The sequence below is a fragment of the Excalfactoria chinensis genome, chromosome 31, assembly GCF_039878825.1.
Source record: "Excalfactoria chinensis isolate bCotChi1 chromosome 31, bCotChi1.hap2, whole genome shotgun sequence".
In the NCBI taxonomy this organism is placed as follows: Eukaryota; Metazoa; Chordata; class Aves; order Galliformes; family Phasianidae; genus Excalfactoria; species Excalfactoria chinensis.
The window spans coordinates 889,812-1,018,128 of NC_092855.1; the positions used below are offsets into that span (position 1 = coordinate 889,812).

General features: G+C 64.6%; 18 protein-coding genes across 25 annotated transcripts in view; 12 read left to right on the forward strand and 6 right to left on the reverse strand.

The window, feature by feature from the left end:
• LOC140263454 (rho guanine nucleotide exchange factor 2-like) overlaps nt 1-14,011 on the reverse strand; it is a 15,214-nt gene extending 1,203 nt beyond the window's left edge. Inside the window, 19 exon segments of the mRNA XM_072358341.1 lie at nt 46-96; nt 202-243; nt 344-411; nt 484-582; nt 1,601-1,807; nt 1,939-2,006; nt 3,042-3,211; nt 4,007-4,083; nt 5,119-5,406; nt 6,663-6,783; nt 7,666-7,791; nt 8,507-8,657; nt 8,659-8,755; nt 9,549-9,695; nt 10,486-10,595; nt 11,476-11,605; nt 12,230-12,293; nt 12,395-12,462; nt 13,685-14,011. Of these exon segments, the coding sequence (XP_072214442.1) occupies nt 46-96; nt 202-243; nt 344-411; nt 484-582; nt 1,601-1,807; nt 1,939-2,006; nt 3,042-3,211; nt 4,007-4,083; nt 5,119-5,406; nt 6,663-6,783; nt 7,666-7,791; nt 8,507-8,657; nt 8,659-8,755; nt 9,549-9,695; nt 10,486-10,595; nt 11,476-11,605; nt 12,230-12,293; nt 12,395-12,462; nt 13,685-14,000 (2,400 nt within the window). The 5' untranslated portion in view covers nt 14,001-14,011.
• Nucleotides 14,012-21,708: 7,697 nt separating this feature from the next.
• NAXE (NAD(P)HX epimerase) lies at nt 21,709-24,065 on the forward strand. The gene is given in 7 exon segments (XM_072358528.1): nt 21,709-21,918; nt 22,384-22,492; nt 22,589-22,594; nt 22,596-22,700; nt 22,812-22,925; nt 23,466-23,613; nt 23,741-24,065. Coding segments are annotated over 7 exon segments (864 nt in total). The 5' UTR covers nt 21,709-21,739; the 3' UTR covers nt 23,944-24,065.
• A 28-nt stretch (nt 24,066-24,093) lies between these two features.
• GPATCH4 (G-patch domain containing 4) lies at nt 24,094-27,105 on the reverse strand. Its single transcript, XM_072358525.1, has 7 exons — nt 26,922-27,105; nt 26,731-26,804; nt 26,088-26,180; nt 25,672-25,779; nt 25,082-25,185; nt 24,911-24,961; nt 24,094-24,823 (listed from the first exon to the last, which is right to left on the reverse strand). Exons 1-7 carry the CDS (start codon nt 27,043-27,045, stop codon nt 24,385-24,387), a joined length of 993 nt encoding a protein of 330 aa, XP_072214626.1. The 5' UTR covers nt 27,046-27,105; the 3' UTR covers nt 24,094-24,384.
• A 68-nt stretch (nt 27,106-27,173) lies between these two features.
• LOC140263573 (lens fiber membrane intrinsic protein-like) lies at nt 27,174-30,839 on the forward strand. 2 transcript variants are annotated; one of them, XM_072358532.1, is made up of 6 exons: nt 27,174-27,288; nt 27,953-28,076; nt 28,997-29,160; nt 29,703-29,840; nt 30,151-30,267; nt 30,576-30,839. In XM_072358532.1, the coding sequence occupies exons 3-6, from the start codon at nt 29,004-29,006 to the stop codon at nt 30,641-30,643; spliced, it is 480 nt and encodes a 159-aa protein (XP_072214633.1). In that variant the 5' UTR covers nt 27,174-27,288; nt 27,953-28,076; nt 28,997-29,003; the 3' UTR covers nt 30,644-30,839. The 2 variants fall into 2 exon arrangements, with proteins under 2 accessions (XP_072214633.1, XP_072214631.1); XM_072358530.1 differs by having other exon boundaries at nt 27,182-28,076.
• A 640-nt stretch (nt 30,840-31,479) lies between these two features.
• On the forward strand, nt 31,480-39,718 carry NECTIN4 (nectin cell adhesion molecule 4). The gene is made up of 9 exons (XM_072358513.1): nt 31,480-31,540; nt 33,829-34,182; nt 35,001-35,291; nt 35,983-36,097; nt 36,853-37,016; nt 37,713-37,860; nt 38,571-38,649; nt 39,138-39,272; nt 39,419-39,718. Exons 1-9 carry the CDS (start codon nt 31,480-31,482, stop codon nt 39,668-39,670), a joined length of 1,599 nt encoding a protein of 532 aa, XP_072214614.1. The 3' UTR covers nt 39,671-39,718.
• Nucleotides 39,719-41,486: 1,768 nt separating this feature from the next.
• On the forward strand, nt 41,487-47,994 carry ARHGAP30 (Rho GTPase activating protein 30). The gene is made up of 12 exons (XM_072358342.1): nt 41,487-41,627; nt 42,304-42,406; nt 42,918-43,062; nt 43,525-43,607; nt 44,030-44,137; nt 44,221-44,348; nt 44,446-44,584; nt 45,447-45,541; nt 45,622-45,696; nt 46,148-46,585; nt 46,665-46,843; nt 47,194-47,994. The coding sequence occupies exons 1-12, from the start codon at nt 41,516-41,518 to the stop codon at nt 47,992-47,994; spliced, it is 2,406 nt and encodes an 801-aa protein (XP_072214443.1). The 5' UTR covers nt 41,487-41,515.
• Nucleotides 47,995-48,832: 838 nt separating this feature from the next.
• Nucleotides 48,833-53,521, forward strand: USF1 (upstream transcription factor 1). Of its 2 annotated transcripts, none has more exons than XM_072358526.1 (11): nt 48,833-48,926; nt 50,233-50,313; nt 50,451-50,500; nt 50,710-50,828; nt 51,021-51,122; nt 51,194-51,380; nt 51,959-52,046; nt 52,151-52,209; nt 52,343-52,437; nt 52,819-52,947; nt 53,024-53,521. In XM_072358526.1, the coding sequence occupies exons 2-11, from the start codon at nt 50,306-50,308 to the stop codon at nt 53,111-53,113; spliced, it is 927 nt and encodes a 308-aa protein (XP_072214627.1). In that variant the 5' UTR covers nt 48,833-48,926; nt 50,233-50,305; the 3' UTR covers nt 53,114-53,521. The 2 variants fall into 2 exon arrangements, with proteins under 2 accessions (XP_072214627.1, XP_072214628.1); XM_072358527.1 differs by having other exon boundaries at nt 50,716-50,828; nt 53,024-53,183.
• Nucleotides 53,522-53,905: 384 nt separating this feature from the next.
• On the forward strand, nt 53,906-61,235 carry F11R (F11 receptor). The gene is made up of 10 exons (XM_072358533.1): nt 53,906-54,366; nt 56,904-56,960; nt 57,583-57,696; nt 57,783-57,926; nt 58,759-58,961; nt 59,045-59,147; nt 59,743-59,847; nt 60,200-60,209; nt 60,354-60,402; nt 60,838-61,235. Exons 1-10 carry the CDS (start codon nt 53,913-53,915, stop codon nt 60,871-60,873), a joined length of 1,275 nt encoding a protein of 424 aa, XP_072214634.1. The 5' UTR covers nt 53,906-53,912; the 3' UTR covers nt 60,874-61,235.
• A 45-nt stretch (nt 61,236-61,280) lies between these two features.
• On the reverse strand, nt 61,281-68,774 carry KCNJ10 (potassium inwardly rectifying channel subfamily J member 10). Of its 4 annotated transcripts, none has more exons than XM_072358519.1 (2): nt 68,658-68,774; nt 61,281-63,758 (listed from the first exon to the last, which is right to left on the reverse strand). In XM_072358519.1, the coding sequence occupies exon 2, from the start codon at nt 63,756-63,758 to the stop codon at nt 62,622-62,624; it is 1,137 nt and encodes a 378-aa protein (XP_072214620.1). In that variant the 5' UTR covers nt 68,658-68,774; the 3' UTR covers nt 61,281-62,621. The 4 variants fall into 4 exon arrangements, with proteins under 4 accessions (XP_072214620.1, XP_072214619.1, XP_072214621.1 ...); XM_072358518.1 differs by lacking the exon at nt 68,658-68,774 and adding an exon at nt 67,083-67,215; XM_072358520.1 differs by lacking the exon at nt 68,658-68,774 and adding an exon at nt 64,868-64,968.
• A 3,140-nt stretch (nt 68,775-71,914) lies between these two features.
• LOC140263556 (sodium/potassium-transporting ATPase subunit alpha-2-like) lies at nt 71,915-83,304 on the forward strand. The gene is given in 27 exon segments (XM_072358499.1): nt 71,915-72,010; nt 74,243-74,373; nt 74,485-74,589; nt 74,692-74,751; nt 74,897-75,100; nt 75,496-75,609; nt 75,997-76,131; nt 76,306-76,423; nt 76,516-76,784; nt 77,042-77,240; nt 77,401-77,510; nt 77,858-77,992; nt 78,254-78,443; nt 78,885-79,060; nt 79,134-79,270; nt 79,784-79,934; nt 80,241-80,277; nt 80,280-80,408; nt 80,523-80,630; nt 80,633-80,676; nt 80,899-81,022; nt 81,307-81,402; nt 81,405-81,451; nt 81,895-82,025; nt 82,475-82,576; nt 82,662-82,753; nt 83,128-83,304. Coding segments are annotated over 26 exon segments (3,096 nt in total). The 5' UTR covers nt 71,915-72,010; nt 74,243-74,319; the 3' UTR covers nt 83,157-83,304.
• A 1,059-nt stretch (nt 83,305-84,363) lies between these two features.
• Nucleotides 84,364-88,453, forward strand: CASQ1 (calsequestrin 1). Its single transcript, XM_072358522.1, has 11 exons — nt 84,364-85,158; nt 85,711-85,795; nt 86,125-86,225; nt 86,313-86,424; nt 86,773-86,846; nt 86,938-87,068; nt 87,657-87,702; nt 87,791-87,845; nt 87,940-88,040; nt 88,109-88,183; nt 88,269-88,453. Exons 1-11 carry the CDS (start codon nt 84,928-84,930, stop codon nt 88,401-88,403), a joined length of 1,146 nt encoding a protein of 381 aa, XP_072214623.1. The 5' UTR covers nt 84,364-84,927; the 3' UTR covers nt 88,404-88,453.
• Nucleotides 88,454-88,861: 408 nt separating this feature from the next.
• Nucleotides 88,862-95,512, forward strand: PEA15 (proliferation and apoptosis adaptor protein 15). Its single transcript, XM_072358529.1, has 4 exons — nt 88,862-89,021; nt 92,830-93,003; nt 93,466-93,621; nt 94,029-95,512. The coding sequence occupies exons 2-4, from the start codon at nt 92,832-92,834 to the stop codon at nt 94,091-94,093; spliced, it is 393 nt and encodes a 130-aa protein (XP_072214630.1). The 5' UTR covers nt 88,862-89,021; nt 92,830-92,831; the 3' UTR covers nt 94,094-95,512.
• Nucleotides 95,513-96,237: 725 nt separating this feature from the next.
• On the reverse strand, nt 96,238-107,952 carry DCAF8 (DDB1 and CUL4 associated factor 8). 3 transcript variants are annotated; one of them, XM_072358511.1, is made up of 14 exons: nt 107,808-107,952; nt 106,295-106,397; nt 103,997-104,069; nt 103,017-103,690; nt 102,487-102,627; nt 102,215-102,309; nt 100,993-101,103; nt 99,560-99,632; nt 99,254-99,311; nt 99,063-99,170; nt 98,493-98,623; nt 97,205-97,324; nt 96,999-97,115; nt 96,238-96,920 (listed from the first exon to the last, which is right to left on the reverse strand). In XM_072358511.1, exons 3-14 carry the CDS (start codon nt 104,043-104,045, stop codon nt 96,804-96,806), a joined length of 1,794 nt encoding a protein of 597 aa, XP_072214612.1. In that variant the 5' UTR covers nt 104,046-104,069; nt 106,295-106,397; nt 107,808-107,952; the 3' UTR covers nt 96,238-96,803. The 3 variants fall into 3 exon arrangements, with proteins under 3 accessions (XP_072214612.1, XP_072214611.1, XP_072214613.1); XM_072358510.1 differs by having other exon boundaries at nt 103,997-104,131; XM_072358512.1 differs by having other exon boundaries at nt 96,239-96,917; nt 103,997-104,131.
• Nucleotides 107,953-108,694: 742 nt separating this feature from the next.
• Nucleotides 108,695-111,729, reverse strand: PEX19 (peroxisomal biogenesis factor 19). Its single transcript, XM_072358524.1, has 8 exons — nt 111,601-111,729; nt 111,143-111,255; nt 110,854-111,019; nt 110,400-110,485; nt 110,115-110,270; nt 109,642-109,818; nt 109,527-109,571; nt 108,695-109,113 (listed from the first exon to the last, which is right to left on the reverse strand). Exons 1-8 carry the CDS (start codon nt 111,653-111,655, stop codon nt 109,039-109,041), a joined length of 873 nt encoding a protein of 290 aa, XP_072214625.1. The 5' UTR covers nt 111,656-111,729; the 3' UTR covers nt 108,695-109,038.
• A 566-nt stretch (nt 111,730-112,295) lies between these two features.
• Nucleotides 112,296-117,182, forward strand: CCT3 (chaperonin containing TCP1 subunit 3). The gene is made up of 14 exons (XM_072358509.1): nt 112,296-112,450; nt 112,816-112,877; nt 113,134-113,184; nt 113,297-113,359; nt 113,887-113,983; nt 114,294-114,411; nt 114,531-114,717; nt 115,006-115,155; nt 115,315-115,447; nt 115,544-115,625; nt 115,706-115,886; nt 116,069-116,314; nt 116,492-116,623; nt 116,799-117,182. Exons 1-14 carry the CDS (start codon nt 112,420-112,422, stop codon nt 116,901-116,903), a joined length of 1,638 nt encoding a protein of 545 aa, XP_072214610.1. The 5' UTR covers nt 112,296-112,419; the 3' UTR covers nt 116,904-117,182.
• A 163-nt stretch (nt 117,183-117,345) lies between these two features.
• GLMP (glycosylated lysosomal membrane protein) lies at nt 117,346-119,668 on the forward strand. The gene is made up of 6 exons (XM_072358517.1): nt 117,346-117,442; nt 117,559-117,816; nt 118,019-118,201; nt 118,321-118,539; nt 118,622-118,899; nt 119,049-119,668. The coding sequence occupies exons 1-6, from the start codon at nt 117,356-117,358 to the stop codon at nt 119,215-119,217; spliced, it is 1,194 nt and encodes a 397-aa protein (XP_072214618.1). The 5' UTR covers nt 117,346-117,355; the 3' UTR covers nt 119,218-119,668.
• A 290-nt stretch (nt 119,669-119,958) lies between these two features.
• TMEM79 (transmembrane protein 79) lies at nt 119,959-122,362 on the reverse strand. Its single transcript, XM_072358515.1, has 4 exons — nt 122,031-122,362; nt 120,873-121,712; nt 120,521-120,734; nt 119,959-120,340 (listed from the first exon to the last, which is right to left on the reverse strand). Exons 1-4 carry the CDS (start codon nt 122,224-122,226, stop codon nt 120,136-120,138), a joined length of 1,455 nt encoding a protein of 484 aa, XP_072214616.1. The 5' UTR covers nt 122,227-122,362; the 3' UTR covers nt 119,959-120,135.
• Nucleotides 122,363-122,560: 198 nt separating this feature from the next.
• Nucleotides 122,561-128,317, forward strand: part of SMG5 (SMG5 nonsense mediated mRNA decay factor) — an 11,097-nt gene continuing 5,340 nt past the window's right edge. The window contains exons 1-12 of the mRNA XM_072358498.1: nt 122,561-122,757; nt 123,545-123,643; nt 123,720-123,843; nt 124,306-124,462; nt 124,632-124,721; nt 124,965-125,054; nt 125,600-125,678; nt 125,894-126,019; nt 126,145-126,213; nt 126,531-126,739; nt 126,858-126,995; nt 127,487-128,188. Of these exons, the coding sequence (XP_072214599.1) occupies nt 122,681-122,757; nt 123,545-123,643; nt 123,720-123,843; nt 124,306-124,462; nt 124,632-124,721; nt 124,965-125,054; nt 125,600-125,678; nt 125,894-126,019; nt 126,145-126,213; nt 126,531-126,739; nt 126,858-126,995; nt 127,487-128,188 (1,960 nt within the window). The 5' untranslated portion in view covers nt 122,561-122,680. The remainder of the gene's footprint in view (nt 122,758-123,544; nt 123,644-123,719; nt 123,844-124,305; nt 124,463-124,631; nt 124,722-124,964; nt 125,055-125,599; nt 125,679-125,893; nt 126,020-126,144; nt 126,214-126,530; nt 126,740-126,857; nt 126,996-127,486; nt 128,189-128,317) is intronic.

Genomic DNA, 128,317 nt, shown 5'->3' on the forward strand with positions numbered 1-128,317 from the left:
TGACCCACAGCGACCCATAGTTCCACCCCATAGCGCCCCACAGACCTGCAGCTCGAGCAGGAGACTGTAGAGGTTGTTCAGCCGCTGATTCACCTCCTGTGGGGAGAGCAGGGAACGTCAGGCTCTGCCCCATTGCGGGGTCTGACTGCGCCCCATAGCGCCCCATTGTGGGGCCTCACTGCGCCCCATAGCGCCTCTCACCTCCTGGGACACGCGGGGGGGAACCTGATTGCCATTCCCGTCCTGTGGGGAGAGCACAGCTTCAGCCCACACATCACCCCACACATCACCCCATATACCCACCCACCCCACACATCCCCCCCCCCCTGTGCCCCCCACCCACCCTCTGTCCGCCGTCCAAATCCGCCCCACTCATCTCCACGGCCCCATTGAAGCTGTTGGTGTCACCATCTGTGGGGTCACAAAGGGGGGGGGGTTGTTATGGGGTGAGCTGCTGTTCACCCCACACCGCCCCCCCCCCACATCCCCCCCCCACTGACTGGTCGCTGTGGGTCCGGTGCAGCCGTTGCTGTCGTTGCTGCTCTCCCCGGTCCCGAATGAACGCCTCCTTCAGGGACTCCACTGCCACAACGAGACCGTCAGCCCCACAGCCAGCCCCACATGGACCCCATCAGCCCCACAACTGGCCCCACATGGACCCCACACTGACCCCATCAGCCCCACATCAACCCCACATCCACCCCACACTGACCCAATCAGCCCCACAACCAGCCCCACATCGACCCCACATCGACCCCATCAGCCCCACAACTGGCCCCACATGGACCCCACATCGACCCCATCAGCCCCACATCCACCCCACACTGACCCGGTCAGCCCCACAACCAGCCCCACAGCGACCCCACACTGACCCCATCAATCCCACACCCATCCCTGCCCACACAGACCCCACCCAGCCCCCACACCGTGACCCACAGACGTCTCTGCCCCACACCCAGACCCACTCACAGCCCCAAAGCCGCCCCACATCTCAGCTCCCCACATCTGACCCCCATCCCCCATTTCTGACCCCCCCATCTCCCCCCCCACATCCCCATCACCCCCCATCCCACCCCCCAACTCTGATCCCCCCCCACAGCCCAGATCCCACCCCCAACCCCCCCAACCCCCCCCAGCCCCCATCACAGCCCCATATCTGGCACCCCCCCACCACCTCCCCCCATATGAACCCCCAGCCCCATATGTGTGACCCCCAGCCCCATATCTGTCACCCCCAGCCCCATATCTGTCACCCCCCCAGCCCCATATCTGTCACCCCCAGCCCCATATCTGAGACCCCCAGCCCCGTATCTGTCACCCCCAGCCCCATATGTGTGACCCCCAGCCCCATATCTGTCACCCCCAGCCCCATATGTGTCACCCCCAGCCCCATATCTGTCACCCCCAGCCCCATATGTCACCCCCAGCCCCATATCTGTCACCCCCAGCCCCATATCTGTCACCCCCAGCCCCATATGTCACCCCCCAGCCCCATATCTGTCACCCCCAGCCCCATATCTGTCACCCCCCAGCCCCATATCTGTCACCCCCAGCCCCATGTGTGACCCCCAGCCCCATATCTGTCACCCCCCCCCCTCACCCTCCCTGATGGCGCATTGCAGCAGCTTCCCGCCGTCCATGTGCCGTCCATGTGTTGTCGCTGTGGGTCTGGGGCTGTTGTTGGTTGTGGGGCTGTGTGTCCCCGCCGGCTCGTCGCCCCCCCCCCTCAGAGCCGCCATGTCTGCAAACAGCGCCAGCTTCTCCTCCAGCAGCGCCGCGATGCGCCGGTCCTGCTGCTGCAGCCGCTCTGAGGGGGCAAAGGTCGGGGGTCAGAGGGGTCAGAGGTCACAGGGTTGGGGCTCGTGGGGTCACGAGGTCACACGAGGTCATGGGGTCACAAGGTCACAAGGTCACGGGGTCAGGGTTCCCGGCTCCCACCCCTCAGTTTGCGCAGCGCCGCGTCCAGCTCCGTCTCAACCAGCGGGAAATCATGGCGGCTCGGGCACCTGCGGGCACAGCAGCCCCATAGCGACACATAGAGATCCATAGAGACACATAGCGACACATAGAGACCCATAGGGGACCCATAGCGACACATAGGGACCCATAGAGACACATAGGGACCCATAGCGACCCATAGCGACACATAGCGACACATAGAGACCCATAGCGACACATAGGGACCCATAGAGACACATAGCGACACATAGAGACCCATAGCGACACATAGGGACCCATAGAGACACATAGGGACCCATAGAGACACATAGGGACCCATAGCGACACATAGGGACCCATAGCGACCCATAGAGACCCATAGAGACCCATAGAGACCCATAGTGACACATAGGGACCCATAGGGACCCATAGAGACCCATAGCGACCCATAGAGACCCATAGGGACCCATAGCGACCCACAGAGACCCATAGCGACCCACAGAGACCCATAGCGACCCATAGAGACGCATAGAGACCCATAGCGACCCATAGAGACCCATAGATACCCCATAGATACCCCATGGATACCCCATAGCAACCCATAGTGCCCCATACATACCCCATAGTGACCCATAGTGCCCCATAGATACCCCATAGTGACCTATAGTGCCCCATAGATACCCATAGATACCCCATAGAGAACCCATAGATACCCCATAGCGACCCATAGAGCCCCATAGATACCCCATAGATACACCATAGATACCCCATAGAAACCCATAGATACCCCATAGTGCCCCATAGCGCCCCTTAGATATCCCACAGTGCCCCATAGATACCCTATAGGTCCCCATAGATAACCCCATAGTGCCCCACAGGTACCCCATAGTGCCCCACAGTGCCCCATAGGTACCCCATAGTGCCCCATAGTGCCCCAGAGGTACCCCATAGACACCCCATAGTGCCCCATAGTGCCCCATAGTGCCCCACAGGTACCCCATAGTGCCCCATAGTGCCCCATAGGTACCCCATAGGTGCCCCATAAGTACCACCATAGTGCCCCATAGTGCCCCATAGTGCCCCATAACCCCCCCCCCGCTCACTGGCTGACCGCCGCCTGGATCAGCCGCATCCATTGCGTCCTCTCGTCACGTGACGCCGCGTGCAGCTCGTACATCTCGGGGGGGGCAGCGCTGAGCAGGAACAGCCCCTTCTCCTGATTGGCCACATCCCGGACCAGCAGCTGCTGCAGTGAGATCACCGGGGGCTTGTCCTGGGGGGGCAGGAGGGGTCAGCGGGGGGGGGGGGTGGTACAAGGGGGGCTGGGGGGTTATAAGGGGATGTGGGGTTATAAGGGGATGTGGGGCTGGGGGTGTGTGGGGCTACAAGGGGGATGTGGGGGGGCTGAGCTGTGGGGGGGTGGAGTTTGGGGGCTGTAGGAATGATGGGGTGTGTGGGGCGGGGATGAGAGGGTGGTTGTGGGGCGCTATGGGGAGCTATGGGGCACTATGGGGGAGCTATGGGGTGCTATGGGGCGCTATGAGGCGCTATGAGGTGGTGTGGGGTGCTATGGGGCCCTATGGTGCTCTATGCGGAGCTACAGGGTGCTATGGGATGCTATGGGGTGCTATGGGGCTCTATGGGGCACTATGATGCACTATGGGGCGCTATGGGGCGCTATGGGGCTCTATGGAGCTATGGGGCACTATGGGGCGCTATGGGGCTCTATGGGGCTCTATGGGGCTCTATGGGGCGCTATGGGGCACTATGGGACACTATGGGGCGCTATGGGACACTATGGGGCGCTATGGGGTTCTATGGGGAGCTATGGGGAGCTATGGGGCGCAGTGGGGCGCTATGGGGCACTATGGGGAGCTATGGGACACTATGGGGCGCTATGGGGCGCTATGGGGCGCTATGGGGCTCTATGGGGCGCTATGGGGCGCTATGGGGCTCTATGGGGCGCTATGGGGCTCTATGGGGCGCTATGGGGCGCTATGGGGCGCTATGGGGCTCTATGGGGCTCTATGGGGCGCTATGGGGTGCTATGGGGCGCTATGGGTCTGACCGTGGTGGGGAAGGAAAGCTTCTGGTCCTTCTCCTGCAGGATGACGATGACGTCCGTCATCAGCAGCAGCAACACATCTGGGGGGGGGGAATGTCAGCACCCTGCGGCCTGCCCCATAGAGACCCCACCCCATAGAGACCCCCGCCCCATAGAGACCCCACCCCATAGAGACCCCGCCCCATAGAGACCCCGCCCCATAGAGACCCCACCCCATAGAGACCCCGCCCCATAGAGACCCCACCCCCATAGAGACCCCACCCCATAGAGACCCCGCCCCATAGAGACCCCGCCCCATAGAGACCCCACCCCATAGATCCCCCCACCCTATAGACCCCCCACCCCATAGAACCCCCCACTGATCCCCCATAAACCCCCCTGCCCCATAGAACCCTATAGACCCCCCCCGCCCCATAGACCCCCATAGATCACCCCGCTCCGTAGATCCCCCTACCCTATAGACCCCCCCATAGATCCCCTGCCCTATAGACCCCCTGCCCCATAGAACCCTATAGATCCCCCATAGATCCCCTCTCCCACAGACCCCCCCATAGATCCCCGGCCCAATAGATCCCCCCACCCCATAGACCCCTATAGACCCCCCATAGACCCCCATACATCCCCCCACCCTATAGACCCCCCACCCCATAGACCCCCATAGACCCCTATAGACCCCCATAGAACCCTATAGACCCCCATAGACCCCCACAGCCACCCATAGACCCCCCACAGACCCCTATAGACCCCCATAGACCCCCCCACCCCATAGACCCCTATAGACCCCCACAGACCCCCCACAGACCCCCATAGAACCCCATAGATCCCCATAGACCCCCATAGACCCCTATAGACCCCCATAGAACCCTATAGATCCCCACAGACCCCCATAGACCCCCACAGACCCCCATAGAACCCTATAGACCCCTATAGACCCCCCACCCTATAGACCCCCATAGACCCCTATAGACCCCCATAGAACCCTATAGACCCCCCACAGACCCCCATAGACCCCCATAGAACCCTATAGACCCCCATAGACCCCTATAGACCCCCATAGAACCCTATAGACCCCCATAGCCCCCATAGCCCCCCTCCCCTCCCCCGCCCCCTCCCACCCTTGAATCTCCCCGCTCCGGTTTTCCACAGCGCGCAGCCGCTGTGCAGCAACTTCCGGCGCAGCAGCTCATCCCGGCCGAAGGTGGCGCAGTCGCTTCCGGTTCCGTTTCCGCTTCCGGTTTTCCCGTCCCCACGCAGCTGCAGTTTGGCGCGTCCGTCCACGCGGCGATACACGTCGTACAGGCGCATGCGCAGTTCGTACTCGCGCACTTCCGCGTTGATGGCGGAAATGAGCTCCTTCACCAGCGACAGCGCGCGGCTCAGCTCTTCCGCTTCCGGTTCGTCCTCTGCCGGAAACACGTGGGGGAGCGTCGGTACCGACCGGAGCGGACTAACACTGCCCCATAAGTGCCGACCCGGAACTAACGAGAACTGCTGCCCCATAAGTGCTGCCCCATAAGCAATAATAACCGCTGCTGCCCCATAAGTGCTGCCCCATAACTGAACACTGCCCCATAAGTGCTGCCCCACAGCCCGACACTGCCCCATAACCAATAACAACCAATGCCCCATAGCCCGACACTGACCCATTAGTGCCGCCCCATAACCAACCTGCCCCATAACCAATAATAACTGCTGCCCCATAACCAAACACTGCCCCATAAGCACCGCCCCATAAGCACCGCCATATTGGCTGCCCCATAGGCACAGCCACCCCATAATACTCAGTGCCACCCCATAGCACACAGCCACCCCATAATGCCCAGTGCTGCCCCATAGGCACAGCTGCCCCATAATACTCAGTGCCACCCCATAGTTCAGAGGTGCCCCATAACGCCCAGCATCACCCCATAATGCACAACGCTGCCCCATAGCACACAGTGCCGCCCCATAGCGCAGCAGCTGCCCTATAAGGCCCATCACTGCCCCATAGCTCACAGCCCCCCCATAATGCCCAGCATCACCCCATAAGGCCCATTGCTGCCCCATAGCGCAGCAGCTCCCCCTATAACACTCAGTGCTGCCCCATAGTGCAGCAGCTCCCCCTATAACACCCACTGCCGCCCCATAGCGCAGCAGCGCCCCCATAATGCCCAGCATCACCCCATAACGCAGTGCCGCCCCATAATGCCCGTTGCCGCCCCAATAGCGCAGCAGCGCCCCTATAACACTCAGTGCCGCCCCATAGAGTAGCAGCTGCCCTATAATGCCCATCACTGCCCCATAGCGCAGCAGCTCCCCCTATAACACTCAGTGCCGCCCCATAGCGCAGCAGCGCCCCTATAACACTCAGTGCCACCCCATAGCGCAGCAGCTGCCCTATAAGTCCCATTGCCGCCCCATAGCGCAGCAGCTCCCCTATAACACCCATTGCTGCCCCATAGCGCAGCATCACCCCATAGGGCCCATTGCCGGCCCATAGCGCAGCAGCGCCCCCATAAGGCCCAGCATCACCCCATAACGCAGTGCCGCCCCATAAGGCCCATTGCCGCCCCATAGCGCAGCAGCGCCCCTATAACACCCATTGCCGCCCCATAGTGCAGCATCACCCCATAGGGCCCATTGCCGCCCATAGCGCAGCAGCGCCCCCCTGCCGTCTGACCTCGGGAGTGGCGCAGGATGCGCTCGATGAGCACCGGGTACTTGGTGATGCGCTGCGTGACCAGCAGGATGCACTCGGGGACTCCATGGCGCCGCAACAGCGGGGGAGCGAGAGCAGTGCGCTATGGGACGGCAATGGGAGCGGGTGGGAGGGGGCTGGGGGGGGGGGATGGGATGGGGATGGGATGGGGGGGCTGCGATGGGATGGGGGGCTGCAATGGGGGATGTGGGGCTGGGATGTGGGGCCGGGCTGGGGGGCTGCAATGGGGGCTGGGATGGGGGCTGGGATGGAGATGTGGGGCTGATGGGGGCTGTGGGGCTGGGCTGTGGGGCTGGGATGGGGGGCTGGGATGAGGGGCTGCAATGGGGGCTGCAATGGGGGCTGCAATGGGGGGCTTTGGGGCTGGAATGTGGGGCTGGGATGGGGGGGCTGCAATGAGGCCTGGGATGGGGATATGGGGCTGGGATGGGGGCTGGGATGGGGATGTGGGGCTGGGATGGGGGCTGGCAGGGAGGGGAACATGGTGTGTGTGTGGGGGGGATGGGATGGGGTGTGAGTCTATGGGGGGCTGGGATGGAGGATGGGGCTGGGGGGGTATAGGGGGCTGAGGGATGGGGTGTGGGGACTATGGGGCTGTGGGGAATGGAGCTATGGGGCATGGAGCTATGGGGGAAAGGGCTATGGGGCACAGAGCAGTGTGGGAATGGGGCTATGGGGGGAAAGGAAGAAGGGCTGAGCTATGGGGGATGGAGCTATGGGGAATGGGGCTATGGGGGGATGGAGCTATGGGGGATGAAGCTATGGGGGATGGAGCTATGGGGGATGGAGCTATGGGGGGATGGAGCTATGGGGGATTGGGGCTATGGGGGATGGAGCTATGGGGGATGGAGCTATGGGGGGATGGAGCTATGGGGGATGGAGCTATGGGGGAGCAGGGGCAGCGCTGTGTGGCACAGTGGGCTGGCAGCAGCTCTGCCCCCCAACCCCCCCCATCCCCCCTTACCCTGACGAAGGCCTGCAGCCTCTTGTCCCTGGCCAGCAGCTCCTTGTACTCGCGCAGCGCTGCGCTGTGTTTGCTGCAGAACTCGGCGTAGCATTTCCGCAGCTGCTCCGCGCTCTGACCTGAGAACTGCAACGGGGGGATGGGGGGGATGGGGGGGTCACCCACTGCCAGCACTGCCACCCATGGGGGCACCCGCTGCACCACGGGGCGCCCAATGACACCCCTGTCCCCCACTGGGACGGCTGTAATGGCACCCCGGGACCCCCACATGGTGCCCATGTTGCCACCCAGTGCCACCCAGTATCGCCCAGTGCCCCCACTGTCCCCACTGGGATGGCCACAATGTCTCCCAGTGCCCCCCCCCCCAACCCAGCCATCCTAAAAGCCCCCGGGTGCCCCCTCCATGCTGCCCACCACCTGGTGCCCACGATGCCACCCAATGGCCCCCAGTGACCCCCAGTGCTCCCCCCCCATCCCCATTGGGACAGCCACAATGTCACCTGGTGCCACCCTGTGCCCACCTCCCAATGCAGCCCCTGCCCCCCACCTGGCTGCCCAGGACAGCCCCCAGTGCCCCCCCCCAATGCAGCCCCAATGAAGCCCCCCTCCCCCTAATGCAGCCCTGCCCCCCACCTGACTGCAGACAGCCCCCAGTGCCATCCAGTGCCCCCCCCCCCAATAATGCAGCCCCCAATGAACCCCCCCTCCCCCCAATGCAGCCCCCCTCCAATGCAGCCCTGCCCCCCACCTGGCTGCCCAGGACAGCCCCCAATGCCATCCAGCGCCCCCCCACCACCAATGCAGCCCCCCCAATGCAGCCCCCAATGCAGCCCCCCCCCACCTGGCTGACGAGGACGTCTCCAATGCGCTGGATGACGAAGTTCTTGCTGCTGCCCCCCACCATGGAGCTGCGGCGGCGCTGCAGGAGCTGCGCCAGGAAGTGCTGGTGCAACGCGCTCAGCTCGTCCACGCAGGGAAGACGGCGTTGACGGCGCCGGCTGCAGCTGCAGCTCCTCCAGCATGGCGCGCCGCAGCACGCTGCCCATGATCTTCAGCGTGCGCACGTGGTGCAGCTCCGTCTGCATCAGCTCTGGGGGGGGTCACAGCGATGCAGCCACCAAACGTGGCCCCAACTGCCACCCCAACCCCAACAGCCCCATCCCAAACCCACCCCATCCCCAACACCACCCATCTCCAACACCCCCCATCCAAACCCACCTCAAAACCAATCACCCCACCATCCAAACCCACCCAACCCCAACAGCCCCCATCCCCAATCCCCCCCCATCCCAAACCCACCTCAAAACCAATCACCCCCCATCCCAAACCCACCCCAGACCCCCCATCCCATCTCTCCCCATCCCCATCCCCCCCCCCCAACAACCCTCCCACCCCATCCCAGCTCTGCACCCCCCAACCTCCCCCCTGTCCCCCCTTGTCCCTCCTGTCCCCCCCGCACATCTCCCTCCTGTCCCCACCCCCCAGCTCTGCACCCCCCCCCATCCCCATCTGTATCCCCCCCAGCCCACCCCATATCCCTCCCGTGTGTCCCCCCACCCCAACCTGTCCCCCCATCCCCCCCATCCCAACCTCCTCCATCTCCGTCCCCCCATATCCCCCCATGTCCCCCCATATCCCCCCATAGCTGCCCCATATCCCCCCACATCCCCCCATATCCCCCCTATATCCCCCCCGTATCCCCCATATCCCTCTATAGCCACCCCATATCCCCCATAGGCCCCCATATACCCCCATAGCTGCCCCATATACCCCTATATACCCCCTATATACCCCCATACCCTCCCCATAGCTGCCCCATATCCCCCCACATCCCCCCATATCCCCCCATCTCCCCCCATCCCCCCCCACCCCCCCATCCCCACCATAGATGACGTCCTGTCTCTTCCTGACGTCCCCACGCTGCAGCTGCACAAACGCTGCATCCACTGCGATGCTCCACGAGTCGGCAGCGAAGTCGCGTTCATCCGCCTCCAGCTCAGACAGCAGCTGCTGCAGCACCGCGTCCGGGCCTGCAGGAACCGCATCACCTGCCTCGTGTCCCCTCGTCCCCATGTCCCCATGTCCCCATGTTACCCTGCCATCTTGTCCCCATGTCCCCATGTCACACTGTCCCCATGTCACACCGTCCCCATGTCACCCTGCCATCTTGTCCCCATGTCCCCATGTCAATCTGTCCCTGTGTCCCCATGCCCTCATGCCCCCATGTCACTCTGTCCCCATGTCACCCTGTCTCCTTGTCCCCATGTCCCTGTGTCCCCCTGTCCCCATGCCACTCTGTCCCCATGTCACCCTGTCCCCATGTCCCTGTGTCCCTACGTCACCCTGTCCCCATGTCCCTGTGTCCCCCTGTCTCCATGTCACACTGTCCCCATGTCACACCGTCCCTTTGTCCCCATGCTACCCTGCCTTCTTGTCCCCATGTCAATCTGCCCGTGTCCCCATGCCCTCATGCCCCCATGTCACTCTGTCCCCATGTCACCCTGTCCCCATGTCCCTGTGTCCCTATGTCACCCTGTCCCCATGCCCCCATGTCACCCTGTCCCTGTGTCCCCATGCCCCCGTGTCCCCATGCTCCCCTGTCCCCATGCCCCTGTGTGCCCCTGTGTCACCCTGTGTCCCTATGTCACCCCCGTCCCCATGTCACCATCCCCATACCCTCATTGCTCCCCTGTCCCCATGTCACCCTGTGTCCCCATATCACCCTGTCCCCATGTTACCTTGTCCCTGTGTCCCCATGTCCCCCTGTGTCCCCCCATCTGTGTGTCCCCTGTGTCCCCCGTGTCCCCTGTGTCCCCCCACCTTCATCAATGAGTGACTCCATGGACAAGGTTCTGTTCCGGACGTTGAGGGAATCGGTGGATTGGGACAAAATGCGGCGAATGCCCAGAGCGGATTCATCATTGAGTGTGCTGGGGGACGGCAATGAGTAATGGGGACAGCAATGAATAATGGGGACAGCAATGAAATAGTGGGGACGGCAATGAAATAGTGGGGACAGCAATGAATAATGGGGACAGCAATGAATAATGGGGACGGCAATGAAATAGTGGGGACAGCAATGAAATAGTGGGGCAGCAATGACATGAGGGGGACAGCAGGGAGGAGTGACACCTCAGGGACACCTTTAGGTCACCATTGGGTCACCTTTAGGCCACCCTTAGGTCACCTTTGGGCCACCCTTGGACCACCTTTAGGTCACCTTTGGGTCACCCTTGGGTCACCTTTGGGTCATATTTGGGCCACCCTTGGGTCACTTTTGGGTCACATTTAGGCCACCTTTGGGTCACCTTTAGGTCTCCTTTGGGACACCCTTGGGTCACTTTTAGGTCACCTTCCGGTCACCTTTAGGCCACCTTTGGGTCACTTTTGGGCCACCTTTAGGTCACCTTTAGGTCACCTTTAGGTCACATTTAGGCCACCTTTGGGTCACCTTTAGGTCACCCTTGGGTCACCTTTGGGTCATATTTGGGCCACCCTTGGGTCACTTTTGGGCCACCTTTAGGCCACCTTTAGGTCACCCTTGGACCACCTTTATGTCACCTTTGGGTCACATTTAGGCCACCTTTGGGTCACTTTTAGGTCACCTTCGGGTCACCTTTGGGCCACCTTTGGGTCACCTTAAGGTCACCTTTAGGCCACCTTTAGGACACTTTGGGTCACCTTTGGGTCACCTTTAGGTCTCCTTTGGGACACCATTGGGATACTTTGGGCCACCCTTGGGTCACCCTTAGGTCACCTTTAGGTCACCTTAGTGCCCCCTTAGTGCCCCCTTCGTGCCCCCGCGCTCACCCCGCGATGTTGGTGGTGGAGACGCTCTTGGACAGGGACAGTGACGTCCGTCCGCGCCGTGAGCCCAGCAGGGACTGACGGAAACTCTCGGACGGATAAACAGCCGAATTGGGGCGTTCCCGGGGGGCACCTGGGGGCAAAGGGGGAGGGAATAAGGGGAGGGAATAAGGGGAGGGGGCATCAGCGCACACAGCAACATGGGGACAACAAGGGCTGGGGCACCACAACGCCACGACCCAACAGGGACCCCAACACAACCCTGAGTGACCCCAATGACCCCCCATGGCCACAACACCCCCCCCCAGGTGACCCCAACCCCCCCCGGGTGACCCCAACCCCCCCCCAGTGTGACCCCAATGACCCCAACCCATCCCAAAGGGTCCCCAATGACCCCCCCCCCACGGCCCCATCCCACCCCAGGGGGTGCCCGAACAACCCCAGGGTGACCCCAACCCCCACCCAGGGTGACCCCAATTGCCCCCCATGACCCCAACCCACCCCAGTGTGACCCCAATGACCCCAACCCATCCCAAAGGGTCCCCAATGACCCCCCCACAGCCCCATCCCACCCCAGGGTGACCCCAACCCCCACCCCAGGGTAACCCCAATGACCCCCCATGACCCCAACCCACCCCAGGGTGACCCCAACCCCCCCCCCACTGTCCCCAAAATGCCCCCATCCCACACCAAGCTGGACCTCCCCCCCCCCCCAACCCACCCCAGGGGTCCCCAAATTGACCCCCCCCCCACTCACTCTTATTGCGCAGCGCCACCGACTGCAGGGCCGAGCTGTTCTTCAGCAGCGCCGCCTTCTGCTGCTGCAATGGGGGGGGGGGGGGCAGGTTGTCACCACGATGTCCCCCCCCCTCGTGTGTGCCCCCCCCCCCCAACCCCACGTCCCCCCCCCCCCCCCACTCACCTTCTGCTTCACCTTGGTGCAGTTGGGCAGCGTGTCCTTGCAGCGGTTGTGGATGGTGACATTGCAGGCTGACATGGGGGGGGGGGGACACAAGATGAGGATGATGAGGATGAAGACCCCCCCCCAGCTCCCCCATACTGCGCCCTATGGCCCTATGGGGCACGGCCCGGCCCCATGGCCCTGTGTGCTCTGTGTCCCCACATAACATGGCCTTATATCCCCACATCCCCATATCCCATGGCCCCACATCCCCATACTGTGTCCCTTCATCCCACACCTCGCGGCCCCACATCCCCACGTCCCACCCCCCACCCTCCCCTATGGGGCACACGGCAGCTGAGCGGCCCCATAGCGCCCCAAAAGGGTCGGGATGGGGCTCGGTGCCGCCCCACAGCAGCTCCCATCCCCCACAGCACCACCGGGGGCTGCAGCTGCCGCCCCACACATGCAGCAGACCCAGCAGCCGCCTCAGCCGCCCACCCCTGCGGCAACGCAGCGCTGCAGCACCGGCCCACGGCGCAACGTGGGGCTCCGAGCTCCTGCCCCACAGCCGCCCCATAGATCACCCCATAGCTCACCCCATAGATTGTCCCATAGCTCACCCCATAGATCATGCTATAGCTCACCCCATAGATCATGCTATAGCTCACCCCATAACTCACCCCATGGATCATCCCATAATTCACCCCATAGCTCACCCCATAACTCACCCCATGGATCATCCCGTAGCTCACCCCACAGCTAACCTGCCCCATGGCCACCCCATATCCAACCCCACAGCCGCCCCATAGCTCACCCCATAACTCACCCCATAGATCATCCCATAGCTCACCCCTTAATTCACCCCATAGATCATCCTATAGCTCACCCCACAGCTAACCTGCCCCATGGCCACCCCATATCCAACCCCAGAGCCGCCCCATAGCTCACCCCACAACCCACTCCCCAGCTGCCCCACAGCCCACCCCACAGCCAACCCCAAAGCCGCCCCACATCCTGCCCCACAGACAACCCCAAAGCTGCCCCACACCACCCCATAACCAGCCCCAAAGCTGCCCCACAGCCAACCATAAAGCTGCCCCACAACCAACCCCAAAGCTGCCCCACACCACCCCATAACCAGCCCCAAAGCTGCCCCACAGACAACCATAAAGCTGCCCCACAGCCCACCCCACAGCTGCCCCACACAACCCCCCAGCCCACCCCACACTTCCCCATATCCAACCCCACACTTCCCCCCAGCCCACCCCAAATCCGCCCCATATCCCCCCCCACCCCCCCCCATCTCACTGGGGCAGCTGAGCGCCTCCTTGGCCGTGATGCTCTTGTTGCAGGCGAAGCACATGTTGGTCCCGGACACGGTGATGGTGGTGAAGAGGTGCCCGTTGGTGTAGCGCGCGTCCTTCTCCTTGCCCTCCTTCATCCTGTCCTTGCTCTGCCCCACAGCGCGGCCACTCACTCTCCCCACGTGGCATCGCCCCCCGGCTCCCCCCGTCGTGCCCCCCCTCCCCATGGCTGCCCCCCGTCCCCCCATATCCCCCATATTGGCCCCTCGGTGCCAATCCGGACCCGCAGCTTCAACAGCCGCTTCCCAGCCCGTCTCCATGGCAACGCCGAAGGATGCGCCGACGTGGGTCCCCCCCCCCCACCCCAAAAAGCACCGCCCCCCCCACGGCCACCCCCACAACCCCCCCAGTGTGGGGACCTGCACAGCGCCATGGGGAACATGTGGGGGCAGCTCAGCGCTATGGGGCAGCTCAGCGCTATGGGGCAGCTCAGCGCTATGAGGCAGCGCCCCACACAGCCCCCATTGGGATGGGACCCCCCCCATAAGGACAGGACCCCCCCCGTAGGGATGGGACCCCCCCCATAGAGACAGGACCCCCCCATAGGGATGGGACCCCCCTATAGTGATGGGACCCCCCCCATAGGGACAGGACCCCCCCATAGGGATGGGACCCCCCCCCATAGGGACGGGTCCTGCACTGACCCCACTGCCAACCCAGCACCCCCACCGCCCCCATTCACAGCACTGACACCCCACTGCTCCCAGCTCCATCCCATTGATCCCAGTTCCACCCCATTGATCCCAGTTCCATCCCATCGATCCCAGTCCCCCCCCATTTCTCCCAGTCCCCATTTCCCAGTTCCCACCCTATTCCTGTTCCCACCCCATTCCCACCTCAATCCCCATCCCAAATCCCCCCCCATTGCCGACCCATAGGGACACAGAGGGCTGTGGACCCCATAAGGACACCCCCAGCCCCCCACAGACCCCATAAGGACACCCTCAGCCCCTCATGTTCCTCTAATGGGACCCCCCCATTGCCCCCCCTTTGTGTCCCCCCCCCACCAACAGCTGCAGGCTCCAAATGGCTGCGATCCGCCCCCCCCCACCTGTCACAGCCCCCCCCCACGGCGTGAGCTGAGACCCCAAAAGGAGACCCTATAAATGGAGACCCTATAAACGGAGACCCCAAAATGGAGACCCCAAAACAGAGACCCCCCAAACGCTGCCCCCCCCCCAGCTGAGGCCGCACAAACTCAGTGCAGTGCTGCTCCCTGCACCACGTGACCAGGGGGGGGGACGACCCCAAATCCCCCCCCACCCGGGTCTCCCTGCGCCTCATTATCCCCCCGGGGCCCCCATCTCCCCCCATTAGACCCCATTACCCCCCCATTCCATCCCATCCCCCCCCCCCTTGGGGTTCCCCATCTCCCCCCCCCCGTTTCTCCCCGTCCCTCTTTACCCCTTTGGGACCCATTTCCCCCCCCACCCCATTACCGCCCCCCCCCCCGGTGGTCTCTGTTCCCCATTTCCCCCCCCCCCCTTTGTGTCTCTCCGGACAATAACGGCCGTTTCCGCCGCAGGAAGAGCCCCCCCCCCGCCCCCCCCGCGGCGCCGGGCAGCGCCGCACACAAAGCGGAACGGGGCCGGGGGGGGGGGGGCTCTATGGGGCGGCTCTATGGGGCGGGACGTTTCTGCCCCCCCCCATCGCTCCGCATTGTTCGCCTCACAATGGGGACACGCGCGACCCGAACCCGCGTGGGACGGAACCCAACAACAACCCGAACCGCCGGACACATAAACACCCACAAAGCCCCATAAAGCCCCATAGAACCCCCATAAAGCCCCATAGAACCCCATAGAACCCCAATAAACCCCCATAGAACCCCAATAAACCCCCATAGAACCCCAATAAACCCCACCGGAACCCAACAAACCCCGGCAGAACCTCGATAAACCCAACAGAACCGCATTCAAACCACCGGAACCCCAACAGACCCCAGTAAACCCCGACAGAACCCCAATAAACCCCATTAAACCCCATCGGGACCCCGATAAACCCCATTAAATCCCGGCAGAACCCCATTAAATCCCGGTCCGGTCCCGACCAACCCCGACCCGGTTCCGTCCGAAGCCCCGAATCGCGACACCAACGAAACCAGCCCATAAAAAGCCCAAAAGTCCGACGGAGCCTCAACAGAGCCCGGAACCCCATAAACCCGTAACACTATAACGCTGTAACCCTATAAACCCGTAACACTATAACGCTGTAACCCCATAACACTGTAACCCCGTAACCCCATAACACTATAACACTGTAACCCCATAACACTGTAACCCCATAACATTGTAACCCCATCACCGCATCACCCTGTAACCCCGTAACCCCATCGCCCCGTAACCCCGTAACCCCACCACCCCGTAACCCCACAACGCTCCCAACAAAGCCCCATAACCTCTAACCCCATAAGAGCCCCTCAATCCCCTCAATCCCCCCCACCCCCCTCACCCCGACAAAGCCCCCCCCGCCCCAAACCCCATCGCAGCCCCGCGACCCCACAACGATCCCGCACCGAAATCCCGTCACCCCAACGAAGCCCCCGACCCCAAAACCCCCCAACTCCCCCCCGGCCCCACAACCCCGGAACTCACAAAGCCCCGCGACCCCCCCACGATCCCTGACAAAGCCGAGCAGCCCCACGACCCCAAACCCCAAACCCACCCCAAAACCCCAAAACGACCCCAATAAACCCCCAAACAGCCCCAAAACGACCCCAATCAACCCCCCAAACGACCCCAATCAAACCCCCGACTCTCCCATTTCCGCCCCCTTCCCCTTAGAGCCCCCCCCGGCCCCACAACTCCCTCCTCTATGGGGTTTTTCTCCCCCCCGGCCCCACATCTCCCCCCCCCTCCCGTTACTTATGGGGTGACCCCCCCCCCGGCCCCACATCCCCCCCCTCCCCTCTATGGGGTTTCCCCCCCCCCGGACCCACCTCGCTGCTCCGATCGCCCCTCACCGCGATCCGGGACATCCCCGCCCCCCCCCCCCCGCCCTATAGGGCTCCTCCCCCCCCGGGGGGCGGCCCCACCGCCTCGTGCAGCCGCGGGCTCTTTGTTTTAGGGCTCGGGGCCGCTCCGGCGCTATGGGGCGGAATTGGGGTCGCCCTATGGGGTCACCTTATAGGGTCACCCCCAACAACCCCCCCCCCCCCCCTCCGGCTAAAGATGGAGCCCCACAGTTGTGGGGGGGCCAAACCCCATCGGTGGGGCCGGGAGAAGCTTTTGGGGTCCCCAGCGGCACCTCGTCCTGCCGGCCCCACAAGTGCCGCCGCCCCATAAGCTCAGCTCAGCCCCATAAGGGCGGCCAACCCCAAAAGCGCGGGGAGTCCTATAAGCGCAGGTGACCCCATAAGCGCAGGCGGCCCCGTTAGCCCGGATGGCCCCATAAGCATCACCGGCCCCATAAGCATCACCGGCCCCATAAGCGCAATTAGTGCCGTGGGGCCGCGGACCCCCGTGGGCGGCGGAGCTAAACGTTATTGTTGGCAGCGCCCCACGGCGAGACGGGGGGGGGTGGACGGAGATGTGGGGCCGCCCCCCACTGCGCCAACAGGGCGCCTTTGTTGGGGCACCGCGGGGGGGCGGCGGGAGCACGGAGCTGCCAAAGCAACATCCCGCTGCACGACCCCAAAGCCCGGCCCTAAATCCTGGCCCTAAACCCCAAATCCCGGCCCTAAACCCCAAATCCCGGCCCTAAACCCCAATCCTACACCACAGTCCTACACCACAATCCTGACCCTACACCCTAATCCTACACCCCAAATCTCGGCCCTACACCCCAATCTCTGCTCCCCAATCCTACACCACAATCCTGACCCTACACCCCAAATCCCGGCCCTACACCCCAATCCTACACCCCACTCCTACACCCCAATCTCTGCTCCCCAATCCCGGCCCTACACCCCAACCGGCCCCCGAAGCCCAACTCCAGACCCCAAACCCCTCACCCCAAACCCGGCTCCCATCCCAGCCCCCAAATCCCGGACCTTAATCCCAAATCCAACCCCTGACTCCTCACCTCAACCTCCGACCCCAAACCCAAACCTAAATGCCAAACCCCGACCCCAAATCCCGGCCCCACAACCCGGATCCCGGCCCTATAGCCCAGATCCCAGCCCTATAGCCCAGATCCCGGCCCTATGGCCCCATTCCTGCTCCTAAAGCCCCAAATCCCGGCCCCAAATCCCAAACGTCGGTCCCAAATCCGAAGCTTCGATCCCAAACCCGGAGCAAGACCCGGCCCCAAACCCCACAGGCCGCCCCATATCCGTGGGGCTGATCCTCCCCCATATGTGGGGCAGCGCCTCCCACCCCCACAGCTGTGAAAACCCCACAAGGACGGAAGGAAACGGGAGCGCCCCGCAGCCCGGGGGGGGCAGGAGGGATGTGGGGCGGCCCCATAGATGTGTGGGGTGGAGGCGGAAAGCCCCGTGAGCGTCACGTGGGGGGGGGAAGGGGAAGATGGGGAATGGCCACGAGGTGTGAGGGGCGACCAACGGGTCTGGGGGGGGCCGGGATGTGCGGGGCAGGTGGGACGAGCCCGTATCCCATATGGGAGACCGCACCGGCCACGTTGGAGCCCCCGGACCCACCGCTGGGGGGGGGGGGACCCCAATAAGAGCCGGGAACCCAACATGGGGGGGGGGGGCAACGCCGGGGGTGACCCCACAGCCCGAAGGTGACCCCAAAGTGCGCCACGACCCCAAGGTCAGGACCCCAGCCACCATCATCCCGTCCACCATCATCCCGTCCACCATCATCCCGTCCACCATCCCATCTCGGGGGTCTCAGTCCCAGCCGCCCCCCCCCCACTCACCGCCGTCGCCCCCCGCCCGTTCATGGCGCCCCGCTCCGCGCTTCCTCAATCGGGACGGACACACCCACGGCCACCCCCCCAACAACGCCGCCCCACGGCCGGAACCGAACTGACCCGAACGGCACCGAACGGAACCGAACCGCCCCGAATGGCACCGAACAGAACCGAACTGACCCGAACGGCTCCGAACGGAACCGAACGGCCCCGAATGGCACCGAACGGATCCGAACGGAACCGAACGCCCCGCCGTGACCCCACAACCCCCCCGACCCCATTGCCCCCCATGACCCCCCACTGACCCCATAATCCCCCCATTGACCCCCCCCCAATAACCCCCGCTGACCCCGCACCCCCCCCCACCCTACAGCGTCCCCTCCATGGGGTATCCCCATGTCTCGCTGCCCCCCCACACCGACGCCCCCCCCCGGTCCTGGACGCCGCAGGGATTTGGGGGGGGGGGGGTCTCATCCACCCCCCCCCGTCCCCATTTGTCCCATTTCCCCCCATTGTGGCGCCTCGGGGCACAAAACCCTAAAAGGGTCTTTTTGGGGCGGGGGACGCAGGAGACCCACAGCGGGGCGGGGGGGGGCGGCTCTCCCAGCTGCGCTGATGCAATCGCAGGGGGGGGGGGGGGCGGTCAGGGGCCGGAAACAGCGGGGGGGGGGGGAGCACTGGTCAGTCCATATTGGCAGACTGGGAGCACTGGTCAGCCCATACTGGGAGCGCTGGGTCGGCTCATACTGGGAGTAGTGGGTCGGTTCGTACTGGGAGCTCTAGGTCAGCTCATACTGGGAGCGCTGGTCCGGCCCCGTCTCCCCCCGCTCTCATTTCCTCCCCATCTCCGTGGGCGCTGCCCCGACCCCACAGCGCCCCACAGCGGCCCCAAAGCGGCCCCACGGCTGCTCCACAGCGGCCCCATAGCGCCCCATAGCGCCCTACGGCGGCCCCAGAGCGGTCTGCGATGCCCCCCCCCACATCAGGCTCCCCCCGTTCCAACGCCACCTTTCGCTCCTCCATCCCACCCCCCATTTTGGGGTCCCGCACCGTCTCCCCCCATTACGAGGTTCCCGTCCCCACAGTTTGAAGCCCCCCCCGCCCCCTCCCCACACTTCAGGCCCCCCATTCTCTCCCCACATATCGGGGTCCTCCCCCATCCCGTCCCTCCACTTTGGGGTCTTCGATTCCCTCCCCACATTGTGGGGTCTCCCGCTTTCTCCTCGCCTATAGGAGGTCCCCATCCCCTCCCCACACATTGGGGTCCCCATCCCCACATATCGAGGTCTCCATCCCCTCCCCATATATCGAGGTCTCCATCCCCTCCCCACACATTGGGGTCTCCATCCCCTCCCCACACCCCATCGCCCCCCCCTCCCGCTCCCACCTTCACGTTCCCGGTCATCCTCCTCCTCCGGACTCAGCGTCTCTCTCGGTCCCGTTCCGGGGGTCTCCCGACCCTCCTCCCCTCCCACCTCCTCCCCCCTCCGGCCCCACCGCCTCGTCCGGCCGCAGCGCAGCACAATCCGCCTCTGTCCCATCGAACGGGGCGCGGGGAGGAGCGAGAGCTGCTGCCCCACAGCCACAGCTGGCCGGCACAGAGCCGCTCTGTTCCGGGAGCTGCCCCACAGCTGCGGGGTGGGGGCGGTGCGGGGCTGCCCCATAGATGGGATTGGGGTTGGTGCGGGGCTGCCCCATAGCTGAGGATTGGGGTCGGTGTGGGGCTGCCCTATAGCTGAGGATGGGGTCAGTGTGGGGCTGCCCTATAGCTGGGGATGGGGTCGGTGTGGGGCTGCCCTATAGCTGAGGGATGGGGTCGGTGTGGGGCTGCCCCATAGCTGAGGATTGGGGTCGGTGTGGGGCTGCCCTATAGCCGAGGGATGGGGTCGGTGTGGGGCTGCCCTATAGCTGAGGGATGGGAGCGGTGTGGGGGCTGCCCTATAGCTGAGGGATGGGAGCGGTGTGGGGCTGCCCTATAGCTGGGGATGGGGTCGGTGTGGGGCTGCCCCATAGCTGAGGATTGGGGTTGGTGTGGGGCTGCCCCATAGCTGAGGATTGGGGTCGGTGTGGGGCTGCCCCATAGCCGTGTCCCCATCAGATCCATGTCCCCATCAGCTCAGTGTCCCCACTACAGCTGTGTCCCCATCCATGTCCCCATCAGCTCCATGTCCCCATCCCTGTCCCCATCACAGTTGTGTCCCCGTTCCGTGTCAGCTGGGTGCAGCAATGCAACGCAGAGCAATGCAACGCAGAGCAATGCAACGCAGAGCAATGCAACGCAGAGCAGTGCAATGCAGAGCAATGCAACGCAGAGCAATGCAACGCAGAGCAATGCAGAGCAGCACAGTGCAACAGAGCGCAACACCACGCAGTGCAACACGGTGGGACACCACACAGTGCAGTGCAAAGCAGTACCGTGCAATGCAATGCAATGCAATGCAATGCAATGCAACTCAACGCAGCACAAAGCAATGCAGTGCAACACAACGCCGTGCGGTGCAACCCAATGCAATGCAGCACAAAGCAATGCAGTGCAACACAAAGCAATGCAGTGCAACACAACTCCGTGCGGTGCAGCCCAATGCAATGCAGCACAAAGCAATGCAGTGCAACACAAAGCAATGCAGTGCAACACAACTCCGTGCGGTGCAACCCAATGCAATGCAGCACAAAGCAATGCAGTGCAGCACAAAGCAATGCAGTGCAACACAACTCCGTGCGGTGCAACCCAATGCAATGCAGCACAAAGCAATGCAGTGCAACACAACTCCGTGCGGTGCAACCCAATGCAATGCAGCACAAAGCAATGCAGTGCAACACAACTCCGTGCGGTGCAACCCAATGCAATGCAGCACAAAGCAATGCAGTGCAATACAACACCGTGCAGTGCAGCCCAATGCAATGCAGCACAAAGCAATGCAGTGCAACACAACACCGTGCGGTGCAACCCAATGCAATGCAATGCAGCACAAAGCAATGCAGTGCAATACAACACCGTTGCAGTGCAGCCCAATGCAATGCAATGCAGCACAAAGCAATGCAGTGCAACACAACTCCGTGCAGTGCAGCCCAATGCAGCCCATCGGAGCCCCGCTCAGCACTGACCGCCAGGGGGCAGCACCGCGCCGCCCCCCGCAGCTCCGCCCCTTCCGCGCATGCGCTGTGCCCGTCGCCGCTCGTCCGTATGCGGGCCCGGCGGGCGCTGCGCTGGGGGCTGGGGTTGGGGTGGGGGCTGGGCTGGGGGCTGCTGCTGGCGGCGGGGGGGCGCTGCGCCAGGAGGGGCTGGGGGACGGAGCGGGGCTGGGGCCGGTGTATGGAGAGAGACGGGCACGGAATGAGCGCGGGGGGACCGCGGTACATCGGGTACGAGCGGGGCTATGGGGGAGTTATAGGGGGGTTATAGGGGTATAGGGGGGCTATGGGGGGGTTATAGGGGGGTATAGGGGGATATTGGGGGTTATAGGGGGGTTATAGGGGGATATTGGGGGGTTATGGGGGGGGCGGGGCGAGACGCTGGTTCTTCCTCAGGGATGGGGCAGCGGGGGGTGTATGGGGTTGGGGGGGTCCGCGGTACGTTGGGTGTGGGGCAAGGGGGGGTGTGGGGGGTATAGGGGGGTATTGGGGGGGTGGGTAGGGGGTGCAGGGGGAGACGGGCTGTGATTGCTCAGGGATGGGGCGGGGGGTGTTGGGGGGCATGAAGGGGAAGCTGGGCTTTATTGGGCATGGGGGGCACAGGGGGCGGACAGAGGGGGTCCCATGGGGGGGGGGGGGGGACACACATGGGGGTGTGTGGGGGGGACACGGGGGTCCCACGCTCCCCCCCCCCAGGCAGGAGGAGGCTCAGGCCATCGACCAGGAGCTGTTCACCGAGTACAAGTTCAGCGTGGAGCAGCTGATGGAGCTGGCGGGGCTGAGCTGCGCCACCGCCATCGCCAAGGTGGGACCTGGACGGGGATGATGGGGAGGGGGCTGCGGGGTGACCCCCCCCCCCCCGCCCGGTCCGACCCCCCCGTATCCCCCCCCCCCCCCCCAGGCGTACCCCCCCCGCCTCCTTCCCGTCCAGCCCCCCCCCCGTGCTGGTGCTCTGCGGGCCGGGCAACAACGGCGGTGACGGGTTGGTGTGTGCCCGGCACCTCAAGATGTTTGTGAGTGGAACAGGGGGATAAAAAGGGGGGGGGGCTGCGTTGGGGGGCTGCGCTCAGGGGGTCTTACAACCCCCCCCCCAACCCAGCACTGAGCGCAGCCCCCCCCCCCAGGGCTTCCAGCCCTCCATCCATTACCCCAAGCGGCCCAACAAGGCGCTGTTTGAGGGGCTGAGCAGCCAGTGCCACAAGATGGACATCCCCTTCCTCAGCGAGTTCCCTGCAGAGGTGAACACAGCAACCGGCCCTGGGGCTGCAGCTGCATCCTCACCACGGCCTGAGCCTCACCCACTGACACCCTGCACCCTGCATGGAACCCTGCACCCTGCATGGCCATCCAGCACCATGCATAACCCCCCAGCACCCTGCATGCCCCCCCAGCACCCTGCAAGGCCATCCAGCATCATGCATGGCCTCCCAGCACCATGCATGCCCCCCCAGCACCCTGCATGAGCCCCAAGCACCCTGCATGGCCATCCAGCATCATGCAAGCCCCCCCAGCACCCTGCATGAACCCCCACCCCACTGCCCATCCTCACCTCATTCTGCTTCTCACCCTATTACTGCTCCTCACCCCCCTGCTGATTCTCACTCCATTGCCAGCCCTGGTTCCATATTGCTCCTCAGTCCCCTACTGGTTCTTATCCCATATTGGTCCTCACCACCCTACTAGCTCTCACCCCATACTGCTCCTCACCCCATACTGCCCACCCCATACCCCTCACCCCGTACTGCTCCTCACCCCACCCCACTCCTCCCCGACCGCAGGCTGCCCTGATAGACGAGCTGTACGTGCTGGTGGTGGACGCCATCTTTGGGTTCAGCTTTAAGGGGCCGGTGCGGGAGCCGTTCGGGAGCATCCTCAGCACGTTGCTGCAGGTCACGGCGCCCATCGTCAGCATCGACATCCCCTCAGGTCAGGGGGGCAGACCCACAAAGGGGGGGTGGGATGGGGGGGGGATACAGCCCTCAATGTGCTCCAACCTGGGCTGCATTGGTGGGGATACAGCCCACCCTGTGCTCCAACCTGGGCTGCGTTGCAGGCTGGGACGTGGAGCGGGGCCGCGCGGACGGGCTGAGACCCGACATGCTCATCTCGCTGACGGCCCCCAAGAAGGCAGCGCTGCATTTCTCGGGCCGCTTCCATTTCCTGGGGGGGCGTTTTGTGCCCCCGGCGCTGCAGGAGAAATACGGCCTCAACCTGCCCCCGTATCCGGGCACCGACTGCGTCCTGCAGCTGCAGTAGGGCTGCGCTGCCCCACGGCTGGGGGCTGCCCCACTGCGGCTCCTCCAGGCCCAGAGGGGGGCGCTGGGGGGGGGGGGGCTGCGTCCCACCCGTCAGGGTCGTTTGATGCAATAAACTTGTATTAGAGAACAAAGGCCCCTCTGCAGCAGCCGGCGCTGGGCAGGCTCACATCACATCGCATCCCATCCCATTGCATCCCATCACATCACATCCCATCGCTGCAGGCTGACAGCACAGCAGCCCCAGTGAAGGACTGGGGGGGGGGCAGGCAGGTCCTATGGGGCACACTGAGCTCAGCAGACCCCGCTGGGCACCCAACAAAACACAGGGGGCTCCAACCCCCCCCCAACACACACACACCAGGTGGCTGCATCCATCCATCCATTGATTCATCCATCCATCCATCCATCCATCCATTCATTCATCCATTCATTCATCCATTCATTCATTCTCCCTCCGCCTTTTCTTCTTCTTCTTCTTCTTCTTCTTCCTCGCCCCCCCAGGGCTGTTTTCTCCCCCCCCCATCCCACCATTGTCCTCTGGAGGCTCCTCCATCCCATCTTCCTCCTCCTCCTTCCTCCTCTTCTTCTTCTTCTTCCTCCTCCTCTCTGTTCTCTCCTCTTCCTCCTCCTCTCCCCTCAGTCCTTCAGCAGCTCCATCCACCGACGGTTCCCTTTCCTCCTCCTCCTCCTCCTCCTCCTCCTCCTCCTTCTTCTTCTTCTTCCTCCTCCTCCTGCTGTTCTCCTGCAGTTCTATGGGGCTGCCCTGGGGGGTCCCAGCCCGCCCCCCCCCGTTGTGCAGCCTGGCGGCCATGAAGGCTCGTTCCTGCTGCTCCAGCCGTGCCAGCTTGGCGCTCATGGTCAGCCCGTGTCGTGCGCCCCTGAAACAGCATCGGGGACACGGTGGGGAATGGAGCCCCCCCAGAGCACACAGACCCCCCCAGGACCCCCCATAACCCCCCACTCACTTGTGTGCCGTGCGGCCGCCACAAACCCGCACCAGCTCCTCATCCGTCAGCCTGCGGGGACAGAGGGGATGTGGGGACAGAGGGGACAGGGGGACAGAGGGGGCACAGTGTCACCCAATGGGGGGGGGCAGTAGGATGGACCCCAGCCCCCCCCCCCCAACCCTGCCGTGCCTCCGGGCTGAAGATGGGTCCAGTTCATCCTCTTCCTCCTGGCTGCTCTCGGAGCCCAAATGCTGCTCAGCTGGTTCCTCCCCATGGGCGGTCAGTGTGGCGGCCTGTGGGAATGGGGGGGTCAGAAATGGGGGTGGGGGGCAAGGAAACGGGGGGAGGAAAAGGTGGGATGGGAAAGGGGGGCTGGAAACGGGCATGGAAATGGGGTGTGGAAATAGAGGGGTGGGGAAGGTGGGGGTGGGAATGGGGGCAATGAAATGGGGGGGGGGGGAAGCATGGAAATAGGGGGGGTGTGGGATCGTGGATATAGGGGTATATGGGATCGTGGATATAGGGGTATATGGGATCGTGGATATAGGGGTATATGGGATCGTGGATATAGGGGTATATGGGGTCGTGGATATAAGGGCATATGGGGTCGTGGATATAGGGGGTATATGGGATCGTGGATATAGGGGTATATGGGGTCGTGGATACAGGGGTATATGGGGTTGTGGATATAGGGGTATATGGGGTTGTGGATATAGGGGTATATGGGGTTGTGGATATAGGGGTATATGGGGTCGTGGATATAGGGGTATATGGTATACCTTGATGAAGCGGCCGTACAACGTGCAGCCCGGGGGGGGCGCCTTGCGGGGCTTCTTGGTGCTGACCCCAAAGCGCCGCTTAGAACGAGCCTCCACGCGGACCCCGTCCTGGGGGGGGGGGGGGAAAGGGAGACATGAGGGTCTATGGGGGGAACCGGGGGGCACCGGGGGAGCAGGGGGGGGTCTGCGGGCAGCACGGGGGGCAGCTGGGGGTTATGGGGGTACCCGGGGGTTATGGGGGTACCCGGGGGTTATGGGGGTACCCGGGGGTTATGGGGGTACCTGGGGGTTATGGGGGTGCCTGGGGGTTATGGGGGTACCCGGGGGTTATGGGGGTGCCTGGGGGTTATGGGGGTACCCGGGGGTTATGGGGGTGCCTGGGGGTTAATGGGGGGCTGCGGAGACCCCCCCCTCACCTGTCCATCCCGCACGGCGATGTTGGCCGCCGCCTGGTTGAAGACGTGATCCCACCAATGGAACGAGAACTGCTCGGCCGCGCTGTGCCCAACCTGCGGGGGGGGGAGGTGAGGAGGGGCGGCGGATGGGGGGGGTCTATGGGGGTTTATGGGGGTCTATGGGGGTCTATGGGGGTTTATGGGGGTTTATGGGGGTCTATGGGGGTCTATGGGGGTTTATGGGGGGTCTATGGGGGTCTATGGGGGTTTATGGGGGTCTATGGGGGTCTATGGAGCTCTATGGGGGGTCTATGGGGGTTTATGGGGGTTTATGGGGGTCTATGGGGGGTCTATGGGGGTCTATGGGGGGTCTATGGGGGTTTATGGGGGTCTATGGGGGTTTATGGGGGGTCTATGGGGGTCTATGGGGGTTTATGGGGGTCTATGGGGGTCTATGGGGGTTTATGGGGGTTTATGGGGGTCTATGGGGGGTCTATGGGGGTCTATGGGGGGTCTATGGGGGTTTATGGGGGTCTATGGGGGTTTATGGGGGGTCTATGGGGGTCTATGGGGGTTTATGGGGGGTCTATGGGGGTCTATGGGGGTTTATGGGGGTCTATGGGGGTTTATGGGGGTCTATGGGGGGTTTGGGGGCCGCGCTCACCCCCGCGGTGCCGCACTTGATGCTGGTGCGGATGGGCCGCGCGATGCCGTCCTCCCGCTTCCCCAACCCGCGGCCTGCGGACACCAACACCGGTCAGCGCGGCAGGACCGGGCAGAGCAGAACCGAACCGAGCGGGACCGGGCAGAGCCGAGCCGAGCAGGTCCGGTCCGGCCGCTCGGTCCGTATCTCACCCCGCGTCCAGCCGTGCCGCCGCAGCTGCCGCTCGGCGAAGCTCATCCCGGCTCCGGTCTCGGTTCCCATCCCGGCTCCGGTCTCGGTTCCCGTCCCGGTTCCGTTCGGTTCCGCGGCGCTCATGGTGGCTCCGATCCGCTCCCGGTACCGGCGATGCAGCCGCCGCTTCTGCGCATGCCCGGCCGGTGCGCACGTGGAGGTGGGGGGGCGGAGCGAGCGGGTCGTTCCTTCGTGTGTGCGCATGCGCGTCATCGAGAGCGGGGCGGGTTTGGGGGCGTCCGGGCGTCGGGATTCGGGACCGGACGGAACCGGAGGGACCGGAAAAGCGGCCCCGGGAGCGGGACTGAAGGGACGGAACCGCGTCCGGTGTGACCAGCAGCCCCACAACTGCCCCACAACTACCCCACAACTACCCCACAACTACCCCACAACTACCCCATAACTGCCCCACAACTACCCCATAACTACCCCACAACTACCCCATAACTGCCCCACAACTACCCCATAACTGCCCCATAACTACCCCATAACTGCCCCATAACTGCCCCATAACTACCCCATAACTGCCCCACAACTACCCCATAACTACCCCACAACTGCCCCATAACTACCCCATAACTGCCCCACAACTACCCCACAACTACCCCACAACTGCCCCACAACTACCCCATAACTGCCCCATAACTGCCCCATAACTACCCCATAACTGCCCCACAACTACCCCATAACTACCCCACAACTGCCCCATAACTACCCCATAACTGCCCCATAACTACCCCACAACTACCCCATAACTGCCCCATAACTACCCCATAACTACCCCACATCCAGCCCCACAACCAGCCCCACATCCCACACTCAGCCCCCCCCCCGTTCGTGCTCCCCCTCCCCCCCCGTGCCGGTCTCAGCCCTATGGGGCGGGGGTCCCTCAGCCCGGCATTATCTCTATGGGGCGGGGGTCCCTCGGCCCAGCATTGTCTCTATGGGGCCGCGTTGTCCCCCCGGCTGGGGGCGGCTTTGATGCTGTCAGCGCCCGGATCCTTCCCGGCTTTGTGCCCCACACAATGAGAGCGTGACGGGACGGAGGGACAGACGTGACAGAGGGACAGGGACAGAGGGACAGGGATAAGGGGCCGGGGACGGGCTGCCCGCAGGTGAGTGTCCCCGCTGCTCCCCCCCATCGTGTCCCTTTGGTGACCCCCCCATCCCCAGCCATGACCCCAAACGTCCCTTCCAACGTCCATCCAATGTCCCCAAACGTCCCCTCCATCGTCCCTTCCATCTCCCATCCCCGCGTGTCCCCGCGCCCCCATCGCTGTCCCCACACTTGCCCTCATCGTCCCCATCGCGGTGCCACCCTTAGATGTCCCCGTGTCCCCACACGCCCCCCTCCCACCCCCCACCCACGGCCGTCCCCATATCCCCATGTCCCCACGTCCCCATGTCCCCACGTCCCCACGTCCCCATGTCCCCATATCCCCATGTCCCCACGTCCCCATGTCCCCATGTCCCCATATCCCCATGTCCCCACGTCCCCATGTCCCCATGTCTCCATGTCCCCATGTCCCCATATCCCCATGTCCTCATGTCTCCATGTCCCCATATCCCCATGTCCCCATGTCCCCATATCCCCATGTCCCCACGTCCCCATGTCCCCATGTCTCCATGTCCCCATATCCCCATGTCCCCATGTCCCCATATCCCCATGTCCTCATGTCTCCATGTCCCCATATCCCCATGTCCCCATGTCCCCATATCCCCATGTCCCCACGTCCCCATGTCCCCATGTCTCCATGTCCCCATATCCCCATATCCCTATGTCCCCATGTCCCCATTGCTGTCCCTGCCATTTGGCCCCATTATCCCTGTGTACCCCCCGACCCTCGCAGGTCTCCCCACGCGCTGCTCCCCCGGTCGCCCCCCCGTCCCCATTGCCGCCCCCCCCCCAGCCCCCCCCCGTCCCCCCCAACACCCGCAGCCCCACATCTCCATCCCCGCGTCCCCCCCCCACATCCCCGCGGTGCCGTCGGTTCTGGGGTCGGTCGGTGGTTCCGGTTCGACCCGGTGCCGGCAGGGGGCGGATGGCCGCGGGGGGGCTGCTGTGCGCGGCCGTGGGGCTGAGCGCGCTGCTCGCCGCCACCGGCACCGAGTTCTGGCTGCGGGGACGCGGAGACAACGTCGGGCTGTGGCGGATCTGCACCGCGGGGGGGCGCTGCGGGACGGACCCCGGACCGCCCGGTACGAACCGAACCGAACCCGGTGCGGGGCCGCCTCGTGCTGCGCTGCGCTGCGCTGAGAGGGGTTGGGGGGGGGTCGCCGCTGTGATGAGTTGTGTGCGGCCTCAGCTGCGATGTGCTGGGGCGGGATGAGCTGCGTGGGGTCACTGCTGTGATGAGCTGTGTTGGGTCATTGCTATGAGCTGTGTTGGGTCGGTGTTGTGATGAGTTGTGTTGGGTCACTGCTGTGTTCTGTCACTGCAGTGATGAGCTGTGTTGGGTCATTGCTATGAGCTGTGTTGGGTCATTGCTGTGATGAGCTGTGTCGGGTCATTGCTATGAGCTGTGATCTGCAACTGCTATGAGCTGTGTTGGGTCGGTGCTGTGATGTGTTCTGTCACTGCTGTGATGAGCTGTGTTGGGTCATTGCTGTGATGAGCTGTGTTGGGTCACTGCTATGAGCTGTGATCTGTCACTGCAGTGATGAGCTGTGCCCGGCCTCATCCCCCCGAGCTGTGCTCATTCCCTGTGCCGTCCCCATGTCCCCCCTCCGTGTCCCCGCAGCCATGTGGGACGCCACGCGGGCTCTGATGCTGCTGGCGGTTCTGGCTGCTGCTCTGGGTTTCGCTGCGGGGCTGTCGGCTGCCGGCGCTGCTCGGAGGGCGCGGGAACGCGTGGCTGGGATCAGCTTGGTGCTGGCCGGTAGGTGGGGGGCTGACATGGGGCACCGTGTCACTGCTGCACTGAGCTGGGGCCGTTCTCTGCTGTAATGAGCTGTGCTGCCTCACTGCCGCCATGAGCCGTGTCTGTTCTCTGCTGCCTCACTGCCGCCATGAGTCGGGTCTGTTCTCTGCTGTGTCACTGCCGCCATGAGCTGGCCGTTCTCTGCAGCCATGAGCTGTGCACTGTCAATGATGTGCTGTGTCTGTTCTCTGCTGTGTCACTGCTGCGCTGAGCCGTGTCAGTTCTCTGCAGCACTGAGCTGCCCTCCCAGCTTGCTGTGTCCCTGCAGGCCTGCTGGCGCTGCTGGGGCTGGCTGTGTGCACGGTGGGGGTGCGGGGCAGCGCCTGGCGCTTCTCCTGGTCCTACATCCTGGGTTGGGTCGGCGTCGTCCTCATTGGCTCTGCAGGTACCTGGGGGGGGGTCACTGCTGTGCTGAGCTGTGCACGGTCTCAGCTGTGCCATGTTGTTTGCTGTGATGAGTTGTGCACGTTCTCTGCTGTGTTGTTTGCTGTGATGAGTTGTGCACGTTCTCAGAGCGGTCTGGGCCGTGCTGGCTCTCAGCGCTGTGATGAGTTCCGTCGGGTCTCAGCCTTGCAGAGCTCTGCTGGGCCATCAGCACGTTGAGCTGCTCCCGCTCTCTCTCTCAACCCCACGGCTGGGGCTGGCGCTGAGGGGAGGGTCCCTGTGCCAATTTAATACCCCCCCCCCCAACAGGGCTCTTCCATCTCTGTGCTGCCGCAAAGGACGCGTCCCCAGAGAGCTCCGAGTCGGGGGGGGGCTGAGGGCAGCTGGGACCCCCATCTCGCTCCTCCTCCCCCCACAGCGCCCCATCGCAGCGTGGCTGTGCGGTCCCTGCCGCATTCAGTTGCCCGTGGTCGCTGCCGCCCTAACCCCGACCCTAACCCTAACCCTAACCCTAACCCTAACCCCGACCCTAACCCTACCCCTAACCCTAACCCTAATCCTGCCCCACGCTTTGCCCCCTCCCCTCTTTTTCCCACCCCCCCCCCAAGTTTTGCCGTGCCAATAAAGTGCCTTTCGCCCCCAGCCCGTCTGCTGCTGTGTGAGATTGGGTGGGAAAAAGGACTTTTGTGGAGTTCCGGCCTGACTCCTGCTGGGGGAGGAGGGGGATCGAGGGGCAGACACGGGACACGAATGACCTATAGGGACGGCCTATGGGGACAACCTGTAGTGCCAGCCTATGGAGGAAACCCACGAGGACGGCCTACGGGATCCCGGAGCTGCGTGGGGTCCGCTCGGTACCGTCGTGCGGGACGTCAGACCTCCCCCCAGCTCCGGGGATGGGGGTAGAGAAACGCCCCGCATCCCCCAGGTGGGCCCCACCCCTCCCTCGGCCGCCATCGCCCCTTTAAGGCCGCGCCCTCACCCCGCCCCGCCCGGACCTGCCGGACCGGTCCGCCCCGCCCGGCCCCACCCCGAGGCCACACCCCCATTAGCCACGCCCCCTCCCTTAGCCACGCCCCCTCCGTCCCGTCCCGGTTCCCCGCGGTTCAGCACCGCCGCTCGGCCCGGAGCCGCCCCCCCCCCCCGCGGCCCGGTTCGGCCCATATGGTGCTGAGCGGGACGCGAGCAGCGCCCTGAGCCCACCCGTGTCCGCATGGCCCCACGCGGGACGCGGCCCGGGGCGGCCGCCTTCAGCCTCCTCCTCCTCCTCACCGGTAAGGAGAAACCGGGACCGATACCGGCACCGGGACAGCGGGGGAAGGGGAGTGAGGGACGCGCGTGGGAGCGGGGGACGCGCGTGGGGTTGTGGCACGCGAGGGCGAGTGAACGTGAGGGGCGATCGTGCACCTGCGGCTCGGCGCACCTGTGCGCGTGGGTCCGGCCGTGCGCGTCCTCGTGGCCCCTGCGTGGGTCCCCACGGCCACGCGCGTCCCCGCACGTGTGTCCAGGTGGGGGGGGGGGCAGAGCGACAGCGGCGTCCGTGTCCGTGGGGCTGCGCGGCCGTTTCCTCGGCTGCCCGCGGCCGCTCGTGTCCGAACGCGTTGCACCGCGGGCTGCGGCTCCAGCCGTGGCCGTGGGGTCGTGTCCGTGGGGACCCGGAGCCGCGGGGCTCCGTGGGAGGGGGCAGTGCGTGGCACGGCGGGGACCCTGCGGGGCGCGGGGGGGCGGGGAGGGACGCGGGTGGATGCGGGGGAGGCGCCCCGAGCTGCCCCCGTTGTCAGCCCCACGCGTGAGCGCGGAGCGGACAGCGGCGATTCCGTGGCTCTTACAGCCCCCGTCCGTCCCGTTCTCTGCCCGCTCCCGCCCCGCGGACACGCGTGGGGTCTCCCATCCCACCCGGCCGGTCCGCGTGACCACCCTGCGGGGACCCCCCGGGGACCCCCCCGGTCCCTCCTCCTCCTCCTCCTCCACTCGCGGCGGCGCTGAGGCGGTGACCCCCCCGAGCCGGTCGAGCCGGTTCCGGCCCCGTTCCCACGCGCTCGGCCCTATTGGGTGGGGACGCCCCGCGGCGTGGGGCCTCTGCCAACCCCGCCCCCACCTCCTCCCCACGGCCCCGAGACCCCACGGCGGAGACCCCCGCCCCGAAAGGCCCAAATGCCGTTGGGGTGAATGACGGGAACCGGGAAACTGAGGCACGGGGGGAGGATTGGGGTGAAAGTGGGGGAAATCGGGGCACGGGGGGATTTGGGGTCAGAATTGGGGCTAGTGGGGCTCAGGAATGGGATCGGGGGGAGGGTGGGGGGAAGTGAGGAGCAAAGGGGGGTTGGGGTCAGGTTTGGAGGAACGGAGGCACAAGGATCTGATTTAGGGTCAGAATTGGGGAAATCGGGGGGAAATGTGGGGAAAATGGGGCTGGGAAATGGGATCCGGGCTGAGAGTGGGGGAAACGGAGACACAGAGGAAGGATTTGGGGTCAGCGTGGGGGAAAGTGAGGCACAGGGGGGGGATTTGGGGTCAGATATGGGGATATTGGGGTACAGGGATGGGATTGGGGTCAGATATGGGGATACTGGGGTACAGGGATGGGATTGGGGTCAGATATGGGGATACTGGGGTACAGGGATGGGATTGGGGTCAGATACGGGGATATTGGGGTTCAGGAATGGAACCGTGCATGGAGCATGCATGAAGCGTGCACCCAGCACTGCCGTGCAAAGCCGTGCAGGAAGGATGCACAGAGCATGCACTGAGCGTGCACGGCCACACGTAATGATGCAAAATTGCACAGCAAGCATGCACAGCCACACTTAAGGATGCAAAGTCATGCACCAAGCATGCACCACTGCGCTTAATGATGCAAAATCATGCAACAAGCATTCACCAAGCATGCACAACCACACTCAAGGATGCAAAATCACACCGTGCATGCACAGCTGCATGTAATTATGCAAAATCACACCCCAAGCAAGCACAGCCACATGCAACAATGCAGAATCACGCACCAAGCATGCACCAAGCATGCACAAACACATGCAAGGATGCAGAATCACGCACACCAACCACATGCAATGATGCAGAATTGTGCACCAGGGATGCACCAAGCATGCACAGCCACGTGCAACGATGCAGAATCACACTATGCATGCACAGCCACATGCAATGATGCAGAACTGTGCACCAGGGATGCACCAAGCATGCACAGCTGCACACCACCTTGCAAAACGGCCCCTGGCGACGCGCTGCCATCCATTCCCGTTTGTTCCATCCATTCCCGTTTGTTCCCCCCGTTCCCATTTGTTCCCCCCATCCCGTTTGCTCCACCCGTTCCCATTTGCTCCTCCCGTTCTCGTTTGCTCCACCCGTTCCCGTTTGTTCCATCCATTCCCATTTGTTCCCCCCATTCCCGTTTGCTCCCCCCGTTCCCATTTGCTCCTCCCGTTCCCGTTTGTTCCATCCATTCCCGTTTGTTCCCCCCGTTCCCGTTTGCTCCCCCCGTTCCCGTTTGCTCCCCCCGTTCCCATTTGTCCCTCCCGTTTGCTCCACCGGTTCCCGTTGCCCGCAGGCTGTAACTGCGGGGTGGTGGAGGTGCAGCGCAGCGTGACGGCGGTGCTGGGGCAGGACGCGGAGCTGCCGTGCCGGTACCGGGCGCAGGAGGGGGAGCAGGTGGTGCAGGTGACCTGGTTGAAGCGCGGCGCTTCGGGGCGCAGCGCGGAGGTGGCGGTGCTGGACCTGCGGCACGGGGAGCACGTGCAGGACGCCTACGTGGGCAGAGTGCGGCGGCGCGGGGCCGGGGCGCTGGAGGACGGAGGGATCGTGCTGAGGAACGCGGTGCAGGGAGACGAGGGAGACTACGAGTGTCACCTCATCACCTTCCCCATGGGGAGCTTCGAGGGGAGGGTCGCGCTGAGGGTGCTGGGTGAGTGGGGGGGGGTGATGGGAATGGGATGGGGGGGGGGTAGTTGGGGGGGTGGGAATGGGGTCGTGAGGGAGGTGGGGTGGTGGGTGATGGGGTCGTGATGGGAATGGGATGGTGGGATGGTGAGCGGGGGGTGATGGGATGGTGGGTAGTTGGGAGGGTGGGAATGGGGTGATGGGGTGGTGGGTGATGGGGTCATGATGGGGGTGGGGTGATGGGGCGGTGGGAAATGGGCTCATGATGAGTGTGTGGAGGGTATGATGGGAAAATGGGCTTGGGAATGTGAGGTGATGGATGGTGGGCAGCAGGGTGATGGGGTGGTGGGCAATGGGGCAATGGGGTGGTAGGCAGTGGGGTGATGGGGTGATGGGGTGATGGGATGGTGGGCAGTTGGGGTGGGAATGGGGTGATGGGGTGCTGGGAGGTGGGGTTTGGGAAGCATGGGGTGATGGGGAGGGGGTGATGATGGGGTTGTGAGGGATGTGGGGTGGTGGGTGATGGGGTCATGATGGGAATGGGGTGGTGGGATGGTGGGTGGGGGGTGATGGGGTGGTGGGAGGTGGGGTGATGGGGAGGTGGGGTGATGGGGTGGTGGGTGATGGGGTCGTGATGAGTGTGTGGAGGGTATGATGGGAAAATGGGCTTGGGGTCGTGGGGTGATGGGCGGTGGGCAGCGGGGTGATGGGATGTTGGGCAATGGGCTGATGGATGGTGGTCAATGGGCTGATGGGCGGTGGGCTGATGGGGCGGTGGTCACGGAGCGAGGCGTGTTGCGGCCACGGGGTGGCGGTGGGCGCTGATGCCGCCTTTGCCCGCAGTGCCGCCGCTGCCCATCCTGAACCCGGGGCCGCCGCTGGAGGAGGGGCAGGGCCGGACGCTGGCGGCGTCGTGCACGGCGGAGGGCAACCCGGTGCCCACGGTGCGATGGGAGACGGAGGTGCGCGGCGCCAACAGCAGCCGGCAGTCCCAGCACGACCACTCGGCGTCCGTCACCTCCGAGTTCTTCGTGGTGCCGGGACGCAGCATGAACGGGAAGAGCCTGACCTGCGTGGTGGCTCATCCCGGGCTGCGCAGCGAGAAGAGGATCACGCACCAGCTCAGCGTCGCCTGTGCGGCACGGGGAGGGGGGGGGGGATGGGGGGGGATCTGGGAGTGTTGGGACCGTGGGGGGAGTGGGGAGGGGCTGGGGGCTGTGAGGGACGATGAGGATGGGGGGACGTGGGGGGACACGGGGACATCGGGGGCACTGAGGGACCATGGAGGAAGCTGAGGACAAGGGGAGCGTAGGGGACCTGGAGGGCGTTGGGGACACAGGGACATGTGGGGCAGCGGGGAACCGTGGGGGATGTTGGGGCCAAAGGGACCGTGGGGAGGGTGGGGGGCGCCGGGGGGAGTGGGGGGTGCAGCGGACATGGAGGTGTGGGGAGCAATGGGGACGTGGGGACATGGAGGATGTGGGAGTTGGTGGGTGTGGAGATGTTGGAGACGAGGAGATGTGGGGGCATGGAGGGCAATGGGGACATTGGGGACATGGGGACATTGGGGCCATGGAGATATGGGGACACTGGGGACATTGGGGACATGGAGATATGGGGACATTGGGCCATGGAGATATGGGGACATTGGGGACATTGGGGACATGGGTGCTGTTGTGGGACGTGTAGGGCAAGGAGGGAATGGGAGACACGGGGGGCACCAGGTGCCTTGTTGGGGTGCTGGGGGTCACACGGGACGGGGGGACACGTTGGGCAGCATCACCTCGTCCCTCCTGTCCCCTGACGTCCCCACGCGGCCCCACAGACCTGTCTGATGCGTCGGTGTTGGGCCACACGGAGGAGTGGGCAGAGGGCATGGAGGGGGCTGCGCTCACCTGCCTGGGGGACGGCAACCCCCCGCCCACCTACAACTGGACACGGTGCGGCCCCACCCCCATCCCATCTCCATCCCCATCCCCATCCCATCTCCATCCCCATCCCCATCCCATCCCCATCTCCATCCCCATCCCCATCCCATCCCCATCCCCATCCCCATCCCATCCCCATCCCCTCCCCATCTCCATCCCCATCCCCTCCCCATCTCCATCTCCATCCCCTCCCCATCCCATTCCCATCTCTCTGTCCCCACAGTCCCTGCCCTCAGCTCGGTGCTGTTTCCATGTCCCTGACCCCATCCCGTCCCCTCTCTGTTCCCACATCCCCTGGTCTGTGTCAGTGTCCCCCCACCCATATCCCTGCTGTGTCCCACTGCCATCCCCTTTCCCCCATCCCTGCCCCCTCCCATCCCTCCCCATCCCACCCAGTGGTGCCATTGCAGTTGTGGTGCCATTTCGGTGCCATTTCGGTGCCATTGTGGTGCAGTTTTGGTGTCATTTTGGTGCCATTTTGGTGCCATTTTGGTGCCATTGTGGTGTCATTTTGGTGCCATTTTGGTGCCATTTTGGTGCCGTAGTGGTGCCGTAGTGGTGCCGGTGCCATCCCCGTCTGGGTGCTGCGCTGCAGGTCGGGCCGTGCCCAGGCAGGTCCTGCACCAACCGGTTGTGGGGCGTCACCGCCGTGGGAACGGCGCCGGGCTTTGATGCCGGCAGCAGCGCGGTGCCGCCCGGGCAGGTCGTGTCTCCCCGTCATGGCTCCCCATCATGGCTGACATCGCGGTGTCCCCCCGTTCCCGCAGGCTGGACGCCCCGCTGCCCGCTGGGGTTCGCATCAAGGGGGACACGCTGCTGTTCCAGCGCCCGCTGGCTGCCGCCGACGCCGGGGATTACGTGTGTCGCGTGGCAAACCGCGTGGCGGCCAAGGAGGCCACGGCCAACGTCAGCATCAAGAGCAGGGCTGCAGGTGGGCGCCTGCCTGGCTCTGTGTGTGTGTGTGTATGTCTATGTGTGTCTGTATGTCTGTCTGTGTCTGTCTGTGCTGCCTTCCTGCCGCCTCCTTTCCAAGGCCGTACCCCACCTGTCTGCCCCTCTCTTCCTTTCCCCACAGGTTTTGTTTTATGTCCAGCCCTCCATCCCCCATCCACCCCCATCACCCTCCCATCCCCATCCATCCATTCCTCCATCCCTCCAGATCTCTATCCCCCCATCCATCCCCCATCCATCCCCATCCACCCCCCATCCACCCCCCACCCACCCCCCATCCACCCCCCATCCATCCCCCCATCCACCCCCCATCCACCCCCCATCCACCCCCCATCCACCCCCCACCCACCCCCCATCCACCCCCCATCCACCCCCCATCCATCCCCCATCCACCCCCCATCCATCCCCATCCATCCCTATCCATCCCCATCCATCTCCCTCCCCCCCTCCAGCCCTTTGTCCCCCCACCCCACACACTCTCATCCTCCATCCACTCCTGCAGCTTCCCATCCATCTTCCTTCTGCTCACCCTTCTCTCTGCCTTTCCATCTTGCCCCCATCCATCCTCCTGCCCCCATCCCATCTGCTCACCCCCCTCCCATTGCCGCCCCCACCCATTTCTCCCCCCATTCCTTCTCCCCCTCCCCCTGCTCACGGCCCCACTCTGTCCCCGCAGAGGACGAGGTGCGGAGGGTGGACCTGGTGTCGGCCTCGGTGGTGGTGGTGGGCGCCATCGCTGCCGTGCTGCTGTGCGTGCTGGTGGTGGTGGTGGTCGTCATGACCCTCTACCACAAGCGCAAGACCAAGCGCATCTCCGAGAAGTAGTAAGAGCCAGAAGGGGGGGGTGGGATGGCGGCGGGGGGGACCCCACGGTGGGACCATATGGACCCCAAGAACCCCATGGTGGGACCCCATAGAGCCCATCTACTCCATGGTGGGAACCCACAGATCCCAAGAATCCCGTGGTGGGACCCCAAGGACCTTGTAGACCCCATGGACCCCACAGACCCCATGGACCCCACAGACCCCATGGTGGAACCCTATGGTGGGAGTCCAAGATGTGACCCCATGGTGGAATCCTGTGGACCCCAAGCACCCCATGGTGGGATCCCAAGGTGGGACCTCGTGGACCCCACGGACTCTGTGGTAGAACCCCATGGAACCCATGGTTAGACCCCGTAGGCCCTACGGACCCCATAGACCCTATGGACCCTATGGTAGGACCCCCACAGACCCCATGGTGGAACCCACAGACCCCACGTACCTCACGGTGGAAGACCATAGACCCCATGGACTTCATGGTGGGGCCCCATGAACACCAAAGACCCCGTGGTGGGATCCCATGAACCCCATAGACCCCATGGTGGGATTCCACGGAGCCCATGAACCCCATAGACCCCATGGTGGGATCCCACGGACCCCATGAACCCCATAGACCCCATGGTGGGATCCCATGGAGCCCATGAACCCCATAGACCCCATGGTGGGATCCCACGGAGCCCGTGGTGAGCCCCACTGAGCTGTGTCCCCATAGCGAGGAGGAGCTGACGCTCACACGGGAGAACTCCATCCGCCGGCTGCACTCCAGTCACAGCACCGACACGCGCACCCAGGTGGGCTGCTGAGGGTCTCCAGGGAGGAGGCAGAGGGGTGGGCAACGTGGGGACCTGGATTTTGGGGAGCCATGAGGGTGGGAATCAGAGTGTCTAAGGGGATGGGGATGGATACCAGGGTCTCTTTGGGGTGGGAATTGGGGTACCAATGAGGTACTGAGCATTGCGGTGCCAAGGGTTGGGTGCCGTGGGGCTGGATATTAGGGTGTGTGGGGGTTGGGGTTGGGGTCCGTGGGGATGGGAATTGGGGTCCGTGGGGATGGGAATTGGGGTGTCCATGGGGATGGGAATTGGGGCACCCATGGGGCTGGATTTGAGCTGCCATGGGGATGGGGATCAAGGCACCACGGGGATGGACATGGGGTGCCCATGGGGCCGAGCACTGCAGCATATGGGGAGCTGGGGGTGGGGATGCCCGATGTGTTGGGCCGTGGGGATCCATGGGGGGGCTGTGGGAGCCCCCCAGTTCTGACAGCGCGGCTCTGCAGCTGGAGGAGACGCTGCAGCTGCGCACGGAGAGCCGGCAGGGCAGCCTGCGTGGGGACAGTCTGCGTGGGGACAGTCTGCGTGGGGACAGTCTGCGTGGGGACAGTCTGCGGGGCACCAGCATCTGCTCTGCCATGGTGAGCTCCACCGCTGGGGTTGGGAACATCCCCACGGGTGGGGGTTGGGGTGTCCATTTGGGTGGGGGTTGGGGCCCCCGTGGGGCAGTGCTTTGGGGTCGGGGTGGTGACGTGGGGTGACTCGGGGTGTCCCCGCGTCCCTGCAGAGCGAAGAGGCCGAGGGCCGCAGCTACTCCACGCTGTCCACGGTGCGGGAGATCGAGACGCAGACGGAGGTGCCGCTGTCCCCACTGCTGTCCCCGCCCCTGGAGGGCAAAGAGGTGAAGGAGGAGGAGGAGGAAGGTGGGGACAACCCGATCAAACAGGCCATGACGCACTTTGTGCAGGAGAACGGCATGCTGCAGGCGCGGCCCAGCACCAACGGCATCTACATCAACGGGCGCGGGCACCTGGTGTGAGCAGGGACACGGGGCCGGGGGGGGGGGGGGGGACACCCACGGACCGCCGCCCCCTCCCTGCCGCCCCGGAGCTGCGCTGCTGCCTCCCGTCCCCCCCGTGCTGTGAGGCTGGGGACGCGCCGCGCCGTGGGGACGGGGCTCCTGCCCCCAATTGCTCCGAGTCCGGGACGCGCGCTGTGCGCTCTGTCCCCACGGGTCACCCACCCCTGGTGCTGGCACGAGGTTGGGGACACGCCAGGATGAGACTCTGTCCCCAAACGCCGCCCTCGGTGCTGGAACCGCCTCTGGGATACGGGCCGGGACTGTCCCCACGTGGCACCTTCGCTGCTGGCACAGCATTGGGGACACGCGCTGTGCCACCAGGACTCTGCCCCCAGACGCCACCTGTGCTTCATGGCGCAGCGTTGGGGACATGCGCCGTGACACCAGGATGGGGTCCTGTCCCCAAACACATCTGGGACGCGCGTTGTGCCACCAGGACTCTGCCCCCAGACGCCACCTCTGCTGCGTGGCACGGGGCTGAGATGAGCCACGGGATGGGGCTCTGTCCCCAGATGCTGCCCGCGCTGCTGGTGTGAGGTTGGGGACGTGCACTTTGCTGGGCTCCCGTCCCCAGCTGCCAACTCTGCTGCTTGGAACAGGGCTGGGGACACACGCTGTGCCATGGGGTCCCGTCCCCTGATGCCACTCTCTGCTCGGCATGAGGTCGGGGAGTTGGGGACACGCTGTGCCACCAGGACTCTGTCCCCAGACACTTCTGCTGTTTGGTGCAGGTTTGGGGACACTCGGTGCCACCGGGACGTTCCCCCATCCCCAAAGCCGAGCTGCTGCCGTGCTGGGCACACGGGGACCCCACGGCTCCCCCCCCACTGCCACTCCCCCCGGTCACAGCGTGGGGTCCCCACTCCCCGTGGGGCGCTGCAGCCCCCCCCACCCCGGGGTCCCGCGCTGTCCATAGAGCTGCTGTATATAGGTGTATAGGATGGGGGTGTTGCCCCCCCCCCCTTTTCCCCATCACGTTTCGGATCTGCGCTGCTCGGCTGTAAATAAACCCCCTGGGAGCGGCGGGCACGGCTCTGGTGGTGCACACGCGTGTGCAAACGCTTCTGGGAGAGCAGTGGGTGAGTGTGCAAAAGGGAGGGATAGCAACGTGTGAGAGGGCGTGCAAATGGTGTGAGTGCACGAGTGTGAGTGTGAGTGTGAGTGTGAGTGTGCACCATTTTGCACAACCACAGAGAAGGGTGCGTGAGTGTGAGCTGCCATAGACAAGGATGTGCAGCCATAGACAAGGATGTGCAGCCATTCACAGCCATGCACAAGGATGCACAACAACGGGCAGCTGTTCACCACCATGGCTGAGGCTTTGCACGAACACAACCAAGGACACAACCAAGCACCACCATAGAAACAAGGATGCACAACTGTGCACAAGGATGCACAACCACAGAGAAGGACACACAACTGTGGGCAGCACAAAGACACACAGCCACGCACCACCATGCACCACCGTGCACAAGGCCGCACGGCTTTGCACACGCACAAAGCAGGACTCGCTGCTACGGACAGCACGGAGGACGTGTGAGCGCACACCCGTTGCACGAGGGCTCCCAGCTGTGCACAAGGACGGCGGTGCAGCACGGAAGCAGCGCCCGGCCCAGCCCTGCGGTTTCTCGACGCCGCGGCAGGAAGCCGCCCCAAGGAAGCGCAGCGGGGCCTCGAAGCTGCGTCAGGCTGCACACGGGGCTCTGGGCTGCACTTCCTCCCCCCCGGAGCGGAGCGGAAGGGGGTGGGGGGGCCATGGGCAGCAGGAGGTGACCCGACCCTCCGGGGGTCCCCGCCGTCCCCATGTCGTTGGCACTGAAAGCGCGGCAGAAGGCGAAGCGCAAAGGCGGCGGCGCCAAGGAGAAGGTGTTCGGCTGCGACCTCCTGGAGCACCTGCAGCAGTCGGGGAAGGACGGTGATTTAGTGGGGAGGGTCCTGGGGGGAAAAGGGGGGGGGGTTATAATGGGGGGTCGTCCCTCGGGTCGGTCCCCGTGGAGGAAGTGGGGAGGGGACGTGGGGCCGGCGCCACGCGGTTGCATCACGGCATTGAGTAACGGCTGGGGAGCGGCCCAGGGAGGAACCCGGAACGTTGGGGGGCTCCTCTGTTGGATGGAGGGGATCCCGGCGCCCCACAAGTGCCCCGCAGCTCCGGGGGGGTCAGAGGGGGGGGGTTGTTCAGTGGCCTCGTCTGCAGGATCTGAACGGCCTCATCCGTGGGTCCTGGTGGCCCCATACTGAGATTTGGCGGCCTCATCCTCGGGGTTTGGTGGCCTCATCCTTAGGATCTTGGTGGCCTCATCCTTAGGATCTTGGTGGCCTCACCCTTAGGATCTCAGTGGCTTCACCCACGGGATCCTGGATGGTGGCCTCACCTCTGGGATTTGGCCTCATCGCCAGGTCCCATCGGTGTCCATCCGGGACCAGCTGCCCCACAGGGATGTGGGCACAGCGAGGACCTGGTCGGTCTTGTCACCCCCTGCTCTCAGTGGGGAGCAGCTCTGGGGCGTGGAGGGGGGAATTTGGGGCTGGAGGGGCAGATTTGGGGCTGGGGGCTCCGTGGGGCTGCGGTGCCAGCGGTGCCCATCCTGCAGTGCCGCAGGTGCTGCGGAGCTGCACAGAGTTCGTGGAGCAGCACGGGGTGGTGGATGGCATCTACCGGCTGTCGGGGGTCTCCTCCAACATCCAGAGGCTGCGGTGAGAGGGGAGGGGGGTGGGGGAGGTGGGGGGCTGGGATGGGGCTGGGACCAGGTGGGGAGGGATGGGGTGGAGATAGAAATGGGAGAGGGATGGAAGTGGGAATGGAGGGGATGGATTTGGAGATGGGGAGATGGGACTGGGACCAGATGGGAAGGAGATACAGATGGGATGAGATGGGATGAGATGGGATGAGATGGGATGAGATGGGATGAGATGGGATGGAAAAGGGATGGAGATGGGATGGAGATGGGATGAGATGGGATGAGATGGGATGGAGATGGGATGAGATGGGATGAGATGGGAGTGGGGGGAAAGAGAAGGGGCCATGCTGTATCCATCTGGCATCCCAGACGTCCTCGTGTCACCTTATCCCTACCGTCCTCACTGTCCTCACCATCCCCACGTCCCTCTTTCCCCCACCCCCCAATTTCCCCCATCCCTGCCCCCACCCCCCGGCTCAGTGCCGGCACCGCCCCCCCCCTCTGACCCCGAATCCCCCTCCATGCAGCCAAGAGTTTGATGGGGAGCGCAGCCCGGACCTGCAGAAGGACGTTTACCTGCAGGACATCCACTGCGTCAGCTCGCTCTGCAAGGCCTACTTCCGTGAGCTGCCCAACCCGCTGCTCACCTACCGCCTCTACGACCGCTTCGCCGTGAGCCCCCCCGGGTCACCTGCTGTTCCCTCGGGGGGTCACTGATGGGGGGGGGGGGATGTGCGGTCATGGGGACACTGCTGGAGAAAGGGGGGGGACATGGAGACATGGGGACATTGGGGATAGTGGGACGTGGGGATGTGAGGATGGGGAGCCGTGAGACAGCGGGGACAGTGAGGATTCCATATGGGGACAATGGGGACAATGGGGACAGGATGCTGGGGACAACTGGGATGCCGGGGATACTGGGGACAATGAGAATGCTGGGGATACAGGGACATGGGGATGAGGGGGTGCTGGGGATGCCGGGTCAGGCCCCAAGAGGGGTCTCTCTTGGGCCAGATGGGAGCCAGAGCCCCCATGTCACGCTGTCCCCTTCTCATACTGTCCCCATGTCACACCATCCCCATGTCACACTGTCCCTTCTCACACCATCCCCATATCACACTGTCCCCCCCCCAGGATGCCGTGGCCACTCAGATGGAGGAGGCTCGCCTGGTGAAGATCAAGGAGGTGCTGAAGGAGCTGCCCCCCCCCCACTATAGGTACTCAGCGGGGTCAGCCTGCCGGCCCCGGGACCCTATAGGAGACCCCAATGTCTGATGGGGATCCTTGACAACCTCGAGGCTCACCAGCAGGTTATGGGGGTCCCTTGCACCCCAGTGGGGTCCTCAGAGTGTCATGGGGGGCCCGGGCACCCTATGGGGTTTCAGGCACCTCAGGGGGGTCCCGGGTCCATTGGAATCCCTGCATTCCCGTGGAGTTTCTGATATCCCATAAGAGTTTCTGTCCCATTATGGGGGTCCCTTGCACCACAATAGGGCCCCCACCATTGAATGCAGTTCGTGTCACCCCGAGGGGTTTCTGGCCCCTCCCCACACGCTGTAGGGTTCCCACCCGCTCTGGGTACGGTGTCACCCCTCGGGGGGGGTCGCTCATCCCGCGTCCCACAAGGCCCCGTTTGCAGGACGCTGGAGTTCCTGATGCGGCACCTGCTGCGCATGGCGTCCCACAGCCGCACCACCAACATGCACGCACGCAACCTGGCCATCGTCTGGGCCCCCAACCTGCTGCGGTGAGCACAGGGGGATGGGGGGGGGGGGGGAGCTGACGGGGTGGGGGGGGGCATCAGGTCATGTCGTCACCCCCCGGCTGCAGCTCCAGGGACATCGAGGCGACGGGCTTCAACGGGACGGCCGCCTTCATGGAGGTGCGGGTGCAGTCCATCGTGGTGGAGTTCATCCTCACCCACGTGGAGCAGCTCTTTGGGGACGCTCCTCTCTGCGGTACGGCCCCATTTCGTGGGGGGGATGCGGCCCCGTGACCCCGCCTGACCCCGGTGTCAGGTCCCCGTGACCCCTCCTGACCCCTGACCCCCCGCAGGCGGTGACGCCTCACGCTGCTCACGGCTGTTCCCCGCGGACGGGTCGGGGTCCTGCAACATCCCGGCTGCGCTCAGCCAGGGCGACGGGCCGCCCCCCATCCGGCCATACCACACCATCATCGAGCTCAGCGAGCACAGGTGGGTGCAGGACGGCACGAGGTGCACATGGAGGCACAGGTGTGTGCATGGAAGCACAGGTGTGTGCATGGATGTACAGGTGTGTGCGTGGATGTACAGGTGTGTGTATGGATGTACAGGTGTGTGCATGGAAGAACAGGTGTGTGCATGGAAGCACAGGTGTGTGCATGGAAGAACAGGTGTGTGCATGGATGTACAGGTGTGTGCATGGATGTACAGGTGTGTGCATGGAAGAACAGGTGTGTGCATGGATGTACAGGTGTGTGCATGGATGTACAGGTGTGTGCATGGAAGCACAGGTGTGTGCATGGATGTACAGGTGTGTGCATGGATGTACAGGTGTGTGCATGGATGTACAGGTGTGTGTATGGATGTACAGGTGTGTGCATGGATGCACAGGGGTGTGCATGGATGTACAGGTGTGTGCATGGATGTACAAGTGTGTATGGATGCACAGGGGTGTGCATGGAAGAACAGGTGTGTGCGTGGATGTACAGGTGTGTGCGTGGATGTACAGGTGTGTGTGTGGATGTACAGGTGTGTGCGTGGATGTACAGGTGTGTGCATGGATGTACAGGTGTGTGCATGGAAGCACAGGTGTGTGCATGGATGTACAGGTGTGTGTATGGAAGCACAGGTGTGTGCATGGATGCACAGGTGTGTGCATGGAAGCACAGGTGTGTGCATGGATGCACAGGTGTGTGCATGGAAGCACAGGTGTGCAGATGGAAGCACAGGTGTGCATGGATGTACAGGTGTGTGCATGGAAGCACAGGTGTGTGCATGGATGTACAGGTGTGTGCATGGAAGCAGAGGTGTGCACACGGATGCACAAGCACATGCTGAGGCGCCGTCCCCGCAGGAGGAAGGGTTCCCTGAAGGCCAAGAAGTGGAAATCCATTTTCCATCTGGGCCGCTCCGACGCCAAGCGCAAACTGGGGAAGGCAGAGGAGAAAGGTGGGAGCTCTGCAGCCCCCCACACCCACACACCCCCCACCCACAGACCCCCACCCATCTCTCGTATCCCCCCCCAACAGAGAAGTGTGGGAAGCTGAGCCTGCGCCCAGCCAAGAGTATGGACTCATTGAGCTCAGTGCCATACAGCAGTGATGGTGAGGGGGGGCACGAGGGCATGGGGACGTGGAGCACAGCAATGGGGAGGGGGGGATGGGAAGAGGATTGGGATGGGGATGGAAATGGGATGGGATGGGGGTGGGAATGAGATTGGGATGGGGACTGGGATGGGGATGGGATGGGATGGAGATGGATGGGATGGGATGGGATGGAGGTGGGATGGGATGGGATGGGATGGGATGGAGGTGGGAATGAGATTGGGTTGGGGACTGGGATGGGATGGGAGGGGACAGGATGGGATGGGATGGGACGGGATGGAATGGGATGGAGATGGGATGGGATGGGGATGGGATGGGATGGGATGGAGATGGATGGGATGGGATGGGATGGGATGGGATGGGATGGGATGGGATGGGATGGGATGGGATGGGATGGGATGGGATGGGATGGGGATGGAGAGCAGGCAGATGAGGATGGGATGCTCCCCAGCAGACGACCCCCCCCGGCTCAGCACCACGCATGTGATGAAGGCAGCTCCTCAGCGCCGCGAGAGCTTCGACACCTGCTCCTCCCTGCCACCAACCGGGCCCTTCCCGGCGCTGGAGGAGAGCCCCGAGGAGAAGCTGACGGCAATGGAGGAGCCGCGGGGACCCGAGTCTGAGAGCGAGAGCAGCACCAAGTCGGAGCCCACCACCCCCCGGCCGGGCCGCGTGGCGGCGTTGGGGGCCCGCAGCCGGGCGGAGAAGTGCGCGGGGCTCCACATCTCGGGGCCCTTCTCCGTCACCGTCCCTTTGCACATCACCTCCAACCTGTCCCGGCTGACGCGGGGTCAGCAGTGCCCGGCCTTGGCTCAGCACGGAGCCGGGGGGTCCCCGCCGCCCACCCGTCACCCCACCAAGGAGCACAACCCCCCCCGAGCCAACGCAGGTGAGAGGAGGGGGCGCCGACCCCACGGTGCGGGGAGGGCGGGGGGGGGGCACGGGCTCACCCTGCTGTGCCCTGACAGAGGAGGACGCCCGGCTGTCCCTGGAGCTGCGGGACTCCTTCGCCTTCCTGGACTGCCAGGACGCGTGGATGGAGCACGGAGATGGCGACACGGCGCGGGCAGCAACGGGACACGGGGACCTTGGGGACAGCGAGGGGGACACGGCCATAGAGGAAGGCATGGAGAGTGGGTTCATGAATGTAAGGAGGAGGGGGGGGTTGGGACCTGGGGAGGGGGTGGGAGCGGTGATGGCAATAATAGGGGTGGAGATGGGGTGATGCAGATGGAGGGATGGGGTGATGCAGATGGAGGGATGGGGTGATGCAGATGGAGGGGATGGGGTGATGCAGATGGAGGGATGGGGTGATGCAGATGGAGGGGATGGGGTGGGGATGAGGGGGGGGTGGAGGGGATGTGGTGATGGTGAAGAGAAGGGGGGGGGATGGAGGGGAGGAGTTGGCGATGGAGGCAGCAGGGTGGCAGCTCCGTGCCCGGTGGAGGTGGGGGCTCCCTATTGAGGCCATCACCCCCGTCCCCTTCCCGTCCCCAGCCAGGGGAGCCCCCCGCGGAGCAGCCCGCCAGCTACCTGTCCATCGAGGAGTGCATGGACGAGGAGATGTTCTACATGGCGCCCAGCGGCTCCGACACCGAGGACCCCCCCGGGGACACCGACTCGGACGACATGTTCCTCAGCGCCCATGACGAGCTCAGCCCGTTGGCAGCCGACCCCGAGACCCCCCCCAGCAGCGTGGATATGGGGGAAGGTGGGGCCGAGCTGCAGGATGGGAGCCCAGCACCACAGCCATGTCCTGCGGAGGAGGCTCCGGGTGACTTGGAGGACCCTTGTGGGGACACAGCAGAGGAGGGGGGATGGATCCTGGAACAAGAGGGGGGGGGTGGAGGTGACGGGGAAGGGGGCGATGGATGGAGCAGGACCCAGCTGGGGATTCAGGGTGAGGACGGAGCAGCAGCAGAAGTGATGGCTGCGGGTGGGGAAGAGGATGGAGGAGCAAAGCAGAGTGGGGAGGGGGACCCCCAGCCCTCAGAGGGGTCAGCACTGCCAGAAGGGCCCCTCCAGGAGCACAATGAGCCCCCCCTCCCTCAGGGGTCTGTCCCTGAGGCTCCCCCAGCCCCAATGGCGGCCCAAGGGGACCCTCCAACCCCAATGGTGGCCCAAGGGGACCCTCCAACCCCAATGACGGTCCAAGGGGACCCTGCAAACCCAATGGTGGCTCAAGGGGATCCTGCAACCCCAATGACGGTCCCTGAGGTCCCTCCAACCCCATTGGCCATCAAAGCAGACACGGATCCCCCACCAGAGGCCGCCCCCCCCCCCATGGGCAGCCCCTGACCCCTCTCCCCCCCCTTCCCCACCTCCCCCCCCCTCGGGGGCTGTTCTCCGCCATGACGGCAGCGTCCCGGTGCGCCTGGCGTCCCGCGCGGTGCGAGTGCAGCAGGCCCGCTCCGTGCCCGTCGTGCCGCCGAAGCCTCAGTTCGCCATCGTGCCCCCCCCCCCCAGTGCAGCCCCTGCCCCCAATGCAGCCCCTCCCCCCCCCCGAGGGCCGCGGCTCCCACTGGCGACACGGCGGCAGCGTCTCCTTCGACGCCGCCATGACAGGCCCCGAGCGGCCGCTGCTGCGCCGGACCCAGACGAGCTGCGGGGCGGAGCTGCCCCCCCCGCCCCCCGGCGCCCCCCCGCAGCCCCGGCCCTTCCACAAGGCCCCGATGAGGCCGCGGCTGCTGCGGCCCCACAGCTGCATGGCCGCCCCACAGCAACAAGATGGCGGGACCGGCCCCAAGTGGAGCTGAGGCACCGCAGGGAGCGGTGGGATGGGGCCGGGGGGGCACGGGGAGCGGGGGGCGTTTGGGGGGTTTGGGGGTCGGATGTTGGCACCGCTGCAATAAAGTGTGGTTACCGGCTGCCGCCTCCTTCACACAACATGGCGGCGCGCAGGGAGGCCTCAGGGAGGAGGGGGAATGGGGACCCTCAGGGGTCGGGGGGCTGCGGGGGGCCCGCTTCCAAGATGGCGCCGAGCGGAAGCCCCGCGCCTCGCCGTGTAAGATGGCGCCCGCCCTGAGATGGCGGCGAGGAACGTTCCACGCGCCCAACTCCAAGATGGCGGCGCTCAGCGGCTCTCTCTCTCTACACCGCCGCCCCAAGATGGCGGCTCGGGGCGGGGCTTCGCGGCCCACTTCCGCCCGGCTCGGCCATGGCGGCGGCGGCGCGGCGCGCTGCGCATGTGCGGGGCTCCATGGCGAGACGAGGGGCCGAGCGCGCACAGGGTAAGGACGGAGCGGCCCCCGCCCCCCGCGCTGCCCCCCACGGCGGCTCCCCCCCCCCCCCGCGGGCCGCCCCCTCCCCTCCCGTCCCCCTTCCCCCCCCCCGCAGCGCGGTGTCCCCTCCCCGCGTGCCGCCCCGCTGCTGTCACCCCCCGCGGCCTCCACCCCTCCCATTGTCGCCCCCCTTTGTGTTCCCCCCCCCCCCTCAAATTGTCACCCCCCCCTTTGTGTCCCTGCCCGCCCCACGCTCTGCCCCCCTCCCCTCCTTGTCACCCCCCCCCCTTTTGTTTCCCCTCCAAGTTCTCCCCCCCCCGGCTGGGAAACGCTCAGCCCAATGCACGGGGGGGGCGGGGGGCTCCTTTGGTTGTGCGATGGAGGCTCCATTTTGGGGTGTGCCCCCCCCCCCACCCCGCCCCTTCCTCGGGGTGACACTGCGGTGGCCTCGGCCTGAAGTGACCCAAAATGGGGGGGAGGGGAGGGCGACATGGAGGGGGAGGGACGCTGAAGCCGCTGTCGCCCCCCCCCCCCCTTCCCTGTATTTCTGGGGACAAACCCCCCCCCCAAACCGCCCCCCTCCCCTGGGGACTCTGCACCTCCGGGACCAACACCCCCCTGTGGGGACATCTGGGGGGGGCCGAGGGACATTGCCCCCCCCGCTGGGGATGCTGCCCCCCCCCCAAGGTCTGCAGTTGTGTCCCCATTTCTCCCGGTCCCCGTGTCCCACATCTCCTGTCCCTGTATCCCCATATCCCACATCTCCTGTCCCTGTATCCCCATGTCCCACATCTCCTGTCCCCGTGTCCCATTATGTCCCCAATCCTGTGTCGCTGTGTTCCCATTTCCTCTGTCCCCACATCCCCGGTGTCCCTGTCCCCCGCATCCTCTTGTCCCCCCACCCCCAAATCCTGGCCTCCCCATATCCCAGACCTTGTGTTCCCATGTCCCTGTCCCCATTTCCTTTGTCCTGTCCCCATCCCCACGTCCCCCGTCCCCACATCCTAAAACTCCTGTCCCCACATCCTCACCTCCATGCCCCAAACCTCGTGTCCCCGTTCCCTACATCCCCATATCCTGAACCCCAAACCGCGTGTCCTGAACCTTGTGACCCCATATCCCAAATCTCACATTGCTGCACCCCAAACCTCACGTCCTCTGTCCCCATATCCTGAACCCCAACCCTCACATCCTCTGTCCCCATACCCTGAACCCCGTACCCCAAACCTGGTGTCCCCACATCCCCATACCCCACACCTGGTCTCCTTTGTCCCTGTATCTGAACCCCACACCCCAAACCTCACACCCCATCCAGGCTGAGTCCCCGCTGGGCTCCAAGTGCTGCAGCGCCGTCTGCCACCGCCTCTGATGCGCGGCCGAGCGGAGCGATGAAGGGGTGAGTGCCCCCCCTGTATGGGGCCATGGGGTCCGGGGTTGGTTATGGGGGCTGTGGGCAGCGGGGCGGCTCGGTGACCCCAGTGTGGGTTATGGGGTGGGGGGCACATCCTCACTGCTCTGCCTCTGTCCCTGCAGACAGCAGAAAGCAGCCGAGACGGAAGAGGGGACGGTGCAAATCCAGGAAGGTGAGGGGGGGGTCGGGGGGTCCCGGCTGTTCGTGAGCCCCATCCTCACCCATTTTGTCCTTGGTGACAGCAGCCCAATAACACCTTGTGATCCAGCGGGGGTGTCCTGTGGGGGTGACAGCGGCCCCCTCCCCACCTTGGGGGGGTCCTGGTGGGGTGACGACCTCCCCTTCCCCACCCCGGCCCCACGCTGCCCTCCTGTCCCCAAGGTGCAGTGGCCACAGGAGAGGATCCCACCAGTGTCGCCATCGCCAGCATCCAGTCTGCAGCCACCTTCCCCGACCCCAACATCAAATATGTCTTCCGCACAGAGAACGGCGGCACGCAGGTGTGGGGCCGGGGGGCACAATGGGGACACAATGGGGGCACAATGGGGGCATAAGGGGACACAATGGGGACACAGTGGGGGCACAACGGGGACACAAATGGGGGCATAATGGGGCACAATGGGGACCCGGCATTGGGGAACCACTGGGAATGGGGCCAGGACGTGGGGGCTGACCCGGATCTGTGCCTGCAGGTGATGTACAGGGTGATCCAAGTGGCGGACGGACAGCTGGACGGGCAGACGGAAGGCACCAGCGCCATCAGCGGGTACCCTGCCACGCAGTCCATGACACAGGTGGGCAGCGGGGGGTGGCACCGCGGTGATATCGGGGCTGGGGTCCCGTCCCAACGCGCCGCCCCCTGCAGGCCGTCATCCAGGGCGCCTTCACCAGCGACGATGCGGTGGAGACGGAGGCGACGGCCACCGAGACCCACTACACCTATTTCCCCACCGCGGCCGTGGCCGACACCAGCACGTCCGCCGGGACCACCGCCACCGCCGTCGTCACCACGCAGAACTCGGAGGCGCTGCTGGGGCAGCCAACCCCCACCGGTACCGAGGGGGGAGGACGGGATGGGGATGGGGGCAGAAATGGGTGAGGGTGGGAAGGAGGCGAGGGCTGGGATGGGGTTGGGGTGGGGATGAGAGTGGAGGTAGAGGACGTGGGTGGATGGGGAGACAGGGATGGAGGTTGGGATGGGGATAAAGGTGGGGATAGAGACTGGGACAAGAAGGGGGTGGGACAGGGATGGAGGTGAACGTGGGGACATGGGGATGTGGATGGAGATTGAGGTGGAAACATGGAGATGAGGATGGGGAGAGGGACGCGGATGGGGAGGGGGACGTGGGGATGTGGTTTGGGATGAGGACTGGGGTGGAGATGGGACAAGAAGATAAAAATGAGGATGGAGATGGGAATGAAGATATGAGAATGAAGATGGGGATGGGGATGGATGGGTGTGATATGGGGGTGAGGGTGATGGTGGGAACGAGGATGAGGACGGAGATGGAGACATGGGACAAGACAGTGTAGGGGTGGGGGCAGGTCCAGCTGGCACCGTGGGTCCCTGCTGCGGGTCGTGGCACCGTGCCCCACGTCTGACCCCCCCGCTCAACCCGGGTCTGTTCAGGGCAGTTCTTCGTGATGATGTCCCCCCAGGAGGTCCTGCAGGGTGGGACGCAGCGCTCCATCGCCCCCCGTGCCCACCCCTACTCACCGTGAGTACCGGCCATGGGGGGTCGCTCTGGGGGGCAGCTGTTTCCATGGGGCCAATTGGGGCCGTGGCGTGCGGAGCCAGCTGAGCCCGCTGCTCTCCCTGCAGGAAAGCAGAAGCACCGCGGGCGACCCGGGATGAGAAGCGTCGGGCGCAGCACAACGAAGGTACCGTTATGGGATCGGAGCCCCCCCGTCAGGAAGGAGGGGGGTCAGAGAGCCCCAAAGGGATCAGTGGGTCTGGGGGGCCCGGCTTTGTCCCCACTGAGGGCCCTGATGTCCCTGTCCCCTCTGCTCACAGTGGAGCGTCGGCGCAGGGACAAGATCAACAACTGGATCGTGCAGCTGTCCAAGATCATCCCTGACTGCTCCATGGAGAACACCAAGTCGGGGCAGGTAGGGGGCGGGGGGAAAGGGGGGGTGTGGGGCTGGGATGGTCTGTGGGGTGGAGAATAGGGTCGCGCATCTGTGAGGTCCCGTGTCCTTTGGGGTGGAGCATTTATGGGATCCCATATTTGTTGGGGTCCTCCTTCATTGGGGTCCCCTTTCTGTGGGGTCCTGAATCGTGGGGGTCCCACACTTGTGTTATTCAGTGTCATTGGGGTTCTGCTCCCATTGGGCTCCCCCAGCTGTGGGGTCCCACATCCATCATGGTCCCCCATCCATGGGCTCACACCTGTTCACCAGACCCATGGGGTGGGACGTGAGCTGTGGGAGCGCGGTGGCTGCTACCCCTTCTTGGTGCCCCGCTCACCCCGTTTCCCCCCTCGACCACAGAGCAAAGGGGGGATCCTCTCCAAGGCCTGCGACTACATCCAGGAGCTGCGGCAGAGCAACCACCGCCTCTCCGAGGAGCTGCAGGGGCTGGACCAGCTCCAGATGGACAACGAGGTCTTACGGCAGCAGGTGGGCGCCGGGGGGGGATGGTGGGGGGGGTCTCAGGGTCAGAACGGGGCCCACAACCTCCTCCCAACCCCGTCAGGTGGAGGAGCTGAAGAACAAGAACCTGGTCCTGCGGGCGCAGCTCCGCCAACACGGCGTGGAGATCGTCATCAAGAACGAGAGCCACTGACCCTGGGGGCGGGGACCCCCCCACAGCCCCCCCCACCCTCCTCCTCCCCATCCCCCCCCCCCAACCCCCGGGTGCCGTGAGGAGCCCCCAGCCCCATTTGGTTTGTGCCCCCCCACGTCCCCGCGCTTCCTGCACACGCTCTTGGCCAGGCGACCCCGCTGCCCCCAGCACTGCCTCGGCCCCCCCCCCCCCCCCCCACAGCCCCCCCCTCAGGTGTCACCGCTTTGGGTGTCAAACCCCCCCCACCCCCCCAGGGTGTCACCCCCCCCCCCCCATTGTCACCCCGTCCCAGGGGCAGTGGTGGCTCTTTGTCCCCCATTGGGGTGCATTGGGGTCCCTCCCCCCCCCCCCCCCCCCCCTCCTGCTCTGACGGGCCGTGACTTTTTTTTTTTAAAAACTCTGAATTTCAAAAGGAAAAAAAAAAAAACAACAAAAAAACAAAAAAAAAAAAAGCGAAAAAAAACAACAAAAAAAAGGAAACGGAAATAAAAAGTGATTTGTTTTTCCAGTACCTCACAAGCCGTCCCTTCCTCGGCCCCTCCGTGACGTCACTGTGATGTCACCGTGACGTCACCACGTTGTGGCTTTACATGGCTGCCCCGTGTGGCTCTGGGGGCGTGGGGTGTATTGGGAGCACTGGGAGCACTGGGATGGGAGCACTGGGGGCACTGGGAGCACTGGGATGGGAGCACTGGGATGGGAGCACTGGGATGGGAGCACTGGGATGGGAGCACTGGGAGCACTGGGATGGGAGCCCTGGGACCCACTGAGGCCTACTAGGCCTCACGGCCCCGTTTCCATGGCAACTCCCCGTCTCCCCGCCCGGGAAGCGCAGGCGGGACGCAGAGCGCTCCCATTGGTCGAAAGTTACAGCGCTCCCTCTGATTGGCCGGCGCGCCCCGCCCTCTGCGCACCTGTGTCGGGCGCGGTCTCTTTCTCAGCCCATCACGCGCGCTCTTTCTTTGACGTGACGGGCGGCCTGGCCAATGGAGCCGAGCGGGGGGCGGGGCTACCCGCACCTGTCCGAAGGGGCGTCGCCGGGTTGGCCCGTCCCCGAGGAGGCGGGGCGACCCCTCCCCAATCAGCGCGGGGCGGGGGGGGCGGGGCGCACCTGGGCGGGGCGGGGCCGCACCTGGGGCGCGGGGTCAGTGCGGCGGCGGCGGCGATGATGGCGGGCGGGGAGCGGCGGGGCGGCGGGGCGCGGACCGGCCCGAAGGTGCTGCTGTGCGCCGTGCTGCTGCGCGCTGCCGCCCGTGAGTAACGGGGGGGGGTGAAGGGCCGCAGGTGGGAGCGGGGAGCGGCCCCCGGAGCTCCGGTGGCGGCCGCGGGGCTTCGGAGCGGGGAGGACGGGACGGGGATCGCGCCGTTCGGCTGCGGCAGCGATTTGGGGGCGGCGGGTCGGGGGGAGCCGCCGTGGGGACAAAGCCGGGGTGGGAAGGTCCGCACCGCGGGGACACCGATGTGCCGCCCTGTTGTCGTCCCATTGTTGTCCCGTCCCTGTTTATTGTCCCGTCCCTGTTGTCCCGTCCCATTGTCGTCCCGTCCCTGTTTGTTGTCCCATCCCTATTTGTTGTCCCATCCCGTTGCCTGTTGTGGGCACAGCAGCACTTTCCCTTCCCCCCGTGGGGACGCAGCGCTGTGGGGCCATCGTCACCCAACATGGTCACCCAATATCGTCACCCAACATGGTCACCCACCATCATCCCCCCCCCGGTCTCCCACCCCGGTGGTGTCACAGCCGCACTCACTCTGTGCTGTGGAGCCCTGTGTCCCCTCCATCCCGGCCGTGTCCCCCCCGCCCCCATTGCTGCCCCGTCTCTGCCCCCCCCGCAGCTCGGGGTGACGCCGGTGGCCCCGCAGTGACCGCCCCGGGGACGTCCGGCCTGCAGATATGGGGAGAATAACGGCGGAAACGGCTCCACAAACATCCCGTCCTGCCAAGGCCGCCCTCAGCCATGGGACAGCTGGGGGATGGCCATGGGACAGCAATGGGACAGCAATGGGGATGGCCATAGGGACAGCAATGGGACGGCCATGGGGATGGCCATAGGGACAGCAATGGGATGGCCATAGGGACAGCTGGGGGACGGCCATGGGATGGCCATAGGGACAGCAATGGGACAGCCATGGGCAGCCATAGGGACGGCCATGGGGACGGCCATGGGGACGGCCATGGGACAGCTATGGGACAGCAATGGGACGGCCATAGGGATGGCCATAGGGACGGCCATGGGACAGCCCCATCCCGCTGGCAGCCATGAGCAGCCGTGGGTCCCCACTGTGTTAATGTTTACCCAAAGGCCGCAGTTTCGCTTCTCCCCGTGGAGTTCCCCTCCCGTCGTGCCCTGATGGTGACGGTGGTGACGGTGACTCCTTTGTCCCGGGGCGGTGCTGGCATTAACCCCTTCGTGGCCACGGGGGTGTGTGGGGATGGGGCAGCTGTGTCCGGTGTGAGGTGTGACATGGGTCCCCAGCTGGGCTCGTTTGGGGCTGTTTGTGCCCGTTGTCGCCCTCCCCCCCCCCACTGTTCGCTGCCGGCAGCTCCTCCCGCCCCGCTCCGCACTTCCTGACCCCGTTGCTGCTTCCTGCGGCTCCCCATCCCCCCCCCATCCCCCCCCCATCCCATCCCCATCCACCCCCCATCCCACCCCCATCCCACCCCCATCCCACCCCCATCCCCATCCCATCCCCATCCCACCCCCATCCCACCCCCCATCTCACCCCCATCCCACCCCCCTCCCCCCTTTGCTCCCCCCCCCGTTGTTGTCTCGGTGCGGTTCCGTGTCCCCGCGCTGCCCCGGGCGCGGTGGGGGCGGCGCTGGGCGAGTCAGCGGTGACTCAGCGACGCGGGGTCCGACCCGACCCGCAGCGGTGGGTCCCGCAGCCCCGGGGGGTCCCGGCCGCGTTCCGGCCCTTCACGGCACCGGGGGGTGAAAGCGAGAGGGAGGCTGCGCGTGCACACGCGTGCGCGTGCCCGGAGCGCGGGGAGTGGAGCGAAACCGGGAGGGGAGGAGGGAGGGAGGCGGCCGGAGAGACGGGACTTTCCGGCTCCGCTTCGGGTCACCTGCCCCACAGCGTCACCTCCTGCCCCACATCGCCATCTCCTGCCCCACGGCGTCACCTCCTGCCTCACATTGTCACCTCCTGCCCCACATCGCCACCTCCTGCCCCACAGCGTCACCTCCTGCCTCACATTGTCACCTCCTGCCCCACATCGTCACCTCCTGCCCCATGGCGTCACCTCCTGCCCCACATTGTCACCTCCTGCCCCACATTGTCACCTCCTGCCCCACATCGCCACCTCCTGCCCCACATCGCCACCTCCTGCCCCACAGCGTCACCTCCTGCCTCACATTGTCACCTCCTGCCCCACATCGCCACCTCCTGCCCCATGGCGTCACCTCCTGCCCCACATCGCCACCTCCTGCCCCACATTGTCACCTCCTGCCCCACATCGTCACCTCCTGCCCCACATTGTCACCTCCTGCCCCACACCGCCACCTCCTGCCCCACATTGTCACCTCCTGCCCCACAGCGTCACCTCCTGCCCCACACCGCCACCTCCCGGTCACTTTGCCGTCCCGGGAGCCGTGACCCCGTGCTAATAAACCCGCGGGTCAGGAGGTGCCGTTAATCCCCAACCACATCTGGGCACTGATTAACCAGGCCGATAAGGGAACTGATAAGGGAGCTGATAAAGGAGCTGATAACGGGTGGGTGACGCAGAGGGGTCCTCCCCCCCCCCACCTATGGGGACCCCCCCCTCACTCCTCCTCCTCCTCCCCCGCAGTGTCCCTGGTGGGCGCCCAGGTCACCCAGGAGACGAAGGAAGTGCCCGAGAACCAACGTGAGTCACATTCAATGCCCCACGGTCCCATTAACCACCCACTGATCCAACAAGGGCCCATGAGCCCCATGTGAGCCCCTCCGCCTCCACACGTGAACCCCACTGAGCACCCACTGAGCACCCACTGAGCACCCACTGGCCCCACTTGAGCATCCCATGACCCTCCCAAGCCCCTCATGACCCCACAGGAGCACCCCATGATCCCTATGAACCCCATAGGAGCACCCCATGACCCCTATAAGCCCCACAGGAGCACCCCATGAACCCCATGTGAGCACCCCATGACCCCTATGAACCCCACAGGAGCACCCCATGAACCCCATGTGAGCACCCCATGACCCCTATGAACCCCACAGGAGCACCCCATGAACCCCATGTGAGCACCCCATGACCCCTATGAACCCCACAGGAGCACCCCATGAACCCCATGTGAGCACCCCATGACCCCTCCAAGCCCCCCACAACTAACAGGAGCACCCCACCATCCCATATAAGCACCCTGTGCTCCCCCACGAGCCCCCTATAGCCCCCCATGAGCCCCCACACCCCACCCACCCCCCATAACCCACAGTGGGGGGGTTGTGGGCGCCGCTCCCCCCGCTGAGCCCCATCCCTGCTGCAGCCGCCGACATCCCGTGCTCCGCGTATCGCTCCGGCTGGAGGGACGCCCGCATCGAGTGGAAGTTCCAGAAGGGATCATCGCTGCTGCTCTTCTACTACGCAGGGCAGCTCACAGGTACGGCACCGGGCTGTGTCTGTGTGTCTGTCTGTGTGTGTCTGTGTCCATCTGTCCATCCCCCGACCCTCCGTCCCTCCCCGCAGAGCCCTACAAGGACCGCGTCCAGTTCTCCGTCACCTCCATCCGCTTCAGCTCGGTGACGCGGCAGGACACGGGGAAATACATCTGCGAGGTGGTGGGGGATGGATCCCAGATCGCCAAGTCGGAGGTCAACCTCATCGTGCAGGGTGGGTCCCAGCACCCACACAGGTCCCCATGGCCCCATCATCCCCATGTCCCCATCACCCCCATCATCCCCATATCCCCATCATCCCCATCATCCCCATATCCCCATCATCCCCATATCCCCATCATCCCCATATCCCCATCATCCCCATATCCCCATCACCCCCATCATCCCCATGTCCCCATCACCCCCATCATCCCCATATCCCCATCATCCCCATCATCCCCATCATCCCCCATCCCCATATCCCCATCATCCCATCATCCCCATATCCCCATCATCCCCATCATCCCTTCATCCTTCATCCCCATATCCCCATCATTCCCATCATCCCTTCATCCCCCATCTCCATAGCCCCATATCTCCATCATCCCTTCATCCCCCATCCTCATATCACCATATCCCCATCTCCCCATCATCCCCATCATCCCCCATCCCCATATCCCCATATCCCCATCATCCCCCATCCCCATCATCCCTCCATCCCCATATCCCCATCATCCCCATCATCCCTTCATCCCCCATCATCCCCCATCCCCATATCCCCATCATCCCTTCATCCCCTATCCTCATATCCCCATATCCCCTTCATCCCCCACCCCCCACCCCCATATCCCCACCTCCACGTCCCCACCTCCCCAGCAGTGCTGGGCTGCAGGTTCCCATCTTCTTGCCTTGCACCCGCTGCTCTTTGCATCACTGTTTCCCCATAGACCCCTTTGGGGTCCCCCCTCTCCATCCCCCCATACTCTGCCCCATTTGGGGTCCCCCCTCTGTCCCTTCCATGCTGCAATGACGCCCCCCCACACTGACCCTTTGTGGTCCCCCCGCAGTTCCCCCCTCGAAGCCGGTCGTGCACGTTCCCAGCTCGGCCACCATCGGCCGCACGGCGCTGCTGCGCTGCTCGGAGTCGGACGGTTCCCCTCCCCCCACGTTCCGCTGGTACCGGGACGGGATGTTGGTCCCGGCCGACCCCAAGAGCAGCCTCAGCTTCCGCAACTCGTCCTACACTCTGGACTCCAACACCGGGGACCTGGTGAGCGCCGGGGGGGGGAGGGAAACACGTGGGACCCCCGGGGTGTCCCCACCCCCACCCATGGGAGCCTCCATCCCCCACAGACCTTCAACCCCGTCAGCGCCTTCGACACCGGAGACTATTACTGCGAGGCCTCCAACAACGTGGGAACGGCACAGCGCTCCGACACGGCCCGGATGGAAGCCAGTGAGGGATGGGGGGTGTGGGGTGGTGTGGGGTGTTATGGGGTGATGTGGGTGATGTGGGTGCTGTGGGTGATGTAGGTGATATGGGGTGATGTAGGTGCTATGGGGTGATGTAGGTGCTGTGGGGTGATGTAGGTGCTATGGGGTGATGTAGGTGCTGTGGGGTGATGTAGGTGATGTGGGTGATGTAGGTGCTGTGGGGTGATGTAGGTGCTGTGGGTGATGTAGGTGTTATGGGGTGATGTAGGTGCTATGGGGTGATGTAGGTGCTATGGGGTGATGTAGGTGCTGTGGGGTGATGTAGGTGATGTGGGTGATGTAGGTGCTATGGGGTGATGTAGGTGCTGTGGGTGATGTAGGTGTTATGGGGTGATGTAGGTGCTATGGGGTGATGTAGGTGCTATGGGGTGATGTAGGTGCTGTGGGTGATGTAGGTGATGTGGGTGATGTAGGTGTTATGGGGTGATGTAGGTGCTATGGGTGCAATGGGGTGGTGTGGGGTGCCCTGGGTGCCAGCAGGTGATGTAGGTGCTATGGGGTCCCATAGGGTTCTATGGTGTGGCCCCCCCCCTCACGGTGCCTTGCTGTCCCCCCAGGTGAGGTGAACGTGGGCGGCATCGTGGCGGCCGTGGTGGTGCTGCTGATGCTGCTGGGACTCATCGCCTTCGGGGTTTGGTTCGCCTACAGCCGCGGCTACTTCCGTGAGTACAGCCCCATTGTGCCGCCCCACCACCCCATACAGCACCTCGTACAGCATCCCATACAACATCCCATACAGCATCCCACACAGCATCCCATACAGCACCTCGTACAGCACCCCATACAGCACCCCATTCAAAACCCCATTCAAAACCCCATACATGACCCCACTCATCACCCCATAACCCCACATGTCACCCCATAACCCCACTCATTGTCCCACTCATGACCCTATAACCCCACTCACGACCCCATAACCCCACTCATGACTCCACATGTCACCTCATAACCCCACTCATGACCCCATAACCCCCGATGTCCCCCCATAACCCCGCTCTGTCTCTTTCCTTGCAGAGAGAAAAGCGTAAGCTGCTCATTTCCTCATCTCCTCCATCGCAGCCGGTTCCCCCAGGCTGGGACTGGAGCCCCCTGGGGCGGGTCGGCTCATGGTGGGCCCTGGGGGGGGGGGGGGCGGCGGGACCCTCCTGATGGGCTCCTGTTCTTGCAGCACTGCCTCCAAAAAGGTGATTTACAGCCAACCCTCACAGCGCAGCGACGTGAGTATGGGGGGATGTGGGGGGCATCCCCAGGCTGCCATGGGGTGACACTGGTGGCCAAAGGGGTGGGAGGGGACCCCAGGGCCTCCCAGGGGTGTCCCCAGAGCACGGTGAGGTGACGTAACCCAGCTGCCCCCCCCGTCCCAAATGGCATCATCCAAACAGCCGAGTCCTCCCCAAATCCAAACCATCCTGGGACCCGTGGTGCCCAAATCCCATTGTCTGTGTGACAGCGGGGTCCCCCAGCTCCCAAACCCCTTTATCCGTACTGGTTAGGCTGCGGTTGGACTTGATGATCTTCAAGGTCTTTTCCAACCTGGATAATTCTATGATTCTATGATTCTATGATACTGGGGCCCTCCAGCTTCAATCCAAACCGATACTGGGGTCCCCTGCTTTGCCCCCCCCCCCCTTAATGCTGCTCTCTGTCCACAGGGGGAGTTCAAGCAGACGTCATCATTCCTGGTGTGAGCCGGGGGGGCAGTGGACGCCCCCATCGCTGCAGCTCCACGAGCTGAACTATTTGGGGCTGTTTTTTGGGGCTTTTTGGGGCTTTTTTGGGGTTGTTTTTTGGGGATGGGGGGGTTGTTTTAGGTTCGTTTTTTAAAGGATCCCTCGGTGCCTTCCTGACGTCGGTCCCTTTTTGGGGCATCCCGACCCCCCCCCCCCCTTAAAGCGGTGCCTCATTGTGGCCCCCCCCCAACAACCCACAGTTTGAGGTGGCCGTGCATTGGGGGGGGGGTCTGGCACTGCATCCCCATAGGGGCAGAACCCCCCATGGCCTCCTGTGGGGCAGCACTGAGGGGGGGGGGGGGGGAGATGTGGTCCCCATTGCTCCCAGTTGCTGGAAACCAATAAACCATTGTCCTTTATGGAGCTTTTGGGCTGGTTTTTGTAGGGGGGGGGGGGTTGGGACACAGCTCTGTGCCCCCCACTGGCGCTGGGGACCCTGGGACCCCCCCCAGGCCCTTCCAACCATTGGTAGAACCTTTATTAATCCCTTATAAGCCCCCCCACCCCCACATTAAGGACAGGACCCCTCGGCGGCCACGAGGGGGGGAGAAAGCTCTGGTCCCCATGTCTCTATACACATATATATATAATATAGATTAGTGGCACTATATATAGATAAAGGTGTGTACGCATCACCTGGACTCAGTGCAGCAAGGTTTGGGGGGGAAGGCGGCCCCGAGCTGGGGGGGCTCCCTGGGGTGGGGGTTAATAGGGCAGATGCTCTACGTTAGCAGCAGTGACGGGCTCAGGGCCGTGTCCGATTATCGGTGTCACCCCCGTGTCCCCAACCCCACCGGTAAAGGGGGGGGGGCGGGGGGGGCAGCGCGGGGAGGGGGCCCCGGCTCTGGGGGCAGCAGCACTGGGAACGGGGTGGGGGCTCTTCCTCAGTTTCCCCGCTGGGGTGGAGCTGTGCTGCTCCCCCGGGTGGGAAACTGTCACCGAGTGTCCCCAAGGGCTGGAGGTGGCTGTGTGCCCCCATGGGAGCCCCCCCCCGCTCTGGGGACAGCAGCATCGTGTCTCTTGGTGGGGCCGGGGGGGCCGGAGGGCGTTAGCAGAGCGTTATGGGGTGGGACGGGGATGGGGACAACGCTGCCCCCAAGTGGGCTGAGGTGCTCCCAGCTGTGAGTGGGGGTCCGGGCGGCCCCACAGGACGAGCCGGGAGGGGCAGGGATGGGGGCTGAGCTGGTGGCATCTCCCCACTGTGATGGAGGCAAATCCAGCGGCGGCACCTCCAGGGCTGAGCGGGGCAGGAAGATCCAGTGGTGGCGACATGGGTGGCGTCCTCCTGCCGTGACGGTGGCATCATCTCCCTGCCCTGCTGGCATCATCCCTAGGGCTGGTGGTGGCATCCCCAGGGCTGGTGGCATCTCCCCTTGCTGGTGGTGGCATCTCCCTGTGCTGGTGATGGCATCTCCAGAGCTGGTGGCACCTCCAGAGCTGGTGGTGGCATCTCCCCATGCCAATGGTGGCACCTCCAGAGCTGGTGGCACGTCCCCATGCTGGTGATGGCATCCCCACGGCTGGCAGCGTTCTGTCCCCGTGCTGCTGGTACCTGCAGGGCTGGTGGCGTCTCCCCATGCCAATGGTGGCATCTCCAGGGCTGCTGCTGGTGACATCTCCAGAGCTGGCGGCATCTCCCCGCGCCGGTGCCGCGGTCCCCATTGCCGGCGGTGGCTGCCGGCGGCCGCCCCGGTTGCGTTGTCAGCTCAGACGTTGCTGATGCGGACGCTGAGCGGGGCTCCCTCGCGCTCCGCCGCCTCCCGCAGCGTCTCCTCCAGCTTCACCTTCTCGGGGTCCCCGAACCGCACGGTGTCGCGGACGCAACATGGCGCCGCCACCTTCACCACCTGGTCGAAGAGGCTGAAATCCGCCACGTATTTCCCGCTGGCCGACAGCGAGATGGCCGGGGTGAACTCGTAGCCCCAGAGGATCTCCTCGGGCAGGTAGGAGGTGCGCACCTGGCACGTGGCGCTGGTGGACTCCACGGTGCCGCTGAGGATGACCACCAGCTCAAAGTCCCCCTCGCCCGCCCGCAGCGCCGCGTCGCGGAAGGGGCTGGCGTCGTCCACCACGTGGTAGAAGGTGAGCGGCAGGATGAGGAAGGGGCTGTCGGACGACGTGTCCACCTGGAAGTCCACGTTGAGCTGGTTGAGCCGCACGCTCTCGCCCTCCTTGGTCAGGTGTGTCTGCAGCAGTTTGCCAGTCACCTGGCAGCCGATCAGGAGGCTCTTGCGCATGTTGGCCACGCGGATCATCAGGCACGTCTTGCCGTCGTGCTGCGCCACCACGGCGTTCTGGCTGAACTTGATGGTCTCGGCTCGTTTCTTGGGCCGCGCGATCTTGGCCAGGAAGGTGCCGGTGATGAAGATCTCCATGATGGTGGTGAGCACCAGCTGCGTGATGAGCAGCACGATGGCCAGCGGGCACTCCTCGCTGATGTAGCGGAAGCCGTAACCGATGGTGGTCTGGGACTCCAGGGAGAAGAGGAAGGCCCCGGTCAGCGTGTGGACCTGCATGACGCACGGCGTGTGATTGGCCGGCGGCTCGAACTCCAGCAGGTCGCCGTGCACCGCCGCCACCAGGTACCAAACGACGCCGAACGCAAACCAGGTGCCGGCGAAGGTGGCGGAGAAGAGGAGCAGCTTGTAGCGCCACTGCATGTCGATGAAGGTGGTCCACAGGTCCTTGAGGTACAGGAAGCGCTTGTCGGCGATGTGCTCCATGCGCACGTTGCTGCGGCCATCCTTGGTCATGACGCGGCGCCGGCGCAGCGCCGTGCCGATCAGCGGGCGGCTGTCGGTCTGCGTGGTCTGGCTGTAGTACACCTTGGTGGCCGACGTCATCTGGGGGGGTCGGATGGGAACAGGGTGAGGTGACGAGGGAGGGGGAAGAGGGGAGAAACCCAGAAGGGGGTTGGGAGGAGATTGGAAGGATGGAGAAGAGCGAAGGATTGAGGTGATGGGTTGGAGGAAGAAGAATGAAGGATGGATGGATTGGATGGATGGAGAAGTGGGTGGGTGGAGGAGGACTGGATGGATGGATGGATGGATGGATGGATGGATGGATGATGGATGGATGATGGATGATGGATGGATGGATGGATGATGGATGGATGGATGGATGGATGATGGATGATGGATGGATGGATGGATGGATGGATGGATGGATGATGGATGGATGGATGGATGGATGGATGGATGATGGATGGATGGATGGATGGATGGATGGATGGATGGATGGATGATGGATGGATGGATGGATGGATGATGGATGGATGGATGGATGGATGGATTGATGGACAGGATGACAGACAGGTGGGTACAATGAATGAAGGGTGGATGGATGGGGTGTGGAGGGGGCAGAGAGGATGGATCCGGTGGGTGGAGGTGGACGGGGTGTGGTGCTGGGATGGGAGTGGGGGCAGAGGGGGATGACAGCACTGGGTGCTCTGTGGGCACTATGGGGAGCTGTCCCAGCGCCGTCCCAGCGGTGAGGGACGTGTGGCACCTCAGGGACTCCTGCACTCCTGCAGCATCTGTCCATCTGTCTGTCTGTCCATCCCTCCTTCAGCCCAGCCCTCTATTGGCACATCCATCCCAACACCCGACTGTCTTCCTGTCCACCCACACCTCCACCATCACTGTTCATCCCCCCCTTTGTCCATCTGTCTGTCCACCCCCATCCAACGCATCGCCCCCATCCGTCCATCCGTCCATCCGTCCATCTGTCCAACCATCTGCCGACCCAGACACAACCCACCCCCTCCATCCACCTGTCTGTCCATCCATCCATCCACCTGCACATCAGACTGCCTGTCCATCCATCCCTCTATCCCTTCTCCATCGGTCCATCTGTCCATCCACCTCCACCCAATCCACCTCCACCCTCCCTTCCCCTGTCCGTCCGTCCATCCCTTGTCCATCTGGCTGCCCATCCATCTGCTCCCCCCTACCTTTGCCTGCCCACACGCGCCTGTCTGTGCGTCCGTCCCTCCTTTAATACTCTCACCCTTCACCTGTCTGTCCGTCCGTCCCTCCTTCCTCCCTCCCTCCCCGTCCCCAGCTGCGCCCCCACCACCTCCATGGGGGCAGGACCTGGGGAGAGGGGGGGGGGGGGGACGGGACAGAATGAGGCCGGGAGGAAGAGGAAGGAGGGGATGAATGGGAGGTGACAAATGGTCGGTGGCAGCGCTTCCGTCCCGTCCCCGTCCTTGTCCCCGCCGCGCTCCCCGCGGCACAGAGGGGCCCTTTCAGCCCACGCCAGCGTTTGGCCCCACTGCAGGGCACGGTGCCGGGGACGCGGTGCCGCCATGGGGGGTCCCCTTGGAGCCCGTTGGTGCCGCGTTGGCCAAAGAAGGGGGAGGTGGGGGGGGCTCGGACAGCCGGGTGGCACCGCGCTGCCCCGCCGGGTCACCCCCTGCTGCGGACACAGAGCGGGGACGGGGGCGCAGCGGGGACCTCAGCCCTGGACCGCGCCACCGTGTCCCCAAAGCCACCGTGTCCCCAAAGCCACCTCCTGTCCCCAACGCCACCTCCTGTCCCCCCCAGGTCACCACGCATCCCTACCCCACCTCTGTGGGGTCCCCATAGCCCCTTTCCCCAACCCCAAAGCACTGCTGTACCCCATTGGCTGCACCCCAACGCCCCCCCCCCCGGGGGTCCCTGCGCCCCACCCCTCTCCCACACACCTCTTAGGGTCCCCAAACCCCTTCAGGACCCCCATCCCCCTCATCCAACCCCATAGGACCCCCGTACCCACTTGGCTGCACCCCAACACCCCTCTTTGTGCTTCCTGCACTATTTCCCCCTCTAACTCCCCTTCCCCCCCCCCCCCCCGGACCGCCCTACTGCCACCCTACATGTCCCCGACACGGGCTGTGACATGGCACCGCTTGTTCCCCGCTCACGTACGGTGCCGTGGGGCACAGCTCGGAGCCCGGCTCAGTTACCCATTAACTCCAACCCCATAACTCTCCTCCTGCCTCACCTCCCCCTTCCCATATCCCATATCCCATAGGGATGCACCTCCCCCCCCCCCCCCCCCCATTTTTTTGCTGTGTCCCATTGGCATGGGGTGCTCAGGACCCCCATACTCAGTGACCATAAACCCGAGGGCTGTGGGTGTCCCTATTTGCAGTCCCTGAGACCCTATAAGGCATTGGGGTGCCCAGGACACCTACATGGAGGTTATGGGGTGCCAAGGACTCCTACATATATATATATGGGGTCTCTAGACCCCTATGGGAGGGTATTGGGGTGCTCAGGAATCCATATATGTGACTCCCAGCCCCAGGACTGATTGTGCCCCTAATTATGGTCCCTGGGACCCTATAGAGAATTGGGAGCCCAGGACACCTATGATTATGGGTTATTCAGGATTCCTATTGGAGTTGGAGATATGGGATCCGGGAGATCCCTGTGCCCACATTATGGGTTATATAGGAGATATAGGATCCCCAGGACCCCCATGTAGATGTTATAGGGTGCTCAGGACCCCCAAGTAACAGATACGGGATGGGGATGGCAGCAATGGGGACGCTATGAAGTTGCTCCCATAGGGCTGTTGGGGGGGTGGGGGGGGGATGTGCAAGGGCGGGCGGAGAAGGGGGGGGACACGGGGACAGTGGGGCCATTGTGCGCCCCGGAGGAGCGGCCTCAATGGGGCACAATGGGGCTTTGATGAAGCGCTTCGTTAAGATTCAGAGCCATGTGCCCACTGTCCGTGTCCCCCCCCCATCCCCCTGTCACCTCCTTCCCCCCCCCCCCCCCGCCACCAGGTCCCCTGCCCTTGTCCTGGGACCCCCACGTTGCCCCCAGGTTTTGGCACAGCTGTAGGGTCGCTGGGGCTGGGGGGAGTCGGGGGGTCTGTGGGGTTATGGGTTCCCTGGGGACTGGGGAGGAGGGGGGAGCTCCATGGGATTGAGGAGGGGTCCATGGGGTTGGAGGTGTGCATGAGGTTGAGGGGTCCTTGGTGTTGGGGGGTCTGTGGGGTACCTGGTGTTCAGGGGGGTCTCTGAGGTTGGGGGGTCCCTGGGGTGGAGGAGTCCAAGAAATTGGGGAGCTCTGAGGGTGGGGGGTCCCTGGGGGAGGAGGAGTCCATGAGGTTGGGCTCCCTGGGGTTAAGGGCTCCCTGGGGTTAAGGGCTCCCTGGGGTTAAGGGGTCCCTACGGTCGGGGGGTTCTTGAGCTGGGGGTCCATGGGGCCGGCGAGTCCATGGGGTTGTTGTGCCTATGGGAGATGGCGGTGCCAGTGCCGATGGGGCAGATAAGGGCAGCAGGGACAGCGTGGCCCCGATACGCCGCAGAGAGTCCACAGCACCGGAAATACGGCCTCGTTATCCCCAACCCCAATTAACTGCAGCCAATTAACTCGAGTCACCCACACTCCATAGCCCAGACCTGGTCAACTGCAAGCCATAACCCACAGCGGATAACCCATAGCTGATAACCCACACCTGGATAATCCACAACCCATAACCCATAGCTGATAACCCACACCTGGATAATCCACAACCCATAACCCATAGCTGATAACCCACACCTGGATAATCCACAACTCATAACCCATAGCTGATAACCCACACCTGGATAACCCACAACTCATAACCCATAGCTGATAACCCACAGCTGATAACCCACAACCCATAACCCATAGCTGATAACCCACACCTGGATAACCCACAACCCATAACCCTCAGCTGATAACCCATAGCTGATAACCCATGCCTGAGATAATCCACAGCCAATAACCCACACCCGATAATCCACACCCCATAACCCACTCCCCATTCCCACCCTCCCACCCCCCTTCTGCCCCCCCGGCCTGACCCCACAGCGCCATTCATCTGGCACAGCCAATCTGCTGCCCCACTAATCCCAACCCGGTTCATCCGGCCTGCCCAACCCGCAGCCCCGCTCACCCAGGTAACTCAGCTGTGGTTTGGCTCCCAGTTAATCCCACACACCCAACCTGCAGCCCAGGTAACCCACAGCCTGGTTAGTTACAGCCTGGTTAGTTACAGCCTGGTTAGTTACAGCCTGGCTAACCACATCTTAGTTAACCCACAGCTGAGTTAACTCACAGCCTGGTTAACTCATATCTTAGTCAACCCATAGCCTGGTTAACCCACAGACCAGGAAAGTCATAGCCTGGTTATCCCATAGCCTGGTTATCCCATAGCCTGGTTAACCCGTAGCTCAGTTAACCCATAGCTCAGTTAACCATACCCTGGAGGTAAGGGGCAATGAGGCTGTGGAGATGTGGGGTTAAGGGACTGTCTGGATATGGGGCCATGGGGGACACGGGGACACAGCAATGGGGAATATGGGGGTGGGGGACACGGAGACACGGAGCTGAGGGACGTGGGATGGGGACATGGGGACATCGGGGATGGGGTGAGAGGGGGATGTGGGGACACTGGGAGGTGGAGAAGGGGACTGTGAGGGTGTGGGGTCAGAGGACATGATGACATTGGGGACATGGGGACGTGGGGATGGGGGACATGGAGATGGGGAACGTGAGGAGGTGGGGTCAGAGGACACGGGGACGTGGATGTGGGGCTGGGGGACGTGGGGACGCAGAAACACGGACATGGGGTGATGGGGACACCAAGGGGCTGGGGACACTGACAGAGCCCCGTCTGCTCCAGGAGGGGCACGCAGCCCCCCCCCACTACGGGGCCTTTTTGGGGTGGGGGGGCTCAGGGGTCCGCGCCCACCCCCCCAGCACCACGCAGCCCCTTACCTTCGCTGTGGGGCCGCGGGGGGTGCGTGGCCGCGCTCAGCCCTCCCGCTGCCGCCGTGTCCCCATATGGGTTTGATGGGACGGGGCCCGGCTGGCACCGATTGGAGGGAACGGGGAGGGGGGCCCACGCGCGGGGGGGTGGGGGGGGCGTGGGGAGGAGCCGGCGTGGGGCGGCGAGGGGGGGGTGGGGGGGTTAATGGGGTGGAAAACGAGCCCGGGGCGGGTCACGTTACCGGCTGTGGGGCGGGTGGGGGGGGGGGGGGAGGGCGGGCACGGAGCGCCCCCACACCTCGATCTGGGGGGAGGCACCCACGCGTGTTTCACAGGGGGTCGCTGGGAGCCCACGGCGGGTGCTGGGACCACGCTTCGGGGTTGGGGTCGTGGGCAGAGGTCACCTCCGTGCGCGTGTCCATCCCCCCCATTGTCTGTGCGTGGGGATGGGGCGCAGCTCCCCACTGTCCCGCTCGTCTTTCGCGTGGGGGGCCGGAGTGAGGAGGTGGGACCCCACCGGGGGGTTCTGGGACCCCGCTGCGCTTTTGGGGTCACGTTCGGAGCTGATCCCGGGCGTGTCCGTCCCCTCCCCATAGGATCCTGTGCGGGGTGGGGGGGTGCGTGGGGCTGCGTGTCCGTGGGCTCGTGGGGCCGTGGCCGCGTTCCGCCCCCCCCACACGCACAGAGCTCCGCTGTTCCCGGCGCGGTTCCCCCGTGGCCGCGGCACAAAGAGCCTTTGTTCACCCGTGGGGGGGCGGAGGGGAGGGGAGGGGCTACGGGCGGCCCTGGGGCTTCTGAGGGGGGGGGGTATGAGAGGGGAGTTGAGGGGTCTCGCGTGGGGTCGAGTCACGCGTGGGGGATTTGGGGATGCGGAGATGGGGAGGTCAGGGTAACCCCCACCGCCCCCTGCCCATCAGTGGGGGGAGGCACAGGGAGGTACCAGGTAAGGGGGCGTCCTGCTGCCCCATATACCCCCATGGCCCCACACAACCCCCGGGGTCTCTGCACGCCCCCCCCCCACAACTGCAGCACTGCCCCTCTGTGCGACCCCCCGCCCAGCTCAGACTGGAGGGATGGAGATGGACTGGGACAGAAGGATGGGGGCGCTGGGAGGGACTGGGGGGACTGGGACAGAATAAGAGGCAGCACGGCGACGGACTGGGATGGACTGGGATGTACTGGGATGGACGGGGATGGACTGGGGTGGACTGTGATGGATGGGGATGGATGGGGATGGACTGGGATGGACTGGGATGGACGGGGATGTACTGGGATGGACGGGGAGTTCGGGGGGGGGGAGGCAGAACGAGGCCGAGGGGGGCGGGGCCTCAGAGAAGGCCACGCCCCGACGATCAAACCACGCCCCCAATCAGACCACGCCCCCCGCAGCAGCCCGGTTCGCCTCGTGCCACGCCCCGCCCGCAAAGCCCCGCCCCCTTTCAGCCAGACCACGCCTCCATCCCGCAGGCCACGCCCCCTCCTCATGTCCACGTGTCCTTACGGTCACGTTCCCGCCTCCCACCCGGCGGTGGGGGGCACTGCCGGAACGGGGGGGGGGGTCCGGGCCCTGCGCCGCGATCCCCCGTGGGGCCGTGGGCGGTGCGAGGGGGCGGGGGGCGCAGCGCTGTTTGTTCAGCTGTGGGGCGGGGGGGGGGATGGAGGGACACGGGGGGATCCACGGGCACAACCCCGCGTGGGGGAGATGGGGGGAGGAAATGGGGGGGTGGGGGGAGAGGGGTGTGAAGTGGGGGCACTGGGACTGACTGGGATGGACTGGGGGACCGGGATGGGGGGGGGGCGGGTCTGGAGAGACTGGAAGGACTGGGGTGGGCTGGGATGGACTGGGAGAGATACTGGGATGGACTGGGAGAGACTGGGATGGACTGGGAGAGATAATGGGAATACTGGGACGGACTGGGAGCTGCTGGGGCAGGCTGGGATGGACTGGGACTGCCAGGGATACTGGGGAGAACTGGGACAAACTGGGAGAGACTGGGAGGAGAGTGGGAGGTCTGGGGATACTGGGAGGACTGGATGCTCTGGGATGGGATGGGAGATACTGGAGGTACCAAGAGAACTGGGACAAACTGGGATGTACTGGAATGAACTGGAGTTCTGGAACCCTGGGGTGCTGCAGAGCAAGCTGTGGGGGGGGCGGTGCACACCAGGTATGGGGAACTGGGAGCACTGGTGCAGACTGGTGCCACTGGTGCAGTTACACCCCTCAACCCCCCCAGTCGCCCTTGGGCTGCCCTTGAGCAGCAGCCGTTGCCATGGAGATGGGGGGGGGGTACTGGGAGGGCACTGGGGGGGTACTGGGAGTCCTTGGCTGTGGCCTTAACCCCCCCTTCCCAGTATGTAACCCCCCCCTCTGGGACTGGGGGAACTGAGGCTGTACTGGGAGGACTGGGGCCGTACTGGGAGAAGTGCTGGGGGAACTGGGACGACTCCAAGGGAACTGGGATAGAACCGCACTGGGACAACTGGGACAGTACTGGGATAACTGGGATGGTGCTGGGGGAACTGGGATCGTACTGGGAGAGCTGGGATAGGACTGTACTATGAAAACTGGGACTTGGGAAATCTGTACTGGGAAGAGTGGGAGAAGTGGGACAGAACTGGGGGAGCTGGGATAAGGTCATACTGGGAGAACTGGTGCTGTACTGGTTGAAGTGGGACGATGCTGATTAAAATAGTTCCGTACTGGGAGAACTGGGATTGTACTGGAATGAATGGGATCGTACTGGGAGAACTGGGATGATACTGGGAAAAATGGGACAGTATTGGGAGAACTGGGACAGTACTGAGAGAACCAGGATGGCGCTGGGAGAACTGGTGCCTTACTGGTTGAACTGGGATGGCACTGGTTGAATGGGGACCATCTGATGACAACTGGGACCGTGCTGGGAAATCTATACTGGGAGAACTGGGACCACAGTGGGAGAAGTGGGATGGCACTGGAAGAAGCGGGACTGTACTGGTTGAACTGGGACCACCCAAAGACAACTGGGACCATACTGGGAGAACTGGTTTATGATCACGTTGGGAGAAACAGGATTATACTGGGAGAACTGGGACTGGACTGGGAAAAGCGGGACCGCGCTTCGCTCCCCCCGACCCCGAGTAGCCCACCTCGGCTTGCACCGCCGCCCCCACGCGTGACCGAGCCTTCCATTCACTCCCTGTCCCCGTGGGGGGGTCCGGAGGGGCGGTGCGGTCCAGGGGGGGCGCCGGGAAGGGGGGTCCGGGGGGGGGGGGGGGGGGGGGGGGGGGCGGAGCCCGAAGGGTTTTTCTCCGCCGTCTCCGCCGCCGCCGCCGCCCACGAGTGTCCGCGGAGCGACAGCAGCGCGATGGGCAGAGGGGTGAGTAGGGGCAGCTCCCACGCGTGGGGGGCGCGGAGCCACGCGGGGCACCCGCTCGGGGGGATCCGTCCGCGTGGGCTCCCGCCCTTCCACGCGCGGCACGGACACACGCGTGTCACACAGCCGCCCGCTCGGGACTCCCGTCCGCCCACGTGTGGTACCGACCCACGCGGGACTCGAAGCCTCGCGTGGCGCACACCCACGTGGTCTCCCGGCTGCCCGTTCAGGGCAACGACCCACTCGGGGCTCCCACCGACCCACTCGGGATGAACCCTCCTGGTGGGCTCTCAGCCACGTGTGGGACCGACCCACGCGTGCCACACACGCACACGGGGCGCACGGACCCTCTCGGATCCCCCCTCCCCTTCCCACACCTATTCCTGTCACCCTCTCAGCCCCGCGTGGGTTCCGTCCCCCCTCCCGCCCCTTTGCGTGTCCCGCTGTGACCCCACGCTCCCACGGTCACCCCCCCCCACGAGGGAAAACGGCAGCTCAGCCCCCCCCGCCGCCCTCCCCCACCCACCCGTGTCCGTGTCCCCGCGGGGTCGGTGGCCCCGCGCCATGGTCACACGGCAGCTCCTCGCCACGGGGGTCGCCATCGCTATGGCAACGTCATGGGGGGGCTGAGAGGGGGGAGGGGGAGGGAAGGGGGGCAGTGGTGCCGTTGACCCCCCCCCCCCCAACGGCCACGTGACTCCACCTCGCTGTGCCCCCCCTCCCCCCCCCAAAACAAAAGTAAACAATCGCTGCAAACGCTGCAGGGACCCCAAAATTCCCCCCCCCCCCTCCCCAAGCAGAAATGGCCTCAAGTGGGAGGACGGGGGGGGTCCCGAGGGGGGGGGCACACATTGCAGTTCTCCTCCCACCCCACCTTTCTGAGCCCCCTCACCCCATAAATCCCCGAGGTGCCCCCCCCCCCCCATAGAACAGAGCCCAAAATTGAGGGTGAGGGGGCGACCCTCCCCCCATAAGTAGAAATGACTGCACTTAGTTAACCCCAATATGTGGGGGATGGGGGGGGGGGGGACACATTGCAGCTCTTCTCCCAGCCCCCCCCGGCCCCCCAGCTCAGTGGGGTGGTGTTTGGGGGGCAGCCAGACCCCCTCCCCCCCCCGCGGTAACACAACCCCACGTTGCTCCCACTGCTGTTTTTGGCACTGGGGCCATTTTCCATGACACCATCACGGCCCCCCCCGGTCCCGTCCCCCCCCCTTCCCACCTCTGTTCCCACCCCCCCATGTTACCCCCCCCCCCCCCCCATTCCTTCTCCTGCCAACCCCATGGGACGTGTCACGGCGCTGAGCCAGCACAGCTGACCCCCCTCCCCCCCCCATCCCCTTGGTGACACAGGGGGGTGCATGTCCCTTTCCCCCCCCCCCCCCCTCAGCCCCCCCCGTGGGGACAGCAGGTTCCTGGCGCTGCGCCCCTCCCCTGCCCGCACTGGCATCCCTGGCATTGGGGGCGGTTTGGGGCGGGGGGGGGGGGGGGCTTCGTGGCTTCTGGGGACACCCCCGTGGTGGCCGAGGCACCCCGTGACCTCCCATGACCCCGTGACCCCCCGTGACCCCCCATGGCCCCATTAACGCACCCCTAGTGACACCCTATGGCCCTGCTGACTCCACCCTGGTGACCCCCCCCTCACCCCAGTGACCCTCGTTGACCCACCGTGACCCCAGTGACACCCCCATAGTGACACCCCCATGGCCCTGGTGACCCCGTGACCCCAGTGACACCCCCTGGTGACCTTCGTGACCCCAACGACCCCCTACGGCCGCAGTGACCCCCCCCATAACCCTGATGACCCCACAGCCCCAATGATCCCCATAAGCCCGGTGACCTCCATGACCCCAAGTGACCCCCCCATAGCCCTGGTGGCCCCAATGACCCCAGTACTCCCCCCCAAACCCCTGCTGACCCCCCCTCACACCCCAGCGACCCCCCTGACCCCGGTGCCCCCTTCATAGCCATGCTGAATCCCCATGACCCCGATGACCCCCATCACTCCAGTGCCCCCCCAAGACCCCAGTGCCCCCCATAGCCCTGGTGACCATATGACCCTGCTGACCCCCATCTCCCCTGTGACCCCCATAGCCCTGGTGACCCCATGACCCTCTCACCCCCCATCACCCCCCGTGACCCCGGTGCCCCCCCCGTGACCCCGATGACCCCCATCACCCCGGTGACCCTCCATAGCCCTGCTGACCCCCGTGACCCCGGTGCCCCCCCCCATAGCCCTGCTGACCCCCCCATGACCCCGGCGACCCCCCCGTCCCCACGCCTCCGCCCCGCGCTGCCGTCCTGCCCCCTCGATGATGCCGGTGGCCACGGTGACGCCCTCGCTGGCGGTGACATCCATGCCCATGGTAATGACACCCGCGCCCACGGCCGTGCCGCGGTGGCAGCGCTTCGCGTGACCTCAGTGCCGCTGTCCCCACGGCGTCCCCACGGTGTCCCCACTGTGTCCCCCCCCCCAGGACGGCCGCGAATATTCCCCCGCTGCCACCACGTCCGAGAATGGGGGAGGGCGGCGCAAGCAGAAGGAGAAGGAGTTGGATGAGCTGAAGAAGGAGGTCAACCTGGTGAGGAGGAGGGGGGCGATGTTGGGGGGGGTTGGGGACACGGGGTCATGGGGTGACGCGGTGACGTCCGGCGTGTGTCCCATGTGTCCCCTCCGCCTGCAGGATGACCACAAGTTGTCCCTGGATGAGCTGGGAAGGAAGTACCAGGTGGATCTGTCCCGGGTGAGATGTCCCCGAGTGCCACCACCCTGCCCACAAGTGTCCCCCCATGTCCCCCCATGTCCCCCCATGTCCCCCCATGTCCCCCCATGTCCCCCCGTGTCCCCCTGTGTCCCCCATGGTCCCACGTCCCCCCATGTCCCCACAGGGGCTGAGCAATGCTCGTGCTGCAGAGGTGCTGGCTCAGGACGGCCCCAACGCTTTGACCCCCCCCCCCACCACCCCCGAGTGGGTGAAGTTCTGCCGGCAGCTCTTTGGGGGTTTCTCCATCCTGCTCTGGATCGGCGCCATCCTCTGCTTCCTGGCCTACGGCATCCAGGCCGCCATGGAGGATGAGCCGTCCAATGACAACGTGAGGGGATGGGGGGGCGGGGGGACATGGGGGTGGAGGGGGACAGGGGGATGGTGGGGGCATGGAGACAGCGGGGACTGGGGACATGGGGACACAGCGAGGTGTGGGGATGGGGACGTGGTGCTGCAGGGACATGATAACATGGGAACACTGGGGCATCATAGGGGACACTGACACCATAAGGGGACAGGGATGTGGGAATGACACGGGCACAATGGGACATGGAACAGTGGGACGTGGAACAATGGGACGTGGAACAATGGGACGTGGAACAATGGGACGTGGAACAATGGGACATGGGCATTGTTTGGACATAGGCATGATGGGGGCATGTTGGGGTGGGGGGGCATAGAGCATCCCGATTGTCACCATGTTGTCCCCATGGCTGTCCCCAGCTGTACCTGGGGGTGGTGCTGGCTGCTGTCGTCATCGTCACCGGCTGCTTCTCCTACTACCAAGAGGCCAAGAGCTCCAAGATCATGGACTCCTTCAAGAACATGGTGCCGCAGGTGTGGCCACAAACAGAACCGCTGCTGGGCCGGGGGGCACCAGAATGGAGGGGGTAGCAGGTCTGGTATAGGGTGGGTACCAGGACTGGTATGGGGGGGGCACTGGGATGAGAAGGGCACCAGGACTGCTATAGGATGAGCACCAGGTCTGCTATAGGATGAGCACCAGGTCTGCTATAGGATGAGCACCAGGTCTGCTATGATGTGAGCACCAGGACTGGGCTGGGGTGGGCACCCGTCCTCCTGTAGGATGGGCACCAGGACCAGTGTAGGGTGGGCACCAGTTCCACGTGGGTTGGGCACCATATCTGCTATGGGGGGTGGCTCCGGGTCCTTGCTCCACGCTGGGTGGGGGGGTCCCAGCAGCTGATGGTGCCCCCCCCCCAGCAAGCCCTGGTGATCCGCGAGGGAGAGAAGATCCAGATCAACGCAGAGAACGTGGTGGTGGGCGACCTGGTGGAGGTGAAGGGCGGAGATCGCGTCCCCGCCGACATGCGCATCATCTCCTCCCACGGCTGCAAGGTGGGCGGGGGGCGCCGGTCCTGGGATGGGAACTGGGGCCGGTGTGGGGTGGGCACGGGGTGTGTTGTGGGGCGGCGTCTGGGCAGGGTGGTGGGACTGGCCTGGGGACACGGGGTCAGCTCAGGTGTCACCCACTGTCACCCCCCTGTCCCCCCGCCGCCCCGTCCCTTCCAGGTGGACAACTCCTCGCTGACGGGGGAGTCGGAGCCGCAGACCCGCTCCCCAGAGTTCACCCACGAGAACCCCCTGGAGACGCGCAACATCTGCTTCTTCTCCACCAACTGCGTGGAAGGTGAGCTCAGCTCCCGTGGCTGCGTCCCCACCGGCACCTGGGGGGTGGGTGCCCCCGCCGCCCCTCCACGTCCCCCTGTGTGTGTCCCTCAGGCACCGCCCGCGGCATCGTCATCTCCACGGGGGACCGCACGGTGATGGGCCGCATCGCTTCGCTGGCGTCGGGGCTGGAGGTGGGTCGCACGCCCATCGCCATGGAGATCGAGCACTTCATCCGCCTCATCACCGGCGTCGCCGTCTTCCTCGGCCTCTCCTTCTTCATCCTGTCCCTCATCCTGGGCTACACGTGGCTGGAGGCCGTCATCTTCCTCATCGGCATCATCGTGGCCAACGTCCCTGAGGGGCTGCTGGCCACCGTCACCGTAAGGGCCACCGATGGGGCAGCGGGGTGGGCGGGCTGGGAGTGCTGGTTACACTGGGCTTGGAGCATTGGGTGCCCTCTTATGGGTGCCCTGTGAAACCTATGGGTGCCCTGTGTGCCCCATGGGTGCCCTATAAACCCCCTAGGTGCCCTATGAGACTAATGGGTTCCCTATGAGCCTCATAGATGCCCTATGAGCCCCGTGAGTGCCCTCTCTGCCCCATGGGCTCCCCCTGACACCCATGGGTGCCCCTCCAGGTGTGCCTGACGCTGACGGCCAAGCGCATGGCGCGCAAGAACTGCCTGGTGAAGAACCTGGAGGCGGTGGAGACGTTGGGCTCCACATCCACCATCTGCTCTGACAAAACCGGGACCCTGACCCAGAACCGCATGACGGTGGCCCACATGTGGTTCGACAACCAGATCCACGAGGCCGACACCACCGAGGATCAGTCGGGTGGGTGGCTGCACTCCATCCCGTGGGGCTCCATCGCTCCGCTCCTCATCCAGCCCCTGAATTCCCCACCCCCGGGTGTGCCCTGCTCCTCTCTGTGTGTCCCCAGACCCCCATGGGGTGTCCCCGGGGTACTCGGGCTGTGACACACGCTGTCCCCCAGGTGCCACCTTCGATAAGCGCTCGCCCACCTGGGCTGCTCTGGCACGCATTGCCGGGCTCTGCAACCGCGCCGTCTTCAAACCAGGACAGGAGAACATCTCCATCTCCAAGGTCAGTGCCCAGCCCGGACCCCAACCCTGACCCTATAACCATAGCCCTGACCCTGTAGTCTGAACCCTGACCCCGACCCAAACCCAGACCCTAACCCAAACCCTAATTCTAACCCTGCCGCCAGCCCAACCTAACCTTGACCTTAACCTATAACCTCAACTGTAACCCTAATCCTGGCCCTGATCCTAACCCAAACCCACCCTAAACCTAACCCTAAACCCAAGCAACCCTAACCCCATCCCTGCCCCTGCCCCCATCCCTGGCCCAGCTGCACCCTGGGGTTGGGGTGACATCCCCACCACCTGTCGGTGTCCCCATGTGTCACCTCCCCCCCCACCTCCCCCCAGCGTGACACCGCAGGCGACGCGTCCGAGTCGGCGCTGCTGAAATGCATTCAGCTCTCGTGTGGCTCCGTCAAGAAGATGCGGGACAAGAACCCCAAAGTCACCGAAATCCCATTTAACTCCACCAACAAGTACCAGGTGGGGCCGCAGCGAGGACGCAGGGTGGGAACACGGGGTGGGGACTGACGGGGTCTGGGGACCGAAGGGGTTGGAGACAGAAAGATCTGGGACCCAAGGGTTTGGGTCCAAGGGGGCTGGGGTTGGGGACCCAGGGGCTGGAGGTCAAAGGGATTGGGGATCCAAGGTTTTCGGGATCCAGGGCTTTGGGGATCCAAGGGTTTGGGACCAAAGGGATCGGGGAGCCGAGCTGTCGGTGCCAGCACGTGGCCATCCCCGCAGCTCTCCATCCACGAGCGGGAGGAGGACCCGCAGGGACACATCCTGGTGATGAAAGGGGCCCCCGAGCGCATCCTGGAGCGCTGCTCCCGAATCCTGCTGCAGGGCCAGGAGGTGCCCCTGGACGAGGAGATGAAGGAGGCCTTCCAGAACGCATACCTGGAGCTGGGGGGGCTGGGGGAGCGAGTGCTGGGTATGGGAAGGAACTGGAGGAGGGTCCTGGGGGGGCTTTGGGGATGTTATGGGGGCGTTATGGGGGGGTTTAGGGTGGTTGTGGGGGGATTTGGTGGGTTATAGGGATCTTTGGGTGCCTTCCAGAATGCCTAAATGGAGCTGGGGGGGCTGGGGGAGTGTGTGCTGGGGGAGTGGTGTCATGGGGAGGGAGGGTGGGGGGGAATGGGACATGGGGACACAAAGAATTGGGACATGGGAGTAGGATGGACATTGGGGCAAAAGGACATGGGGATACGGGGACAAGAGGGACGTGGGGACAAGAAGTGGGACACGGGGGTGTAGGGCTATGAGGACATGGGGGCCATGGGGACATGCAGGAGACGGAGCACAGCAGACACAGCACCGGGGGAGACAAGGGGGGGGGTGGGAGCCCCCCGTCACCCCCTGCCTCCCCCCCCAGGTTTCTGCCACCTCTACCTGCCCCCGGACAAGTTCCCGCGCGGTTTCCGCTTTGACGCCGACGAGGTGAACTTCCCCACCAGCGACCTCTGCTTCGTGGGGCTCATGTCCATGATCGACCCCCCCCGTGCTGCCGTCCCTGATGCCGTCGGCAAATGCCGCAGCGCTGGGATCAAGGTGAGACCCCAACCCGACCCCCGTCTGACCCCACAAGGATCTGCGGGCTCATGGGGGTGGTCCCGTCCTTCAGGTGATTATGGTGACGGGGGACCACCCCATTACGGCCAAAGCCATCGCCAAAGGGGTCGGGATCATCTCGGAGGGCAATGAGACGGTGGAGGACATCGCGGCGCGGCTCAACATCCCCGTCAGCCAGGTGAACCCCCGGTATGTTATGGGGTGTGGGGTCAGCATGGGAGGGCTGAGTGCTGTAGGACTGTAGAGCCAGGAATGTTGGCAATGATCTGTAGGATCCGGTCTAACCATCCCCCTGGCTCCACATGGCTGCTCATGGGATCGTTAGGTTTTTAGGGCCATCCATTCTGAACATCAACCCACCCCACTCATGGAGTTATAGGATCACAGTGTTGTTAGGGCTAGAAAAGACCTTTAGGATCACCCAGTCCAACCACCAAACCAACCCCACCGCTGTGCCCACTGACCGTGTCCCTGAACGGGACCATAGCATCATTCAGGTTGGAGGAGTCCGATCCCAGCCCATTATAGGATCATAGTGTCGTTAAGGTCAGAGGAGGCTGTTCGGATCCCCAGGTGCGACCTCAACCCACCACCCCTGCCCTATGGGGGACGAAGGGATGTGGGGACACGGGATGTGGCGAATCAAGGACTGGGGGGGCGGGGGGAGGCGGGGACATGGCGCCGTGGGCTGTGACCCCACAGGGAGGCCAAGGCGTGTGTGGTGCACGGCTCCGACCTGAAGGACATGAGCTCGGAGCAGCTGGACGAGATCCTGCGCAACCACACCGAGATCGTCTTCGCACGCACGTCCCCGCAGCAGAAGCTCATCATCGTCGAGGGCTGCCAGCGACAGGTGCCCCACCGGCCCCACACGGCGCCCCTGTCCCCTTTTGTGTCCCCATCCCATGGTGTCCCCATCCCGTGGTGTCCCTGTCCCATAGTGCCCTTGTCCCCACAGTGCCCCCATCCATCCCATTACCCCTGCTGTGTCCTTGCCCCCACAGTGCCCCCACACCCCCTCACCCCTGTGACTTCTGACCTCTCACCCTGTGCCCCCCCTGACCCCTGGACCCTCACCTCCCTGATCCTGTGACTTCTGACCCCCTGACCCCATGACCCCCATGACCCCCATGACCCCATGACCCCCCTGCCCCCTCAGGGCGCCATCGTGGCGGTGACGGGTGACGGTGTGAACGACTCCCGGCGCTGAAGAAGGCGGACATTGGCATCGCGATGGGCATCGCCGGCTCCGACGTGTCCAAGCAGGCGGCCGACATGATCCTATTGGACGACAACTTCGCCTCCATCGTCACCGGCGTCGAGGAAGGTGACCTGACAAGGACCTGACGGGACCTTCAAGGCCGCCCCCATGTCCCCAAGGGCCGCCACGGCCGCGTGGTGACACCGATCCGCCCCCAATGTCCCCGCAATGTCCCCGCAGGGCGCCTCATCTTCGACAACCTGAAGAAGTCCATCGCCTACACCCTGACCAGCAACATCCCCGAGATCACCCCCTTCCTGCTCTTCATCATCGCCAACATCCCGCTGCCCTCGGCACCGTCACCATCCTCTGCATCGACCTGGGCACCGACATGGTCAGCTGCCCCACGGCTGCCCCACATCTGCCCCATGGCTGCCTCTTGGCACCGTCACCATCCTCTGCATTGACCTGGGCACCACCATGGCCCCCATAGCTCCTCCATAGTTGCCCCATGGCTGCCCCATAGGTGGACCCGCAGTGTGTGACACAGGGTGACATGGGGTGACACGGGGTGACATGGGGTGACATGGGGTGACACGGGGTGCTCCCCCCGCAGGTCCCCGCCATCTCTCTGGCCTACGAAGCAGCTGAGAGTGACATCATGAAGCGGCAGCCGCGCAACCCCCGCACCGACAAGCTCGTTAACGAGCGCCTCATCAGCATGGCCTACGGGCAGATCGGTGCGTGCCATGGCCACTGGGGGCTACTGGTGGGCAATGGGGGTCAATGGGGGCTACTGGTGGTCAATGGGAGTTACTGGTGGCACTGGGACACCCACTGATGACTCTGGGTCTCCTACTGGTGACACTGGGATGAGCATGGGTGACATGGGGACACCTACAGGTGACACTGGGGTGCCCACGGGTGACAATGGGACACCCATGGGTGGCAGTGGGATGCCCATTGGTGACACTGGGACCCCCATTGGTGTCACTGGGACCCCCGCGGGTGTCTGTGTGTGCAGGGATGATTCAGGCGCTGGGGGGATTCTTCACGTACTTTGTGATCCTGGCTGAGAACGGCTTCCTGCCCTCGCGGCTGCTGGGGGTGCGCCTGGCCTGGACGACCGCTCCACCAACGACCTGGAGGACTCCTATGGGCAGGAGTGGGTGAGCACTGCACTGCATTGCATGTACATACTGCACTGCACTGCATTGCATGTACAGACAGCACTGCACTGCATTGCATGTACAGACAGCACTGCATTGCACTGCATTGCATGTACATACTGCACTGCATTGCATTGCATGTACAGACAGCACTGCACTGCATTGCATGTACAGACAGCACTGCATTGCATTGCATGTACATACTGCACTGCACTGCACTGCATTGCATATGCACACAGCACTGCACACACACACATCTCTGCACACACTCACTTTGGCATTGCACACTCAGTTGCCTTGCACTCGCTTGCTCACGCTCACAGCCCTGCACACACACACACACACACAGTCGCAACGCTCCCCATTGCACTGCATGCAGCACCGCCCTGCGCTCCGCTGCTCCCCTCCCCCCCTCTCACCTTGCACACGCGTGTGCCCCGCAGACGTACGAGCAGCGCAAGGTGGTGGAGTTCACGTGCCACACGGCGTTCTTCGCCAGCATCGTGGTGGTGCAATGGGCCGACCTCATCATCTGCAAGACCAGGAGGAACTCCGTCTTCCAGCAGGGCATGAAGTGGGGACCCCCCCCAGCCTCCCCCCCCCCATGGGTGCTCCTCCCCCCCACTCCCCTTATGGGTACCCCCCCACCCCATAATCGTCACCCACAGGTGCCCCCAATCTGGACCCCATAATGATTATCCACAGATGTCCCACCTCATTCCATTATCATCAATTGGGTGCCCCCCCCCACCCTCACTCCCCCCCCCATGGGTGCCCCCCCACTCCATAGGTGCCCCCCCCCACCCCATACCCCCCCACGAGTGCCCCCCCCCCACAGCTAATCATCACCCATGAGTTCCCCCCAGCCCCACCTTCCCCCGTGGGTGCCCCCTCCCACATAATCACCACCCATGGGTGCCCCCTCCACCCCATCCCCCCTCCCACCGGTGCCCCCCCCACCCATTATATCACTCCCCAACGGGACCCCCCCCCCCCACTCCCCACATCTGCCCCCCATAATAGGAACAAGATCCTCATTTTCGGGCTGCTGGAGGAGACGGCGCTGGCTGCGTTCCTGTCCTACTGCCCCGGGATGGGGGTGGCTCTGCGCATGTACCCCCTCAAGTGAGACCCCCGCCCCCATCAGCGCCCCCCACGCCTCCACCTCGGACCCCCCCCGAGCTGATGGTCCTTCCCCCCCTTTTTATAGGGTCACCTGGTGGTTCTGCGCCTTCCCCTACAGTCTGCTCATCTTTGCCTACGACGAAGTGCGCAAACTCATCCTGCGCCGCTACCCGGGAGGTGCGTCAGCCCCACATGGAACGAGACCACCCCACAGCCCACCCTGTATCCCACACCCCACAGCCCACCCTGTATCCCACAGCCCACAGCCCACCCTGTATCCCACAGCCCATATCCCGTACCCCATATTCTACGCCCTATATCCTATACTCCGTATCCCATACCCGATATCCACACCCCATATCAGATACCTCACACCCTCCCACTCAGGACCCAGTTGTCCTCCCCCACTCCCACCCCAGGAATGGAGGGGCTTTCTGGGTGGGGGGGGTTGACACCCGTGGGGGTGGGCTGTGTGTTGGGGGGGTCTCCACGGGGCAGGGCAGGATGCCCCCCCACAGCCCCCCCTCACCCCCACCATCTCCCCCTGCCAGGTTGGGTGGAGAAGGAGACGTACTACTGAGCATCGGCGTGGGACCCCCCGCATCCCCCCACCCCACAGGGACCCCCACCCACGGGGTCCCGGCCTCCCTCGCACTCCCCCCACCCCCCCTCCCCTCACTACCCCCCCCATACTAACCCCAGAGCAATAAAGCAGTTTAACCCTTTCATTGCTGGACTGCCCCTGTCAGTGCTGGGGGGTCCCCATGCCCCCATAAACCCCCACATCCCCACATGTTCTCACTGTCCCCCCCCGTTGCCCGCCCCCATCCCCATATCCTCCTACACCCCCCACCCCCCCGCGCTCCCCCCGTGTCCCCCCCACCCCTTCATACTCTCATATGTCCCGTCTGCCCCCCCACACACCCCTGATCCTCCCATATTCTTAATGCCTGCCGAACCCTATATACCCCCCATGCCCCTGTATGGTGCACTTGGGACTCTATGGGGAATTGGGGTACCCAGGACCTCCATGCAGACATTATGGGGTGCCAAGGACCCCTGTGTAGAACCTATGGGGTCGCAATGAGGACAGTCCCACAGCTTTGGGGTCACGCAGCTGCTGGGTGGGGGGAGGGGGGTGCGGGGGGGGTCGGGTTTCCCATCGTGGTGTCGGTGTCGGCCCCGAGGGTTAAAAATAACGTATCAAAATAATGGGGTCGGGGTCATCTGACACCACGTGGGGAGGAAGGAGGGACATGGCAAATGGGGGGCACCCCACAGCACTACGTGGGGGTCCCGGGCACCCAAATGGCCCCACATAGGGGTCCTGGGAACCCCATCACCTCTGCAGGGGGTCATGGGCACCCCAGTTCTCCAGGGGGTCTCGGGGACCCCATATAGGGGCACCCAGAGCCCTGGGGTTGGGGGTCACCGAGTGTGGGGGTCCCGGGCACGTATGAGGGGGAGCAGCGGGTGGAGGGAGCCCCATTGCGATGGCGTCTGTCACCAAGGGATGGGGACAAATCACGGGGGGTTCCCACGCGGGGGGCTCCCTGCCCCCATGGCCGCGTGGTGGTGACCCCTTCGCCGCTCCTTATTTTTAGCCCCCCCCGCCCCGTGCTGCCCCCTCCCCCTCTCCCTCCCCCGTCTCTTCAGGTCCCATTTCCTTCCTTAATAAGGAATAGGGCTGAACGGGGGCAGTTGGGGGCTGGGGGGGTTGTGAACCCCATGGTGCACCGTGACCCCCCGAGGGGGACCCTGACCGCCCCACGGGGATCCCCAGCCTGTGCCCCCCCTTTGTGCCCCATCTATAGAACAGCGGTGGGGGAGGTTGGGGGGGGATTTAGGGGGGGGAGGTCACGCTGTCACCCCCGTCACCGCCCCACGGCCGGAAGGGGCTGTGGCTGCCCGCTGTCCGGGGGGGGAAGGAGTCCTTCTGTCCGTCCGTCCGTCCGTCGCTGTGGGTCCCTGCGGGCCCATCCGTCCCTGTGGGGCTGTGAGTCCGTCTGTCCGTCCCTGTGGGGCTCTGAGTGCTTGTCTGTCGCTGCGGGTCCGTCTGTCCGTCCCTGCGGGGCTGTCGGTCCGTCTGTGGGTCCGTCTGTCCGTGCGGGGCTGTCCGTCTGTCCCCACCAGATACGGCCGCACGGCCCGTCCGTCTCCGAGCATTCCCGTGTCCCCCAGGGGCTGCCCGTCCGTCCGTCCGTCCGTCCCAACCCAGCCCTCCCTCCCCGCCATCACATCCATCCCTCCGTCCGTCTGTCCGCCCCGATCCGAGCCCTCCGTCCGTCCGTCCATCTCCGCATCCATCCCCTGCTCTCCCCTCCCCGCAGCTCCTCCCGTCTCTCCGTACGATGTGGGGCTGCCGGCGGCTGCTGGCGCTGCTGGCGCTGCTGGTTCTGGGGCTGCCCGCCCCGGGGGGGGCCGAGGAGGGGCTCCGCTTCCCCTCCCACGACGGAGCGCCGCGGGTTCTGTCCGTCACCGCCCGCAATCACCGCGAGGCGCTGCGCAGCTCCCCGGTGGTTGCGCTGCTCCTTCACCGGCCCGGCGGGACGCGGAGCGAACGGGAGGAGAGAGTGCTCGAGGTGGGGGGGATGGAGGGGGGCAAAAGGGGGCGGGGGGACGGGATAACGGGGGACGTTGGGGGACTGGAGGGGGGCAGATGGGGACAGATGGGGACAGCGGGGGCTGGAGGCAATGGGGGGGACATTGAGGGGCTGGGGGGACATTGAGGGGCTGGGGGGGTCAGCGGGATGTGGAGGAGCTCAAGCTGGAGGTGGGGGACAGCGGGGGGACATTGGGGACGTTGGGGTACAAAATGGGACTGGAGAGACCGGGGACAGTGGGGGGAACTGGAGACATGGAAGGGGGGAACTGGGGACAACTGGACAAAAGGGGGCAATGGGGGAGACAGGTGCCACCTGTGTGATACCTGGGGGGGGGTCAGAGCTGATGTCACCAGGTGCCACCAGCACGGCACGGGGAGGGGGGGGATGAAGGGACCCGACCCCAAAAGGCCACCAACGTGTCCCGCTGTCGTTGTCACACGCTGTGGGCACAGAAGGACCCGTTGAGGGTGGGGGGGTCGCAGTGTGGGTGGTGATGTCCCATTGGTGTCCCCCCCCCCCCCCCCCCAGCTGGCAGCGCAGGTGCTGGAGGACAAAGGAGTGGGGTTTGGCCTCGTGGATGCGGAGAAGGAAGCGGCCACAGCCCAGAAGTTGGGTAAGGGGGGGGAACCCTTATGGGTGTGGGGGGGCATTGGGGCCAGAACCCCCCATGGCTTTGATAGAGGATCAGAGGTAGCACTCTGTGTGCCCTCACTAAGAGGTAGGGGGACCCCCCCCGTGTGGAGCTGGGCCCCCCCCGTGTCCCCCGTCCAGGTATGGAGACCCCCTTGGACCCTCCTCCTCCAGTCACCCAGCCCCCCCCATTATGGTCCAGAATGCCCCAATCTGGGACACGAACCCCATGACCCCCCCAGAGCTGTCACAGGGACCCCTCTGTGCCCCCCCCACCCGGCACAGGGCTGACACCCCCCGTTTCCCCCCCAGGGATGACGGAGGAGAACAGCATCTACATCTTTAAGGGGGATGAGGTGATCGAGTACGACGGGGTGCTGTCGGCCGACACGCTGGTGGAGTTCCTGCTGGATGTCAGTGCGCCCCCCCCCCCCACATACCCCAGAATGGGACCTCCCTGCCCCCCCCAGCCCCGACACCCCCCCCTCCATCTGCCCCAGGTGCTGGAGGACCCGGTGGAGTTCATTGAGGGCGACCACGAGCTGCACGCATTCGAGAACATTGAGGAGGACCCCAAAGTCATTGGATACTTCGAGGGGGAGGAATCGGAGAGTATGTGGGGGTGCCCCCCCCCCCCCATGTCCCTTCTGCCCACCCTGAGGCGGCTCTCTCCCTCCCTCCCGCCACCCCTCCGTCTCTCTCTACCCTTCCCTCCCCCCTCCATCCCTCCCTCCATCCCTCCCTCCATCTCTCTCCCTATCCCTCCAACCTCCCTCTTTCCATACCTCCCTAACTCCCTTTCACCTTCCTTCCATCCCTCCTTTCCTCTCTCTCAATCCCTCCCTCCCTCCCTCCAATCCTCCTTCCCTTCATCCTTCTCTCCACACCTGCCTCCCTCCCTCCCTCCCTCCCTCTCTCCCTCCCTTGATCCCTCCCTCTCCCCCTCCATCCCTCCCTCAGATTTCAAAGCCTTCTCGGCGGCAGCGGCAGAGTTCCACCCCTACATCCCCTTCTTTGCCACCTTTGACCCCAAGGTATTCAGTTCCCTCTTGCTGTGCCCCACGGGGTCCTCCCCGAGCCCACGGCCCCACATCCCCACGGCCCCACATCCCCACGGCCCCACAGGTGGCCAGGAAACTGACCCTAAAGCTCAACGAGATCGACTTCTATGAGCCCTTCATGGAGGAGCCGCTCACGCTACCAACGCAGCCCCACGGCAAAGAGGAGATCGCCCGCTTCGTGGAGGAGCACAAGCGGTGGGGGCCCACCGCCCCCCTGTCCCCCACATTGGGGTCCTTTGGGGGGTGCCGTGGGGATCGGAGCTGGTTGCCACAGGGAGCTGGTTGCTATGGGGAGGGGTTGCCATGGGGACCAGGTTGTCACAGGGCTATGGTTGCCATGGGGACCAGGTTGTCACAGGGCTATGGTTGCCATGGGGATCACATTGCCATGGGGAGGTGGCTGTCAGGGAAGGTGGTTGCCATGGGGACCAGGTTGTCACAGGGATGTGACTGCCGTGGGGTTGCCATGGGGATGTGGTTGTGTGGTTGTTGGGGGAAATGGTTACCACGGGGACGTGGTTGCCATGGGGACGTGGTTACCATGGGGACGTGGTTGCTATGGGAGGTGGTTGCCATGGGGAGGTGATGGCAGGGCAGCAGTGCCCCCGGGAAGGGGGATTCCTGGTGATAGTGTGGGGGGGCTCAGGGGGGTGGTGAGCCCTGGGGGTGACCTCCCCCCCCCAGAAATAACCCCGATCCTACAGCGATCTGTGGGGCACAGGGACCCCCCATTGCTCCCCTCACTGACACCCCCTCCTCTCCCCCCCCCCCCCGACCCTCCAGGGCAACTCTGCGGAAGCTCAAACCTGAGAGTATGTACGAGACATGGGTGAGTTTGGGGGGGGGGCTGCACCCACCGCCCCCACCATCCCAAGGTGTCCCCTCTGGGTACGACCCCGTCCCATGATCCCCCCCAGGAGGACGACATCGATGGGATTCATATCGTGGCCTTTGCAGAGGAGGATGATCCTGGTAAGGGACCCCCATGGCTCCCATCTACATCCACATCCCCATCCACGTCCCCACGTCCCCACGTCCCCACGTCCCCCCGTCCCCCCCCCCACAGACGGCTTCGAGTTCCTGGAGACCCTGAAGGACGTGGCTCGGGACAACACCGAGAACCCCAAACTCAGCATCATCTGGATCGACCCCGAGGACTTCCCGCTGGTACGACCCCCCCCCCCCGAGGGGGCGCGTCTCTGCCCCCCCCCGCGCTCAGCTGTGTCCCCCCTCAGCTCATCCCCTTCTGGGAGAAAACCTTCGGCATCGACCTGTCCCGGCCCCAGATCGGGGTGGTCAACGTCACCGACGTGAGTCACGGCCGGGACCCCCCCCCGACCCCCCCATCCCACCTCCCCCCGTCCCCACACCCCCCCCGTCCCTCCGCCGTCCCAGGCTGACAGCGTGTGGCTGCCGATGGCGGATGAGGACGATCTTCCGGACGCGGCGGAGCTGGAGGAGTGGATCGAGGACGTCCTGGAGGGGGAGGTCAGCCCCGAGCACCATGACGGCGCCGCTGACGACGCTTAGGGCCGGTCCGTCCGCTCGGCGCGGCCATTAAAGCGCCCGTAGAGCCGGCAGTGCGCTGTGTGACTGCGGGAACGGGGGGGGGCACCATGCGGGATGGGCCCCGTGTGTGGGGATGGAGGGGGACAGCGCAGGGAGGGGACACTGCGGGGATGGGGACACTGCGGGGATGGGGACACGTGGTGATGGGACACCCTGAAGGGAGGGGGACACCCTGAAGGGGGTGGGGACACCCAGCGGGGATGGGGTCGCCCCGAAGGGCTGGGGACACCCGCCGGGGATGGGGACGCACGAAGGGGGCGGGGAAACCCGGACGGGGCCGGGGTCAGCGCTGCGGGTCGGAGCGCCGGGAGAGGCCCGTGACACAGGGGGTCCCCCCGCCACATCCCGCTCCCCCCCCCCCGAGCTTTGGGGTTCGGGCTCCGCGCGCTGACGGCGCCCCCCGCCGTGGGTTCGGGGCGGGGCCGGGGGAGGGGGCGGGGCTTAACGGGGCGTGGCGGAAAGAGGGCGTGGCCTCAGACTCCGCCCCGCCGAGCGGAGCAGCGAGAGACGGAGCGGCTGCAGCGGCGGTACCGCCATCAGCACCGGCACCAGCACCGGAACCGACACCGACACCGGCCGGTACGGGAACGGCAGCGGGAGGGGGAGGGGGGCATCGGCACCCCGAGGGGGGGCCCGCACTCGCACCCCCTCCTCTATCCGACCCCCGCAGATCCCCCCCCGCCCTCGTAGATCTCTCCATCCTCCATTGACGCCCCCCGGCCATTGAGCGGCCCTGTCCCCAAAGCCCCCCCCCCCCTTTCCGGCCACAGACCCCCCATAGAACCCCCCGTCTCCATTGACCCCCCCGCGGCCATGGATGCCTCCAGCCCCACACACCTCCACATCCTCAAGACGCCCCCCAGCCACAGAACCCCCCCCCCCCCTCCCGCCCCCTATAGACCCCCCGTCTCCATTGCCACCCTCCATCCTCAGAGACCCCCCCCCGGCCACAGCCCCCCACCCCCTTAGGCTCCCCCATCCCTAAAGACCCTCCCACATCCATAGACCCCTCCAACCCCATAGAATCCCCCCCAGCTATAGATCTCCCAACAGACCCCCCATGGAGCCCCCCCATCCCCACAGACCCCCCCGTGGCCATATTCGCCTCTAACCCCATAAACTCTCCCCAGCCACAGACCCCCCCCCCATCAACGTAGACCCCCCGTCCTCAGAGACCCCCCCCCCTCCCACAGATCCCCCCGGCCTCAACTCCTCCCCTTACCGACCCCTTCCGACCCCACAGACCTCCCCGTCCCCATAGCCCACCCCCCATAGACACCCATCACTTCCCATAGACCCCTCCCCAAATTGCCCCTCCCATTCCCCCCCCCCCCGGTGGTACCGGGACCCCCCCGGCCGTACTCTCCCTCCCCCCCCCACCCCATAGACCCCTCCCGGTCCTGCCCCCCTCCCCATTTGTTCCCCCTCCCCCCCCGGTGCCACTTTCGCTTCTCCTTCCCCATAGCAGACAGGGGGGGGATTTCAAACCCATGACGCCGCCGACCCCCCCCCCCAGATCCGTCGGTGCCACTCGGCGTCAGCGCCCCCCCAACCCGACCCCCCCCCCCCCCCCCCTCAGATCCCCTTCCCCACGATGTCACCCCCCGGCCGATAGTGCCCCCTCCCATCCCCCTCCCCGGCCGCGTGATGTCACCACGTGCCCCAAACTGGGGCCAAAATGGGACGACTGGTGACCACCCCCCCCCCTCCCCGGGAGCCCCCGAACCATCAGGCTGGGAAGGGTTGGGGGGGGGGATGGGGGGGGAGCATGACCCCACTATGGGCTCTCAATGGGGAAAGGGAAGTAGAGATTTGGGGGGAGGGGGGCATCCAGATGTGCCCAGATGTGTTCAGATGTGACCCCCCCCCTCCAGCTGTTCCCTATGGGGCCACCCCCACCGTGACTCAGTTTCCTCCCCCCCCCTCCCCCCCCCCAAAAGGACCTATTGTCCCCAGTGGCACAAAGGCCATTTGTCCCCGTGTCACTCCGGGGGGGGCGGGGGGGGGGGGGAACACACACAGAATGGGGGCACCCCTTAAATCCCCCCAAAAAAATCAATGGGAGGGGGGGTTTATTTGGGAGCTCCCCATCCAAATCCAATCCCCCCCCCCTCTTAAAGTGAGGCCAGGGCAGGGTGAGGTGGGGCGGGGGTTATTTGGGGACCCCCCCACATCGCTCGTCCTCCAGACCCCCCCTCCCAAACTCTCCCACCCCCCCCCCCATAGCTTTGATGGACGGAGCGCGGGAGACAAAGGCGGGAAGGAAGTGCCCCCCCCCGCATCCTGCCGGCCCCCCCCGCCCCCCCCTCCCCACGGGAACGGGATTTAGGGATTACAGAGCCCTAAATGGGGTCAGATGGGGGGGGGCTGATGGTGAGACCCCCTCCCATCCCCCATGTGACCCCCCCACGGTGTGACCTCCCCCCGTGGTGCATAAAGGGAAAGTGATTGGGGGGGGGGGGTGTGAATTGGAAAGGGGGGCAGGGAAGAGTTGGGGGGGGGGGGCGTCCCATTTAGTGATGGGGGGGCACGGATGCTGCCCCCCCCCCCCCCAATGAACTGGGGTGTGGGCTGAGGGCTGAGTCATTGGGAGCCTTAAAGGGACAGTACAGGGCTGGGGGGGGTGAGTGTGCAAATGAGTGTGCACAGAGGGGTGAGCGTGCAAGGGGTGTGCAGACAGGTGTGGCAGTGCTGGGGGGGGTGTGTGGGGGTGAGTGTGGGCTGGTCTGTTTGTGTACACGGGTGTGTGCACAGGTGTGGGTGTGCAGGTGGGCAGGTGTGCACAGGTGTGTGTGCACGAGAGTGTGAGCGTGCAAACGGGTATCTGTGTGCATGTGGGTGTGCATGTGCATGTGGGTACGTGTGTGCATGTGGGTGTGTGCACAGGTGTGTGCACAGGGGCATCTGTGCATTAAGGAATGTGTCTGCATGCGGGTGGAAGGAGTGGGCGTGCAGGGGTGTGGGTGTGCAAGTGGTGTGGCACTGCTGGTGTGCACGTGCACAGGGGTGTGTGCACACAAGTGAGCACAAAGGTGTGCATGCACCTGTGCATGCACAGAGGCAGGTGTGCATGTGAGCAGGCATTGGGGTGGGTGTGCATGGATGTGTGCGAGTGTGCATGGGATGTGTGTGCATGTGGGTGTGCACAGAGATGGGTGCGTGCTTGCAGGGGTGCCTGTGCATGCATGTGGGTGTGCACTGGGATGTGCACACCTGGGTGAGTGCATGTGCTGTGTGTGCACACAGGCATAAGTGCGTGGCTGTGGGTGTGCACTTGGGTGTGAACAGGGGAGGCTGTGCTTGTGCAAGGCTTTCCATGCGTGGATGTAAACACGCACGTGCACAAGTGTTGGTGGGGATGGAGGTGGATGTGCACATGGGGGTGTGTGTGTGCAAGGCTGTGTGTGCACGTGGGTGTGTGTTGGAGGCGGGTGTAGGGGAGTAGGAGTGATGGGGGGGGGTGCACGGGGGTGCCCACGTGAGTGTGATGGGGGGGGTGGGGGGGGGGGCACAGCGGGGCCAGTGGTCACCATGGCGACCGCATCCCGGGGTTTGGGTGGCAGTGGTCGCCATGGCAACCGAGATGCGACAGGAGATGAGGATGGGGGTGACCCCCCCCCCCCCTCCCCTCCCCCTCAGAGGGTGATAGTAGTGGGCAGGGGGACACGGGGGGGGGGGGGGAGGGGTTCACCCCACCCCCCCCAGGAGTGACCCCCTTTGTCCTGAGAGCATTATGGGGGGGGGGGGAGTGGGGATGGTCTGAACCCCCCCAGGGGGTGACAGTGGGGGAGGGGTGTCCCCATCCCCCCCCCCAAACTGGTGACAGTGGAGCAGGGGGGGCTGTGACGGTGGGGGATATGGTGACCACGGATGGGGGTGGGGGAGTAACCTCACCACCCCCCAACAAGGGGTAACAACGGTGAACCCCCCAACCCCACTATCACCCTGGGGGGGTCATGAGGATGGTCCCTCCCCCCCCCCCTTCGTGGTCACCCCATCCCCCATTTTCTTTTTGGGGGGGTCACCCTGTCCCCATCTCCTGTTGCATCTCAGTTGCCATGGCGACCGCTGCCTCCCCAGACCAATGATGCAGCCCCCCCCAACCCCATCTTGGGGTGTCCCCCCCCCTTTTCTTCCTATAGCATCCAAGCCGCGGGGGGATGGGGGGTGGTGTGGGAGTGGGGGGGGGGCGGAATTGTCGGGGGGGGGGGGGTGTTTGGCCACGCACATGCGCCCTGCCGTCCCTCATCCCCATCCCTGTCACATCCCATGAGCATCACGTGAGTCACGGCCCGGCGGGGCCGCCTGTGGGGCCGGGGGGGGGGAGGTCGGGGGGGGGGGGGGTGGTGCGGCTGAGGCCGGGCAGCTCGTGACACGCGTGGCGCAGCCATGGCCGAGTACCGCAGCCTCCTGGAGGAGCTGGCGCAGAACATCACGGCGGAGGACCTGGAGCAGCTGAAATCCGCCTGCAAGGAGGACATCCCCAGCGGGGAGGGGGAGGCCATCGCCACCAGCCAGCACTGGTTCGCCTTCCTGGAGAAGCACAGCAAGCTGGACAAGGGTCAGCAGCAGCCCGGCCCCCCGCCCGGCTTCCCCTTCCCTGCCCCGCTCCCCTTTTCCCCCCATCCCTGTCCCCTCATCCTGCTCCCCCCATCCCTGTCCCCTGCCCCGGTTCCCATCCCAGTCCTGTCTCCTGCCCCGGTCCCCATCCCGGTCCCCTCATCCCTGTTCCCATCCTCTGGCTGTGCTGCTGGCCCAGCTCTGTCCCCCCTCCTGTCCCTCATCCCATCCCCTCCCCACCCCACAACCCTGTCACCCTCCCCATCCCAACAAACATCCCCAGCACCATCTGTGTCCCCAACCCACATCCCCCATCCCATCCCCATCCTCATCCCTGCCCCTGTCTCCACCCATCCCCACATGTGTCCACATGTCACCCTGTCTCAGTGTCCCCCAGTGCTGTCCCCTCACTGTCCCCTCACTGTCCCCTCTCTGTCCCCTCACTGTCCCGCTGTCCCCGCAGCCAACCTGTCGTACATCGAGCACATCTTTGAGATCTCTCGCCGCCCCGACCTGCTCACCATGGTGGTTCAGTACCGCACGCAGGTGCTGAAGATCTCGGAGGAGGACGAGGTGGACACCAAACTCACCCGCATCCCCAGCGCCAAGAAGTACAAGGGTGAGCCCCCCCCATCCCCCCCCCCATCCCCCCCCCATTGCCCCCCCCCGCCTGCAGTGGGTGACCCCATTGCTGACCCCAAATCCCACCCCGATGGTTGGGGTGGGTGACCTGACCTCAAATCCCATCCCAGTGACTCCCAACAGCTGGGGAGGGGTCCCCGAATGGCCACCCCAGTCTCCATCCCAATGGCTTCCAATAGTTGGGGACCCCCACCCTTATTGACTCCAATCGAGACCCTCTTCCTGAACCCCAAGTCCACCCCAGACCCCATCCCGATGATCCCCAACATTGGGGTGGGGGATTCCCCCCTTGCTGACCCCAAACGGCCACCCCAGACCCTCACCCCATGAGTCCCTCCTGGGATTGGGGTGGGGGACCCCTTGCTGACCCCCAGCCTCCCACAGACATCATCAGGCAGCCCTCGGAGGAGGAGATCATCAAGTTGGCCCCCCCACCCAAAAAAGCCTGAGGGGGGGGGTGAGGAAGAGGAGGAAGAGGAGGAGGTGTCCCCCCCCCCCCCCCACCACCTCTTGGACCCCACAGGGTGGGCGGGGGGCACACGGTCACTAACAAAAGTCTTAATGCCCCCCCCGCCCCAAAAGCAGTGCTGGGGGGGGCTCTGCGTGTGCGTGGGTGTGCACGTGGGTGTGTGTGTGCGTGTGACTTTGGGGGGGCTTTGCTATTTCCAGGGAACCCCCCCGACCCTTCACCCAAATCATTGGGATAATGGAAATAGGGACCACCCCCCCCCCCCCCCATATTGTGGTTTGGTTTATTTTAGGTGGGGGGGGGGGGGGGGCACAGGGACCATGGCCCCCATCCCAATTCTGGGGTGGGGGGACACAGGGACCCCCCCCTCCTCAGCAGTTATGGGGTGGGAAGCACAGACAGGGCCCACCCCATTGTGGTGAGGGGGCAAACAGAATCCCTCCCCCCAGCTGTGGGGTAGGAGGCACAAATAGGGACCACCCTCCAGTTGTGGGGTGGGAGGCACAAATTCCCCCCCCCCAAAGAACGTGGTTGTGGGGGCACAGGGATGAAGGTGGGGGCACGTTGGGATGGAGGAGAGCAGCAGGGCTGGATGTGTGTGTGTGTGGGGGGGTCCTTTGCTGACCCCCCCAGAGGGGCTGGAGGACGCAGGAGGCTGCAAGGACTCAGCTGTAGGGTGGGGGATGGGGTAGGATGTGCCCCCCACCCCAGGGGGGCTGCAGTGGGTGGGGGGGGTGAGGAGGTGGGGGGGACCCCTGTGCAGAGAGGTGGGATTCTAAAGGGGGGGGGGGGGGGCATCCCAGAAGCCCCCAACTGCAAGAGGACCTCCCCTATTTTGCTGGGGGGTGCAAAATAGAAGCCCCCCCCCTCCCCAAATCAACCAGACTGATATAAGGGGGGGGTGGGAGGGGTGTTCCTCGCAGCCTTTCCCAGTGCTACAGTGGGGGGGGGGGGGGGGGGGGGGCAAGAACACAGCCCCCACTAACAGGGTGGTAGTTTGAGGGGGGGGGTCCAACAGCTCTTAGTTACTAACAAAGGGGGGGGGGGGCGGAGGGGGGGGGCACCGGAGAGAGTTTATGTTAATATATTTTATTTAATAAAAGCTAAAACCCGCAGAGCGGCTGCGTGTCCCCCTGTCCCCCCCCCCCCAACCTCCCCCTATTTATTGTGTTTGTGTGTCTGTCCCCCCCCCCCCCAATTCCAAACTGTGGCTTTGGTTACAAAATGACTGTTCAGGACCCCCCCCCCCCAACCACTGCTGTGATCCCAGAGGGGGGGGGGGGACCTGGTGGCCCCTCAGCCCTGCGTGTCCCCCCCCCCAACCTTAAAATAACCCCCCCCCACGTCCTGACCGCACTGACTGTGTACAGCTCTTATAAAGAGATGGAGATGAATCAGCTCTGGAGGGTCCGTGTGGCTCTGTGGGGGGGGGGGGGGGCACAAAGTTTAAGGGGGGGAATAGTGCAAAAAATGGGTTCAAAAAGGGGAAGGGGGGGATGGTAATAGTGCAAAAATGGGTTGGAACAGACATTGATCCTAACGGGGAGGGAGGGGGGCTGAAAATATGGGGGGGGCATGAAAATAGTGCAACAGATGGGTTCTTTAACTCCCCCCTTTAGGATTTAAGTCCACTTTAACCCATTGCTTGCACTAAAATAGACCCGAAGCCTTAAAGATGGGGGGGGTTAATAAAAGTCTGGGGGGGGGCATTACTTTGGGGGGGGGGGGGTGATGGGACACGCAGCGCTGCGCCTCGCTGTGCCGGCTTTTATTGCGTCTCTCTCTAATAATTAATAATCATAATAATAATAATAATAATATATATCCCAACTCTTACAACAACCAGCGGGTGGATGACATCCAAAGGTCCGTTTGGTTTTAATACATATAAAATTAGGCCTCTAACAGTGAATGGGGGGGGGGGGGGCGACCCTTGGGGAGGGGGGGGGGGCAGCGGAGTGGGGTCCTCTGTGCTGCACCCCCCCCCTCCGCCCCCCCCCCCAAAGAAATCTCCTTCAAAGGAACTGAAAATTCAAGGATCTGCCCCCAAATCGCCCCCCCAACCCCGCCCCCCCCAATTGGGCTCCAACTGATGGCCCTGGGTGGGGGGGGGTCCTGCGGGGGGGGAGGGGGAAGGGGGGGGTCAAACCAAGTGCAAATCACCGATATGTACAAACTAGACAAGCATCGCGCTGCAAACACCCCTGTGGCTTCGTTTTATGGGGGGGGGGAAGAGGGAGGGGGTGCAGCCCTGGTGTGTGTGTGGGGGGGGGCACAGAGCAGCTGGAGCCCCCCCCGGATGGAGGGGGACATGGGGGGGGAAGCCCTGAAGAACAGAAGGGGCAGCAGCCGGCATCCCCCATTGAAACTGGGATGGTGAAACTGCAGGGATTTGGGGCGGGGGGGGGGGGGACACTGAGAACCCCCCCCCACCTCCCTCTCATCACCGTGTGGGTGCTGGGGGGGCACAGTGCATCATCCCCCCCCCAATGTTACAGCCCTGCCCCCACCCATAGGGCTGTGAGGATGAGGAAGGAAAAGCTGGGGGGGGTCCTTAACATGTCAATAAAAAGCTCAAAGTGTTGTTAGTAGAGAAAGGGGGGCGGTCCGGACCCCCCCACACACACACACACACATCCCAGGGTCTGAGGAATGGGGGGGGGGGGGGGGGGCAGGCGGTGCGGGGGGGCTCAGGAGGGCATACACTGCACCCGGTCCGGACCCTCCTCCTCCTCATCAGAGCTGTCAGATGAACTGGGGGACTCATCCGAGTCGGCGTCCGGCGCACCAGGATCCCGTCGGCGCTGCTGGGAAAGGGGGGAATAAAGGTGGGGGGGTTCGTTTAGGAGGGAGGGGAAAGGGGAGTTGGGAGGGGGGGCACCTACCCGGTGGTGACGCCTCTGTCGGAGGTGGTGCATGAGGAACCAGAGCATGTGGCTGTCAAACATGTCGGTGTGGTGCAGGCTGTCCTCGTCCCGCTCCATCTTGTTCTTCTTGATCACCTGCGGCCACCGCAGCGCGAGGGGGGGGTTATAAGGGGAGGGGGAAGGTCAGGGTCCCCCCTGCAGCCCATAGTTGGGGTCTCACCCACCTCTTTGAGGCCGGTCAGCTCGGTCGGGGTCACCGCTGTGGGCGCCCAGATCTTCACGTCGTGGTCCAGGCCGCTGGTGGCCAACACGGGGAGGTGGGGGTGCGGCTCCAGGCAGTTCACCTGGGGGGGAGCACAAGGAGGAGATGTGGGGGTGAATGGAGGGACCCACGGGCACAGAGCTGGATGGGGACGGGGTCGGGTACAGAGATGTGAATGGGGGGGTATAGGAACGTGAATGGGGAGGGACAGGCAGAAACATGAATGGGGGAACCCACGGGTGCAGGGAGATGAATGGGGGGTTGTGGGCACAGAGATGAGTGGGGAGGGGGTCAGATATGAATGGAAGGAGACGATGGGTGCAGGGATGTGACTGGGGGGGGGCACAGACAGACATGAATGGGGGGCAGGCAGAGAAACATGAACTGGGGGGGGACACAGTGACAGTCAGGTCCAGGGGGCGGCTGACAATCAGAATCCCTCATCCCTGCACGGGTGGGCCGAGCCCACGGAGATGGACACAGGGGGGGATGGGGACAGTGCTGCGGGCTGAGGGGCTCCCTGTGCCCCCCCTGCAGCCAGCCCATCAGCATGCAAAGGGTGCACCCAGCCCTGAGTAATGCGTGCGGCGCCGAGGGGAGCAACGGGGGGAGGAAAGCAAAGGGAAAAGCAGAACCTGGCAGCACCGCAGCCCGGCGTGGTGGGGGGGGGGGGGGTGGCGGGGTGGGGGGGGGCGGTTGAGACGGGCTTGCTGCCGGCCGGGGGTGGCGGTGCCAGCGGCCACCAGGCGTTGTTGGCACCCGGCCGCGGCCACCCAGACAAAGGGCGGCTGTGCTGCGGGAGCGGCACCGCAATGCCGGCACTCGGCAGCCAAAGCTGCGTCCCGTCCCGGCCGTCAGCCCGACGGGGGGGGCTGGAAATGAGGCGGGGGGGGCGAATCGTCGCTGGGAGCTGAGCACGGAGCGTGGGAAAAGCAGCGCGGGGACGAGCCCGGTGCAGCTGTGAGCACAGCAGGGTGCGGAGCTGCGCCCCCAGCCGGGCCCAACGCCGCCCCCTGCCCTGGGTGGGGGCACACGGGGCTGCTTCCCTCCGCATCCCAGCAGAGCGACGTGGGGGCTCGGCTGCTCCCTGAGCTCCGCTCAGCACACAGGGGTGCCCCGGGGACTCCTCGGGCCCCGATGCTGAGGGTGCAGGATGGGCTGTCGGGCTCAGGGCAGCACGGTGGGATGCGGACACAAACTGGGGGGTCGGTGGGGGTTCAAAGGGAGCGAGGATGGAGCGGCGGACTCACCACGCCGCCCTTATCGCCCTCCATGAACTGCACGATCTGGCAGGAGGATTTCTCCCACAGGAAGATGTGGCCACAGTCGCTGCCGCTCACCACAAATTCGCTTTTGGGGCCGTAAAAATTGACGCCTTTCACTGCAAAGGAACAGGAGGGAGCGGGGTGAGGCCCTGCAGAGCCAGGCAGCGCCCCCTGCTCCCCTCTCCCTGCTCCCCCCTGCTCCCCTCTCCCTGCTCCCCTCTGCTCCCCTCCCAGCAGCCAGTGAGTTTCCAAGGTTACCGGCGCGGATCTCTTCCGTCCCCAGACACAGAACGGCTCATTCTTCTGAGCCCACGACTTTAAGAGTCTTGGAAGGGAGAGATGGGATGTTCAGGATGTTCAGGATGTTCAGAGCTGCCCCACTGGCTCATCCCGCAGCAGGGATGGGCCTCCCCCCAGCCCCAGCCTGGACCCCCCAGCCTAACTCCACCCCCAGCCCCAACCTGATGCTCCCAGCCTCAGTCTGGCCACCCCATCCCCAGAGCCTGAAGCCCCCCCAACCCCCCCCCACGTGCAAAGCATCCCCCCCCCGCTGACCGGTGGCATTGTTGCGGTGCCCTTTGTATCTCTTGATGTACTCGGCGCCGTCGCTGTGCGAGGAGTTGAACAGGTAGATGTCCTCATCGTTGTAACTGGCCAGCAGCTCTGCGGGGGGGTGGCAGAGAGGTGAGTGTTGGGATGGCCCCCCCCAGCTTCACCCGAGTGCTTTGGGGGGGGCTGGGACTCACCGGAGCCATCGTGGCTGTACACCAGGCAGGTGATGTTTGCTTTGGACTCGCTGTTTACCTAAAGGGAAAGCACAGAGCTCTGAGCCTGCTCCTCCCCTGCCGGGACCCGGCACACCTACAGCAGCCATGAGCTCGCTGATGTCGAAGGCAGAGCAGGAGATGGCTGAGCCTGCCCAAACTAAGCACGGGCAGTGGAGAATTGGGGTCAGATTAGGGCAAAACGAGAGCACTGGAGTGCAGGTCCAGCTGCTCCCGGTGCTGCGCAGGCAGGAGGTGGGCGAGGGGCTCAGACTGTGGGCAGCTCACCAGGTGGTGGGGGCAGAACTTCTTCAGGACGCCGTTGTTCTCATTCTCGTCGATCTTCCGCTGGTCGTAGATCCTGGGGGAGGAAGGAAGTGTGGCACTATAAGGATGCGTGGCACTAAGGATGCGTGGCACTCACCCCAAATGCAGGCAGCACTCCGAGGGCCATCAAGGCCAAATGGGGCGGCTCAGCCCCGACCTGGCCATGTCACATCGGACACCACAGCCCTCGCTGACGCTCTGCAGAGCCACGAGTGGGTAGGAGAGGCAGAAACTGCAGCCCAAGCAGCTCGGTGTCACCTCTCATCACGTCGCAGGCGCTGCTCGGCAGTGCGTGGCCATGTCAATGGCTGTGAGCACGCAGGCCGCAACCCGCGCTCGGGGGACGCGACTGTCAGCACGCCGCCCTGCGCCCCACGGGAGCTGTTAACCCCACTAACCCCACTGCTCCTCCCCGGCTCCTGCAGGAGGGATGGGGCACGGCCGCCGAAAAAGGCAGCAGATGGAGGAGGGGGGGCTGAGCAATGAGGGCTCTCCTGGAAGGCGCTGCTGCTCTGCTCGCAGCCTGCTCAGCCCACGTGGGAAGGCTGGCGACGCCGCCGGCACAGCAGCCGCCTGCAGGGCTGAGGCTGCGTGAGCGATGCTGGCAGCACAGAGCAGCGAGGCCGGCCGTGTCCTCGGGGCGCTGAGCAGCACCTCTGTGCAGCTGCACATCTGCTGCCAGCAGCACTCTGCACGGCCAGGGCTCAGCACCCCCCTCCCTGTAAAGGCAGAGAGAGGACGCTTGGCGAGGAGGGATGGGGGACGAGCAGCCCTGCTAACTGCAGGTGCCGTGGTGGAGCTGCTCGTGGAGACACAACCTCTGCCCAAAGCAGAGAGAGGAACTGTGCCTGACAACAGAGCCCTTAGTGCCCCCGGGGCAGCACACCAGCGGGACGATGGCCTGAGCAGAGAACTGCCCGCATCCCAGCGGCTGCCAATGGGCAGAGGATGGCACAGAGTGCGGGAGAGGCGGCTGTGGGGAAGGGCTCAGCTGGGTAAACCCACAGCGCCGTGGGGCCGTCCCAGCGCTGCCCACTCCACGAGTGCAGGGAGATCTGAATTGCTGCAGCAGGGGTTGGGAGGCGGGCTGGGACCGGGGAGCCCAGCCCCACTGAAACCAAGAGCTTCCCCCAGCCTTAACCTCGGCTCCAAGGCGCACCAGGCCCGGCCTGGAGGCTGAGCACTGAGAGAAGAAGGCGGCTCAGAAGCTCGTTAAGGCCAAGAGAATCACTGCCTCCGGGGGAAGGGAGAGCCGGCCTTGGCAGCGGATTCCAGTGCTAAACCCCCACGGATCCAAATCCCTCTCTGTTAATCCCGCTCGTCTTCGTGCTGCTTACGGGAGAGCGGGCTTTGCAGGCATTAAGGACTGCCGTGCTGGGGGGGCACCCACTCACCTCACAAACTGATCTCTGCCTCCCACAGCAAACTGGAAGGTGTTGGCTGGGTTCACGAAGATGGTGTACAGCCCCACCTTCTTCTCCTTTTCCTTCGTCACCACCAGTTTCCTTTAAGAGACAGAGAATAACAGCAACGACGACCAACAAAAAAATCCACCTCGGATTCCAAACAGGGCCCAGATGGGAAACGCAGGAGCAGCACGAGCTCTTACTCACACTCAGACAAAAAACACACACACAAAACCTCCCAACCACCGCATCTTCCAACCCGAGCTCTGCCTGTGACTCAAACAGGAGTGAAATCATCCCCTGGCGTCGGCCTCCACAAACGTCCGAAGGGTTTCATGGCCCAGCAGATCCGGCAGCAGCGAGAGCAGAATCAGATTAACTCCAAAGCCAAAACCCTCCGCTGTTATTTCTCCCCCCCCCATCCTGTCTTGCTGTAACGAGGCCCAGATTGAGCGGAATCCGACACACTGCTGACTCCCTTTCCCTCCCCCCGCCAGGAGCTGGGGAAAATATTTCAGCACATGAACCCAGGCAGCATCCTGGGGAGGGAACAGCGAGCTGCAGAGCTGCTCTTGTCCTGGTTATGAAACAGATGCGTTCGGGGCTGCAGACAAAAGCCCTGATGCACAGAAATAAAAGCGGAGCTCCAGGAGCTGAGCTGTGAAGCTCTGAGCTCTAAGCAGGATCAGCTCTGGAATAACAGCGCGCTGTGCTGGAGAAGCACCCGGATTCCAAACACAGACAGCTGCAGCCCACAGCTCTGATGTGGAGGGCTGTCGGGAATGGCCAAGCTCTGCTCCTTCCTTATGGGTTTCTGATTAATTGGGATAACGCTCGTGCAATGAGTGCGGTGGGACACGGCGAGCCCCGCACTGCTGCCAGCACAGAGGGGCTGTATGGGGACACCCAGCAGCAGCACTGCTGCTCCCTACCTGCGCTCCATACCAGTGGAGGACAGGGTCTAATTGCAGCCACACTCCTACCAAACCCACCCGGGGTCCCAAGGCTGCCCCTGCTGAGCAGCAGAACCTGATCCCCATCCCACACCCCTTAGGGAACACAGCGCTGTCACAGCCCCAAAATACCACATGTCCAGCAGGAGAGCAGCGGCCCAATGCACCAACACAACAGTTATGGGGCAGAGATCCTCAGCCCACAGCCCACAGACCCCCCCCTCACTCGGTCCTGGTAACAGGAGGAGGATACTCACGAGGCAGGCCGGTCTTGTCGCAGGTCAATGGTGAAGACTACAGCATCTTCACCTGCTGATAGGAAAGTGCATGGAGAATCCGGTTCTAGGGCCAGCTGGAAGATAAATACTCGGGCATTGGTTCCCTTTTCACCCAACAACGCGCTGAGATCCCTTTCTCCCCATAAACCACCCACATCTCTGCGCCCTCGATGCCCCACAGCTGCTCCGCCGGGCAGCGCACCAAGGTCAGGGCAGTTTTGAGGCGCTGAAGGGCAGTTCTGGGGGCTCACCTTGTGCGAAGCTCCTTTGTGCTGTGCCACGCGCTTGGTGCTCCTGCAGCACTGCGTGGCCGAGAGCTCAGCCACCCGCACCTGCCCGTCCCGAGCACACATGGCCAGCGTGGAGTCACCGCTGTTGGGGAGGAACTTGGCCTGGAAGAGAGCAAGCAGAAGGCGAGGGCTCATGGCTGCGTCCAAGGAGGAAAGAGGATCTGACCCTCTGTCTCATCCCCAGGGGTGCAGATGCAGCTGGAGGGCTGAGAAACCATCCCGGCTCTTTTTGGAGAACCCAGAGACACGGGAAGGAGCACGATCTCAGTGAGCCCGGCTGTCCGGGCCCCCTCTGGCGGCAGCAAAGCTGTTGCACAGCACAGCACCATCGGAACGCCGCTCCTCCCAGACTGGGCTCTGAGCAGCAGCAGCGCCGGGGGGGGCTCCGGGCAGGCAGGGCAATCACACCCCTCATCCCGCTGGGTGGGACGCCCTGCCCACAGGGAGCAGAGCAGGAGCCCCGACCCGGCCCAGCACGTCGCGCTGCTCACCTGGAAGACGTTGCTCTTGTGGCCGCTCTCAAACTCCAGCACCGGCCGCCTCCGCACCCAGTCCCACACCACCACTTTGAGGTCGTCGCTGCCGCTGGCCAGCCACGTGCCGCGCTGGTTGAAGTGCAGCGTGTTGACGCAGCCCGTGTGGCCCTCCAGGCCGTGCTGCAGGCGGAAGCGCTGCACGAAGAGCCGGGCCCCGCAGGCCTCGTAGACGAAGCGGGGGCTGCAGCCCAGCTCCCTGTCCCGCAGGGCGCGGATGGCCTGCCAGCGCGGCTGCGGCAGCGCCGTGGTCTCCGAGGACACCCAGTCCTCCAGCGCCTGCTCGTCGTCCGAGGAGTCTCGGTCGTGGTTGGCACGTTTGCGCTGAGCGCGGCGGTGGGATCGCTGCTCCTCCTCCTCGTCCTCTTCCTCCTCCTCCTCCGAGTGCGAGCAGTCGAGGGTGCGCGTCTCCTCGTTGATGGAGTAGTGGCCCGTGTCGTCCATGCTGTCAGAGTCCTTCTCCTCCCCCGAGCTCTCGGTGTCGGTGTCGCGGCTCTCGGTGCTGGTGCGGTTGGGCCCCACGTCGTCTCCCGTGAGGCTCAGGCTGAGGTCGGACGCCTCCACCTCGATGCCGGAGGAAATTTCTCTGCCCTCCTCGGCCGACATCTCCTCCGGGCTGCTGGACAGGCTGCCTGCACCGCACACAGTGCTGTGAGCTCCCAGCGGGACGCACCGGGCTGTGAGACCTCCCAGCCCACCTGCGCTTTCCACCCCACCCATCCCCTGCGTGACGGCACAGCAGCAAAGCACGAGTCCCCGTAGCACGGAGCGGAGGTGCTGGGAGCGAGCCCTGCCCCTTCCAGCCCCTGCTCTGCACCCAGCGCCAGCCCACAGTGCTGGACCCCCTCCAGGCTCAGTCCCTCTTTCTGTCTCCCCCAGCTCTGTCCTCCTGGTGCCCCTGAGAATCCCTCCTGGGGCTGAGCTCCCCCCGCCCTCACCATTGGCGATGTCTGTCTTTCCATCCATGCTGCTCCCTTTATCCGACATCTCCTTCCCCTCTGTGTGCTTCCCCTGAGGGCAAGAGAGGGAGAGAGCAGGAGCTGGAGCGGCCCCGCCGCGGGGACCACGTTGTCCTGAAACACGAATGCACACAGTGAGCACACCCAGCACACCCCAAAGCTCCACATCCCCCACCAGCTCCTCCAGCCATGGGCTCTGACCCTGCACACCCTACAGGATCACCCGGTGCTGCTCCCCCAACACGTGGAGCACGAGGAGAGCTGGGCCTGCCCTTCCATCTCAGTGCCTGCAGCCCACAGCTGCTCCAGGGGGCGTCCTGAAGGTTCTGAAGACCCTTCCCACACACAGCACAACCCCCCAGCCGCCCTCCAGCCACCCCCAAGGGGACAACGGGGCCACCCATTTCTGCACGGAATGCAGCAGACACCACATCAATAAGTGATGCTTCCCCGTGGATGGGCACAGCACACCCCAACCCTGCGCTGGGTGCAGCCCGAAGCCCAGCCCAGACCCGGGGAGACACAGCGGGGAAGGACGAGCAGTGCAGGTTTTGCCAAGGAAGGGAGAAAAATCCAAACATTTCAGGGGGGTTTTGCTCACTCAGTGCTCCCCCCTCCTGTTTTTAGGCCGAGCGCTTTCAGGCTCCCTCAGTTACACAGAGGGCAAAGCCAAAGCCGGGCCATCATGAACTCCGCTTACAGCAAACAGAACTGAGATTAACCAGGAATTAACGGCAGCCCCGAGCAGCAGCGCAGCCAAAGGCCAAATGAGGGATGGGCGCCCACCACAGCCCAGTGCCAGCCCCATCCCGCAGCCCGGCCCCCCTCCCGACATCCGGGTGCTGCATCTGGACAGGATCAGCGCCCAACGCCTCACATGCTCACAGCGCCCTGCGAGGGCCCTATAAATATCCCTCCGCATGCCACAGCCACCCGGCTGCCTCGGCACCGAGCCGCCTCCTGAGCTCATCCCCAGCAACAAGGGACCCTCGTGGTCCGGCCGCCCACCCCGGGCTCACACACAGCTGCCATCACTCAGCACTGGGCCGCAGCAGCACCGAGCGGGCTGCGCCGGGCCGGCAATGGGGCGCTCAAAGCCATTCCGTCCCCGAACGATTCCTGCTTGTGATATTTACACAGCTCTACAAACAGCACGCAGCCACGGCGGGCAGCCCGGCTGCGCTGGGGATACACAAAGAGGAAACAGTGAGGCTAAAAAGAGAAAACAGCCCCACAACCCAGAGCCCCTCGGCCCCATTTCCAACCCACCCCCCACCCTGAGCCGCTGCCTCGTGGCGTTGGCGCTGCCGCTGCTCCCCCACACGTGTTGTGCTGGGCTCCTTTCAGCCTCTTCTATTTAAGGAAAGTTCTCTCATCGGGGCTGGACGGCGGCAGCCCGCAGCGTGGGGCAGCTCCGGGGCCAGCAGGTAGCTCAACACCCACAGAAAGCCCCAACAACCCGCAGCGCCCACCCCAAATCCCTGCTGTGGGGCAGGGGGAGCCTCCGGATGGGCAACAATCCCCCCCTAGTGCTGAAAGATCTGGAGAGGTTTGGGTGATTACAAAGCTCCCAGTCCCAGCTGATGATGCTTATTAAGCAGCTTCCCACTCACAGTTAAAGGGAGACCCACAGTCCCCATCTCTCCCCCTGGATCGGAGTATTGTGAGCCCACGGGCACGCCGACCCACAGCACCTCTATGGGGACACAGGGTCCATCCACTGGGCGGTCCCACAGTAATGCCTCACACTCAGGGCCCTGTCACCCCACTGGCCCCCTCATGCCCCCCTATTTGCTGTCCCACAGCAAAACCCCACAGCCAGTGCCCTATTATTTGCTGGGTGGGGGGGCTGAGCGAGGTAAATATGGCACAGTGCAACCATGCTCCTAATTAACTGCAGTTAATGAGCCCTTCAGCACCCTGCATCTCCCCTTTCCCATCCAGAGACCATGAGGACGGGGGCTCCAGCCCAGCGGGGAGCTCATGGCTCCCCACAAAGAGGAACTGAGGCAGAGGGAGGTGGGCACAACCCCAGGAACAGGGAAACCCCCACATACGAGGAGCTGGGAGCTCCCTGCCATGAGCTGACACCAAGAATCCGTGGCACAACAGAGATCAGCACCAACACGGCCCAAAAAGCAACGCAGAGGAAGGAAGGACAGATGGACAGACAGACCCAAGGAGCACAAGCTGCCCGTCACAAACAGCCCCTCCAGTCAGCTCCCATCTCCCAGTTTGGAGCCTTTACTGGGAGGCGCTGCCCGGTGCCCGACTCACCTGCAAGCAGTGGCGGAGTTCTGCAGGCAGAGGAAGGGTTAAGGCCTGGTGGGGTCAGGAACCGGGGACGGCCCAGCACAGCAGCACCAAGGGGACAACGGTCCTGGAAAGGAGGGGGTGACAGAGCCACACAGCAGATAAGGGTTGGACACAGGGGTAGAGGGGAGCCCCAGGAGCCCTTCCATGAGGTGATGGCATTCTAGGGGTGGGAGGGACCCCGTCTGCCCCCAAGGGCTGAGGACTTTTGAGTTTACAGAAACAGGCTCTGGGTGCAACAGCGACAATGGTCTCACATGGGGGGTCCTGGGCCACAAGGACTCCTGTAATGTCCCCCATAAAGGAGAAAGGAACCCACCCTCCTCCAGTCCTCAGACAGGGTTGGAGGATCACCACGGAGCAGCAAAGACAGCCCCAGCTTCCCCCAGAACAGGCACTGATGCTCTACAGGTCACAGGGACTCCCCTCTCCCCCCCCCCCCATAACTCCCAAAAGGCATTATGCCCCCATGGGGAGCATGGAGAGACCGGGGGGGAGCAGGGATTCCTTCCTATCCCCACCAAAAGCATTCTGACCCCCACCTCAGGGAGAGCAGGGGCACTTCCTATGGAGGGGGTGACCTCTTGGGAAGAGCGAAGTGTCCCCCCCAGTCCTCAGCACGTCCCCAAAAGATGCAGGGCACCCTGGGTGGCAGAGCAGGGGGTCCCTGCAAAGAGCACCCCAGGGGCATCGCAAACCCACGGGGAGAAACAAGGACCCTCTTTTTCTGCTCCCCCACCAACGTCACAGCAACCCCTGACGGACACCAGGGACCACGAGATGAGCAAGGACCCCAAAGGGACAACGATCCCAAGGGGGGAGGAGGAACCCCTTCCAAAGAGACAGTGTTCCTGGGGGGGAGGGGAAGGCAGCAGGGAAGCCTCCTCCAGGCCCCTCTCAAGGCACAGTGAACCCCTGGGAAGGGCAGGGACTCCCCCAAAAGGGGAACAGCCCCATGGGGGCGGCAGGGACCCCTTCTGCACCCACCCTACAAGAGCAGCGACCCCCGAGGGGCAGAACACACCCCTCCAACCCAACTAAAGAAGAGGGAACCCCCAGGAAGGAGCACGGACTCCCCCCTCAAAGGGGCCGCAGGGGGGGCAGGATCCCATCTGCACCCCCCCCAAAGAACAACACCCTCCGAGGGACAACGGGGACCCCCCTGGGAAGAGCAGGACCCCCTTCATCTGGGCAGCGACCACACGCGGGGCACAAGGCCCCCCTCTGCGCCCCCTAAAGTGGCAGCGACCCCCAAGGGACCCCCGAGCGGCACCAGACGGCCCCTCCCCAGGACGCGGTTACCGCCCAGCGCACCCGGCTCCCCCAGCAGGGGTCCGCAGGGGGCTCGGGGCCCACTAGGCCTCAGGCGGGGGGGGGGGGGGGGGGAAGAGCAGGCCGCAAACCCTGGCCCGACCGCTCCCGGGAGGGATAAGAGGGGAAACAAACGCCCCTCCCCGCTCGGCGGTCCCGCACCGACCCTTTTGCTGCCGTTCCCGGCCAACGCTCAGACGCGAGCCCCGCGCTCCCCAACTGCTCCCCCTCCGCCGGCCCCGAGCCCAATCGTCGCCATCTCAGTGCGCCGCCTCCAGATGCTTTACGGCACCGCGGCGTCCTTTACGGCAGCGCGGCACGCTTTACGGCATCGCTTCTCCTTCTACGGCCCGGCGGCGCACTTCACGGCACCGGCCGCTGCGCGACACCTCAGCACCGCCCCGCCGTCGCCATGGCAACGGAGGCCGCGCCCCCTCCCGCTGTGTTTTGGTCGGGTCGAAGGTCGCCCCGCGCGTGGCAGTGACATCACGTGACCCCCTGCTTTCACCCCCCCCCCCCCCCCCCCCCAATCCAATTCTTTTGGGGTCGTCCCACACCCACCCGCTGTTATTATAGGGCCCCCGGTGTTATTATAGGGCCACCCCATATGTCCCCTTGTCACTCTGGGGCGTGCCCTGCTGTTGTTGTAGGGTCGTCCCTCCCGTGTTGCTGTAGGATGATGCTGTAGGGTCACCCCATCCCCACACGTTACTGTAGGGTCACACCTCCCACCCCCTGTTCTCATAGGGCCGCCCCACGGGTCTCTTTAAGTCTCTTTAGGGTCCCCCCCCCCCGGCCCTTCTGCTGTTATTACAGGGTGACCCCACGACCTCCCTCATTGCCATAAGACCATCCCATGTTATTGGATGATCACTCTGTTATTGTAGGGTCACGTGTCCCACACCCCATGTTACTGTAGGGTCCCCCCCATGTTATTGTAGGGTCACATCCCCCCCCCGTGTTACTGTAGGGTCCCCCCACGTCCCTCCCCATGTTCCTGCAGGGTCACCCCGAGTTGCTGTAGGTCCCATGAGCTCCGCCACGTGGCAGTGCCGCGGTTGCCATCACCTTTATTGGGGCCGTGGCGGCCGCCCTCCGCCCGCAGGGTGTCCCCATACGTGGGGGCAGCGCTGTGGGGTCGGGGACAGCAGCGTCCCCCCCACCCGGCACCCAACTGCTCCTGCACTCCAAGTGACGCCCCATCCCACGGGGACACTGGGGACGTTGTGGACACCCAGCGCTGCTCCCAACCACGCGCCCGTCCTTCGGGGTCCTTTGGGGTCCTTTGGGGTCCTCATCCTCCTCATCCTCGTCAGGGCGCGTTAATGACCCACGTTAATGACCCCAATTAACGACCGGGGCCGGCCTCGATGCTCGGCAGCGGGGGGACGTGGCTGTCACATCAGCAGGCACTGCTCGCCGCTGGCCTCGGGCAGAGTCAGCCCCTCCAGGTCCAGGTTGAGGCCGGGGGGCTGCAGGTGACAGCAGGGATGGAAGGGAATGGGGACGGCTCAGCGCGGGGACCCCGAGGTGGGACATCCCTGAGGGGCACCGTCCCCATGGGGTGCCCAGGGAAAGGGAGGGGACAGCTGAGGACAACGGGATGGATGGAGATGGAGACAACTAGAGACGTTTGGGGGACAATGACTGGGGATGGCTGGTCAAAGGACAAGAGGGAACTTGTGGGGATGGGTTGGGGGCAGCTGGGGGGCAGCTGGAATGGCTGAGAGCTGGGGACACCTGGGGACAACTGGGGATGGTTGGGGCCAACTGGGTACGGTTGGGAGCTGGGGACAGCTGGGGATGATGCAGAAAGGAGCTCTGGGGACAGCTGGGGACACACTGGGACACATTGGGACACACTGGGATATATTGGGCCACTCACCGCCTCACCAGCCAGCTCCTTGGGCGGGTGCCCCAGCTCCTGCAGCTGGAGAAGAGCAGCCCCTGTCAGCACCCGCTGCTGCCCCTCACACCCTCTGCCCCCCCCCCGTCCCCACCTGCTGCATCAGCTCCAGCACGGCCTCGAAGCGCGCCCTCCTGTCCCCATCGCTGTCCTCGGGCCGCTCGGCCTCCAAGTGCTGGCAGATGCGGCTCATGACGCCGTGCTGCGCCCGGTACCGCTCCAACTGCTCCTCCGGCAGCACCGCCTGCTGCCGCTGCAGCCACTCGGGGTACTGGGACACAAACAAGGAGCTCAGAGTCCCCATGTCCCCATCGCCGTCCCCACAGCCCTCGGCCTGCAGCTCCCACCGGCAGCACCCCGCAATGCACCCCAGCCCTGCCTGGAGCTGCTGCGGCTGCTCAGGGTGCTGTGACAGCAACAAGGAGCTGCCGTCCCCACCAACAAGGAGCTGCCATCCCTGCCATCCCCACCAACAAGGAGCTGCCATCCCTGCTGTCCCCACCAACAAGGAGCTGCCGTCCCTGCTGTCCCCACCAACAAGGAGCTGCCGTCCCCGCCGTCCCCCACCTTGTCGGTGATCTCCTTGAGCGATGGGTAGAGCACGTCCCGGCTCAGCAGGTGCTGCAGCACGCTCTGCACCACGGGCAGCACGCCGCCCTCCCCGCTGCCCTCCTCCAGCCCCAGCCCCTCCATGGCCTTGGCCAGATCCTCCTCCGCCGAGCCCTGCGGGTGACAGCGGGGACCGTGGGGATGTCGGGGGGGCCGACACCTCCCTGTTGGGGTCATACTGTCTTGTAAGGACGGGGGGACATCGGTGATACCAGAGACCGGGGCTGGGACCCCCATCCCCACCTGCAGGTCGGTGGCGTTCCGGGCCAGGCCGCTCAGCGTCTCCTTCAGGCACGAGGTGAACTCCTGCTGGGACGCGGCATCGCCGCCTGCGGGGCGGGACGGGGTGGGTGGGGGCTGCGGGACCCCCAACCCCTCACCCCATCCCGTAACACCCCGAGGGCTGTGGGACCCGGACCCCAATTCCCGTTTTCCCACCCCGTAGCCCCCATTCCCAATGAGTAATCCCAGTCCTTCATGGGGGTCCCAGCCCCATACAAAGTCCCAGACACAACACACGTGGGGGTTCTCAGCCCCATAGCGGTGTCCCAGCCCCCTGTGGGGCTTCCCAGCCCTACATTGACCCCACGGAGGGATCCCAGCTCACTGGAGGGGGGGGGTCTGGCACTACGGGGGCGATCCCAGCCCCATAGAGAGACCCCCCCCCTTTCCCCTACCAAAGCGCCCCCCCACGGACCCACTCTCCCCGCCGCCTCCGACAGCTTCTGGAACTGCTCCACCAGGTGCGGCTCCTCCTCGGCCAGTTCCTTCATGGCGCGCTCGAACTCGGCCGACGCCTGCGAGGCCAATTCGCCATCAAACAGCTCCTGGAAGAAACGCTCCTGCGACGCAAACAGCGACTCCTGCCGGGGGGGGGGGGGGGGGCAACAGAGCGGGGGGTCGGGGGGGGGGGGTCAGAGCTGGGGGGGGGTCAGAGCTGGGGGGGCTCTGCACCCCCCGTCCCTGTCTGTGTGCTGGAGATGCACCTGTGCTGCAGCGCCGGGGGATTTCTCGGTGCTTTTGTGGTCCCCGGTACCGTGTGTCGGTGTGGGGGGGGCGGCGGGGCCGGGCCGGGCCTTCTCGAAGTCATCGAGAGCACCTGGTGTTGGGGGGGGGGGGCACGGTGAGGGCTGAGTCCCAGCACCGCCCTCAGAAGCAGCTTCACCCCGACAGCCCTTCCCCCCCACAGCAACCAGACACCCCCCAGCGCCCCATAACCCCCACAGGACGCACTGGAGCCCTCTGTGCCACGATGCCCCCGGAGCCCCACAGCCACCCCCTGACCTCCGGCACCCCCACACCTCCCACCGCCCCATTGCAGCCCGAATAACCCCAATAACCCCCCAGACCCCAATAACCCCCCCAGACCCCACAGCACCCCCAGACCCCGAGCTGCCCCGCTGACCCCCCGTGCTCCCCCCCGGTCCCTCCGATCCCCGCTCACTCTCCAGCAGCTCCTCCAACTCGGGGTCCGGGCCCGGCCCCGGCTCCGCCGCCATCTTCGCGCCGCTCCACCTCCGCCGGGGGGCTGGGGGCGTGGCCTCGTAACCCCGCCCACTCCGCGCTCACCCCCCTCCGCCAATCCCCGCCCACCGCCCCGCCCCGCCCCCTCCCCAGCGCGGCCGCCAGGGGGCAGCAGAACCACGTGAGCGCCATGAGGAGCGCGATGGAGGCGGCCTTAAAGGGAGCTGCGATTGATGGAGGCGGCCTTACAGGGGGCTCCGATTGATGGAGGCGGCATTAAAGGGGGCTCCGATTGATGGAGGCGGCCTTACAGGGGGCTCCGATTGATGGAGGCGGCTTTAAAGGGGGCTCCGATTGATGGAGGCGGCCTTACAGGGGGCTCCCATTGAGCACCGACGGGCTGAGGGCGATGCGGCGCCGCTCGGAGCTTTATGGCCGGCCGCGCCCTCATCTCGCAGCTGCCCCACGGTTCCCCCATCGCCCCCCATCGCCCCCCGTTACGGTTCCTGCCGCTCCGCCCTCTGCGCATGCGCCATGAGCGCCGCCGGCCATGCGCTCGGCTCAGGCATGCCGCACATGCGCAGTACAGCACGGCACCACCCACCGCCCGTCATCCGGACCGCTGAGCGCAGAGCGCTCCCTATTGGCCGCGCTGCCCGCCGCTCGGCCGCCGATTGGTCGCGGGGGGCGGTGGGCGGGACGAGGTGCCGTTGGCGGAGCGAAGCGCCGTGTCCGCGCCAGGCGGTCCAGAACGTTCCGCCGCCGCCCCGCGCTGCCGCCCGCCGCCATCGCCGCCGCCATGATGGGCCCGCGGCCTGTGCTCGTGCTCAGTGAGTGCCCGGGGGGCGGCCCGGACCGGACCGGACCGGGAGGGGGGGGTGCACGGGGTGGGCCGCCGCCCCATCCCCGCCGCCATGTTGGCTCCTCAGGGCCGGGCGCGCAGCGCTGCGCTGCTCCAATGGGGGGGGATGGGGGGTCCGGGACGGTCACAGAAGCACGTGGTCGCACAATGGTGGGGCTGGGAGGGTCCTGGAAGGGCAAAGAACCATAGAAGTACAGAACGGGGGAGCGCGGGGGGCCTGGAAGAGCTTCAGACCGTGGAGCAGCTGGGGTGGGTTGGGTTGGGTTGAGTTGGGGTGGGTTGGGTTGGAAGGGCTGCAATGGGGCGGCAGCTCCTGCCTCGGTGTTTGTGTAGGTCAGAACGTGAAACGGGAGTCTGGAAGAAAAGTGCAGGCTGGGAACATCACAGCTGCAAAGGTACCAGAGCCAGCATCACTGCATCGCTGCTTGGGTGTCCATGTGTGTGTGTGTGTGTGAATCTGTGTGCGTGCACATAAAGCTTGGAGTGGGTGAAGAGGGTTTTCAGCATTGAAAGCAATCCTGAGCGGCTGTGAAGGTGGAGGTGGGTGCTGCGGGGCTGCTGTGGGTGCTGCGGGGTCGGGGCTGGGATGGTTCCTGCGGTGCTGCTTGGGCTCCTCGTCCCACATCCCCCATTCCCGCTGTACCCCCACAGACCATCGCCGACATCATCCGGACGTGTCTGGGGCCCAGGGCCATGATGAAGGTGAGCGCTGCTGCTGCTGCTGCTGCTGCTGCTGCTGCTGCTGCTGCCGCCCCCTGGCTGAGAGCTGCCCCCGAGGGAGGCGTTCCCAGCAGCGCTCACCTTTGGGTTGCAGATGCTCCTGGACCCCATGGGCGGCATCGTGATGACCAACGACGGCAACGCCATCCTGAGGGAGGTGGGTGCCTCTGGGTGGGGGTGGGTTGTGTTGGATAGGGAAGGGTCAGGCTGCGTTCTCTGCCTTCTCCTGGTTTCCTTCTGGAGCACCAGCAGCCACCATGGGGTCCTCGCGGGGGGCACTGAGTGATCCCATCCAGCACCACTCTGAGAACCGGCTTTAGTCCTCCAGAAAGTGGGTTGGGACGTGGAGGGATCTCTGAGCTACTGTAGGAGTTGAACTCATTGTGGTTATCAGTGCTTGCATTGGTTGGGTTTGTTTGGGTTCAGGTAGCTCTGAAGTGGCACCGCAGGGATTGGAAAGGGCTGAGGAACTGGGGAGGAACGGTGTGCTTTGCAAAGGATTCCCCTGAAAACAGAGAGTGTTTGGGAAGGGGAAAGGGCCGTTTCTGCTGTAGAATAAAGGGTTTCTCTTCTCCCAGTGCTGCAGTTGTGCGGAGCAGCTCTGCTCTCTGGGAGTGGTGCTGGGATCTGGGCCGGGTGGCAGAGCTGAGCTCAGCAGCACAGCGCAGCCTTTACTCCTTACAGATCCAAGTGCAGCACCCCGCTGCCAAGTCCATGATTGAGATCAGCCGCACGCAGGACGAGGAGGTCGGGGATGGGACCACGTCTGTCATCATCCTCGGTAAGGGGGGAGACGGGCATCAAACTGAACCTGGGGCTTCTTGTGTGTGGAGAGGAGCCCAGTGTGTGCAACTCGCAGAGACACGGCTGGTATTGGCGGCCCCAAAACGTGGCTTTGGGGTTTTGGACCAAAAGGAGCCGCCGGTCGGAGCTGTTGGTGCCGGCGGAGCTGCTGGAGCTGCTGGTGCTGTTGGAGCTGTGCTGTGGTTGGGCACAGCAGGGAGTGCCAGCACTGTGGGAGCACAGAGAGCCCCGACTGTGGCACCATGACCCCCACAGGGCAGTGCTGACCCCCCTCCCTTCACCCACAGCCGGAGAGATGCTCTCTGTTGCTGAGCACTTCCTGGAGCAGCAGATGCACCCAACTGTCATCATTGGCGCTTACCGCAAGGCTCTGGACGACATGATCCACGTGCTGAAGAAGATCAGGTCAGACCCACTGGGCTTCGTTTTGGCCCGACTTGGAGCTGGGGGGCGACCCCCAATTCCAGCTCTGCTGTGCCATGGGGCGATGCTGGGGGCGATGCTCAGCCCTGCTTGTCCCGCAGCACCCCGGTAGACGTGAACAACAGGGAGATGATGCTGAAAATCATCAAGAGCGCCATAAACACCAAAGCCATCAACCGCTGGTCCGAGCTGGCCTGCAGCATCGCTCTGGACGCCGTCAGGACGGTGGAGCTGGAGGAGAACGGCCGGAAGGAGATTGATATCAAGAAATACGCCAAAGTGGAGAAGGTGCGTTGGGCTGGGAGCCGTGCTGGGTGAGCAGGGATGGACAGGGGTACAGAGCGGAGGCTGTGGGTGCCCCAGCCCTGCAGGCATTCAAGGCCGGGCTGGATGCAGCCTGTGCTGCTGGGGTCCTTCGCAGCCCAGGCTGTTCTGCGATTCTTGCCCAGCTTTTTGACCCAGCAGCTCTTGCTGTGCACCCACACGAATCCACACGAGGATGGTTGATGCACCCACACGAGGGGCTGTTGGTGCTGAGTTGCTCCTCAGTGGACATCTCCCTTTGGGCTCTGTCAGATCCCGGGTGGATTCATTGAGGATTCCTGCGTGCTGCGGGGCATCATGGTGAACAAGGACGTGACGCACCCCAGGATGCGCCGCCTCATCAAGAACCCGCGCATCGTGCTGCTGGATTGCTCGCTGGAGTACAAGAAAGGGGAGAGCCAGGTGAGCGGCCGGGGGGGCTGGGCCGGCTCTCATCCAACTGCTGTTAATTGCGTGGCTCTCGTTAGCAGGAAGTCGCGGGGCTGTGAGTGCTCCCCCAGGATGGGGGGGTCCCTGTGGGCCGGGCGCTGTGGGTGACGCTTTGCTTCCCTCCCCGTGCAGACTGACATTGAGATCACGCGGGAGGAGGACTTTGCGCGCATCCTGCAGATGGAGGAGGAATACATCCAGCAGATCTGCGAGGACCTGCTGAGGGTGAAGCCGGACCTGGTCATCACCGAGAAGGGCGTTTCAGGTAATGGCACCACACACCCCGTTGTGGCACCTGCTACGCTGTTGGTGCTGAGGTTCTGAGGGCCGCCCCGTAACCGGGCGCACCAACCGCTTCCAGACCTGGCCCAGCATTACCTGATGAGAGCCAACGTCAGCGCCGTCCGCAGGGTGAGGAAGACGGACAACAACCGCATCGCCAGGTGAGGGCAGCCCCGCAGTCCCAGCTGCTTTGGCGGTGCCTCCCAGCCGGGGGTGACACCCCCTCCCCTCCATCCTGCAGGGCCTGCGGGGCGCGCATCGTCAGCCGCACGGATGAGCTGCGGGAGGAGGACGTGGGCACCGGAGCGGGGCTGTTTGAGGTGAAAAAGATCGGAGACGAATACTTTGCCTTCATCACCGACTGCAAGGAGCCCAAAGCCTGCACCATCGTCCTGCGCGGGGCCAGCAAGGAGATCCTGGCGGTCAGTTCAGCCTCCCTCCCTGCTGTCACTCATGGCTGCTGTTGTGAGTGGTGGCAGTTCCGTGTCATGCACTGTCTGCAGCCCATCCCACAGCTCAGCCCATCCCACAGCTCAGCTCCCATCCTTGCAGCAGGACTCACGCTTGGTAACTCACGTTATAACTCTTGTTCCTCCCGCTGCAGGAGGTGGAGCGCAACCTGCAGGACGCCATGCAGGTGTGCCGCAATGTGTTGGTGGACCCCCAGCTGGTTCCAGGCGGGGGCGCTGCGGAGATGGCCGTGTCCCACGCGCTGACCGAGAAGTCCAAAGGGATGACGGGTGTGGAGCAGTGGCCGTACAGGGCGGTGGCGCAGGCGCTGGAGGTCATTCCCCGCACGCTCATCCAGAACTGCGGTGCCAGCACCATCCGCGTGCTCACCTCGCTGCGGGTACGGCTCCGTGCGGCTCCTCCCACCCTGGGGCTCCTATGGGGCAGCTCCTTTCCTCCTGCCCCTCAGCTCCCGGTGGGCCGCTTCTCCTGCCCCCAGGCTCCTATGGGGCAGCTCTTTTCTCCCCCTGGTTACCGTGGGTCGGTTCCCTCGTGCTCATCCATCTCCTCCCTGCAGGCCAAGCACACCCAGGAGGGCAGCCAGACGTGGGGGGTGAACGGGGAGAGCGGAGCCCTGGCTGACATGAAGGAGTTGGGGGTCTGGGAGCCCCTGGCCGTCAAACTGCAGACCTACAAAACGGCGGTGGAGGTGAGGAGGGCGGGTGGGGTCTGTGTGTGTCCTGGAGGGGGGGGACACCACGTCCCTGCCTGGTGTGTGATGGGCGCTGGGGGGCAGCACAGCGCAGCTGCTGCTCTGCAGGCCGAGGGCCGCCCGTGTGGGTTCCATCCCTCACTCGTTGCTCTGGGCTGTGCCCCCCCTGCAGACCGCCGTCCTGCTGCTCCGCATCGATGACATCGTCTCGGGACACAAAAAGAAAGGCGAGGAGCACAGCAAGGCAGCGGCGCCCACCGAGGCGGCACAGGAGTAATGGGGAGCCGTGGGGCTGTGACCTGTAAGGCCAGGATCCGTGGGGCCGTACCGTGCTCTGTGGGGCCGTACCGTGCTCTGTGGGGCCACGCGTGGCGCTGCAGCTCCCCCCATCCTGAGGCCGAATTGGGTTTAACGGCCCCGAGGTTCATTGCCCGGAGCTGTGGGGTGTGATGGGTGCTGGGTGGGGGTGGGGAGCATCTGGGCACTGTTGGGGTTTAATTTAAGTCTGGCTGTAATTCCGTGCGGTTTGTCTCACCAATAAAAGGCATCTCACAGCTTGGGGGCTCCTTTAAGGTCTGTTCAACCCCATCTCCGTGCCCCCATCTCCGTCCCTGGGCGGAGGGATCCTCCACCTCCCCGGTTCGGGAGGGGAGCGGCTCCTTTAAGAGCGGCCTCTTCCGGGGGGCGCGGCGCCTTCAAGGCGGGGGGGGGGGGGGGGGCGGTCATGTGATGTGCTCCGCCGGAAGAAGAATGGCGGCGCCGGTGCTGGGGGCGCTGCTGCTGCTGCTGGGGGCGGCGGCGGGCGGCGGACGGGAGGTACCGGGGGGGGAAAGGGGGGTAACGGGGGAGGGTCGGGGGGCTTGGGGGTGGGTCGAGCCCGTCCGCCCCCGCTCCGCCCCGTCCGGTCGGTGCAGCCGCCGCTCCGCCCGCAGGTGTGGATGCGTTTCAACCCGGGCTGGAACGGCTCCTCGGTCAACGTGCTGCACGTGCGGGCGGCGGGGCGCAGCGACGCGCTGCATTACGTCTGGAGCAGCATCGGAGCCCCCGCCGTGCTGCTGCTGGCCACGAGCCGCCCCGACAGCGCGCTGCGCATCGACTGGGACCGGCTGCTGTCCGAGCGGCCCGACGGCGCCGTGGGGATCGAACCGGCCGGCAGCGTGATGCACGCCGCAGCCATCGTCTTCACGCGGGTACGGCCGCGGGGGGGGGCGGAGAACCGGGACTGCGGGCCCGGGGTGTTCACTGCGGGAGTGATGGCTGACGGGGACACGGTCGGTGCTGACGGGGATCCGGCCGGTGCTGACGGGGACACGGTCGGTGCTGACGGGGACACGGTCGGTGCTGATGGGGATCGCAGCGGTTTCCCAGCCCCGTCCCCTTCCTCGCACCCAGCTGTTTGAATACAGCGAGGCCGACGCATCGCAGCGGATCTTCTACCCCACCTACGACCTGTCGGAATTCTCCTGGGACAGCATCAACCGCACCATGAACCACACGGCGCTCACGGCTGAGCTTCGCGGCGTCCCCATCTCCGACCCCAGCGGCAGCTTCTCCAACGGCAGCCTGGCCTTCCGGGTGGGAACAGCGGGGAACCCACAGGAGGGCGGTGGGGTCCATCCACAGGAGGGCGGTGGGGTCCTTCCATAGGAGGGCCGTGTCTCCCCGCCACCTGTCCTGACCCGCATCTCCCGCAGGTGACGGCGTACGGGAGCGGCGGGCGCGACGGAGCCCTGCCCGGGCTGCTGCATACAGCCAACAGCTCCAAGGTGGAGTTTGTGCTGTCTGGGTTGGCCCCGCGGGGCAATGCCTCGCGCTTCGTGCTGGAGGTGGCTGCGGTGGAGGAGAGCGGAGCGGCGTCCCGGCTGCGCTCGGTGCGCTCCATCGACGACGAGTTCACCCCCACCGTCTTTGAGGTGGGCGCCGTCCGTCCCCTTTGGTGGCAGGGAGGGCACCGGGCATCCTCCCCCCCCAGCTGACCGCATTTCCCCCCCGCAGACGCTCTCCCTGCTGACGGAGTCCCGCATTAATGGCTCCGCTCTCAGCTTCCTGCAGTGGAAGGCGACGGCGTACGGCTCACAGCACCCGACACGCGGGGACGGCATCCATTGCCAGGCAGGAGAGCTGCGAGCTGCCAGCGGGACGCAGCCCCGCGCCGCCATCGTCCGCGCCTACTTTGGGGATGGAGCGGGTGGCACCTACAGCGTCAGCAGCATCAACGTGTCCTTCGGCGGCGCCGGCGGCCGCTCGTACCAGGAGAGGCGCTTCCTGAGCTGGTGATTGCGGGGCGCTGCGGGGCCGCTCGGTGCTCACAGGCTGCGTGGGGCGGGTTGAGCCGTTCCCTCACCTCCCGACGTGGGGTGGCCCCCCCTGTCCCACCCCCACATGGAGCTCGGTGCAGCTGACACCTCACTCCCTGCCGCAGGTCCGCACTGCTGGGCTTCGGGCTGCCACCTGAGGACGCCTTTTCTCCCCTCATCATCTCCATCGTGGTCACAGCGCTGGGTGCTCCGCTGCTGCTGCTGCTGCTGGGCGCCGCCGTGCTGCTCTGTGCCCGGAGGAGACGCTACAGCGAGTACGAGCCCATCAACTGAGCGCTGCTGCTCCATGCTGGGAGCCTTCCTGGCTGCTGCGGGAAGCACGGCGCTGCCTGCTCCCCATCCCGGGGGGTGAGGTGGGCGGCGGGGCCTCCCCTGTGCTGCTGTGCCACGTCCTGCTGCCCGCAGTGGGGCTGAGCTCCCTGTGCTTCCTTTCCTCCTGCTGCTCGCTGCCAGCGGCCGGCAGGGCAGCAGCTCCGGGATCCCCATCACCTCCCGTGGGAGGGCAGCCCGCAATGCACGGCCGCACTGAAGGCTGCTGCTGGGAGGGGAACTCAGCTCCAACTGCGGCCGTTACGGCTCAGGTCCTGGCAGAGCCAAAAGGAGACTCTGCTGTCTGCTGGAGCTGCTGCCCGTTGTGTGCAGCGCTGCTTGATGGAGCTGCTGCTGCATTTCTGTGTCCTCAACCACTGACTCCTCTTTGACCAAATAAAAGGGATTTCTACGAGTGCTGCTGCTGTGGCCTGATGCCAACTTGGCCCAGCGCAGCAAACCAAACCTGCAGCACCAAACCTGCAGCACCAAACCTGCAGCATTAAACCTGCAGCACCAAACCTGCAGCACCAAACCTGCGGCGTCGTGCCGCTCCCTGGGGCAGGGCACCCGGCAGACCGGTTTGTGAGCAGGAAGGGATGGAGGAAGGACGCTGGGTGACGCTGGGTGACGTTGGCTGCACCGCCACCAAGGGCTGGGAGCACATAACCCCCCCAGAACAGCCACAGAGCCGTCCAGCAAAAGGCCTTTATTGACCCCATAAGGAAGACTGGCAAACCCTGACCCCCCCCATCCTGAAGTAATGGGTCCTTCTGCTCCCAGCCTCACGTGGGGGGCACTGCGACACCCACGGAAGAAGGGCAGCCCTGGGATCTGTCCCCCCCCCCCAGGGCTCACAGGGGGTTCGGCGCCCCCAGCCGCTCAGCCCCAGTACCGCAGCCTGGCCCTGCTGTGCCGCGAGCTCTCCTCAGGCTTCTCTGTCGCCAAGGCCAGGAGGTTGTCGGGCTCCAGCACAAACATGCTGTACAGGTTCCAGAGCAGCATGGCCAGCAGGGGCAGGAAGGTCATGGCAAAGCCGAAGGCGCGGAAGGAGCGGCCGAAGGCGTAGGACAGCCAGTAGGTCAGACTGCGGGGGGAGGCGGGGGGGGGTCAGCCCTGCTTGGGGTGCTGGGCCCAACAAGAGCCTGCGGTGGGAAGCAGGATGGGCCGAGGGTGAAGCAGCCCTTCCCCCGGGTGGGCCCAACGAGGCGCTGCTGCAGCGGCACAAGGCAAGAAGCTTCTGGGACGGGGAGGGGGAACGGCTTACCGAGAGATGGCAAAGAGCCCCGTGAGGAGGGGGATGAGCTTGAGCAGCTCCTGCTGCAGGTAAGTGGCCAGCACGGCCATGTTGAAGAAGTAGAGGATGAAGAGGTGGACGGACTGGGAGACGAAGGTCTGATGGATCTCCACCTCCCGCTGCAGCTTCCCAAAGGGCTCCAGCGCCGCCGAGCAGAGGCGTGAGATGCCGCTGACGATCATCCCTGTTGGGGAAGAGCAATGAGCTGCTGAGATGCAGCGGGGCGGGAGGAGGGCGGCTGTCCAGAGCTCAGCCCCAGCTCTGCCCCCCAGCCCTGCCCAGGCTAAACCCCCCCCCACGGCACTCGGGCCCAGCAGCTCACCCAGCACGATGGGGACGGTGGCGAAGGCGGCGCAGCGCAGCGCGTACAGCAGCCGGCTGCTGACGGTGGGCAGGAGCGGCGCGTCGAAGGGCAGGAAGACGTAGGCGCCGTAGAGGAGGCAGGGGCAGAGGAGCAGAGCCCCCACCAGCGACGCCACGGCCTTGAGGGCGGCGGTGCTGCAGAGCCCGGCACAGGGACGTCGCGGCCCCTCGGGCGGCAGTTTGGCCGCGGGCCCCTCGAAGCTCAGTGGGCCCCGGTAGCGGGAGGGGTCGGCAGGGAGGAACGTCTGCTTTGGGAGGACGCCGCCGGGTCCGTCCCTGGGCAGAACGCGGCCCCCCCTGCTCTCCTCCGGGGGCTGCGGGCTGGGCTGCTGCTTCCTCTGCTCTGTAGGCGTCCGCTCGATGCAGTGGAGGTCGATGGGCACGAAGACGTGCGCCGCCATCATGGGCAGCCCGGGATCTTCCTCCCCGTCAGCCTCAGGGGGGGGGCAGGCAGGGTTCCCTTCTTCGGGGTCCTCGCGACCCCCCTCGGGGCTCGAGCGCCGTTTGCTCTCCGTGGGTTCCGGCCGCCCCCGGGCGCTGCGCTGCCGCCGGTCCCACAGCAGGGTGGCATCGGGATCCCCGCGGGGGTCACCTGCGGCCGGAGGATCCTCGCCGGGGGGGGCCGCCTTCCCCGGCTCCAGCAGAGCCTCCTCTTCCTCCTCCGGGGGCGGCGCGGGGTCGGCGGCAGCCATGGGCCGAAGGGCTCGGAGCGGCCGGGGGCGCGGCCGGGGCCGGGAGCAGCCGGCCCGAGTTTCAGGGCACCGGGAGGGGATCAGGCCAACATCCCCGATGGCTTCACCTGCGCAAGAAGAACGGAGACGGGCAGAGAGGGGACAGACATGAGCGGCCGGCGGTCACACACAGCCCCGAGTGCAGCCGGGGAGTCCCGGCCACCACGCGGCCAAACGGGGACAGCCCAGAGCTGCTCCCGAACGGGGTCCCGAGTCCCGGCCGTTCCGAGTCCGAGTCCCGGCCGTTCCGCTCCTCTCTGCTGCTCCCCACGAGGCGGCCGTGGCCGCACGGAAGCGGCGTCGGGCCCGAACGAGCCCCGCGCTCCGGCAGCCGCCACGATCCCACCCAGAGCGCGGACACGAGCCGGGCGGGAGGCGAAACTTACGCGGAGCGGAGCGGGGGGCGGCGGGGCGGTGCGACCTGCGATCTGCGACCTGCGGTGCCGCCGTGCGGGTCACCCAGCGCCCCGAGCGGCTGAACTTCAAACCCGTCGGACGGGTGGGGGGGGGCGGGCCGGGCGCGGCGGCCTCACCCCGAACGGGGCCGGGAACGCGGGGAGGGCCCAGCGCCGGGACCGGCATCCACCGTGACTTTTTGTGCTGCTTTTTGTACTGATTTTTGTGCTGCCCGCGGGGGACCCGAGCGGCCTATCAGGGGTTTCCCCCCGCCGGGCCTTCCCTCGCGGCCTGCGGGCACGGGCAGCGCAGCCGCCCGCCATGTTTGTTTGCCGTCACTAAGTAGCGGCGCGGCGACCGCGAGCGAGAATGTCTCGCGAGATGACGCCCCGGCGCAGTCCGCCATGTTGCCAGCACTAAGTGATGGCGCGGAACGAGCGAAGCTCTCGCGAGGCGGCGCCGCGGGCGCCATGTTTGTCCGGCGCTCCCCGTAATCTCGCGAGAGCTCCGCGGGGCAGGGGGCAGCGGCGCAGCCCTGGCGGCCGAGCGGGGCCGGCGGCTGCCGTTGGCGGCGATGGCGGCGGGCGAGCGGCGCTGACGGGGCGGAGGGTCGCGCCGGGACTCGGCCCCGCCGGGAGCCATGAGCCAGGGAGGAGGGACGGGCAGCGAGAGCGGAGAGCCCGAGGCCAAAGTGCTGCACACCAAGCGGCTGTACCGGTAACGGGGGGAGCGTGGGGGGGAGAGGCCTGAGGGGGGGGGGTAGAAAAGGGGGAGTTGGGGGGGGGTTGGGGGGGAAGGTGGATTGGGGGGTTTAGGGGAGATGTGGGGAAAGAAGTGGGGGAAGGAAGTGAGGGGGGCTCAGGGGGGGTTGGGGGGCTGCTGGGATGGGGGATGTGGGGAAAAGAGGAGGATTTGGGGTCTGGGAGAAAGAGATGGGGGGATCGGGGGGGGTTCAGGGGAGGAGGGGGGGAAGGGAGCGGGGATTGAAGGGCGATTTGGGGTGAAGGAAATGGGGGGTTAATGAGGGGAGATCCGGGATGTGCAGGAGGGGGAGACGAGGGGGGGGATGGGATGGAGATGAGGGGGGAGGGGCGGTGGGATTTCAGATGGGAGTTGGGGGGAAGGAGCTGAACTTAAGGAAGGTCTGGGGCTGGAGATGAGGAGTGGGGGAGATCCTGGGGGGTCGTGGGGGGGGGATCATGGGGGGGGATCATAGGGAGCGAGGTGGAGGGATGAAGGGAAAGGAGGAGGGGGGTGTTCCTGGCTGCAGGCAGCATCGCTTCCTGACGTACCTACAAGTGGTACCGGAGCATCCCTGCCGAGCGCTGGGGGGGTGTCATAGGTTGATGAGCTGAGGGCTTTCCTTGCAGCCCTCTTCCAACCCCCAGCAGCCTCTCCAAGTAGATTGCACGAAGCGAGGAGCTCAGTGCGGTGGGAAGGCAGCGGGTGGGATCCCAGAGCTGGGGATGCTGAGCTGATGGTGCTGGTGTGCGTCGCTTTGCAGGGCGGTGGTGGAGGCCGTCCATCGCCTGGATCTCATCCTCGGCAACAAGGCCGCGTACCAGGAGGTGTTCAAGCCCGAGAACATCAGCCTGAGGAACAAGTAGGTTGTGCACAGAGCGCGGGGTGGGCTTCGTGGGGGGCTGCTGAGCCTGAAGGTGTCGTGTGCTGTCTGCCAGGCTGCGGGAGCTGTGCGTGAAGCTGATGTTTTTGCATCCCGTGGATTATGGCAGAAAAGCAGAGGAGCTGCTCTGGAGGAAGGTTTACTATGAAGTTATCCAGCTCATCAAGACAAATAAGAAGGCAGGTATCACGGCGCAGAGCTGCTCAGCTGAGGGCAGTGACTCCTCACAGTCACTGGGATGGATTTTGGTGCAGGATGTGTTCCTCCATAACGCAATTTCTGCCTCCCCAAATTCACAGCACACGTTTCCTGTGTGCAATGAGTGCCAGGATGCTCTGATGTGGCTTTGCCAGAGCAGATCTCTTTTCCCCTGGCACTGGTGCCATAGAAATGCTCTCATGTGAGGCAGTGCGTTGGTGATCTGATGATGGGGATGCCATCGAGGCTCTTCATTTTTTACTCTGTGGCATCGCAGACATCTTCCCTTCTTAGAAACGCAGCAGATAAAGTGCAGCCCAGCAGGGGAGGCACACTGAGGGGTCACAGCCAAGCTGCCCACCATCTCCCTTCCTCCCATAACGGGTTCCCAGCTGCATTATTGCCTCCACCTGATGACCCCTCCTGGCTTCTCTCTCCTGCAGCACATCCACAGCCGCAGCGCTCTGGAGTGTGCCTACCGCACTCACCTGGTGGCCGGCATTGGCTTCTACCAGCACCTGCTGCTCTACATCCAGTCCCATTACCAGCTGGAGCTGCAGTGCTGCATCGACTGGACGCACGTGACGGACCCACTCATGGGTGGGTGCTCGTGGGAAACGTTGTGGGCAGCGGCTTCGTATGATGGTGGGATGGGGGGACTCTAAGACAGTCCAGTTCCAAGCCCTGCTGCTGGCAGGGATGCTTCCCACTAGACCAGACTGCTCACTTTGTGCATGACTGCACGACTTTGTGTTTCTCCCACACGTAGGCTGCAAGAAACCCGTGTCTGCATCAGAGAAGGAGATGGAGTGGGCGCAGATGGCGTGCCACCGCTGCCTGGTTTACCTCGGGGATCTGGGTAAGCGTGCTCAGCTCAGGGCTGTGCTTCCAGTGGGGCTCTGCAGGGTGCAGAGCAGCATCCCATCCTGTCTGTACCCCAAGAGTTGGTGTAAAGCTGCGGGGTGTTGTGCTGCTGTCAGTCTGCAGGGAGACGGTGCTCCTCTCTGGAAGGGAAGGAGGGGAAGGGGAGGGCAGGAGGGGAAGGTGCTGTGCTCTGCTCTGAGCTGAGTGCTCCTCTCTGATCCGTGTGCTCTGCTTGCAGCACGCTACCAGAACGAGCTGGCAGGTGTGGACACGGAGCTGCTGGCCGAGCGCTTCTACTACCAGGCGCTGTCTGTGGCACCGCAGATCGGTGAGTGAGCTGCCCTGTCCTTCTGCTGTTAGGTCACGTTGATGGCGTTCACCTCCCTCGTTGTGCCCCTCGCTCTGCCACCCCTCCCCAAACCTCCTCCTGTAGAGGGGAGGTGAGGGCGGGAGGTGGGAGCCCGTCTGATCTGAAGGTGGACGTGGCTCCCCAAAGCTGTCCTCTCTGTGCTGCCTTGGCAGCGTTCCCACGGAGCAGTTGGTTCAGGCTGATCCCGATAACTGCCCAGCATTAAGCACAGTGAGCGGAGGTGGAGCTATTGAGTGCTGATAAGATGATGTCTGTGCCAAGAGAATGCAGCACGACGGAGCCGAGGTTGCGCCGTTATGAATTAAGAGGAAAAGGAATTGTTTGTTCTGCTTTCTTAGGCAGGAAGGTGTAAAAGGTGTAAAACACAACAAAGGGAAAGGAGTGAGCCGTCCAGAGTCTGTACTGCAGCTTTAGGGCTCGAGGGCAGCTGATGCTGTTGGTTTCCTTCCCATGTGGATGGGATCTGGAGGGTTCTGGTTAATTCTGCCCTCTCTTTTGTGCAGGCATGCCCTTCAATCAGCTGGGGACGCTGGCTGGGAGCAAGTACTACAACGTGGAGGCCACATACTGCTACTTACGCTGGTGAGTGTCTCTGAGGCTGCAGGGCACGAATCTGGAAGGTGTGTAAAGGCTGAAGGCGAAGCTGTGGTGCTGCCACTTGAACACGCCGGGGTCCTTAACTCCTGCTGATGTCTCCCAGCCCCACTCCGGGCGGCACCGGAGTCTTTGTGTTCAGCTGTGAAAACACAAGCAGTGTTGTGGCAGTGACCCTCAGTACGTTCTGTTTCCCATCCCAGCATTCAGTCTGAAGTGTCCTTCGAAGGCGCCTCCGGGAACCTGAAGCGGCTGTACGACAAAGCAGCCAAAATGTACCAGCAGCTGAAGAAGTGTGAGAGCAGGAAGCTGTCCCCCAGCAGGAAGCGGTAGGAGGGCAGAGCGGAGCCGAGGCTCTGACTGAGGGCTGGGAGGTGCTCGGGCTCCCATTTGGTCCTTTCAGTCTCTGTGGTGGGTATCTGCATTACAGCCTTTTCTTCTCCATCTCTTTTAGTTGCAAAGACATTAAGAGGCTGCTGGTGAGCTTCATGTACCTGCAGAGCCTTCTGCAGCCCAAGAGCAGGTGAGGTTCTGGCAGGTCCCGCCTTCTGTCTGTAATTCAGGGATGGAGCGTTGTGTGCTGAGCTTTCTGCCCTCGTGTCCAAGCCTCGTTGAGCCCCCAGACCTGCTGTTGTGGTCCCTGTGTGTGTGTGAAGGTGCTCTGGTTGGTCTGGAGAGGAGGATATCCTGATCCATCTCACTTCCAGCTCCCGTTGCTGCCTGCAGCGTGTGCTCCATGGCTGTGCACTGTGAAGGAGGGTTCTGGGTGCAGCTGTGCAGGCGTTGCTGGCAGTTTGGCTCGCAAGCAGTAATGTTAGTTTCTTTTTTGTGCCTGCGAAGCTCTTTGGATTCGGAGCTGACGTCGCTGTGCCAGTCGGTGCTGGAGGATTTCAACCTGTGCTTGTTCTACCTGCCTTCCCCTCCCAACCTGAGCTCGGCGACTGAGGATGAGGAGGAGTATGAGAGCGGCTACTCCTTCCTTCCTGACCTGCTCATCTTCCGCATGGTGATCATCTGCTTCATGAGCGTGCACAGCCTCAGGCGCGCAGGTGAGCGATGCTTTGCTGGGACACCCCAAAAGTGAGCGATGGGGCGGGAGCCACCTCGGCTGCAGTCAGTTGTGGGGGAGCAGTCGGTCCCCTCGGCCTCACCGAGCCGTCCTTGCAGGTTCCAAGCAGTACAGCGCAGCCATTGCTTTCACGCTGGCCCTCTTCTCTCACCTCATCAACCACGTCAACATTCGCCTGCAGGCGGAGCTGGAGGAAGGGGAGAACCCGGTGCCGGCGTTCCGCAGCGATGGCACAGGTCGGTGTGGGCGCGCTCTCCCCGTGCCCATGGGGGTGTGAGCCTTCAGCTGCTGGCAGCTCGTTGGGCACAGAATCAAACCATCAAACCTCTCCCCCTTCAAAGGGCTGGTTTGTAACCCTTCACAAGGGCAAGGCCGGGCTTCTCCTGGCCGATGGCAGCAGCCGTGGATTCCTCCCCACGTGGCTGCTGCTGTGGATGATTTGGCTCTCGGGGAAAGCAGGGGAGGAGCTGGGAGATCTCGGTGTGTTTTTGGCAGCGTTCAGCTCTGATGCCATCTGAAGGCAGCGCAGCCCGGGCTGCAGGAGCCCCGTGGGAGTCCAGGCTGGCCGAGATCTCCCGAGCTCCTTCAGAGGGCGATCCCTTCCCAGGGCTCTGAGCTGGGGGTGCCGAGAGACGCGGTGGGGAAACCTGCTGTGTGGGAGAGGGAAGGAACTTGTGTGGAACAGCCGCGCTTCTCTGACTGTGGCTCTTACTTTGCGTGCCCGCAGACGAGTCGGAGCCGCGGGAGCCCCTCAGCTCGGTGGAGAAGGAAGGAGAGGGAGAGCTGCCCAATCACCACCCCAGGGAGGAGGAACGGAAACACGACTGCAAGAAAAGCAAGAAATACTCGCGGCTTTCCTGCCTGCGCCGCCGCCGGCACCCGCAGAAAGCGGATGAGAGTGACCTGAGCGAGGGCTTCGACTCCGACTCCAGCCAGGGCTCCACCAAGGGCAGCGACGGCTCCGACAGCGGCTCGGAGAAGAGCGACGAGGAAGCGGAGGCCGCTTTTGATGTGGAGACGGACTCGGACATGAACAGCCAGGAGTCGCGGTCCGACTTGGAGGACATGGAGGACGAGCCGGGCAAGGAGGGCAGTGAGCGAGGCCGGAGCGGGGCCAGGGAGGGCCTAAAGAACGGCGTGGATGGCAGCGGGTCGGGGGAATGCAGGAATACGAGCGGCTCTAAAACAGAGAGTGTGGATCCAGCCGTGAATGGACCCGTGTCCCTGAGCGCCAGTGACGCCAGCATCGCCAGCAACCTGCAGGCCATGTCCACGCAGCTCTTCCAGACCAAGCGCTGCTTCCGCTTGGCACCCACCTTCAGCAACATCCTCCTGAAGCCCAGCACTGAGCCGCCCGCCTTGAAGGGCAGCCTGGACGGCAAGCCCTGCATCAACGGCGATGTGGAGAAGCCCGGCTTGGCGGAGCAAGGTAAGGACCCACACGTGCTGTGCCAGGAGAAGCCGTGCAGGTGCAATCCGGGATGTTCTCCATCCCTTCTGTGGGCATGGAGTGAGGCCGGGTGCTGTGTGTGCGGATGTGCAGCAGGTGGAGCTGTGA

Bases quoted from the DNA above. Each gene is read 5' to 3' on its own strand.
- GPATCH4 (XM_072358525.1), bottom strand. From the start codon at position 27,045: ATGAGCGCCGCGGAACCGAACGGAACCGGGACGGGAACCGAGACCGGA. The intron at 26,181-26,730 runs GTGAGCGCGGCC...CCCCCCCCGCAG, and splicing joins TCAAGTGCGGCACCGCGGGG to GTTGGGCACAGCGCGGCCGA. The intron at 24,824-24,910 runs GTGAGTGGGGGG...ATGCTGTTTCAG, and splicing joins GGCGGCCGCACGGCACACAA to GGGCGCACGACACGGGCTGA.
- LOC140263573 (XM_072358532.1), top strand. From the start codon at position 29,004: ATGGCCGCGGGGGGGCTGCTGTGCGCGGCCGTGGGGCTGAGCGCGCTG. The intron at 29,161-29,702 runs GTACGAACCGAA...GTGTCCCCGCAG, and splicing joins GACGGACCCCGGACCGCCCG to CCATGTGGGACGCCACGCGG. The intron at 30,268-30,575 runs GTACCTGGGGGG...CCCCCCCAACAG, and splicing joins CGTCCTCATTGGCTCTGCAG to GGCTCTTCCATCTCTGTGCT.
- NECTIN4 (XM_072358513.1), top strand. From the start codon at position 31,480: ATGGCCCCACGCGGGACGCGGCCCGGGGCGGCCGCCTTCAGCCTCCTC. The intron at 35,292-35,982 runs GTGCGGCACGGG...GCGGCCCCACAG, and splicing joins GCACCAGCTCAGCGTCGCCT to ACCTGTCTGATGCGTCGGTG. The intron at 37,861-38,570 runs GTAAGAGCCAGA...GTGTCCCCATAG, and splicing joins AAGCGCATCTCCGAGAAGTA to CGAGGAGGAGCTGACGCTCA.
- ARHGAP30 (XM_072358342.1), top strand. From the start codon at position 41,516: ATGTCGTTGGCACTGAAAGCGCGGCAGAAGGCGAAGCGCAAAGGCGGC. The intron at 42,407-42,917 runs GTGAGAGGGGAG...CCCTCCATGCAG, and splicing joins TCCAACATCCAGAGGCTGCG to CCAAGAGTTTGATGGGGAGC. The intron at 43,608-44,029 runs GTACTCAGCGGG...CCCCGTTTGCAG, and splicing joins CTGCCCCCCCCCCACTATAG to GACGCTGGAGTTCCTGATGC.
- USF1 (XM_072358526.1), top strand. The intron at 50,829-51,020 runs GTGTGGGGCCGG...CTGTGCCTGCAG, and splicing joins CAGAGAACGGCGGCACGCAG to GTGATGTACAGGGTGATCCA. The intron at 52,438-52,818 runs GTAGGGGGCGGG...CCTCGACCACAG, and splicing joins AGAACACCAAGTCGGGGCAG to AGCAAAGGGGGGATCCTCTC.
- F11R (XM_072358533.1), top strand. From the start codon at position 53,913: ATGGCAACTCCCCGTCTCCCCGCCCGGGAAGCGCAGGCGGGACGCAGA. The intron at 57,697-57,782 runs GTACGGCACCGG...CCCTCCCCGCAG, and splicing joins CTACGCAGGGCAGCTCACAG to AGCCCTACAAGGACCGCGTC. The intron at 60,403-60,837 runs GTGAGTATGGGG...CTCTGTCCACAG, and splicing joins AACCCTCACAGCGCAGCGAC to GGGGAGTTCAAGCAGACGTC.
- KCNJ10 (XM_072358518.1), bottom strand. From the start codon at position 67,112: ATGGACCCCCAGCTCAAGAACCCCCCGACC. The intron at 63,759-67,082 runs GTAGGGACCCCT...CGACCCCCCCAG, and splicing joins AGCTCAAGAACCCCCCGACC to ATGACGTCGGCCACCAAGGT.
- CASQ1 (XM_072358522.1), top strand. From the start codon at position 84,928: ATGTGGGGCTGCCGGCGGCTGCTGGCGCTGCTGGCGCTGCTGGTTCTG. The intron at 85,796-86,124 runs GTAAGGGGGGGG...TTTCCCCCCCAG, and splicing joins GGCCACAGCCCAGAAGTTGG to GGATGACGGAGGAGAACAGC. The intron at 87,069-87,656 runs GTGGGGGCCCAC...CCGACCCTCCAG, and splicing joins TTCGTGGAGGAGCACAAGCG to GGCAACTCTGCGGAAGCTCA.
- PEA15 (XM_072358529.1), top strand. From the start codon at position 92,832: ATGGCCGAGTACCGCAGCCTCCTGGAGGAGCTGGCGCAGAACATCACG. The intron at 93,004-93,465 runs GTCAGCAGCAGC...CTGTCCCCGCAG, and splicing joins GCACAGCAAGCTGGACAAGG to CCAACCTGTCGTACATCGAG. The intron at 93,622-94,028 runs GTGAGCCCCCCC...AGCCTCCCACAG, and splicing joins CAGCGCCAAGAAGTACAAGG to ACATCATCAGGCAGCCCTCG.
- DCAF8 (XM_072358511.1), bottom strand. From the start codon at position 104,045: ATGTCGGATAAAGGGAGCAGCATGGATGGAAAGACAGACATCGCCAAT. The intron at 99,171-99,253 runs GTGAGTCCCAGC...ACCCCCCCGCAG, and splicing joins GTACAGCCACGATGGCTCCG to AGCTGCTGGCCAGTTACAAC. The intron at 98,624-99,062 runs GTCAGCGGGGGG...GTTCCTTTGCAG, and splicing joins GCACCGCAACAATGCCACCG to TGAAAGGCGTCAATTTTTAC.
- PEX19 (XM_072358524.1), bottom strand. From the start codon at position 111,655: ATGGCGGCGGAGCCGGGGCCGGGCCCGGACCCCGAGTTGGAGGAGCTG. The intron at 110,271-110,399 runs GTGGGGATGGGG...TGTCACCCGCAG, and splicing joins GGAACGCCACCGACCTGCAG to GGCTCGGCGGAGGAGGATCT. The intron at 109,572-109,641 runs GTGGGGACGGGG...GCTCTTCTCCAG, and splicing joins TGCTGGAGCTGATGCAGCAG to CTGCAGGAGCTGGGGCACCC.
- CCT3 (XM_072358509.1), top strand. From the start codon at position 112,420: ATGATGGGCCCGCGGCCTGTGCTCGTGCTCA. The intron at 113,185-113,296 runs GTGAGCGCTGCT...TTTGGGTTGCAG, and splicing joins GGCCCAGGGCCATGATGAAG to ATGCTCCTGGACCCCATGGG. The intron at 115,887-116,068 runs GTCAGTTCAGCC...CTCCCGCTGCAG, and splicing joins CCAGCAAGGAGATCCTGGCG to GAGGTGGAGCGCAACCTGCA.
- GLMP (XM_072358517.1), top strand. From the start codon at position 117,356: ATGTGCTCCGCCGGAAGAAGAATGGCGGCGCCGGTGCTGGGGGCGCTG. The intron at 118,202-118,320 runs GTGGGAACAGCG...CATCTCCCGCAG, and splicing joins ACGGCAGCCTGGCCTTCCGG to GTGACGGCGTACGGGAGCGG. The intron at 118,540-118,621 runs GTGGGCGCCGTC...TCCCCCCCGCAG, and splicing joins TCACCCCCACCGTCTTTGAG to ACGCTCTCCCTGCTGACGGA.
- TMEM79 (XM_072358515.1), bottom strand. From the start codon at position 122,226: ATGCCGGTCCCGGCGCTGGGCCCTCCCCGCGTTCCCGGCCCCGTTCGG. The intron at 121,713-122,030 runs GTAAGTTTCGCC...CTTCTTGCGCAG, and splicing joins CGCCCCCCGCTCCGCTCCGC to GTGAAGCCATCGGGGATGTT. The intron at 120,735-120,872 runs GTGAGCTGCTGG...CTTCCCCAACAG, and splicing joins CACCGTCCCCATCGTGCTGG to GGATGATCGTCAGCGGCATC.